Source organism: Hyaena hyaena, unplaced genomic scaffold (genome assembly GCF_003009895.1).
Source record: "Hyaena hyaena isolate Hyena2069 unplaced genomic scaffold, ASM300989v1 scaffold_993, whole genome shotgun sequence".
Lineage (NCBI taxonomy): Eukaryota > Metazoa > Chordata > Mammalia > Carnivora > Hyaenidae > Hyaena > Hyaena hyaena.
In genome coordinates, this window is record NW_024081626.1 from 230,861 (window position 1) to 375,039 (window position 144,179).

Sequence of the window (144,179 nt, forward strand, 5' to 3'; positions counted from 1 at the left end):
TTTGAGGCACACCAGACTGATTTGTGTGTTCTGTCTTCAGTTGTTTTCCTTCCATTGTTTCTTGAACCAACTCCACTCAGGCTTTAGCCACTAAGAACTCAGGGGTACTACCTCTGCTCTTGGTGATGACCCACATGGTGTTGAATCTAATGGTCAACTCACAGACTGCATTTTACCTGACCTATTGGGGGTATTGGACAGAGTTGATCACTTTCTTCTCTTCCCAGACACTTGACTTTCTTGGTGTTCTCCCTCATGCGTCCATCCTCCTTTCACCTTCATTACTTTTTGCTACTTTTCTCTGCAGCCTCTGGATATTAGAATGTGCAGAGCTCAGTCCTTGGACTCCTCGCTTTCCCTTTCCATCCTCACTCTCCTAAAGATTTCATCCAGTCTGTTGATTATTTTATTTTTAAAAATGTTTATTCATTTTTGAGAGACAGCATGAGCAGAAGGGCAAAGAGAGAGGGAGACACAGAATCTGAAGCAGGCTACAGGCTCTGAGCTGTCAGCACAGAGCCTGATGCAGGACTCTAACTCAACGACTGTGAGATCATGACCTGAGCCAAAGTCAGACACTTAATTTACTGAGCCATCCAGGTGCCCCTAGTCTATTGACTCTAAATACCAACTACATTCCACACTCCAGAATGTTCATATCCAGCTGCCTTCTAAACATTTCTGCCTAGAAAGCTAGTAGGAATCTTACTTCAACATGCCCAAAACTAAATTCATGACCTTCTCCCAGAGCCCACTCTGCCTTCAGCCTTCCTCATTTCAGTCAATGGCGACTCTGTATTTGCAGTTCTTCAGGCTAAAAAGTTGGAACTATCCTTGATAAAGATTCTGCTTTGCTAAACAAACAAATAAACAACAACAACAACAAACCCATAATATTTGTCTTTTTGAGATAGAGAGAAGGCGCAAGTGAGCAAGGAGCAGAGAGAGAAAGGGGTGGTGAGGACAGAATCCCATGAGGGGATAGAGGGAGAAAGAGAGAAGTGGGTCTCACCTGGAGTGGGGCTCCTGTTCACCCAAAGCTTGAGCTCACCTTTTGCGGGACTCAAACTCACAAACCATGAGATCATGACCTGAGCTGAAGTCAGATGTTTAACCAACTGAGCCCCGCAGTTGCCTCCACCGCTCCTCAAAAAAGGTTTTAAAACGCAACCTAAATTCAATTGCTTCTGACCACTGCCTACTGCTGTTACCCTCCCTTGCGCCATCTTTTCACTCCTGGATTATTCTAATAGCCTCCAAACTACATTCTCAGCAAAGCAGCCAAATTATTTTTTTTAATATTTTTATTTATTTCTAGGAGAGAGAGAGAGAGACAGCGTGAGCAGGGGAGGGCCAGAGAGAGAGGGAGATACAGACTCTGAAATAGGCTCCAGGCTCTGAGCTGGCAGTCAGCACAGAGCCCGACGCGGGGCTCGAACCCACGAACCGCGAGATCATGACCTAAGCAAAAGTCGGACGCTCAACCGACTAAGCCACCCAGGCGCCCCTCAGCCAAATTATTTTAAAATAGAAGTCAAATCATTTGTCTACTTAAAAGCCTTCAAAGGCGCCTCATTGCTTCAGCGTATAGGCAGAAGTCTTTATAATGCTCTCTAAAGCCTTAAGCCAGGGGTCAGCAAGCCACTGACTTAGAGCCAAATGTGACTAATTGCTTATTTTTTTGTACAGTAGCCTGGGAGCTAAGAATGATTTTTACATTTTTAAATGTGTAGGAAAAAATAAAAAGAAAATTCAGTGACACATGGAAACGGTACGAAATTCCAATCTCAGTGTCCATAAATAACATTTTATTGGAACACAGCCATGCATATTTGTTTCTGCGTTGTCTCTGGCTGCTGTCACCACTATTACGGCAGCAGGGTTGAGCAGTTGCGGTGAGGCCATATGGCCCACAAAGCCTAAAATATTTACTAACTGGCCCTTTACAGACAAAGTCTGCCAACCACTGCTTTAAACTAGCTGCTCTCTCCTGACCGCATATCCTATAACTTCCCCTATGACTCCTCCGCTTTTGCTCCCTCTTCTCCAACCAGACTGGTCTCCTTGCCGTTCGTCGTTCCTTCAATACGTCAGGACTTTTTTCTTTGGGCCTTTGTACTGATCTTTCCCTCCACAGTCCTGTTCTGTTACCCAGATAGACACAAGGCTAACAGTTTTGCTCCTTTATATATTTGCTCCGGTAATTTTATAAAATGAATATGTGCAATTCTGTGTCCAAAAGTGATTAAGGATCCAAGACGTTAACAACAGGGCATTAAAGCAAGCGCATGGGTCACAAGCCTAAGAAACTGACTAGCCGCCCTATTTGCAAAGGCCACCCCTCTCTGGAAGGCTGCAGGCCCTCTCCTCTCCTCTCCATTTTTATTACACTTTTCAGCATCCACCATACTATATGGTTTATGAATACATACATACTTATTAGATTTGTTATTTCATATGTGTCTCCCAACTAAAATGTAAGCACTGTCTGGACAGGGGTCTTTCTCTCTTTCCTTTACTGCTATATTTCCAATACATAGAATTGTGCCCGGATTATAGCAGGTGCTCAGGAAGCAAGTGTAATAAGTTTTATTGAAGAAAGTGTATGAGATTCAGCAATTACCATGTTTTTATTTTATCTTATTCTTATTTTAAACTCAAATAAAATATTTTTTTTATTTAAAAAAAAAAAAGCATTTCTAGGGCACCTGAGTGGCACAGTGAGTTAAGTTCTACTCTTGATTTTGTCTCAGGTCGTGATCTTACAGTTTATTAGTTCGAGTTGCACGTTGGGCTCTGTGCTGACAGTGTGGAGCCTGCTTGGTATTCTCTCTCTCTTTCTCTCTCTCTCTCTCTCTCCCTCTCTCACCTTTTCTCTCTGCCCCCTGCCTGCTCTCTCTCTCAAATAAATAATCTTTTTTTAAAAGGAGCATTTCTACTTGGGATTTACAAAATTATTTCTGTCTGGCCAATTCTTCTTTCCCTTGTACAAATAATGGCTAATAGGTTCATAATATTAATAAGTACTAGGAAATATAGGTGATGGAATTAACCTTCTAGGGAACCATTATTTGTATTTTTAACTGGGGAGTATATTCAACTCCCAAGTTATGTACATGCATTATTTTAACCAAAACTAAAATTTAGATTTTAAAAAAGATAAAGGCTTAGAATTGAAAAATGTGGTATGAGTCCTCAGATTGAAAGTGAGCATTCAATATCAAACAGAAGGGGAAAAAAATAAAACCACACCTAAACATAAAAGTAAAAATAAACTAAAATAGTGGAACTGTGGAACTTCAACGAAGAGAAATGATACAGGTTTGGTAAGAAGGGGGAAAATGTAGCATTGATGAAATTGACATAAACCTCAATGAATCCCTTTCTTACTTTCAAAACCCCTCACATAAAGCTCTTCAGAGCAGGCAGAACATTCTTCATCATCAGAGATGCGGTTTGGGTGGTAAACACGGGCAGAATTAGAAAAGACGCCTTCATCTATGATTCTGTCCTATTGATTTTATTCCAGTCTGCTGTGCTGATTTGTGCAAAACTTTGTAAGTGCCGAGGGGTCTCTGTCTCCCAGGTCTGCATCCTCCCAGTTGCTCTCACTGTTGTGAAGAGCTTTATTAACCAGACAGAATTTTCTTGAATTCTGCTAGAATAAGAAAGTGTGCTATTCATCTGTAAGATGCCTACTACCTCCAATCCTTTCTATAGTTGGTGTTTGTCATTTGTGATCACCCAACATCTTTGCACACTGTACCTACTGTTTCTTCCTTTTGATTCTCACTTTCCCACGTAGAAGTCAGCAACTCATGTTTCCTGTCTCACTGCTGGTGACCAAGCATGTGACCTAGAATCTGCCAGTCACTGTGAGTCCTGCATTTAAAAGTCAGCACTGTGAGAGGTGGCCATATTGAGAGAGAGTCCACCTTCTAGAAAGTGCAAGGTGGATGTGACTTGTTCTCCCAGGGCAGCAATGGTAAGCTGCTACCACTCAGTCCTGCGTGTCAACACTTGAAGACAGTTGGACACTGATATCTCAACTAGAGCCACTCAGTAGACAGTATACAAGCACTGTTTCCATCTCTCTCTCTCTTCCAGAGATTCTGTGGGTCAAAATATATCTCTTAATAAGTTCCATTATTGCTTAGATTAGCCAGAGTATAATTTGTTACTAAAAACTAAGAACTCTGCCATGTATAAAAAGTCTACAGTTAACATTTTACTCAATGGTGAAAAGCTGAAAGCTTTCCCTGTAGGATCAGAAATAAGAAAATGGGGGTGCCTGGATGGCTTAGGCGGTTAAGCATCCAACTTCGACTCAGGTCATGATCTCACCGTTCATGGGTTCGAACCCTGTGTCAGGCTCTGTGGTGACAGCTAGCTCAGAGCCTGGAGCCTGTTTCAGATTCTGTATCTTCCTCTCTCTCTCACCCTCCACTGTTCATGCTGTCTCTCTCTCTCAGAAATAAAAATAAATAAATAAGGCAATGATTCCCACTTTTGTCCCTTCTGTTCAACATAGTACTGGAAGTCCTAGCCAGTAACGTTAGACAAGACAAAGAAGTAGGATACTTCACAGCAACAAAACAGTAAGCAAAATGAAAAGCAAAACAAAATGGAATGGGGAAAAAATATCGGCACACCATAACATGGATAAGGGGTTAGTATCCAAAATATATAAACAACTCATACAACTCAATAACAGCAACAACAACTCAATTTAAACCCCAAACAATTCAATTTAAAAATAGAAAAAAATGTTCAAAGACTACATCTCAAAGGCCAAAAGGTGTGTGAAAAGACACTCAACATCACTAAACATCAGGGATATCCAAGTCAAAACCATAATGAGACATCACCTCACACCTGTAAGAATGGCTATCATCAAGAAGACAAAACAGAACATGTGCCGGTGAGGATGTGAAGAAATGGAAGCCCTTGTGCACTGTTGGTGTGAATGTAAATTGGTTCAGCCATGACAGAAAATAGTGTGAAGGTTCCTCAAAAAATTGAAAATAGAACCACCAGCAATCTCACTTCTGTGACTGTATTCAAAGGAAATGAATACAGGACATTGAAAAGATATCTGTACTCCTATGTTATTGCGGCGTTATTCACAATAACCAAGATAATGGAAACAAGTTAAGGTTCATCAATAGATGAATGGATGAAGATGTGGTGTATATATATACACAATGTACACTATATACACAAACACACACGCACACACACAATGGAACACTATTCAGCCGTGAGAAAGAAATCCTGCCATTTGTGACAGCGTGGATGGATCTTGAGGATATTATGCTAAATGAAATAAGTTAGTCACAAAAAGACAAATACTGCATGATTTCACATACATGAGGCACCTAAAGTAGTGGAACTCTTTCACACAGGAATCAGAATCGTGGTTGCTTGGGGCTAGGGGTGCGGGAAAGGGGGCGGTTGCTATTCATCGGGTATAGGCTTTCAATCTTTCATGATGAAAGTTGTAGAGATCCCTTGCACAATAACGTGATTAAGTTAACCCTACAAACTATACACTTATGGTTAAGATGGTAAATTTTATGTTATGCACTTTAAAAAGAACACAAATTTTTAAAGATCCAATTAATACAACCTCCAGCTTTTAAGTTATTTAAACTCATATTTTAACTTTACTTTGGATAGCAAAGCTTTTTTTGTTTGGGTTCAGTTCAAGAAAGCCTTCTACACAAGGTCTCTGAACAACAAACAGACCAAGGTGAGTGTCTCCTGAACAAGTGACACATGGAGAAGATGGGGGAAAGTCATCACTCACTAGCACACCTAGGTAATCTCATAGTCAGACTGGATATTGGAGATGCCAGCAGCTACCATGGTGGTGACCTGGGCTGGTTAATCTGCTTGGCCTCTTGTTCATAAGCTTCACATGTCTCCTATACATAGGAGAAAGTTTATGAATATCAACTGAGTTGATTTCCATGACCACTCTTTGAATTAAATTAACCTTTTCCATTTTTCATTCTTTAGCATCCTCCCTAGAATAGGATCCTTCATCTCCAACTGATATTGTAGAAAACCTAGGGAGCTCTGAGTACAGCCTCAGTGATCTTTCTTAGGAGACTGGTTGTATGCTTTCCAGTCAAAATGATATAGAACATGGCTTCACCCACACTGGAATAGTAAAGAGATGCTTGTCCTGAGGAGGGCTCCCATGAGAGCCAGGGTACTCTCAGTCAAAGTCCAGCCCATCAAACTCATAGTGAATTTGGTGACTGAGGCAATGAATGTTTGACGGTTCTCAGGAGTGGAAACCATGGCAGTGAAACTGAGGGAGACCCAAAGAACACAGGGTGAGGGAAGGCCTTGGTGGTCCCAATACCTGATAGTAAAATCAGTGTAGGAAGTCATCTCAAAATACTCATGGAGCAGTTCTAAAGTTTTAGCCACCAAAAGCCAGGAGAGTTTTCACTCAACTATTTCTGAGGAAAAAGAAGCAAAGATTTGCTGATCAGAACAAATGGAAAGATCATGCATTTCAACATTAGCTGTTAGAGGGATTGATGCAGCCTCTCATACTGGTTTTCTTCATTCTCATCGTTATTCCTAAATTGTGAGAGTGGTTGGAGTAGGTGGCCTGAGGTTGGGATATTTCAGTTCTAATTACTGCCCTTGGAGTGAAGCCCCTGACCAAGGACAATGAGTGCTTCATCAATACCAGCCTTGAACTGCTTCCAAGTGGAAGATTGTTTTCATCCGAGTCCACAAGTACTTGGACTTTCCTCAATTTCCTTGGCAACAGAGCTGGACTTTAATTGACAACCACCTCCTGTGAGCCAGCCATCCCTTTAATGTGAGAATCACCACTGTATTGGAAATAATAAGAAAAAGCTCGAAACTTAACTGTGTGCTGCTTGTCAGCCTATTTGGAATTGCAGTCTAGAGGCTGCTATGGAGGGTTTTGCTCAAACTACTCCCAAAGATCAAAAGATTTTGATCTTTGGTCCTTTCATTATTTATCTCTTTTAGGTCATTGAAACCTTGGTAGAGCCACACCTCCACATTCACAGATAGTAATCTCATTCCACATCACAGCAAAGGCTTAGATCAGGTGAGTACAGGGTTCATACCCTCAGGTTTGAAGTCCCCCAGGCTCCCTGGAGTCATACATAGCTTCAGAAACCAAAGACTTCCAGATAACTCTTCTGTTTAAGTCTCAAAGGGAGGGAGAAGGTCCGCATGAGAACCTTGTGTATTGCAACAAACCCATAATTAGCAGGCAATTCAGGAAGATACATCTTAGAGGTAGCTCTGTCCCTCCAAGAGAATTAAAGAATCTTAAAAATCAGTGCCTTAAGCCAGAAATGAAAGCTTATAGCTAGTAAACTTTGACTTAGATGTATTCTAGCTTCTTCTACATGCTAATAATAGCAATTACTAATGCTTACTCAGCACCTGTTATATACCAAGTGCTACTCTGAGTAATTTACTTAAATTCACTCATTAATCCTTACCAAAACCCTATGAGGTAAGTCCTATTATTACTTCCATTTTATTCATTTGGAAACTGAAACACAGAAAAGATAGTGGTAGAAGTGTGTTTAGCACTTAAAGCTATGTCCCTGAGTAATAATTTCACCCAGGGAGAAAGGAATCATCCACTAGCAGTCAGGAGTCCTGGCTTCTGGTTTAGATTCTGCCATGAACTCTCTATATCTCTAGGACACATCATATGACCAATCTCTGTCTTAGTTAATTGGTCTGTGAGATGGTGTATTAATGCCTTTCCTGTCCATCTCTCAGAAAAGAGTTGTTTCAAAGACTCAGTAAGATGACAGGTTTGAAAATGCTTCAACAGAGCCAAAGACACCACGTGCATAGCTTTGCCATATTATTTTTTATTGGTAACATTCATTTTTAAGGCCACTATCAGTTGGTTTCAGCTTTGGGATTTTCAGGTCAATGATCCCAATCCTGAAAATTTGAGTAGGTAATTTCAAACCCTCTAAAAAATGAATTACTATTCTTTGTTTGAAGTAGAAGGACAAAGGCTGAATTTCCAAATTACAAAGACAAAAAAGGAACAATATGGTGGCCCATCCCAAGAATGCATACCTATCTCAGCTGTATGCACAAGAAACAGGTCTTCAAGACGCAGAGAGAATAAGAAGTCAGAGGAAAAGCAGCCTTCGTAAACTAGCGCTTCACTTGCAGTCTAAACTTTTTATGTTTTGCTCTTTGAGTCATTTTAATACTCTCTGTAGACCCCCAACCTACTGAGACTGATAAAACCTCAGGGTTTTTCCTGGAAGCCGACTCCCCTTTGCTTCTACTCACAAGACCATTAAGGTGCATAGCCTTGAGACTTTTGAGGTGGGGGAGACACCAGGGCAGTGGGAGGCCTGTCACTCTGGAAGGGTCTCTGTCCCTGTACTTCTGCCAAAGGCCATCATCTCAGATGATCCCTTGAAAGTTTTTAAAGGGATGAGAAAACAAGAGGGAGAAAGTGGCTCATAGGCACAGAGTTGTGGTGGTTCTTGCCAGTGAGGAGGGTGAGGTTGGTCATCTTGCCTCAGTGGTAGAGACTACCTCTTCTAACTTGCCTTTTAGACTCTCCTTCTCCTCTCCCAAGACTTATCAGATTCTTCTTTACTGTGACTGCCTCTAAAGTAAATGTTGATCTTGGTAGTGTTCACAAAGCTTAAACCCATTTAAGAACCCATTACTGGTCGGGAAACCATACTATCTTGATTTCACTTTATGAGAAAAGATTGGGCTCAATCCCAGGAACCCTACCAGTCAGGTCCATTATGGAGTAGCTTACATAATTCAAAATGGTGTATGTACAGTGGACCATGCTCTGTTTGGATAGTGAAGCAACTAATTGACTCTTTTACACTTTCTTTGATAGGCAGAAGCATTGACTAAATTTACATTCACTCTTTCATTGTTTGCAGTCATCCATTCATTCACTGTAGGAAGAAAGGCCGCTCCTTGAGCAAAGGGATAGAGGAGAGTAGCCTATTCTGTCTTTTTGCCTCCACATCTCCTTTCCTCCTATTTATTTGCCTCTTCCTATTTTTCCTACTTCATCCTAGACTTCTATCACTGACGTGGCCCTCACTTGGTTCCTCTCTGCTCAGGCTCCATCCCACAGCCTTGGCTGCCCCCACCATAACCTACCTGGCCACTGGACCCTGAGTCTAAGAGGTGACATTTCCCAGGTGGTTATTTTCCCCTAGGCCAACACTCTTCCTGTTGCCCACATTTTGTAAATGGTTCCAAATTTCTCCTGGTCGCTGAGGCTCTCACCACAGTAGTCTTTTTGGCTTATCCCTTTCCTGGACTCTCCACAACCCATTGGTCACAGAGATACAGTGCTCTTCTCCTTGGTGCCAGAGTGCCTCTTCTCAGGATGCTCTAGTCAGCCCTCTACCACCACTGCTCTCAGAGCTTATCATCTGTGACAGTGTGCTGTGGACTCCCATTTCCTCATTTCCTTTTAAATCTAGTCTATATATGGCCCCAAGTCCCTGCAGGGGTGGTGGTGGTGGTAGGGACTTTAATGGCTCCACATTGCCACATAGTGAGAGCCCTTTCTCCTTTATCAGTCATCAAGACTCTCCATAATCTAGCCTCCATGTACCTTTCCAGCCTTGCCTCCTGCTATCTTTTCAGTATAAATCTTGCATATTAAATTATACCATTCTCATGACCCAAACCAGTCTCATATCCATGCCTTTGCTGAACCCATTCCCTCTGTATAGAACATAGACTATATTCCTCCCGTACCCAAGTGTTATCACCATCTCCCAAATGCTTTCCACTGTGACACCTTTCCCAATCATCACCTCTGAAAGTGATCACCTTCTTCATCTCTGAATCTCTGGCATTTTGTTTTACCACTCAGACAACTCACTGTTTATTCTTGTGGACCATTTGTAGGGAAGAAGTGTGGAATTAGTGGAAGGGCCATACAGGTTGAGGTTCAAATCCTATCCACTACTTCTTAGGTGTGAGAAATTGGGGACGTTTCTTAATCTCAGTTTCTTAATTTGTAAAAGGGGTATACAAATGCATACTTTGCAAGGCAGTTCTAAGCATTAAACTAAATATATATAAAGAAATAAAGTACATAATAAGTACCTTAAATGATAATTATAATTATAGAATAGCACATATGTGTGTTATCTCCACTCTGCTGAAGAACACTAAGCAAACCAGTGTGGATTCTCATATCACACCTAAGTTCTATTTCCTGTGCAAAATAGGCCCCCAAATAAACACTGAACACCAAATGAATGAATTTTAGTAGGAGTAACCATTGTGAGTATTTTATATACAAGAGCAGGCCGGGACAAGGGCATCTTTTGGGACAGGGATAGTCTGATCTCTTTCAAGTCACACCTTGTAGAAAACTGTCTAGACACCTTCTGTCTGAGTGCAAGCACTAGGAATTGTGGGATGAATTTCAGTGGAGTTTAGTAGTTTGAGAAGGGCTGCTATAAAACTTGTAGCCATAAAAGTGAGGCACTGAGGCAGTGTGCACATCAGGTACACTTGGAGGAAAGGTAAGTGTGGTTTTTCTTACATCATACTCCAGCTCCCCCAGCTCACCATCATCCTGCCCTGTGTTTCTCTAGCTGTGTTTCAGAATGTTCAAAGTGTTCCCCTCCCTTACAAATAAAATGAGTGAGCTAGGGAGTACTACCAGTATAGCATATGCAGATCTCTGCTGGTGCCTGTGGATCTGGACTCAGCCCTACCTCTGATTTGTTTTGAATTCCCAATCTGTCGAATGGCATTGAGGTCCTAACCCTCCCAGATTTAATGGCTCTCAGAGAAGTTCAAGGAAATTCACAATCGTGAACTTTGTGCTAGTGGAGTTGCTTTCTTTGAAAGTTTCCTCATCCTGTTTTGGGCTTCTGGAAAGCCCTAAGGGGCTATTAGTATTCTTTTGTTCTGGGCTGTCTTTCAATGGTAAAGGCAGAACCCAGCCTATAATTCCAGGGCAATACTATTCATAACCCCTCAAAGGACTTTAAGAACTAGGATCAGAGCAGTGTTAGGGGCAGGGTGAGGGAGGAGGGCAAGAGGCAGATTACAACCTTTAACCCAAGTACAATGTTCAATGGATGAGAAAGTGCACTTGACTTGGCAGTCAGGATATGTCTAGTGTGATCTCTGCCATTAACATGCTGAAGGCTTTAGGGAAAGTCACTTAATCTCTTTGTCTTTCTATATCATGTATTTGTAACAAATTATTTCAATGATCCCTTCTAGAAACAAATTAACATTCTCACCCTATCTCTCTCTTTCCTCTGTGCCTTTATATTTGATGCTAGAATACCTAACCCTTTTAAGTAGAATACAGGGGTGCCTGGGTGGCTCAGTCGATCAGCTCAGGTCATGATCTCACAGTTCAGTTTGTGGGTTTGAGCTCTATGTCAGGCTCTATGCTAACAGCTCAGAGCCTGGAACCTGCTTCAGATTCTGTGTCTCCCTCTCTCTCTGCTCCTCCCCATTCATGCTCTGTCTCTCAAAAATAAATGAACATTAAAAATTAAAAAAAAATAGAATACATGTGCAGATTATCAAATTCCCTATGAATTTATTTGCCTGAAAATTAGTTTGCAATCTGAAGATTTTCCTACCTTTTGCTTTCCTTTTCACAGTCACTATTCTTTCCAAAGAGGAGAGAAAACAATATAAAATGTGGGTCTAAAAGGATTGTAGATTTAGCTCTTTTCAGTGATGCAATCAATCAGCAGATGTAGAGATGCAGATCTTTGTAAGACCCTGATGGGCAAGACCATACCCTTGAGGTTGAGGCCAGTGTCATCATCAAGAATGTCAAAGCCAAAATTCAAGACAAGGAAGGCTTCCCACTTAACCAACAGCATCTGATTTTTCTGAGTAAACAGTTGGAGAGAGACCACACTCAGACTGCCATATCCAGAAAAAAATCCACCCTGAACTCGGTGTTTCTCCTGTCAAGTGACACTATTGAACCTTCCCTCTACCAGCTTGCCCAGAAATACAACTTCAACAAGATGGTATGTCCTAAGTACTTTCATTGCCTGTACCCCCACACTGTCAAATGTTACAAGCCACGCCAACAACTTGTACCCACTAGGGTGACCTCCTGCACAAGCTCCATGGCCCTGGGTCCAAATAAGGGGGGGGGGGGAGATTTGTAGATTTAAACCTAAATATACCAGTAATTACATTAAATGTAAATAAGCTAAATACTCTAGGTATAAATCAAAGATTGACCATCTACTTTCTCATTTTAAAAATGCTTACATGATGCTGCTTTTAAGAGACCTACCGCAAAGATACAGCAAGGTTGAAGTAGAAGGATGGAAAAAGTATACCATGCAAACATTAACCAAAGAAAGTTGATGTAGCATACTGCTGTCAGACAAAGCAGACTTTAAGATTAGAAGCATCCCTAGAAATAAAGAAGGACATTTCATAACAATAAGTTGCTCCAACAAGAATATTTAGAAATTTGTAATCTTTATGATACATAAATTTACAGAACTGAAAGTTCACTATGATAGTGGGAGATTTAAAAAAATCTCTCATAGTCACAGAACAAAGAAGAAAGTAAGTGTCTGGATCTGAGCACATGATTAATTTTAATTGGCATCCCTAAAACACTGTACCCAAAGTTGCACAATCACATTCTTTTCAAGTGCACATGAGGGCGTAAAGGGGGTCAGAGAGAGCTCTCATCACAGAAAGCACATACATGTGAAGGAGAAATGGCCCAATGAAGAGACAGATTCCGGCAGGTGGGACTCATAGGTGGGTGGAGACCGAATGCTGAGAGTGTTACCATAGGAATTCACATATGGGGAACCAGGCATTCCTCCAGGAAAGGTGAGTCACAAACTGGGAGAAGAAATGGAGGAGGAGCAGTTCCCATCCCCTGTAAGCTTGTGGTTACATACTGTACTCACAATAAATCCCATGGGAATGCACCTGTCTCAAACCTGTCATTCAATAATGTTCATTCACATATTTAATGATGATTTAGTGGTTGCCTACCTTGCATCAGGTACCATGTGGGTGCTGAGCTATACGAATAAACAAGACACAGGGCTCACTGTCATCCGTGCAGACACATAAGTAGAAAATTACTACCTGGTGAATTAAATGCTACCAGACAAATTAGTCCAGAGTGACTATTAGAGCCAATTAAAAAGGAGTCCAGCTTGAGGAGTAGGAAGCTATATATCTGGATATAAGGATCCACCCCTCCCCCACCTCAAAAGTGATCAGAGGTAGGTGGAGAAAATCAAGAAAACCTTTTTGGAGAACACTGCTCTTGGAATATCCATCATTTGGTATAGAGATACAGTAAAGAGAAGGAGAGATGGGGTGTGAGGGAAGCCCAGCAAAGTGGGCTTTGTAAAACTTCACCACTGAAAAGAATAACGTAGCTTTGTGATGCTGAGGAGATGGAGAGGTGTCTGGGAGAGTGAAGGAAAGTAAGGTGCAGAGGAGGATACTTCTGTACATACATAGCACAAGAGACAGATAATAATGGATTATTCTGGAAAATGGGACAATGGGCCAGTGTGGTGCATTGTAAAAATGGCCACAGTGCTTTTGAGCTCTTTGCCCCAGGAGGTAGAGATGTTCACACCACCCTTTGAATCGTAGCTGGCCTTGTTATTTGCTTCCATTAATCAAATGCAGCTGGAGTGGCACTGGTCTGTTCTAGACCTAGTCCTGAACAGGCCATGAAGCTTTGGCTCTCGTGGTCAAGGCTGCCACGTGAGAGGGAAGATGAGAACCATGTGGCCAGTCATGCTAACAGCCCTAGCTGACAGCTGGGCAACTCCCGGAAGCCCTTTCTCCTAAGGGATGCTATAGGGAGGATCCACATATAAAAGAGCCTGGTGTTTACTATAAGGATGTTCATCCTAACATTATACAGTGTTCTCTCTGTAAATATCCTGGGGGAAGCATATTTCTGCTCCTGGAATCTAACGTAGTTTGGTTGTTGTTTTTCTAATTGTCTTGTTACCGGGTTTTTTTTTTCTTTCTGATTTTCTGAACATTATAAATTGTGTAACTCATTTCCTATTTTTCATTGGCTACCAAAAATACAGAATGGCCACATATAGCATTTCCCAAAATGTGTTTAGTCTATTACTAGCTTGCAAAACGCTAGTGTTATTTAGAACACACTTTGGGAAATGCTTCAGCTGATGGACAAGCAGATCCAAATGATAACTCTGATAGGGAGTGAAGGAGTGAGGAAATAGAGACAGCCGAACAAGAGGGGAGCAAGTGGCAGTGGGGTGGGCACCCGGTCCCACGGACTTGCCTGCCTTCCATCTAGGCACTGGGAACTTTTGGCCAGGAGGTTTTAAAAACCCAAGGCCCCATTTGCCCCATGTTGCTGGGGATGGTGGTGACTGCCGTTGGCTACACCGTGGCGGCCCACATGGCTGGCAGGTAGGGAACCCCAGGAGCCAGGCCAGTTGGCCTTCAGAGTCCTCAGAGACCTGGACACGGGGCGCCCGCGGAGGGTATCAGCACTCCCCCCGTTTCTGAGCAGGTTTCCCCGAGCAGGACCTGACGCTCCCTGCAGCCTGCGGAAGGTGCAGTATTTCCCTTGGATTCTGGCCAGCAGTTGTCTTGCGTAACAGCTCAAGCCACCTTAGGGGTGTTGGATAATCCTACAGAGGATTTAAGAAACTCTCGACAACCTTTAGCCATAGATCACCCAGTCAGTGGATGGATGAAGGGCGCAGGTAGCTGCGAGAATTGTGAAGCGCGTGAGGCGTTGGTCACGGACAGCTCCAGCGCACCAGTGTCACTTTACCGTTAAGTTCCTCTTTCCGGGGACAGAGATGGGGATTTCCTCACTGGGCCCACCCCACCCTGTCTCGTTTGGTCTCATTCCGCCTTGCCGGCAGGCCAGCTTCCCTGCGGCCCCTTCAGCTCTGTAAGCGGAGAATTCGGCGCCAAGGCATCCCTCAGCCCAGCGCTCCTCCACTCAGACGTCCGTCGAGGGGGCGTGGGGCGGCGACCCCATCACCTGCGGCAGAGAAGGGATGGAGGAGGCCGGGAGGGGAGGGGTGGGAGCGCTGAATGCCAGCAAGTGCGCTCTCCAGGCGCGCCGCTAGGGGCGCTCTGGCCGGGCTCCAGTCCAGCGGGGGACAAGGGATTGGCGTCTGGGAAGATCGCTGTCGCGGCCCAGCTCAGGGGCGAACATTCAGCGCAGGCGGGGCGGGTGCGGAGGGCTGGCTCCACGCGAGATGGCACCGAGCGGGGTCGCCACTGGAGGGCGACACTTGATTCTCCCAGCGCCGCCTGCGAGGTCCGTGCCACGCGAAGAGGGCGACCAGACAGTCTAGAGCAGCATGATGGCTCCAGGTTCTGGGTGGGGTGTACTAAAGTCAGAGGAGGGGGTCCTAAAACACGTGGTGGTGCCACCGGACCTGGTCCACTTGACTTTTCCCTCAGTTCTGAGTAAGATCCAAAGACTGGAGCCTGGGTTGGGAGTGAGGGGCGGACTCCAGGTATAGTTGGGCCAAAGGAAGGCACAGAGTGTGGGGCAAGGTCGGGCACACCCTGGCCACACTGCAGCTTTGAAATGCATTTTCCTGCTGTATGACTTTAGGCAAGGCTCTCAGCCTCTCTGCGCCAGTTTCCTCTCTGTAAAATGGGATGATCACCATGATCACCTCAGCGGGTCCTTAGGAAGATTCAGGATGTTTCCTGAGTGTTGAGCACACGGTCCGCTTAAAGGGTGCTGTGTAAGTAAGTGTTGGTTAAATAAATAAAACAGCAGGAAGGGACTTGGAGCTGAGGACTGGGGAATACCAGGGTGACTTCCTTCCTGGCCTAGCCAGGACCATGAGATAAGGGGTGTGTGCACTCTCCAGATGGAGAGCGATCCAAACACATGTGCAGATGGCTGAAGTGCAAGCCACAGGGCTCACAGGGGATTGTGGGGAAACCCTGGGCCAGAGATGCTGGGCTGTGCGATATGTTCAATTTTTCTTTTTAAAATTTTTTAAATGTTTTATTTATTTTTGAGAGAGAGAGAGAGAGAGAGAGACAGCGTGAGCGGGGGAAGGTCAGAGAGAGAGGGAGACACAGAATCTGAAGCAGGCTCCAGGCTCTGAGCTAGCTATCAGCACAGAGCCCGACGATGCGGGGCTCGAACCCACCCACCGTGAGATCATGACCTGAGCCACCCAGGCGCCCCAGTTGAGTTTTCTTTTTATAATTCACTTATAAAATAGCTGGCTCAGCACCTGGTGCAAATCTGGGGTCTTTTACTCTGCTGACCTAAGGAACATTCAGTGTATAATGGAATGTCTGGCCAACAATTCTGCTCCCTTCACATAATTCATCACCCAAACCCAGACGCATCCAAACCCAGAAATATTTAGTTTTGATTGTTTTGCTATACAAATAAACTTATCAAGTATTTCTATTAACACTGTTTTCAAAAATGTTTTTCTAAAAAATAATATACATCTGCACAGTTCTTGCTACATATTGCAGCCCCCCAAATTTAGATGCTGCAAGATTGTAGGCCTTTTATTAAGTTCCTTAATAATCTAATATAGTAATAAACATATCTAATTAAAAATAGTGTCTAAGAATAGTGGCTCCATAAAATATTGAAATAGTTCAAGTTTTAGAATTTCAAAATTGTATGTTATATAGCATGTGAGTACTTATTTGAGTTGTTCAATGCCATTTTCAGGGAAAAAAAAGATTTTTTAAAAAATATCACCTTACTAAAACCTCAGAAGTTCAAGTGTCTTGGAGCTTCACCCATTGAATACTTTGACACAATATTTATAACTGATTTGGAAAACAATGCAAACAAAATTTAGAGGATTTGTGTGGTTTTTTTTTTTTTAAAGTTCAACATCACTGTGGAACACTTCAAAGTCGCTGAGAAGTAATTCTTCAATGGCCCAAACGTTTCTAAAATCAAACAGGCAAAAGGCCGCGAAGAGCAAAAGGAGGTACTGCCACTCTGGTGGGTATTTTCTTGTATTTCAACATCAGTGTTGTTTAAAAAAAAAAACAAAAAACCAAAGATCAAATAAAAATGTTTTAAAATCTGACAAGTTATTTTGCATGATAGAATGTCACAGTGGGTTTTTTTGGACACATTGATGAGTGATTTGTGGTCTATACCCAATCCCCAGGGCATTTGTGTTTTGTATTTTTTTTAATTTAGAAAAAATATTGTTTTTACATTATGTTGTGCTTCATTAACATTTGACTTTATTATTATTACCAAAAACATTCCATTTTCAGTGTTGAGCTTTTTGAGCTCAACCAGTTAGAAAACCAGAGAGGTGTCCCAGGTAATGTCTACCTTGTGGTAAGAAAATCTGAGCACTGGGACAGTGTTTAGGGACCTCGGGGGACTCAGTCTCCCTACCCCAGCCACGCTTGCCACCCCTGTACCATGAACATCTGGTGTTTTCTCAGTCATGAGGGAATGAATATTCAAAGCCCCTTAGAAAGAAGTCCCCTAGCATCTGGCTCTCACTTCCCCTTAATCACATGGCCATCGTCAAGCCTCTCCTCCACAGAAATTCTGTTGCTGCCACCACTTAGAAACATGACCTGGGGCGCCTGGGCCTCTCAGTTGGTTAAGTGTCTGACTTCAGCTCAGGTCATGATCTCACGGTTTGTGGGTTTGAGCCCCGTGTTGGGCTCTGTGCTGACAGCTCAGAGCCTGGAGCCTGCTTCCAACTTTGTGTCTTCCTCTCTGTGCCCCTCCCCTGCTCATTCTCTGTTTCTCTGTCTCAAAAATAAACATTAAAAATTTTTTAAAAAGAAAGAAAGATGACCTTGCATTCCCTGCGCGCGCATGCACGCACACACACACACACACACACACACACACACACACACCCCCGTAAGCTCCTTCTGCAAATCCGGCCATTATGACCTCCTTCGTGAGTTGCAATGATTAAATAGGCTTGTGAAAGTGTTGTTCAGAACTTAGGTTAAAAATCTATTTCTCAAAAATAACAAAAGCAAATCGTTTTTCTAGAAGGAATGGATTAGAAGTGAGAGGATCAGGAGAAATTTATGGTGAAATTAGGTGTCTGAACCCAGAAACAGCCTCAGACCCAAACAGTCTTATTCCCAGCTTGGGATATCGTGCTTTGAAGGAAGAATGGCAAACTTTTCTATAAAGGGCCAGATATTTTAGGCTTTGCAGGCCCTGCTCCTAGGTCGGTTGTAACTTCCCAACCCCACCACTCTGGAGGGAGAGCAGTCATAGGCAACGTGAAAACAAATTGGGTGTAGCTGTGTTCCAAAAAAATGTAACTACAAAAACAGGCATTGGGCTGGATTTGACCTGGGGACCACAGCAGCCTGCCTCTCTGCTATTGGTGGCTCCACTCTGGTCCTCCTCCAGCTGCAGCCCTGACCGTGACATAAGACTCCAGGGCTAAGGGCACATCCACCTGGAATTCGCATCTCCCCTCTTCTACACCATGACCCAGATACTCAGGATTCCTGCCCAGATAGCCTGGTGCCCACTTTCAGGGCCTGGATAGGCCTTTTCCATGGTCCCAGCATCCTGAGTGTGGAATCCAAGGCTGATGTACACATGCCTGGCCCACAGGACCGTGTGTGTGTGTGTGTGTGTGTGTGTGTGTGTGCGTGTGTGTGTGTTTGGGGGTGTGGACGTAGGGTATAGAAGAGGACTGGATGCAAAGACTGAGGTGCCCACAAGTGTGTGTGTAAGAGGCTCTGTTCTGTGAGAGGCTGAGGGAGAAGAGGAGGGTTGCCTGTGGGCTGAGGGCCGAGGACATACACTGCCCCATGCCGGGGCAGAATTCCCAGGAGCCTGAGAATTCTGAACTCAAGCCTGATCTTCTAGGTTGTTGTGAAATCCTATTTGTTAATGTAAGACTATAAATCATATTTTAACAGTTAGCTCTTTTAAATATTTAAACTTGCATAAAAATATGCAGGCCTCCATTTGTACCCTAGCTCTGGGCCCCACAAATAGTAGGGACAGGACAGCCTTACACCACAGGGTCAAGATTGCACAAATGAGGTCACGCTTGCTGAAGCAGAATGATTTTTTTCCCCCTTGTGCCTCAGGGAACAAGTCAGCAGCCACAGGAGAGCAAAGCCAGTCCCAGTTCAAGGTCTGAGAGGAAGTCAAGGGAAGGCCTAGATGGGGAGATTTGGAGGGTCCCGGGGAGCCTCCCAGAATCCTACACAAGAATTCCTGGAGAAGAAGCACACAGTAAGGTCACCCTTCCTGCTCTGCTAGAAGTTAAGTCTGGAAACAAAAAGATATATCAAAGCCCAGGTTAGTAACATGAGGCCTGAATGGAGTCACTAAACCATAGATGCTCAGAGCTGGAAGGCAACTGCCCGCCTGGCTAGTCTAGGAGATCTCACACCGCTCCAGGCCTCAGTCCTCTGCAGGTGTCTATCGGCAGGGACCCCCAGTCCTTTGCTCCTCCGCTCTGATCATCGTGGCCTGGCTGGTGGGCCAGCAACAGCTCCTACCTATGCAAGAGGCCATAGGATCCTCGGGACCCAGGGGTGACAGGGCATCCGGACCACCTGCCTCTAGGACAATAGGTAGGCTTGGGCAGGAGCATAACACAATGATCATGGGGACTCCCGAATGTCTGAACTAAAGTAAGATCAGCTGTGGGTGGAGAGAGAGAGCATTGGTAATGAATGAGATTGGATTTCTCATCAGTCCAGTGAGTTAAGGGCATAGGATCAGATTTATTCTGATTTAGAAAATTAAAACAGACTGGTGTATTTTTAAGGAAGGATTGTGGTGGGAAACCCACCAAAAGTACAGAATCAGCAAAATTGGTAAGAAAACAAGGCAGAGGGTTGCAAAGGGACAGAAGAATGGAAAAGTCCCAATATGTGAAGACAGCCTCCCCCAGTCTCCTGCGTCCTGCTCTTCCTAGCTCACCGCCCACTTCCAGCCTGTCCTGAATTCTGTTACCTTCAAGGTCATGACAGTTGTTTGCAGACTTTCTTCTTTTTTTAAAAAAAATTTATTTATCTTGTGTGTGTGTGAGAGAGAGAGAGAGAGAGAGAGAGCACAAGTGGGAGAGGGCAGAGATTGACAGAGAGAGAGAACTCTAAACAGGCTGTGTACTGTCAGCAGTGAGCCCAATCCCATGAACCCTGAGATCATGACCTGAGCTGAAATCAAGAGTCAGATGGCCAACTGACTGAGCCACCAGGCGCCCCTGCAGACCTTCTTAAGCCAAGTCTCATTCTGGTTCCAAGCTGTGGATTCTATCCCAAGTCAGATCTTCTGCTCCATTGTTATATTGTCTATTCAGACTCAGAGCCTAAATTGGAGACATTCCTTACTAGACTTTCACTCTTTCCCAGTCACACAGACATTAGTATGTTCTAAACTCAGAGCCCCGCCAAGGCAGAGGAAGAGAATGTGGGGGGGGGGGGGTTGATCGCTTAGCCTTTTGGCTAAGATCAAGTGAGGATATGGGTGGAGGGGTTGGGGTCTAGAAAGGAAGTAAGACTTTGAATGACTCAGTACCCAACAAGTACTGCAGACTTCATGGAAAGTCCACACTTGGCAGTGAGCTGCTAGGAGCTTATAAGGGATGCATCTGATCTGCCTCAAGAAACCTGCACTCTACTTAGGGAGGCAAATATGTAAATTCGACAAAATATCATACTATAGGAAATGAAAGATATGCTACATGGAGCGTCAACCTTTAAAATGTGTAAAAGAAACTATTCAAAACATGTGAATGGAGTGTTTATGCCAGCCACTTTATAAATATAAATATGACTTGGTTCCAGCCTTCTAATGACTTATGTCCTTAGTCGGGGAGGCAAACACATAAACAAATTGTTCCTTTTTGCCCCATACTGGAAACATGGGGAAAAATATAACTGTAGCAAATGCGCATTGCAACCAAACCCTAAAGGACATGAAAGTATATAAAGCAGAAAATGAAAGTGGCTACTCATTCCCTAAAGAAATCACTGTTAAGGTTTAGTGTATGTCATTCCCAATTTTCTTCTTTCTCTCTGTCTCTGTACACACACACACACACACACACACACACACACACACACACTCAACAATTTAAGATAAAGCATCGTATATGTCATAAATTTAGATACATCAGTTTATGTGCCCTATTAATGGCTACACTCTCCCACTGCCTTTAGCTGACTGTAAATTTCACAGTAACAGACAATACTGCAACGAGATGAGTTTATATAAAAGAATGGGCACTTACTATTTCTATATTACTCTTCAAGATTTATATTTGTTCCCTGACAAGGATTGGAAAAGTTTATATTCCCTCCCACAGTATATGGAGTATGCTTAGTTCCCTGATTCTGGCAAATAATGGGTTTTATAAGTCTTTTATATCTTTTATATCAAACAACAATGTCTCCTTATTTGAACTTATATTAAAATTAAAGGTTGAGCAATTATTTCTTCATATATTTATTGACCAATGCTGTTGCTTCTCCCAGTTGCCTGCCCATTCCTATGGGGTTGTCCTTCTGTCTGCACTACATAAATTGATCTTTTCTCTCTCATCTTATTTTTAAATTTCCCCATTATTTTTATTCATATTTTGTTTATATTAGCTTGTGCAATTACAAAAGTGTTTTTATGGAGTCCAATCTGTCAATCTTTTTTTTTTTTTTTGAGAGGGAGAGAGGGGGCGAGCGAGAGAGGGGGAGAGAGAGAATCTCAAGTAGGCTGCATGCTCAGCATGGAGCCCAAAGCAGGGATTGATCCCACAAATTGTGAGTCATGGCCTGAGCTGAAATAGAGTCAGGCACTTAACTGACTGAGCCACCCAGATGCCCCTCTGTCAATCTTCATTTATGGCTTCTGACGGAACCCCAGGAAGGGGAACATGGGCAGGACCTATGGAAGATGCAGGAGGAGGGAGCTGATTGAATCTGAGCAGCACCGCAGTATGAATGGCGAATGGAATGTGGGGGGGAGTGGAGGCAGGCACTCTGGCAGGGATCAGCCTGGCTTCCTCTGGATAGTGAGCTTTGACAAGTGAAATAAGACAAAGACAAATACTACATGATTTCACTCATATGTGGAATTTAAGAAACAAAACAAAAAAGCAAAGGGGAAAGAAAAAGGGGGGGTGGTGGGCCTAGAAACAGACTCTTAACTATAGAGAACAAACTGATGGTCACCAGAGGGGAAGGGATGGGGGGTGGATTACATAGGTGGTGGGGATGAAGGAGGGTACTTGGGATGAGTACAGGGTGATGTATGAAGTCTTGAGTCACTATATTGCGCATCTGAAACTAATATTCTGTCTCAGTGAACTCGGAGGCAGAAACGGTCACCCTGGGCACACATGGGGAACAAGAATGACCGATGAGCCTTTAGGGGTGTCATAGCAACTGAGTATTGCCACATGGGTGGTGATGTGAGGACACCCATTTTTGGTTAATAAGGGCAGATTTAAATCCCAGTCCCGGGTCACCTTGATTTACACAGGTCTGGGAAGGCAAGATGTAGCTCTGTTTTAAGCCCTAGGGAATATCTGAATCCCTCAAGGTGGGGAAAACTATAATTATTAACTCAAGACTTACTCAGAAACCATATGCTTTAGTGATTTGCTTGAGGAGAAAATTCAGCAGACTGTTCCGCTAAAGGGGGAAATAAAAATGAAAGATGTAGTGGAGGCACTGCCACCGTCTAGACGGAAATTTGGGTACAGACCTGTGCAGTGCCTCAGAAGCACCCCCTGCCTGGCTGGGGGCATGGGGGGTGGTGGAGCCTGCACCGCAGGAGGCCAGGGGGAGCAGCGCCCTCTGGTGGTTATTGGCAGGAGGCTCAGCACCTGGTAGACTAGACTCCGGGGAGGGTTCTGTCTTCCCCCTCCTCTGTCTTTTCTTGGGATAAGGATTGTCCAGGGATGGGTAGGGAGAGAGGGGAATCTATAACCTAGCTCACTGCAGAAATAGGTAGGGACCCAAAAGAAGGAGGAAGCAGCGGGAGAACACCAGGCAAAGTCGAATGGAAACATGCAGAAAAAAGAGGAAGAAACACTCTAAGTATGGCAAGATAGATTTTCCTTGCTTGCCCCCACACGCATGCATTCCTAAGTGCTGGCACCTCCCCACCTTGCTTTGTGGGACCCGGTTCAGGTCTTAACTTGGCTTAACAGAAAGGGGCTCTTTGTTCACGTGCCTCTAGGCAGAGGAGGGGGTGGGCTTTTTCAGCCTCTGTCAGCCTGGGAACACATAGGAGGCATGCTAAGGAAGGCCCATCTACAAGGCAGGGCCCTGGAAGGGAAGAAAGGAGAAAGCATGTTTGGAGAAATGCATTTGTTCCTTGGTGGGAAGAGTACACCGATGAGGCACCCAAAGAGCTTAAATGGAAAGACTCAGCCTGAAAGGAACTAGGAAGGAACCAACAGAATGAGATGCCCAGATGCACACCTCATCCAAGATCCCCATCTGCATCAGAAGTCACTCTCCAACCTGAACTAAAAATCTCTTGTATGTCCTTCCAGACTCTGTATGTGAGACTGGATTCTACAGTAAAGTAGGTGAATGATGGACTCTAACCCTTCCCCCTTTCTATGGAATGCAAGGTCAAGACTGCTTCTTGCTCCCACCATGTCATCAGGATGTGTACTTCAGACAAAACAGGATCTCAGTAAGTCATTGTTAAATAAGCAAGTGCATGAATAAATGACGAGGTGGTTCATCTGTGTTCTTCCAGCCAGCCCTTGTAGCCAGCAGGTCCATCACTGGTAGTTCATTGTTGATAAGTGGATAAATGAATTAGTGACCTCTTGGGAGCCCAGATTTGGTGGTTACTAGACTGGTGGTAAGATGAAGGATATTGCATAAAGGTTTGCCTGGGTTGAACCACCTATGACAAATTTGCTCAGATACAGGATGTGGGCTGAGCACTTTTGTTCCTACTTTCAAGGGTGGGTTTTTGGCACGGAAAGTGCCTCTGCTTTGCTAGTGGGGCCAGTGCAGGGGCTGCCAGACCTGCAGAACTGAGAACTGGGGGAGGGAGGAGGACAGGAAGGAGGTAAGCACCACCCAGAGAAGAGAAGGAAGCCACTGTCAGGGGCTCATGCTGTAGAAGTTGGGGCCAGGACCCTGGAGAGGGCACGAGATAGTCATGCATCACCTACCCCTGGACCTGCCCCAACTCTTCGCAGATAGAGGCTAGAGAAGGTCTTTAAAGAGCGGGAATAATAGGGTTACCTTTCCTATGGGATCGTTTGTGGAGATTAAGTGTGACTGTGTGTTTGAAAGCATGGTGTCTGGCTCAGAATGTACACTCAATAAATATCTGACATTATTTCCCAATACATTCTGGATGGTCACTTCAATTTTCTAAGACGGAAGGGAGGTGGAAAGTTGTGAGGAGCCCAAACCTGTCATATCAGGGTGACCGTCCTATGGAATCAGCACCCACTGCCTAACTTTGAGGCCCTGGCTGCGGGGAACCTGGGCTGTGTGGCCCCAGTGGTGGTTCCCTGAGTCACAGATTGGCTTCGGAACAGAGGTAGAGCCAGAAGTAGGTGCAGATCATTCACCAGGAATCATCACCTGTGAAAGGCCGGGGAGGAGGCAGGACTAGGGGAGGGGGCGGGGGGAACGGAGTCCGCATGCAGCCCTGACAAGGCTTCGGCCAACCTGGCCGGGAGCTCCAGATCTGTTCTGTCCACCAGAGTCATCCTGCTTCATTCAGACTAAAATACCTGGGCCTTTATCCTCCCACCTCATAGAGGCATGACTTCGGGAAAAAGTGCTCTCTACACAGGAACAGACTCTGAGAACCCCTGCGGCAGGAGCCTGCCTGCCTGAGGACCCCCTGCAACTGGGCAGCAAGTCCCCGGAACCAGTACTCATGGAGCAAAGAGGCCTTTTGCGACCCTCAGCCCCTTGTCGCCTGACACGCAGAAGCAGCTGTTTTCTACCTAAATTGTTTTTGGATGAATCCCATTTGCTTAAGTGTTGCTGTTCACAGCACAATTTCACCAGACACGGTCTCATCGTGCTGCAGGCTGGAGAGAGGGGCCTGTAGGGGAAATCTGAAGCAGATGTCAAAGTGGGCGGTGGAGAGAATCAGAACGCTCATCCCGCTGACTTGGGATGGAGTGGGTCTCAGTCCTTCTAAATGGTCTGATCCGCTGGGGCTTGAAAGACCTTTCCCAGCTAGTCTGGGGGAGGGTGTTAGAGGGGGTGCTGGCTGAAGAAGTCTGTATTCTAAGTGTGAGAAGACAGGAGCTGAGGGGGAGGGTGTGTTCAGAAGCGCTAAGCTCGGAAAAGGTGATACAGCTTGAGCATAAAGATCAGCCTAAGAGCCCAAAACACCTGGGCATCCCTCCTAGCTCCAGTGACAGCTTTGTCATAGGCAAATGACTTCTTCACTCTGAGTTTCAGTTCCTCAACCACATGCCAATGGACCCACACTCAACTTGGTACCCTGGAGCTCTCACAGAGGCTGAAATGCACTACACATTAAAGGAGTGTTCATGGCCACGTCCGGTGACGACTGAGTAACCTTCATGCCATAAACTAGAAATCTAGTGAAGTACATGGAATCACGTTTTCAGACAGTGAGCAACACAGAGTGCAGGACGGTAAACTCTGAGGGAAGGAAAACAGGTGAGGGGAACCCCACTGCTGCCCCGGACTTCTGCCTCGGGGCAACTCCGGATTGCAACATGAAGCAGGGAAACCTGTGAAGAGTGTGGACCATCTCACTAGGCTGAGAAGGTGAAGATCAGAGTGGGAAGAGGCTGCGATTTTTGAAATCATGCCAGAGAATACCGGAGCTAAGTGAGCAATACAGGAAAAGAACTTTGGAAACGTATATGGGGTTCCCTTGGGTCTTCTGTTGAATGCAAAGCTGTCCATACATAGAAGAATAGACAAAGAGCAGTTACAAAAACACAGACAGACAGACAGACAGACAAGACCGCCACCAGAGAACTGGATACTGAACAAACACAAGAGCTTGCACAGGGCTGGGAGATACTTGATGTAAGACTGGCCAGGGTGGAAAGTGTTGGTTGAACAGCTAGGATATTAAATTGGTATCTCAGAAGGTTCAATGCTTAGTAAAGGGCACATTGGCCTTCAAAGAAAACTCTAGACCTTCCCTGACAAAGCTTAAACACAAGCTGTGAAATGCTCACGTCAATGTAAATGTGCTGCCTGTTCACATAATCTAAAGATTCGACAACAGAAAAGCTACAATGTTCCACGTCCAGTGATAATTATTAGATTTGCCCCAAAACAAAAGGAAATGTGACACAGAATCAGGGAAAAAAAAAAATCTGTCAATAGAAACAGACCTGGAAGTGACAGAAATTAACATCCAAGGGCTTTGGGGCAGCTATTGTAACTATGCTCAAGGATTAAAGAAAAACATGAATACGATGAAGAGAGAAACCAAGAACAAAAGGAAACTCAAGAGCCAAAAAGTGAAAAGTACAAAATGAAATATGCACTGGGTGGGCATAAAAGTAGATTCAATTTTGAGGAAGAAAAGGTCAGTAAACTTCAAAGCAGTGTTATAGAAACAACACAAAATAACAAAAAAGCAGGAGCTGAGTCATGCAGGTCCCCTGTATGTCACTTTAAGGATTTTGGCTTCTACTCTGGGTACCATAGACACCACTGGAGGGTTTTGATCACAGAAGGGTTACCATCTGGTTTGCCTTTCAATGGAATCACTCTGGTCGCTGTGTTGAGAATAGACTACAGAGGAGAAAGGCTAGACACAGGTGGCCTGTTCAGTGAATGCTGCCATATTCTGAGTGAGATGATGGTGCTTAATCCAGGTTGGTATCAGGGCAATGAGAAATGTTTGAAATCTGAGATATATATACATATATATATATATATATCCTATATTATATGTATATATCTCATATGTATATATGAGATAAACATATATCTATATGTTCTTTTTAATGTAAGCTTTAAGCCCAATGTGGAGCTGGAGCTCATGACCCCAACATCAAGAGTTGCCTGCTTCCCTAACTGATCCAGTCAGGTACCCTGGGATGTATTTTGATAGTAGAGCAGACAGGGTTTTTTCATGCACTAGATACAGAATAAAGAGTGATATCGAGTTGTATACACTGAGTCATTACCCATCTCTTGAGAGAAAGAACTATGTATCAGTTAGGATTGCATTTAGGTATGTGTAACAAAAGACCCAGTGACCTAAACAAATGGAGCCTTATTCATTTTCACATGACTGCTGAGACCTCAGCTACTCGAGGTTACCATCAGTATCCCCAGGCTCTTGCTATCTTTCTATTAAGCCATACTTTAACAGATTATATCTTTGCCCTCTTCTTGAGCCTCATGGTCCCAAGGTGGCTGCTGTACTTCCAGGCATATTATCAGTATTCTGGGAAAGACAACGTGACAAAGGTACAAAAAGGACCCTGCCTGCTGAGTTTGTCCTTTTTAACCCAAGACAGCAAAAGACACATCCAGCAAACTTCCCCTTATATTTCATTGGGTCATGTAGCCAACCCTAGGAGAATGAGATTACTAAGTGTGGTCTAGGTGAAATGCAATTCATTCTTTATGGCCAGAGTAGGAGGTCTTCTCTCCCTACAGTTGAAAGATTTCTGCTATTAGCTGAACAAATGAGGTTTGATTGGCAGAGTGGATGGGGCACACTTCAGGAAGAATGTTAGATTAGTGATGGCCAATTTCTACCATTGATGGATTGCTTTTTGTAATTTTGTTACAAAACAGCTCCCCCCCAACCCCGTGTTTGGTGGGTATATATAATAAACACTCCCGGCTACCACGTTGGCATGATGGCACAGTTGGGTTTGTAAGAAAGACTGGAGAGACATGGAAGGGGAAGGGTGGGCATGGTTGGTCTTAGAGTCTTTAGAAAATGGCCTGTGAGGGGAGCGGTGCACTGGAGATTTGAGAAGTCTGTGGAAGAGGGTAGGCCAGTGTGGCTGTTGATTGGGCCATCTCATTCATTATAGGCTGTCTTGAGAAAAAAGGGAAGTGCGGAGGGAAGAGCCAGTATAGCCATGAAGGGAAAGAAATGCATGTTACATTGAAGCTGGGGGCAGAATTCCCTTCAGAGAACTTCTCTTGTTGTCAGCAAATCACTTGCCTGGCACTCAGTTCTGAAAAGCTAGGTCCCAGGATCTGGTTTAGAGAGCAAGCCATGACACACAGAAAGAAAAATTGCTTTGAAAAATGAAGAAGAATTTTGAGTTTGAGCTGGTCACACAAGAGGAGGGCTAGAGGGATTCCGGGGATCTGAAAGGAAAGGGGAAAATTAAGACGGATGGGAGAGAAAATTCCATAACCCTCAGCCAGTGGACATTATACCCTGTCCTCCTTTTACAGGGAAGGAGTCCCATAGCTTTCAAATGAAAGAGCCAGGGCTTAAACACAGAAATCCAAAAGCCCAGGGATACCTGGATGGCTCAGTCAATTGAGCGTCCGACTTTGGCTCAGGTCATGATCTCACCGTTCGTGAGTTCAAGCCCCGCGTCGGGCTCTGTGCTGACAGTTCAGAGCCTGAAGCTTGCTTCAGATTCTGTGTCTCCCTCTCTCTGTCCTTCCCCTGCTCTTGCTCTCTCTCTCTCTCTCTCTCACTCACTCAAAAATAAATAAACATTAAAAAATTTTTAATAAATTAAAAAAAAAAGAAATTCAAAAGCCTGAAAAAAACCAAAAACCAGAACCAAACAAAAGCCTGGTTCTCTGTCCACCTGTAGCCCCACTCCAGGCAGCACAGAGTTCAGTTCTGAGCGGGAAGCAGTTAGTTGGTCATTCACAAACCATCGGGTCTCCTTCTATAGAAAGGCTTTGCGGTGAAGGCCACTTCAGTCATGAACTCAGATGTCGGGTGCTTTGGCAGGAAGCTCTACCAACTATGACCTTGGGGAACAGCAGTTTCCTCTGGTTAGTGCTGTGGGGGATGGTTCTGCCTCCTTCCCCAGAGCAAGCTGGTAAACAGCCTTAGCCCCACCTTCCACCCCTCGGTCTCCAGCAGCCGGGCTTCTGTTACTAGGGCAACTGATAAGCAGGGAACTGGTGTCTGGGCCCCTGTAGAATAAGAACCAATCCGAATTTGGTTTCCTTTGGTTTTTTCCCCCCTTGAATATGACAGAAAGAAAAGAAATAATGAAAAAAGTAAAAGCAAAACAATGCGGTTTTTAATTTCACCGTCCCATTCACCCTGGGAACCTGATGCTCATGATTTCCCACGTATTCACATCTTGATTGCCGCTCAGACCTCCCACCTCTCATGTGGTCCATCGGGTGCCGAGTACTGTACCTTCTGCTTCCTCTCGGCAGCAAGCTCACTAGTGAGTTCTGTTGTATACACCACTGTATACATGGTGTGATATTAGCTCACATACCCACCTATTTAGAGCATTTTCACAACTAGTCTCCCCTGGTCTTCGCAAGAAGCCTCCAGGTTACGTTGAGTGTGACAAGTCCTGAGAGCTGAGGTGGTGCCTCGTTCCTTGGATCCGAGTTCAGGTCTGCATGGCTCAACCTGCAGCAGCCAACAGCGTGTCTGGGATGCAGGAGACGCTCGGCAAAGGACAGCTGCAGGGAGAAGTGTTAGAATGACAGGTAAAGCGAGCTCAGAAGAGGAGAAGTAATGAAGTAGGCTGCGGGGCTTCTCAGCTCTTCACCTGGTCTGGAAAGGGCACCTGCCAAGGCTGAGGCTAACCCTTACCCTTGAGTCAGTATCTGATTTCAAGAGGTGCAAGCTCCCTGTGGGCACCCACTTTGAGTGGCTCTGTTCAGTCCAATCCAGTTTTGGACCAGGTGTCAATTTGGTATATATAGTTAAGTAGACCCATGAGCACCCATGTGAGTGTGTGTGTGCGTCCATACACACAACTGTGTACATCATCTCTTTAAGTAGGACTGAGACATAAGACAATGATATTTTCTGCAGAAGCCAAAGGCAAGAGGAGAGAGCAGTCTCTGAGACCCAGGTGGGAGTCCGTGGTTGTGAAGGCAATGCTAGTCCTACCCCCAGGCTCTCTACCCAGCTGCCTTTCTCTCTTCCTTCTAGGTCCCTGCCCACTGTGACCTTCCCCCTTTCTTTCCCCTTGCTTCACATGCTTGTCTTTCAAAGCCTTTCATCATTTCCTCACGACGGCCATGATCACAGTTGTCCAACTCCTTTCTGGGCTGGGCAGGGGCAGAGGAGGTTGAAACGTGGGTGCATGGAGGCCAGACCTTGCTGGCCTTTGTTATTTGGGGGAACATGGACAGCTAGGTGTTGATGTCATTAATCAGTTAATGAACACAATATTTTCTCATCTCCATTTTCTAGGGCTGTGCTAAGTGCTCACTGTTCTCTGTTCTCTCTGCTCATTAAGTGAATAAAAGGGGAAAAATAGAAGATGGTTCTTCATCAGATCCCTTCGTTGGGCTGAAGACAGGGGCTTGGACAGAGCCATCTAGGGCTCTGATCCTGACAGCCACTAACTAGTTGAATGGTGACAAGACGTCACCCCCACCCCCACCCCTACACCCCAACCCTGCCCCTGCCAGGGAGGCCAGGGACTGTCAGGCCCTCATTCTGAAGGCAGGGATTTTCCTATTGCTAAGACTGTGCCAACAGAGATGCCAGAGCGTGACAGGGACAGCCTGGGGCATAGGAATGCCTCGGATACAGACTCTTCCAACTTGACCTTCTATAATTCTAGGTTTGTTCTGTCAATAAATGGCCAGAATATGGTGGTTAATGAAACAAGTGGAATTCAAGCGGGCAGTAAAAATATTTCACCGCAATTCAGGCAAGGAGAAGAGAGTTTTGATTCAAATTAGTCAATTAAAATTCATGTGGGAGATGCCTGGCTGACTCAGCTGGTGGAGCACCTGATTCTTGATCTCAGGGTTGTGAGTTCAAGCCTCATTTTGGGTGTAGAGATTATACACAAATTTTAAAAATCTTAAAAAAATAGAAAGTAAAATTCATGTGGAAGATATCTTGGTAAAAGTGTTATAAAAGGTACCATTCAAAAACTCATAGCATTATATTCTGAGAAAGGTATAGGACTGAGAAGACTTTATTACTGTAAGCAGGATTCAGCTTATTAATGAAGGGTTCATCTAGAATGTTCTTGGAATTATTGTGCAAGCCTTGTTTCCCCATCCAGAGTCTCAGACCAAACCCTGATTCTGAAATGTCAGTCACTGCAGTCATGAGACTGAGGTGGTTTTTAAGTTTCCCTCGGTCAGATGAGAAAAACATGTAGCTCAAATTGCACAAAGAAATTGTACAAAGACGCAGCGTGACAGTAAAGGCATGAATCCAAGATCAGTACCTTGATAAACTGTGTTCATTCAGGTAAAGTAATTTGTCTTTGTGACGCTGCTTCAGTTATACTGTGGATGGTCACCACACTTTGCAGGCTGATGTGTTTGATGTGACAGGTTTACAAGACTTGTCCAGCTGCCTGAAATATTTTGCTTATTAGATTTATAAGTCTTCCCTGACAGAATTTGGAAGCATGGGAGAAAATCAGGTATTTAACCTTTCTAATTGTAGGTAGAGGTATCTAATAATCTTTGATGATTTATGAAGCCCTCCCTGATCTTGGAGTCTCCTTCTTTCCTCCTACAATGGTGAATGGTGGGCTCATTTCACCACCATTATAGAACTGTATGTCTGCCTTATCTCTGGACATATCATTTACATCTCACATTTACATCTCAGGACTTCCAGTACCTGTGACACCTATTATGACAAGGCTCTGTCCCATATAGGAAACAGTAAATGACCAAAACCCTCAGATATAGTTTGGGGAATTCCTCAGTAAGGAAGGTAAGGAATTTGGTGGCCAATGAGAAGACTGGCTTACTCTAACCACACAGGATTATCTGTTTGAGGGCCTTATAGAAGTACTGGACTTTTACAGAAGACTCCACAGAACTGCTGGCGTACTCACCAGCAGTGACCCCAGGAACCTGGAGATAAGATTCTCATCTGAATGTGAATGAAAGGTGAACTCTACCTGCTTTATGACTTTGGGCAAGTTTCTCAACATCTCTGAGCCTGTTTCTTCATCTATAAAGCAGGGATAGTAATACCTAGCTCAAACGATTATTGGTAAAGTTGGTTTAAGGTAATGTTTATAAAATGCTTAGCATAGTGCCTGCACCTATGAAGAGTTCAATCCATGAGAGTCGTGTGTTCCTATTATATGCATGGCTGAGGACTGGAAAATTCCTAAATGTAATCAAGGGGTTAAGACTGTAGTTCATGTCAACAAATACATGTTGACCACATGTTAATGTTGTAGTCGTACTGCTGGAGTTTATTCATATTTGCTCAACAAATATTATTAAGCAGATGCTTGTAAGAAAATTGGTTACACCTATCGATTGTTCAGAGCCCTAGTAGTGCCCCCCAGATACTTTCAAATTCTATTCTTTCTCTTCTGAATGTGTTCTGTATTTAGAAAGGTTTTTTTAAAAAGTCAGTAGACATGGGGCGCCTGGGTGGCTTAGTCGGTTAAGCGTCCGACTTTGGCTCGGGTCATGATCTCACGGTTTGTGGGTTCGAGCCCCACATCGGGCTCTGTGCTGACAGCTAGCTCAGAACTTGAAGACTGTTTCAAGTTCTGTGTCTCCCTGTCTCTCTGACCCTCCCCTGCTCATGCTGTCTCTCTCTCTCTCTCCTAGAAATAAAATAAAACATTAAAAATAATTTTTTTTAAAGTCAGTAGACACTGTCAAGTGAAGGAAGTCAATCTTAAAAAGTCTACCTACTGTATGATTCCAATTCTATGGAATTCTGGAAAAGGCAAAACTGTGGACACAATAAGAGGATCGGTCCCAGAGATTTCACAGGAGGGAGGAAGGGATGAATAAACAGGTGGCGGGGGGGGGGGGGGGGGGGGATTAGGGCAGTGAAACCATTGCATATGATACTATAATGATGAATACATGTTACTGTACATTTGCCCAAACCCACAGAATGTATGGGACAAAGAGTGAACCGTAATGTAAAGTGTGGCCCTCACTTAATAATAGTATCAATATTGTCATATCAATTGTAACAAATGTACTACACAAATACAAGATGTTAATAATAGAGAAAATTGTGTGAGGGTGAAGGTGAGGGAATCTTCTCTGCATTGTACTTTCCTTTCGATTTTCGTATACCTGACATTGCTCTAAAGCTTAGTGTATTTTAGTTTTTAAGTAAATAGAATTTTCGGAATTTATTTTATCTCCCAGTCCTATCTCCTGGAGATTAGGCTTTATTTTACCAGCTAAAATGCACGTTTCTCCTTCTTGTTCCCAGATTGCTGTGTGTGTCTCTTCATCTCAGTACCTCTGCATTATAATATCTTTCCCATAGGAATGTAAACTCAGTGAGGGCAGGGACCATGCCTAATTCAGCTTTGGGAGACTCTGTCAGTTTCCTTCTCAGACCTCCCAATGGCTCTCCATTCCAAGCGCTTTGCATATATTAACTCATTTAATCCTTAGAACAACCCTAGGAAGTAGGCGCCATTCTTATTATTCCCACCGGATGAGAAGAAAACGGAATCACAGAAGTTAAGAAGCTTGAACAAAGCTAGTAACTGGCAGAGCTGGGATTCCAACCCAAGGAAATCTGACTCTAGAGTCTGCAGAAAAAGTACCAGAAAACTCCCAAATTTTTTAAGCTGTAGGTCACACACAGTTTTGGGGTTGTGTAATGATTTTAGGGTGCTTCGATTATGTCTTTTCAAAAATGTTTATTTATTTTTTGAGAGAGAGAGAGCAGAAGCAGGGGAGGGGCAGAGAGAGAAGGAGACAGAGGATCTGAACTGGGCTTTACCCTGACGGAAAAGAGCCCAATGCAGGGCTCGAACCCACACACCATGAAATCACAGTCTGAGCTGAAGTCAGACGCTTCACTGACTGAGCCACCCAGGCACCCCTCAATTAGTTTTTTTTTTTTAAACATAATAATAGGATGGAAGAAAAAAAGAAATATCTTGCACAGAGTAGGAGTGGTATTGTCCTGTGAAGCTTTTGTAGGCTTTGTGTATTACATGCGTGTGTGTTTGTGTTGGATGCCATGTAAAATGTATTTGGAAAACTCACTGCCTTAATCTATAAGGACAGCCATTACCTCAGGCAACAAGAAGGGCTTCTGGCTCCTACCAGCCACACCTGGCTCCCACCCCCTTACTCTAAGAGCCTGTTGGCTTTATTTCATGCATGTGCTTCCTTCATCTCCGCAGCACCTGCCATATCCAAACCCAGTGACGTCCAGAGGCAGAAAAACACCATCCCTTCTCAAGAAACCCAGCATCCCCAGCAGATCACCTCTTGACTAGAATAGATAATGGCTGTACCAGCCAGAGCTGAGTCGCATGCCCACTATAAATGAAGCTCAAGAAAGGAGACTGGGGCTACTATGTTCAGATTCCACCCATGTGATACAACTCTGGTCAACGGCTGCCAGCAAAGTAAAAGGCAGAATCGGTGTAAAGCAACCTCAGTAGAACCCAGGAGAAGAAAACGTTTTAAGTAATTTTCTGTCTCCTTAGAGATGGAAGTGTAGGGCAGACTCCCCTTTGATTCATTCATTTGTTTATTCACTCAAGTATTCACTGATTACCTAGTGTGTGCCGGCATGTTATGAGGCCGTGGGGACACAGAATTAAGCAAAAGAGACACAACTGATGCCTCTTGGGAAAACTCTAGAAAAGGAGAGAATAGTTGAGTAATCTCAGAAATATATGTGTAACTACCCATTATTATTATTTTTACAGAAACAAAGGACATGGTGTAAATTGAGGCTGTAACAAGAGGATCTGATTTAAATCGAGGAAGGTCAAGGTTTGGTCAAGGTTATCCAAATGGAGAGCACAGACTCTTGTCTGAAAGGGAGAGATTTGAGAACTTTGGCTCCAGAAGCTCTTTGCTGTAGTATAAAAGGTTATCTTTGTTTCCATTATTCAGATGTTCTTTACAAATCTTTGGCCATTATTGCTTTTTCCTGGTGGATCTATGGGTTATTGTCCTAATCATTTGTCACAGGAGATCAGAAGCCAAGACTCCAAGATGGTTTGAAGGCTAGATAGTTGAGCTTCTCTTCACCTCAAGCTATGAAGAGGAACTGTACGGGGCTACTGATACTGTTATTTTGTACTGGAGAGCCCATCCTTTGGAGATGATTTTGTTTTGTTGTTGTTCTGGTGTCTTTGTGCCAAAGGACAAGATCACATCCTGTGTATGGGTCACCATTCTCCCCCCTGCATGTAATAAACATTGTCATCGCCAATCTTTCTATAATATGTGAATATGGAGGCAGGGCTGGACTCCAAGGCATTTCCATCGCATGTACATCAACTGGCCCCTGCCACACGAGGCAGGTGTGAGGGCAGGCAGAGAAGTGTCCAGGAGAGGACCCCTCTCCAGACCCAAGAGCAGTGATACTTTGCTTATAAATCCCCTCTTGGGTAATATCCTTCTCGTATCACTAAGCCTTCAGCATAGTCTTAACAAACCTTATTTCCTGATCTTAACAATCATTCTATGGGACCAGAGATAGGGTCAATATCCAGGTTGGGCAGAATAGCACAGAGGAGAGCAGTAGCACTCTGTCTTGAGGCAAGTGGGCATAATTGCGGAAGGAGAAAGTAGAAGTTGGATCCCAATGACAAACTCCAATGACAAGCAACCACCCAGAATTGGCCTGTAGCCCATGTAAACACTCTTCAAACATTTCTCAGAAATGCCTGGACACAAGGAGCCTGGTAAAAGACAGTATTTCTGCCATGAAAAGAGATGGAGTTGACATTACAGTGATTTGAGCATTATAGGGATGTGTGAAGTTTGGACATTCGGATTACAAATCTACTCTTATCAGCACTCACAACCACCTGCAAGGTGACTGTATTATCTTAGAGGAGAGCAAGGCTCAGGGCAATGCCAGTCTTAGGCTACAGGGCAAGTAAGCAGCTGGGGTTGAGTCTAATGTCAGTCTCTTCTGCCATGCTACCTCCCTGGATAAAACTCACTTGGGAGCTTCCTTTTGAGACCTCCAAGAAAGAAAAGCTCATGTCATTTTCTTCCATTCCATGGCCAGACTTTGGGAGAATAACCTGAAGAATTGAGTGGGGAATCACAACTACAGAAAGAAAAGAAGAAAAAGAAAGAAGGAAAGAAAGAAACAGCTTTCTCTTAGAAACTGAGGCTTCTTGTCCTACTGTGTAACTTCCCACTTCCTCGTACAAATCAAGCCACATCCATACCCATTCTCATCTCTTTTTTTTCCTCTTCAGATAAAATCCTCTTTCCCCTTTTGAAGCCAGACTTGTACCTAAGCCTTCTCCCCTTCCCTCAGACCTTGATCCACCTGTCTCTCTCTCTCTCTCTCGTACTTTACATCTTGTCCCTGCTTCCCATCCCTTTGCTTATAAATACATTTTAATCTTTCCCAGTTTAACCTACTGCTTAAAACCCATATGTCTCTCTAACTATGCCACAATTAACTTCCCTATAGTTATCTGTACCTTCTCATCTTCAACTGGCTTATACCTCCATTTATGTCACTCTACGGTCCTAATGAGTATTTTTTAAAGTCTCTTAAAATTAAATTCTCAGGCACATGGGTGGCTCAGTCATTAAGCATTTGACTTCAGCTCAGGTCATGATCTCAGAGTTCGTGAGTTCGAGTCCCATATTGGGTGAGCTGGAGCCCCAAATCAGGTGAACACAAGCCCCCTTTCAGGTAAAAACAAGAGCCCCGCTTTGGGTGAGCCCCAGTTCTCTCTCTCTCTCTCTCTCTGCCCCTCACTTGTGCCCTCTCTCTCTCAAAGAAACTCTCCTATATGTATAGAAAAATGTGTAGAACTGTCCAATACAAAGAATGATCACACAGTGAACACATTTATGTATCAGCCACTATACTGAGAATCAGGACATTCCCAGTACCCGAGAAACCCTATGGTATTCTTCCAGTCATTACTTCCTTCCTCTCCCATAGGTCTAGTATCATCCTGGCTTCTCATACTATATATTAGTTTTACTTGTTTTTGACTTTATATACTGATGGAACCTTACAGTATGTGCTCTTTCGTGTCTGGTTCTTTGGCTCAGCATCACATTTGTGTGATGTAGCTGTGTTGCGTGCAGTCGTGGTTTGTTGACGTGTTCGTTGCTGTATAGTACTCCCTTGTAAGAATATGCTACAGTCCATCCATTTCACTGTTTATGGACACTTGAGACTGTTTCCAGTTTGAGGCTATTTCAAGTAGGCATTCCACGAATATTTGTGTATGTCATTTTAGTGTGCATGTGCACTTATTTCTTCATCTGTTTTAAAGGGAGGAAGTAGTTTGGTCCCGACCGCCATAAACTAGGTTGGGAAAATTAAGGCACAGTAATATTCAACCAACGGGACACGTTGATCATGAACAACTATTGTACTTACACAGAGATGCGTAAGCCACCAGCCAAGAAAAAATACTTGGGGAGGAGATGTGTCCTTGCGTGTGGAAACACACAGAGAATAGAGAACAGAAACAGACTGCGTAATTAAGTACAAAACTGCATATGTCCAGAGTAGAGGCCAACTTTTAGGACCTCCTGGCAAAGACTAGACAGTTTAATGCCAGGGCTGGGTTCTCCACTCCTGTTCACCTACCCTGCCTGTGACGGGAGAGGTACCTGGAGGCCATGCACGGGAGACAGAAAGGCAGTGTAGGTCTGAGGGTCGTTTCTGTCGATCACAGACATATTTCCGTCAGTGTCTTCTGCCTTCTGCCTCTTGCCGGTGAGAATGGAGAAACCTCTGAATGGAATAACTTCAGATGGACTTTGCACATGCTCCACCCTTCCCACCCTACAGATGCAGCTCTGGGAGGAAGACAGGAACCAGGCAGATGGCCCAGAAGCAAGTGGGGCTTATCAGATGCAAATTTTCATGTCTGACAACTAAAGCTTGAAGTCTCTGCGTGTTTGGAAGCCAATGAATATGAGAAGGGTCGAGGAGGAGCTGAAAGGCTCTATGGGGACATCAGGTTAGACCAGGAGTGTGGATAGCTGCAGCTGACGTCACCGTCACCATCACGGTCACCATCACCATCAGTTCTTACATTTGTATCACATGATAGTCTACAGAGGGCTTTCCCTTCCTTAGCGTTCACATGTCTGTGGGGGTGGCGGGGTAGGGTTTACTCCCACTTTGCTGAGCTTCCCAGAACACTCTGGAAGAAAGTCAGAGTGGGAACCCTAAGTGCTTCTCCAGCCCCTCCTCCGGAGCCCAGAAGGCTGTCGTTGGCTCGCTGGTTCTTAGGGAAGTGAAATCGGGAAAAGAGAGAAGGACACGTGCCCTGTGGGTGCAAGGACACAGAAGGCATAAGGCACAGAAGGAAATGGCCAGAGGCTACAGCAGCTGCAGGGTGGGGAGCGCTGGAAGGGTGGAAGGGTGGAAGGTGTGACTACTCTTGAGATAAGTCCGGAGCCACCTGGAAAGGGCCCCGGGGCCCAGAGGGCACTCCAAGCCAGTGCCGCGAAGGTAGGGCGTGACCGCGTTGCACCCGCGCGTTTGGGTACGGCGGGTTCAGGCAAGCCGAGCCTCCCGGGGCGCCCCACGGAGGGTGGGAGCCCGGTGGCGCCGCCCCCTCCCGGACGCGCGTCGAGCGCCCTCTGTCACCCCACGCCGCCCCGCCGGGGGGCCGAGGGCAGAGGCGGCCCGCCCAGGTGCGCCGGGATTTGGCACGCCGTCCGGAAGGTGCGCCGCCCCGTCCCGCGCCGGTGCCCTTGGCCTCCCCCCGCGTGAAAGCGAAAGTGCCGGGCCCGCGGAGGGCGAGCTCCGGGGGCGGGGCCGGCGCGGACCCGGGCCGGGTGCCGGGCACTCGCCGGGCCATGGATGGGCTCGGCCGCCGCCTCCGAGCCAGCCTGAGACTGAAGCGCGGCCGCGGGGGTTAGTGCCGGGCCGGGGCTGGGGGCGCGGGGTATGGGGGCCGGGGGCCGGGCCTCCAGGCTGTGGCGGGGCGGGGGCCGGGGTAGCGGGGTGGGGGGCGGCTCCGGGAGGGAGGCCGACTGAGGGCCACTAGGAGCGCAGGCCGGGCGTCAGGTGAACCGGCGAGGGGGCGCAGGTGGAGGGGTCAGGACCATGTGGCGCCGGGGTCGGAGATCACAGGAGCCGCCGGGCCAGCGGGGGCGAGGGAGAGGCGGCGGGCCGAAGGAAGCCGTTGTGGGGCCCTGGGGCCACGTGTCCTCCCAGCCAGGAAGCTTGTGGTGCAACCGCAGTGTGCTTGAGGCGCCCTCCCGGAACCCCAGCCCCGCCCCGCCCGCTGGGCTCAGCTGAAACACTGCTCCCCCGACGTGACCACCTCCACCTGCGGGCGACCGGGGCCGGGAGAGTGTGGCCCCCGGCAGGCCTGGGAGAGTGCCTGTTCTGCCTCGGGCTTAGAGCAAGCGAAACAGACCAGGCACGCCTCCCGGGGCCCCTGACACCCCCACCCCCAGGTGAGGGGGAAATAAGTCCTCCCGCCCAGGGTTGTGGGGACTCCATTAGAAGACACTTCCTTTCTTCCTAGCGGGGGCACTGGGCTTTGCAAGGACACAGTTGGGAATTCATTCATGTTTTCATTCATTCAACGAACATTTATTTCGGCTTGTCAGTAGCCAGGCCTAAAGTATCCTTGAGATACTTTGCCCAGAGACCCACCTTCTGAGCAGAAAGGAGCCGGTTGGAAGGCAAATCGGGTCATTCCCAGACAGCCTCCTAACATTGGCAGTCAATAAGTCCTCTTCCTATGCCAAGCCCCCTACCTGGGGAGATCTGGGGGTGAGACCAGGGCTCTCCTTGCCGTCACTTCTGCCGCCCCCACCCCCCCACCCCCCACTCCCAGCCTACTTCAGAGACCGAAATGGGGGCAGGGCTCGGGACTGCAGTGGTTGGAACAGAGTCCAGCCGTTCTGAGCTGGCTGGTGTCATTTCCCTGGAGAGTACTGGCCTGGGCTTTCCTGGCCTCCCTCAACCCTCAGAAGTCTGGGTGAATATAAGAGTTCTGCTTTTTGCAGCCCAGAGGAGGCATTCCAATTGTTCCCACCCCACCCCAGCCCCCAAAACTGGGCTGATCATGGTGCGTGGGAGTAAGGTGAGCAGCCAGTACTATCTGTCCTGAGGTTGGCCACCTGTCAGGCCAGGACAGTGTGCTCTTTTCATCTTCCATATCATCCTCCACCTTTCTGGGGAGTTCCATCTTCTTTTCCTTTTTGGCCTCAGGGCAATTGTGTGGTAAGGGGTGTGTGTGTGTGTGTGTGTGCACGTGTGCACGCGTGCACGCGCATGTACCTGAATGTGTAAATCATCCCAGTGGGAAGAAGTGGCAGTGGTGGTGGATCCTGAGTGAAGAGCAGCTCAGCTAGAAAAGGAAGAGCCAACTTTCTAAATCAAAGTTTTGAAAAGTTCCCGTACCTATAGTCTAGCTGGTTCTGTGACTTCAGTCAGGTGGCTGTGGGAGGGGCTTCCTGGTGGAGGAACAAGTGTAACCAGACTCCTGACTTCCCTAGAAAGGGTGGCTCCCTCCTCAACCAGAAAACTCAGGATCATGATTGCATTCCAGGGCACCAGGGATTAAATGAGATGACCTATATTAATAGGGTAGATGTTTTCTGTTCGGCTTTTTCTCTTCTGTTGATAAACCTCTTTGAAAGGGAGTAGAAAGCAATCCTTTTCTGGAGTTCCTGGGCTTCAGCCCAAAACTGGTCATTTCTTTTGTTTGATTTCGTGAGTTTTGCTGTTCTCCTGGCTCTGCTGATAAAGCAGGAGGAAATGGGCTGAAAGTGCAACCCAAAGGGTTCAGGGAAAGGCATAATTTCCTGAGGTTCTGGAATGGTCCGTGAAAAGATTTGGGCTCTCAAAGACCTTTGCAAACAGGAGGCAGCCCAGAGTTGTGGGATATCTGGTGTGTACTGTATCCAAAAGGCAGGAGCATTGACATGGAGCTCTCATAATTCCTACCCTCCCCCCCGCAGTCTGTTAATAGTCCCTGAATAGCCCCTGACTTGTTCTGTGCCTCAGTTTCCCCATCTGTATGAGGAAGATGCCTGTTCCTCAGGCAGTGAGGGCTGTGCAACAAGTCTTTGCAGGTTGTGAGTAAGGCGTGGTGAAGATTCTGAGCATTCTGGGTCATTGTTCTCACCATGACAGCATCTGTCACATCCTTACTTACTGTGATTGGGGTTCTTCCCACAAGTCATGTCTGTGCCCCTGAATACGGCTTTTTACCAGTCCCTTAAGAGCTGATCTGGTGCTCTTAAGAACAAGGCAGCTATGTCCCCCATTCAGGCAACCCACTTTCTTCCAGAGGGCTGCTAATTCTTTGCTGGAGTGGCAGACTTTTGCTTTCTGGCTCCTTTTAGAGTCAGCTTTCTGACAAAAGTCTTTCTCTCTGACCCTAGGCATTTACTCACTCGTAGGTGGTTTATTGTTATTTTTCTCTCTTCCCAGCCTCCCGACACAACCTATAGACACCACGAGACCCCAAGGGCCCACCTGCTCTGCTTTTAGCTTGGGCAGAACTATTGACCTGGCTCAACCGGGGGAAAAAAGACTGAGCAGGAGTGGGGGTAGGGCAGAGATCACCCAGTTGCTTTCCACTGTCACTGAATGACCCTCAGGCTGCTGAGGCAACTGGTCCCCTACTATAGGCCCAGAAGAATGTCCTGAGTCAGTGCTTCCTACTTGGGAAGAGGGATCCTTTGCTGGAGCCCTGGAACGTTTCCCATGAGAGAAGTCAGACTTCAGATATATTGCAGGGGGGTGGGTGAGAGACCCACCACTGTAGATCATCCTGAAGTATCAGGAACTCTCCAGAAAGGGATTTGCTCTCTATTCTACCTCCAGGAGAAGAGGCTTTTAGGCTCATATCGATTTCCAGAACTCTCTCATGCTAGAACGTTTTTTTCCATTTAGAGGATTAATGGGCCGAGTCTATTTATCTTAATCAAGGGAGGCAGTGGTATGCTGGCCGTGGGGAACGTTTGGTCCTGTGCTCTTGCTTGCAGTCCCGAAGTCCTGGAAGATCCCGAGTGCGGTAGTGGACCAAGTTGAGATGTGAAAGGTCAGGAGTCAAGGTTATGGGGATGTATGATCCCTGTCCCCGGGCTGGTGAGGTTCCAGTGCCCACAGTCTGATGCTGTTAGGCATTCTTCACTGTCCCAAAGTTGTAAATAAACCCGTTGCACAATCCGCAGCCCAGAATTCAAAGCCCTTAGCCCAGAAAGCAGCTGGGCCTTGGAGGTGTTTGCTCATGACCTTTTCTCTCACCACACCCTGGGGCTCTTGGGAGGAGCTGAGGTCTGAGCTGCAGTGCCAGGATGCTGCCTCTATCAGTGCAGGCGTTCTGCTCCTTCCTGGGTCCCGTCACATCCTTCCTGCTCAGCCATTGGGCGCTCGGCATGGAAACTGCCGTCCCCCCTTGGGAAGGCAGCACATGGCCTGGCTTCATGGAGTTGTGGTTGGAGACCAAAGCGGCAGCCCCTCTCTCAGACTCTTTGTAGCCGGTCTGTAGGAGGAAAGGGAGGCACTCCAATGCCCTGCAGGTTCCAGAAGATGGAAGGACAAGTGGGAGGCGGGATGCTCAGGCTGTTCCGCAACCGGCTGCCCCGACTCCGAGCAGGTCTGGACTGGATTGCCCACTTCCTGTTTTCTAGGGTGACCCTCGTTGATGGGGCTGTTTCTTTCTTGAAATGCTTCTTCCTTTTCTTACATGTAGAGTCTTTATCGTTTGACCTCTACCTGGGCCCCCATGTGACTAGACCAGAATACTTCCCCTACTGGGTTTTAGGGCTGGTCATGCCCCTTGTGGTGGTGGGAGTAGGGGGGTGAGGGGGAGTTGTATGGTCAGACACATGGCTCTGGGACCTGTTCTGATTAGAGTTCATGTCCACTCACTCAGGGCTTACTGTTTCAGGTACTGCCCTGGGCACCCATGGGTGGGCACAGTCTCTGCCTCCAGGGCATAGGACCTCCCAAGTGGCTCCCCAGTACCTTTCCTTGGCTTCCAAATCAACAGCCTCTGTCCCCCTCTTGGCTCCCTGGGTTTTCAAGTCTCCCAGGGCAGGCACGGAAACAGCCCAGTTGGCTCTGACCCTGTTCCAGGCCCTGAGGAGAGGGGAAGGCTCTGGGGACCTTAGCGTTGGCCTGGCGGCCCTGAGGTGAAGAAGTTGCCAGAGCCAGACGGACTCCACCTGGGGCGTGGGCCATGGAGATACCAAGTGGGGCCTGGTGTCTTGCTTTCAGGACCTCCCCAGGACAACCTGGGGGAAGCGGTAAAGGAACCAGAAAGGGCCCAGGAGCGCTGTCTGTCCACCTTTCCTGGAGGGCAGCACTTCTTTGAATACCTCCTCGTGGTTTCTCTCAAAAAAAAGAGTTCAGGGGATGACTATGAGCCTACCATCACCTACCAGTTTCCGAAGGTAAGGAGCGAAGGAGGGGGCGGGGGAGACCGGATTTGGGTGTTTGAGAGGGGCGGGCGGGGGGGTGGGGGCTGCCAGGGCTTGAGTCTAGAGCCGCCCTGCGCTCCGTGCTCCCGTTTCCTTCAGGCCCAACCCTGTTTCCTGTTATCACCCACGGAATCTAGGTCTGGCTTCTTTGTGAGGAACTGACCTGGGCTCCCTAGCCAGGAAATGAGGCTGGTTCTTCTGCCCCTTTTGGGGCCTCCTGGTTCTTCCAAATTCCACCCTTAGTCACACTACTCTGTAGAGAGGCTTACCTTCTGCCAGACCTCCTCGCAGGCACCCCCTCCCTGGGGCGGGTGGGGAGGAGAGGGTGGGGCGGGCACACAGCTGGTGGGCAGGCTCAACCTGTGGCCACAGCCCAAACACCAGGCTCCTTCTTGTCTGCTCCCTCACTGGGGGAAGGGGCGGGGGAAGGGCACCCTCATTAACCCTGCTGGTCCAGCGACTGAGCTGGCCACCTCTCCTCTCTAATGTGGTGGCTCTCTCACATGGCCCCTCCGGGAGGCCAGGCAGACTCTGGGCCCTTCTATACTAAGTGAGGCCCTGCCTATGTGGATCCTTAGGATACTGATGTCTAACTCAGGCTCGTGTAGACTCAGCCTTGGGATTGGCCGGACCTAGAATGAAGTCCCCTTGCAGAGGGACAGGCAGAGGCACGCTTTGAGCTCCCAGGCCAGCAGGAGAGCTTATTCTCAAACTGCTTTAGAGCCTCAAGAGAAGCCCACCAGCCCTCAAGCCCTCTCCTCCTGTCCCTGCCTCCGCAATTCACTGGGCTCTTTCCCTGTTGCCTATAGCGAGAGAACCTTCTTCGGGGCCAGCAGGAGGAGGAGGAGCGGCTGCTCGGAGCCATCCCCTTGTTCTGCTTCCCAGATGGGAATGAGTGGGCACCACTCACTGAGTACCCCAGGTAATGGCTCGGGCCTGGGACAGAGGAATCTGGGACTGGGGGAGAAGGGACAAGTGTGAGCCGTGTGGGTCCTGTGGCTCCCTCACTCCATGTGGATGCCAGTCCTTACCAGCTTCTTTCCTGATGGGAGGGGCTGGAGTTGATCCACTTATAAACATCTTGCCTGGAGTCCCCCAAGGCCAGGGATCTTAGCCAACTTGGTTAACCAGCCAGTCACCTCTGTCCAGAGAAGGGCGAGGTTCTCTCACCTGCCCTGGGAATGACAGTTGCCATGTTTTGACTGCTTCTGGAAGAAGCTGGACTTAGCAGAAGGCCTTTGGCTTCGACGAAGGCAATGTGGCAAAGTCCCTTTCAGCATCAGCCCTGGAATTTGGCTGTCTGAGTTCAGATTTTGGCTTTACCCCTTTTGAGTTGAATGACCTTGGATGAGAACCACCTTTGGGGCCTCAGTTCCTTTGTCTTTAAAGTGGCGATCCTAATTGAACCTACCTCAAAGGGCTGTTTTGAGAATTAAATGAGGTAGTGCTTTTAGAGCTGGATGCCAGCAAGCATGCAATAAACGACTGGTGTTACTATTACTCTCCAGATTAATCAGCAGCTCCCCTCTGCCCTCCTGACGCCCCTCAGCATCCCTCCGAGGCTGCCGCCTTCCTGTTCTAGGGTCTGGTGAGCAAATGCAAACCATGTGTGTGCTCTTCTTCAGGGAGACCTTTTCCTTCGTCCTGACCAACGTGGATGGGAGCAGGAAGATTGGATACTGCAGGCGCCTCTTGGTCTGTGCTGCTCAGAACTGCCCCCTACTCTCTGCAGCCCGCTCGGCTCCACAGCTGGGCTTGCTGGAGCTTCAGCTGCAAAAGCCAAGGCTCCCTGGCAGTGGTGGTTGCAGGGAGCGCACGGCCCAGCACCTACTGCCATGTTAGTGCCCTCTGCAACCCTGCAGGAATGGGGACACTTGCCCCTCCTTGTCCACCCAGGGGACCTATGCTGGCCATGCTTTGATCTCTGCTCTCCCCAAGCTTTCGAAAGCTCCCCGTGTCAGAGGCTCCTGCCCGATGGATGCCCTCTCCACTCTCCGTACCCAGGCCTAGCTGCCTCGCCCCCCACCCCCACCCCCGGAGCCTCCCAGAGCATAGACTGGAGGTCTCAGGAGGACTCTCCCAAGTCACTTGTACGGTGCTGTCCTTTCTGGCCACTCCCTCATCTCTACAGCACACTTGCTCCCATTCTCTGCGGACCCCACAGGGTGCTGGTGCTGATGGTGGCAGAGCGTGGCCCCCTTAAAGTCATCTTCTATTGACTTTGGTGGCTATTCCTGCTGCCTGTGCCATACACGGGACCGCTGCACAGCCAGGCCCTCCTCCACCTGGCCCACCTTTCCCCAGGAGTCCCCCAGCCCCAGCCACCAGCCGTGTGCCCTGGCAGCCCCAGTTGGGAGGAGCCCTGGGGAGGCTGTGGCACTGAAGGAGCCTGTCTGTCCCCCCCAGCCTGCCGGCCGTGGCCCTCGCCTTCCCAAGGTTTACTGCATCATCAGCTGCATCGGCTGCTTCGGCCTATTCTCCAAGGTACAGGCGGAGCGGGATTCCTTGGGGCCCGTTTGGCCTGTTGAGCCTCCAGGTCGGCCTGGCCGCCTGACCCGCCTGTGCTCCCTGGGCCCTCAGTGGAGCTCTTTCCTCACAGCTGGGGTCGAACCTAGGCACACTTGGGGAAACTGAGGCAGAGAGGAACTTGGGCTCCAGAAAACGGAGACTTTCTCCCCTGCAGAGAGCCCACGCTTCCCCCTCTGGTCGGGTTAGAAAGCAGCTGGAGCAGGACAGCAGGCAGAGCCCCAGGTTAGGAGGCGGGAGTTTCCGTTTCCTTGTCTGTCAAGTGCCTGCAGCGATCCCTCGCCTCCCTGGCTCAGGGCCTGGTGTGAGGCTCGAATGAAGTGACATGTTCAGCAGAACACTGAACAAATATGAAGGCGGTTGTTCTCCCCATGAGCCCTCTGAGGGGGGAGGGCTCTAGGATTTCTGCTGGAGCTAAGTGCACGGCCCGTGCCCCCGAGTCAGGCCTCAGAACGGACGGGGCCGTGTCTTGGTGGCCATGAAAGAGCTTCAGTGTGCTCTGTCCCTGGCAGGCCCTTCAGAGGGTGAGGGCAGGACGCTGGGAGCCTTTGCTCGGTGGAATGGTCCCCCCTGCTGGGTCCTCAGGGATGGAGTCTGGCCCTGGCCCTGGGGGTGTCTCCAGTGGAAGTCGGAGGGCACAGTGACACCCAGGCCCGGGCTTCTAGGCGCCCACTGCACCCAGCATCCCAGACTGACTGGATGTGGTGCCACGGTGTGTGGTGGTTGGCTCTGGGGAAGGCAGTTAGGCGGGTGCCAGGGAAAGGGGGGAGTGGACAGGTAAGGAGGGGGTGAAAGGAGGAAGGTTCGTGGAGGCCTCGTGCAGGAGAGAAACAGCAGACTGGGCTCTGCCAGGGAAGAGCAGGGAGCCTGGCAGGTCCACGAGGGTTGGCTGGACCAGTGAGGGGCGGGAAGACGCGCGCGCTGGGGTCTCTGCCACTCCCCAGTGGCATCCCTTTGAGCCAGTTCCTGGATCCCGCAGATCCTGGATGAGGTGGAGAAGAGGCACCAGATCTCCATGGCCGTCATTTACCCGTTCATGCAGGGCCTCCGAGAGGCGGCCTTCCCTGCCCCTGGGAAGACTGTCACCCTCAAGAGCTTCATCCCCGACTCGGGCACTGAGGTGGGTTACGGAGGTCGTGAGCCCTGGCTTCAGTGCTACAGCTCGCACAGTCCTACCATCCTGCACCCCAGGTTAACACGTATAGACGGAGCCAGGCAGGGCCCCGGGGCCCCAGCTAGAAGTACTGACAGAGCTGAAAATCAAACCTGTATTTTCTGATCCTCCCAACCTGATGCTCACAGGGACCTACTGTCCGAGCCACCAAGACGTGTATTCATAATAAATAAAACATGTAAGCTGAGGTGCCTGGTGCTAGAATGGACTGTGCCCCCAGCCCCAAACGGCCACTTTTCCCCATCACCACCCTTATCTTCCTGTGTGTGTGTCCAGTGTCTCTCCCTTAGGGCCTCCATCTGTCTACTTCTTATCATCCATCCCCACCCCTGTGTCCCCACCCATGCCACATGAGGATGCTATTGCTGCAGGCATTAAGCTGCCTCTTTCAGTCCTTCCCACTGGACTATGGAAGGTCACGTGCCTCTCTGAACCTTGGCCTCCCTGTGTAAAAATGGGGGGAGGGGCTAGGCCTTTTCACGGTCTCCAAAAATGAGCATGGAATGCTCGCCTTATGCCAGGCCATGCAATTTTCTTGGTATGATGTGGTGAATACAATGAATGTCATTCCTGACCTCCTGGAGCTTAATGTCTAGTGGAGGAGACTGACGCTAAATAAGTAAAGATGCAAATAAGTATATAATTTAAAGTGATGAAAGGGGAGAAACTGGATGCTACATGAGAAAATGATGGAAACACACATCGAATTAGGTGGGCCTCTGAGCCGGAGGGAGGAGGAGACCAGGAAAAAGGTGACCTGACCTGTGAGGACCCTCAGGCAGGAAGAGGGCGCTGGAGGGACCCATGGGCCAGGCCAGGGATGGGCCCCTCAGAGCTAAGGGAAACTACGGAAGGGCTTCCATAAGGGGAGAGGCAGGATCAGAAGTGTTCCAGCCAGGAGAATGGTGGTGAGGCTGGTGAAGACCCAGCGTTCGGGGGTCTGCAAGTTTTCAATGCGGTGATGCCTCTCTCCTTGGCTCCCCTGCAGTTCATCTCTCTGACACGGCCCCTGGACTCCCATCTAGAACATGTGGATTTTCGTTCTCTGGTGCACTGTCTCCGTTTTGAGCAGATCCTTCAGATCTTTGCCTCTGCAGTGCTGGAGAGAAGAATCATCTTCCTGGCGGAAGATCTCAGGTGGGTCCAGCCGCTGGGCCACTTCCCCGGGCCGGCTGGCTTCCCTGGGCTCAGGGGACAGACCGGAGGGTTCTCTAAGGGAATCAGGCTGTAGGACCATCACGCCCACCCTCCTGCCTCCAGGTCTGATTTTGCACTAAGCCTTGCAGAGAAACAGCTGTGGCAATTCCCTTGCTTCTGCCTCCAAACTTGATTGCTGCCTAAGCCTGAAGAAAGATCCAGATTTAATTCTGAGCCAGGCGTGAAGTGTTCTTGGGACTGCCCAGGCAGAGACCAGTCAGGGTGGGTAGAGATGTGATTCTGCTCCTGATGGCTTAGGGAGGGAGGGAGGGCCCAGGACAGGGGAAGAAGGGGTACATTGGTATGGAGGTCAAAAGCCCATCATCTTTTTTTTTTTTTTAAGTTTATTTGTTTATTTGAGAGAGAGAGAGAGAGCATGCAATCAGGGGAGGGGCAGAGAGAGGGAGAGAGAGAATCCCAAGCAGGCTCCATGCTGTCAGTGCTTAGCCCGACATGGCGCTCAATCCCATGAACTGTGAGATAATGACCAGAGCCAAAATCAAGAGTCGACACTCAACCAACTGAGCCACCCAGGTGCCCCAAACCCATTATCCTTCATGCCAAACACATCTCATCTATCCATTTGTTCACTCATTCAACAAACACATATTGTATGTCAGCTGTCCGCCAGATGCCTGATGTCAGGAAGATATAGACAAACGAGACATGGTCTTTGACCCTAGGGGATGTAGGGCTCTGTAGTGGTTGAATGCACATGTGTTGAAATCAGCAGGTCAAGGTTCAAGTCTAATACATTCTTCTACCTGTAGCTGTGTGCTTTCCCTTAGGGTAGTTTCTTGACTTCTTGAAGCCATAGTCTCCTCATCTGTAAAATCACAATAAGGATTATACCTACCTCGTAAGCTTGTGTTGAGGATTAAATGAAACAGTGCACATTAGGGACCTACCACCCTGATGGGCAGACACGTATCCATAAGAGCTATCTGGGTGGTTATTGTTGTTGTTGTTTTGTCTTTTTATTTTATTTTATTTACTTGCTTTACTTATTTTTATTCTTTAATTATTATTTTTATTAAGTGTAGTTTACATACAGTGCTATATTAATTTCAGGTGTACAACATATTGATTCAACAATTCTATGCATTACTCAGTGCCTACCAAGATAGCTGTGGTCACCAAGATAGGTAAACTGTCAGTCACCCTGCAGCATTATTACATCTATTCCTTATGCTGTACTTTTCATCTCAGTGACTTACTTATTTTTAAAACTAGAAGTTTGTACCTCTTAAGCCCCTTCACTTAGTTTGCCCATCCTCCCTCCCACCTCTGCTCTGGCAACTACCAGTTTGTTCCCTGTATCTGTGAGTCTGTGTCTGCTTCTGTTTCTTTTATTTTGTTTTTTCGATTCACATAGAAGCGAAATCATGCAGCATTTGTCTTTCTCTCTCTGACTTACTTTACTTAGCATAATACGAGGTCTAGGTCCATCCATGTTGGGATGAAATTGAAAGATTTCATTGTTTTCATCTGGCTGAGTAATATTCCTTTGTGTATGTATATTTATCAAATCTTCTTTATCCATTCACCAATCGACAGACACTTAGGTTGTTTTCAGATCTTGGCTTTTGTAAAATAGAGCTGCAATAAACATAGGGTGCATATAGCTTTTCAAATGAGTGTTTTTGTTTTCTTTCGAAAGACACCCAGCAGAATTATTGGGTTGTATGGTATTTTGGTTTTTAACTTTTGGAAGGACCTTCATACTGTGTTCCACAGTAGCTGCGTCAATTTACATTCCCACCAACAGTGGAGGAAGGGTTCTCTTTTCTCTACATCCTCGCCAACACTTGCTATTTCTTGTGTTCTTGATGCAAGCCATTCTGACTAGTGTGAGGCTATATCTCATTGTGGTTTTAATTTGCATTTCCCTGACAATTAATTAGTGGTGCTTAGAATCTTCTCGTGTGTCTGTGGGCCGTCTGTATGTCTTCTTTAGAAAAATGTCTATTCAGGTCCTCTTCCCATTTTTTATTCAGGATGATGATGATGATGATGATTTTTGGTGCTGAGTTGTATGAATTCATTATATATTTTAGATAGTAACCTTTTATTGGATATGTCATCCACAAACCTCCCATTCAGTAGGTTCCCTTTTCATTTTGTTGATGGTTTCCTTTGCAGTGCAAAAGCTAGCTGTTATCCTTAATAATAAGTTCACAGTTGAATATATCCCTGTGCATAGTCAAAGAAGGGTGCTGTCGTGTCTTAGTCTCTGCCTCTTAGGGGCCTCAAGTCTGAGAAGGACATGGGGAGATGTGTGATGGAAGAGGAGGAAAATATCATTGAACAGTAGGAGGCTGACCTATTCATGTCTGGGGAGGGAGAAAGCCAATGACACTGGGCTGACACCCTGGTTCTGGCTTTTAGGGAAGAAGAAGAAAAGGATGTTAGGGACCCAAATGTTAGGCCAGAGGGTCCGGTGAACATAATGGGTGTTAGAGGAGAGGAAGCGCGGGCGGGCAGTGAGGTCTCTGGGTTGAACATTCTATAAAAGTCAGTGATAACCAAAAAGGCACTAGTTGTAGGCTGAATCCTTGGGGAAAGTGGTGTCATCTTTTGCTCTGGAAATAGCATTCCCACTTTCAACCCTGTAGAAAAATGAGAAGTTTCGGTTGTGGCTGGAGCTGGGCTTCCTGCCTTTCCCACTGAGATCAGTATTTAGGAAGTGAAGGTGACTCCAGGTGCCCGCTGTCTGGCCATGGGCCAAGGCAGGCAGGACTTGCCTCTCAGGTGCTCACTTTCTCCAGGGAGGTTCCCCCTGCCCCAACTTGTCAGACCCCTGAAGCACAGGCAGGGAGGAGACTTCCAGTCATCCTAAGCCTGGCTAGAGCCTCAGGCACTCACTCTCTGTGACTCAGGAAGTACAAGCTCTATACTAAGAACTGAAACACGGTTCCTGTATCTGTGTTTTGATTGGCCTTGGTTTTGGAGTTGTTTGGAGAAAAGAAGAGCCAGGGAGAAGCCGTGGAGAGGAGAGGACAGAGAGAGAGGCCATGTGTGTGTTGGGTGGTGGGGTGGGGAGTCTGTCTGAGCTGTGACTGAGGCAGCAGCCATAGGGAGGAATGCTTCATTGGAAGGGTGGAGGGGCCACCTCCGTAGGACTTTCCGGGTAGGATTTGCCAGGCAAAGTTTCCTGGAATCTAGGAATTTCCCAAGCCTGCTCTGACTCCAACCTGTTAACTTTAAATAACCTCCAGTGGCCAGAAGGAGCCATGAGAGGTAAAGACTATGTGTGGGTGAGGGTGGATAGCCACAAGGAGGAAATAAGGCTTCGCCTCTCTGCCGTGCCTCACTGTTTACGTTTGTCTCCTTAACTACACTGTGAGTTTGTTCAGCGGGGTCAGTGCCTTGTACTTCCTGGTGTCCACATCCTTAGCACAGTGGTGAGTGTATAGAAGGGCTCACTCCGTAATCTGCTGGAGTGAAGGCATTTCCTCTTCCCTCCTCTTTGGAGCCACTAGTGTTTTTGTGCAGGGTGTGGGGGAGAGACCAACTGGATGGGAAAAGGGTCAGATAGAGGCCCCATCCTTGATGAGAGGAGCCTCTGCCACTCCTGCCACTGCCTTTCCGTTCCTCCTCCCTCCCCACCCCCAGCTATCAGTAGTCACAAGCTCTGCCACCAGCACAGCTCCTAGACTTGCTCCTGCTGTCAGTGGGGGCCTTGGGGAGGGGTGCGTAGCAGTGGATATGCAGGGAGGCCCCTCTGACTCGTGTTCTCTGTGCCCTGTCCCCAGCACCCTGTCTCAGTGCATCCACGCTGCCGCCGCGCTGCTCTACCCCTTCAGCTGGGCGCACACCTACATCCCCGTTGTCCCCGAGAGACTTTTGGACACTGTCTGCTGCCCCACTCCCTTCATGGTCGGAGTACAAATGCGCTTTCAGCAGCAGGTTATGGATAGCCCCATGGAAGAGGTACGGTGCAGCGGGAGGAGGGCGTCACGGGGAGCCAGGCACACCTGGGTTCGCACCTGGGCTCCGCTACTAACAGCCGTGTGACTTGGAGCAAGTTGCTTCATCTCTTTAAGCCTGAGCTTCCTATCTGCAAAATGGGGGCAACAGTGTTCAAGTGTTAGGGATTCTAAGGGGAATACCCTGCAAAAAAGCTCATAGCCTGGTGCCTAACCCAGAGTCGATGCTCAGCACATGGCTGCTTCCTCCTCCTGAACAATTTCCTTTTGGACCTAAGGGGCAGCTTATTCAGGGGTCATCCAGCTGTCCTAGGTGGGTTAGTGCCAAAGGGCAGGCTCTGGGGTGTCCCGTCGCTCATCTGAATGGACAAGCACAGCTGGTCTATACAACACCACACCCCACTAGAATTCACTCACATTCCTTACAAGTGAGCTAATATAGCCCTCCTGCAAACTATGAGCCTTGATAAATGCAGATTTTTGCAGCAAGAGTTACCTTCTTTTAAAAAAATGTTTATTTAGAGAAAAAGAGAGAAAGAGCATGTGTACATGAGCAGGGGAGGGGCAGGAAGCAGAGAGAGCAGATCCCAAGCACACTCCACACTGTCAGTGCAGAGCCCAACATGGGGCTTGAACTCACAAACTGCCAGATCATGACCTGAACCAAAATCAAGAGTCGAACACTTAACCGACTGAGCCACTCAGGTGCCCCACAAGAGTTATCTTTCTGATTACCTCAGAGCTCACTTGGTTCAGGAGAAAATAGGTCAGATCCCCCTTGATTTTGTCAGCTTCTTATTTCTTGGCAGTGGCCCAGACACACCAGAAGGCTCTATGGTGGAAACAGGCATTGGTAGCATGAAGCTATCTCCAGAGTTGGAAGACCAACGCAAAACATGCGCTCTGCATGTTCCCAAGATCGCACATTACTATAATATCAGCTACGAGAGTTACTTAGGAATGTCTACACTGGCTAATCATTGACTTCTGTGTAAAGGGCTGACCTAGGGAAGAGGTGAGATCTAGTAGGAAGCTACTAAAGAGGCAGGAACCAGCCCAAGAGGGAAGAATTCTCCCATTTGCATAAGAAATAATAGAGGTCCAGAGAACTCAGTTGATGGAAACTAGCACAGGTAGAACCGAGCCCTTCTCATACAAAGTGTTGCTGGGAAGTAAAGAAGTCGGCTGCTTCCCTTCCTAACTTCCCTGGCTTTCCCAGCCCTCCTTCTAAGTGCTGAGTAGACAGGCCTTTTGAAGGAGGGTTTACCATGTGACTAACTGGGTCAGAGTATTAGCCCCACGTTTAGCAATGACTTAAAATGTCCCAACCCTAGGAGTTATGAAACTTGCTGACACTGCAGGTCCAGCTCCTCCCCTGACAGCCAGGCAGAAAGACACCCCAAGGCCTGCTGTGCGAGAGCCTTGGCCTGTTTTAGTCCTTGGCTGCTCCTCTGTGAAATGGGCAGGAAGGGGGAAGGCCAGGGCCATTGTGGCTGTGGGGGGATTCTCTGACCACCCACATGGGTTCTCTGGAAGGAATTACTCAACCATAATATAGCAAATACTAGAAAGAGTTTGGGGAAAACTTCACAAAATTTCTTCATGCATACTCTTAGCTCCCTGAAATGAACCACTTTCCCTGAATGAAGGCACGTGAACCTATGTGGTCATGTGATTTCAGGCCTGGACTAGGTCAACATTTTCTCCCCTGATGATGGGTATTTACAGTACCCGCTCTGTCCTTTTATTTGGAAGAACGGAGCATAGAAGGATCATTCACCAGGGCGCCTGGGTAGCTCAGTTGGTTAAGCGTCCGACTTCGGCTCAGGTCAGATCTCACAGTTCGTGGGTTCGAGACCGGCATCAGGCTGTGTGCTGACAGCTCAGAGCCTGGAGCCTGTTTCGGATTCTGTGTCTCCCTCTCTCTCTGACCCTCCCCCAGTCATGCTCTGTCTCTCTCTGTCTCAAAAATAAACAAACTATAAAAAAGAATTTTAAAAAAAAGGATCATTACCATATTGGCAAGACCAAGAGTCCAAACTGCAAAGGGGTTGGGGGGGTTAAATGACCAACCCAGGCTTCAGGATCATGGCAAACTGTTGAGCACATGCCCTGCCTAAAGGGACAGCTGCACCCAGTTCCATCTGAACATGGTCCTTTAGAAATGTGGACCAACCAGTGTTAGAGTTCCTGACTTTTCAGAAGCCCTAAAACCAAACTTTCTGTGAATTTTCCCATTTTAAATATTGGAAACCAACTCAATTGTTTAGACATACTCTGAGGATCAGGGAAGAGATCAGCAGGTTGGAATCCAACCAGCAGGATGCCGATTTGTAATCTCTGGTCTGGACTGAGGGCCCCTCTGACAGTGAGGGAGCGGTACTAGAACTCAAGTGTCAGCCCTGTGCATGTCTTTCTTGCAGCCTGCAGACAGACACACGGTCCCCTCACCACCTTTCCTTCCCTGTTCCTGTTGCCCTGGACTCGTTTCCTTCTCTTCCCATTTCCATGGGAAGGTCCAGAGCTCCCAGAGAGTTTTTAAAGTAGGGGCTCCAGGCGAGTGTACAGAAAGTTGTTGCAAGCCTCAAAAGCGCCCACTGCTGTCCTAAATCTGACCAGAGGGCAGAGTTGAAGGAGTGTAGTGGGGAGAGGGATGCAGAACCTAGGATCCATCTAGGCTTGGAAATCGGTTCTACTAGTTGTTTGACCTCGGACAACTTTCTTGTTTGTTTCTTCATCTGCACACTGGGGATAGTGCCTGCCTGTACAGGACCCTGGGGAGAATTAACTGAGAGAAGATGTGCAAAGCCCGATTGTGTGTGCTGTGTGCTACATGTTCTGTATCTACAAGCCATTACTGCAATCCGTGTTTTATTAAGAGAGTGATTGGCTGTGACTTCCCCATGTTGTATTCCCTCCTACCTTAGCGCTCCTCTCCAGTCCCTTCCCACACCCTCGTGCCTTTTCCCCAGGAAGGCAACTGGGGCTTCCAAGGAGGGGAAGAGTGAGAAAGGAGGGTGTCAGGCAGGAAAGGAGAATTGCAGTGGCCGATCTTGTTGCAACTTGGGCTGACAGGTACAGCCACAGGCACAAATGGAGATGGTAATTGTCACGGTGGTCTCTGATGGGAAAAGGGAAAACCATTTGTTCTGTTTATTTCAGGTCCTATTGGTGAATCTTTGTGAAGGAACCTTCTTAATGTCAGTAAGTGTCTGGGCTCTGACCTCCTGCAGGCCCACCACCTACTCTATCCGACCCGTCTCTCCCGTGTTCCACCTCCTTCTGCAATACTTAAGTGCTCTTGTTGGGGGAAGAACCCATGCTAAGACCATCCTCAAGGAGCCCATGGCAAACATGCAGATGGCTTCCCTATGAGGCAACCAGTGTTGGTGTTTCTAGAGCAGGGATGTAAATCCAGTACCACAGAGATATAGACACTTGCTAATGTTTACAGTCAGACGGAAGACCAAGAGGCAATTTCTATTGTTTCTCTTCTACATGGCCAATCATCTGAGGGTAGAGTTGGGGTGCAGAATTCACACCCTCCTCACGCCATCTGTCAATATACTTCCTATGAAGACTGCCTCCCTGACAAGCTTGACATCTGAGCTCTATTCTCTTCTAGGTTGGTGATGAAAAAGATATCCTACCACCCAAGCTTCAGGATGACATCTTAGGCTCTCTTGGTCAGGAGACCAGTGAATCCCAGAGTAAGTCCTGGGTCCTCCTTATTTGGGTTTCTCCACAGAGCTTGAGGGCAGGATTCCCAACCATCCCTGCCCAGACTAAAATGGACTCACTCTGCAGTCCTGGGCCAGTTCCAGGTGCCTCGATTCTAGGGCAAGTCTGAGTGTAAGATGTTATTCTTCCTCAACGGTGGTGGAGAACCCGTACCTAATCTCCTATTTTAATCAGTAGTGATGAGACCTCCCCTGGCCACTTCCCCACAGTGAAAGCCACCTGGAGGCAAGAGTGGGTGGTTCTTCTGAGATGGCCTCTTATATATCTCCAGCAGCTTCAGAACAGCTCAACGAGCATGTTTCGGGCCCATTTGTGCAGTTCTTTGTCAAGACTGTGGGCCACTATGCTTCCTACATCAAGCGGGAGGCAAATGGGCAAGGCCACTTCCAAGAAAGGGCCTTCTGTAAGGCTCTGACCTCCAAGACCAACCGCCGATTTGTGAAGAAGTTTGTGAAGACACAGCTCTTCTCCCTTTTCATCCAGGAAGCTGAGAAGAGCAAGAACCCTCCTGCAGGTATATGGTGACAGCCCTTATCATTCCAAGCCCAGAGGGGGTCACTGCCTCCAAGTCAGGTGTGGCCCTAGGGTGAATAGCACAAATAAGGTGTAGTCTTGTTGTCAGTGGAGTTGGAACAAAATAACCTGAAGCCTCAGAAAATGCCTCTGGGCCGCCATTTTGTAGAAGTGGCTCTTTGTTTTAACCTGGAGCTAATATCTACTAATTATTCTATTTGTAGCTCCAGTTTGGGGCCAAATTGATCACCCAGATCTCCAGAGGCCTGTGAGAACATGGGAATCCTGGCAGGAATGTGGGTGTGGTGGGGGAGGAGACAGAGAGGGTACATCTGATCCACACTCCGGAGCTCGTCGTGGTCCACCCGGCCAGATTATATGCCTCTAACACCTGTATCTGAACCCACAGGCTACTTCCAACAGAAGATACTTGAATACGAGGAACATAAGAAACAAAAGAAATCAAGGGAAAAGACTGTGAAATAAGAGCTGTGGTCAACAGGGGGGACTGGACCTACAGGTCAGTTTTGGACTTTGGCCCCTGCCAGCACGGTGGGATCGGCAAAGCTCCTGAGTCCACGGCCTTACTTCCGAGTCCCGGTAACCACGTCTGTCTGCAAGCTGGTGTCTTGAGTTTGGGATCCCTGGAATCAGCTTTCTCAGGACCGTGGAGGGCTCTGACCTCCGTGCTCACGGACCGGGGCTCAAAGCTACATTTTCTGTGCAGGTGACACAGAACAGCAGATAGTAACACAGGTGTCGTGGAGCCTTAGAAGTTGCTGTGAATGCCCTCTTCCAAGAACCATTATTACAAAATCCTCAACAGAGAAAGTACCTGTGGCCCAAAGGCTCAATCCCTACACATAAAAAAGAGGTCTGTGGACATATGAAGATAAGAATAAAGATGAAAATCTTGCTGTTTATGTGCTATCTTTGGCTTCCAGTCTGGGGGGAGAACTGGGAGCACAAGGCAAAAGATCGGAGAATAAATTGCAAGGGGAGAGGGAGACCTGGCCAATGTGGCCCAGAACCTTGGAGCTGTGTTTGGAGCAGGGGAACTAGAGGGTCAGCTGCTCCGTTTCTAACAGGAAGGATGGGGATACTGGTAGAAGAGGCAACAGCACTGGGACAGGGCGGCAGTTCTTGGGTCTAGTCAGGTATGCCTTCCAGAAGCCACGGAAGTATTTGCATTCTAGGCACCTTGAGGGAAGAAAATTTCAGTTCCCAGAAGCTGGTGAAAAGCCCTACATTGCTTCCATAGACAGGTCTGTCTGCCCATCACTTCCAGTTTGGAACCTTCAGTTGTAGACATCCAACTTCCTACCTGGTTATTTTGAGAAACCCAGTTCAACTCTTTTTAAAATTAAAAAAAAAAAAATTTTTTTTTAGCATTTATTTTTGAGAGACAGAGAGAGTGTGAGCTGGGGAGGGGCAGAGAGAGAAGGAGACACAGAATCTGAAGCAGGTTCCAGGCTCTGAACTGTCAGCACAGAACCCAAAGTGGGGCTCAAACCCATGAACTGTGAGATCATGACCTGAGCCAAAGACAGATGCTCAAACGACTGTGCCACCCAGGCACCCCTAAATTTTTCTTAGTTTATTTACTTTTTGAGAGAGAGACAGCAGGGGAGGGCAGAAAGAGACGGAGAGAGAGAGAATCCCAAGCAGGCTCCATACTGTTGGTGCATAGCATGATGCAGGGCTCAAACTCATGAACCATGAGATCATGACCTGAGCCGAAATCAAGAGTCGGACGCTTAACTGATTGAGCTACCCAGGCGTCCCAGTTCAACTCTATAGCTAAGGTGGAGAGATTGCTGCATTTCCATTTTCCCCTTTCAGAAAAGAATATAATATCTTAAGTGTTCAAAGGAGTTTAGTGGTCACCTAGTCCACCTTCTCTCTATACTACTAATGATGGCTTCTGTTTCAACACTGAAAGGGATGGGAAACTTTTAGAACCCTCTTCTTTCAAAACTCTCATCTTTTGAATGTGTGTACATGAGTGCGACCCTCAGAGGCCCCTGAATTCTACACAAAGAACACAAATGTTTTTGGAGGGTGGGGCAGGGGGCTGGGGTGACCAAACTGAAGTTAAAGCCAATGTAATTTCCTGTGAGGAGCACAGACACACGCTGCAGTTGGCAGATGTCCCACTGTCCACCCACCACCTGTAGCGATGCTGCTACTCTTCACAGGTTCTAAGAGTCAGTGCATCTTTTTAGGTAGTTTACAGGAGTGGTTCCTAAACCCAGTTGTACCTCAAAAGGTTTTAGAACACAGACTGGAATCCTGGGAAGCTTCTGAAATTACTTTCTGAGGCCTCATCCCAAATCTACTAAATCATCTCTCGAGATAGACCTGGAAACCTGTAATTTCTAAAGCTCCTTCAGGTGACTCTGATACCTAGGTATAGGATCACAAGAAGAGGCGGGGCCAGCTGAGGTTGACTATAAATGTACCCCTCGTCTGATGATGTACCTGGGGGCTAAGGAAGCAAACATGAAATATCTGAGCATTTTTCAGATTCCCTTTATGCTGAAAAAGATTTGAGCAGCTGGGTTTGCAGCTTTAGCCCATCAAAACCTACTAGGGTGTGAGGAGAGAACACAGGCCCAGGATTCAGAAGATATGGAGTCTACTCCCTATTTGGAAAAAGTCACCACTATATGACACTGGTACGTCACTTAGCCTCTCTGCAGACCTCAATTTCCACTGTAGGTAATTAACATCTGCTGTGTCTACTGTACTACTCAAGGCAGGTGGTAGGTGTAACTGTGCCAAATAAGTAGAATTATCCTTCCTTCTTTTTCCTGCTTTGCCCTAACTTTCAAAACTACCCCAGATGCTGGAGAAGTTGCTAGCAAGCAAAAATAATGAGAGATTTCTCTCTACTGCTACAGTCTAGCAAAGAACTTGAAGGTTTCACTGTCACTGCTACTCAAGATTACATGGGATTAATGGAAGCACCAAAAGTGCAAGAAAGCAGAGTTGCGACGCCCTGCTGAGGCAGAGCAGCCATTGTTTACCCATGATTACAGCAACAGGGTGGTACAGATACAAATGAATAAGAATCAATACACATCAATAAGAAGATACCACTAGTTTCTTTTCTGCTGTTCCCCTCCATTCAAGCAACTGGACTATGTACATACATGGTAACAGGTCTGGCTTATAGTCACTGAAGGCAGCTGTCTCCCATCTCAAACTGAAGCATACCAAGGAGCCAGAACAGGAGTACCATTTTTCAATAACTGCCCGGGAAGGCCGCAGCGTCTCTCACTGAAAATTCTGGGGAAGGGTTTGAGATTCCTAAAAGATTTATAATCTGAAGGGTGACAAGTACAACAACAAAAAATGAGGGAACATGAAGACAGTTCTATGTCTCAAGTTAAACAGAACAGAAAGATCGCAGAACACATAATGACAAAGCAGCTGACCAAATTTCCTTATTTATTAAAGAAGAGAAATTTTGCTTAAATTTTTAAAAAATGACATTAAAACTTAGTTTATCTTTCCACTGAAGAAAACTGAGAGAAAGGCTGGCTTTCAGGTCATATATTTATTTAAAAAAATAAAATGGATCAACAAAGTTACCACATTATTCTGCATGCTAACAGGATTTCCCAAGCCCATGAGATATACCATTTCTTGAGCAATAAAAAAATTACCTCCTCAGCAATGTAAAGATAGGAAACCTTTCAATTCAAATTCAAGGTCTTTATCACTAATTCCATCGCACAAGCCAGTGGGATATATCTGTGCCACAAGCTGAGCTCCTTAGGAAAGAAAGCTTGAGAAGAGACTAAACAAGGATGTCACTAAAAGATGATGATTTGTTAAAATTATAAAGCAACCATCTTTTGGCCTGCAAATATTCTACATGAGAAATCTCCACCACTGGGAATCTGCTCCCCAGGACAATTTTATTCTGAATCCAGGATAATTACAAACACATGGCAATTTTTCCTGCATGATTCCTTGGGCCAAACCCTGTATGACAACATGTACGATTACAGGATGGGACTTGAAATTCCCATTCTCACACAGGATAGTTAAGGAGTGTTACTAATAACAAAGAAAAGTTATACAACATTGATTATTATAAATTATATTTGTTCTTATCCACCCCATTCTCCTTAATATGTTCGGATTCTTTCCTGCAGAAAACACACGAGTTCCCTATAGAACACCAAGTGTGTCATTAATGATGATTAGAATGAGCTGTAGAGACCTTGATTCTGAAGACATGTATGTGCAGGTGGGACGCAATCTGATTGCAAACACTGACACAGTAGCGGATCAAATCAAAGAAAGAGAAGACCTGGAAGGAAAAGAGAGTGTCAGGTTCTTAGGATCTGCTTAGGTGACCCCTAAGCTTCCTGAAAATAAGGAGGAGTGGCTTCCTTCTTCCCTTCTTTTCAGACACGTCTTCAATTCCATACAATTTGATACCTCCATTTCCTCACAGACTTTTCCTGTATGCTAAGGATCAACAAACTCTTTCTCAGAGAGACAGTAAATATTTTAGGCTTTGTGGACCCTACCATCTTCATCTCAGCTGCTCAACTTCTGCCACTACAGCATGAAAGCAGACACAGACAATACTTACGTGAATGGCCACGGCTGTGTTCCAATAAAACTTTATTTATAAAAACAGGCCATTGGCCCACAGGATATAATATATCAGTTCCTGCTTTACAGTCAGGAATCTGGAATTTTTGAGCCCTGATGTAGGACTAATAAGGATAATGCAAAAAATGGCTCAAAGATGAAGCCACAGGAACTCTTACAAAGTCCTATAAATATGGTCTTCTGACACTCCAGATCATTACAATTATAGTATCTATCTTTCAGGACTGACCCACAGAAACACGAAAACTAGTGGCTTCCAAATCATGAAACAGGACACAGAAAAATACTTACCAGGGCAATCCAAAGTACAATATATTCATCAATAAAGCTGTTAAAATACTGGTCCAGAAACAAAAGTGCTGGGCCTATGAATGCTGTGTCATGCAAATGCATTTCACTTTTAGTCATGTGTGCCACCTGAAAACAAAAGAGAATCCGTGATGCAGGCACTGTATTACTAGAGCAACCGTGAGCCACATGGTAAATCAGTTTTGTGCTCAAGTTTCAAGTTGTGCTCGCAAGTTTCAAGAATTTTTTAGCGATACTGAATAAAAAGTTGAACTTTCAAAACTAAAAAAATGGCAAGAATTATGTGTGAGAGAGCTACACACCAAAGGGACAGGCCATGTCAACTAAGCCCTCCCGAAAGATGCTTTTCACTAACAGCCCTAATTTGAGTGTACCGATGGAGACTGAAGGACGATAAACTAAAGCACCAAATTAAACTGTAGCAGAAAGAAGGGCTGTGGTGGTCCAAGAAGCTTCCGGTAGCCTCCAGTGGTTGCTTCACTGAAGAGTGAGAACAGTTTCCATGTTGATGTCCAGGGATCTTGATTGGAGGAGAGCAAACTAGAGCTGCTCGGAAGCTGTGGGGTGAAAACTAGGGCCACTGAACCAAAATAAGATAAATGTTAAACACAAAACAAATAAAAACTTCAGAGCTTACCACAAGCTTATTAGTGATTTTAGCAGACACAAAACCAAACGTCAGTATATAAAGACAGGGGTGCTTTTCAAAAAGCTGGACTGCCGATTTCTTGTAGATCATTGCAGCTAACGTGATCACTGATCCAATATGGAGAAAAGGAGAAAGGACGCTTGTTCCCTGTGCAGAGTAAAGGGAAGAGAGGCATGAGTGGTCAGATATAACATGGATTTGTTGTAAGGCAGATCAACTCACACTTTTAAGAACCTCAGGTGCCTGACAGCCAGCAGTTTTGGTAACTGAATACCAAACAATTGTGGGGAATCTTAAGAAGTACTCACTGCTATCGTTGATCCATTTTTTCCAACACCACCCGTGAAGATTACACGGAAGTAATTTGTACAGGAAAATATGGTCCCTGCTACAGTACAAAGTGCAGGAAAAATTTTCATTTGGATATTCAGCACTGGAATCTTTAATGGGTAGAGAGAGAGAACAATTAAAATATATACAAATTGAAATAAGAAAATACAACATTTTGTTCATATTCCCATATATCCTCCATCCCTTCCAGTTTAGCAAATACTTAAATTCATGAACATTTCCCTCTTTTCATTATAAACAATATAACAAAGAGACGAGGCTATGTAGAAATTAATCTCACTTCTCACGCCAACCTTTAAAAAATTACTGATCTAACTTTATTGTGTCACAAGCTAAGTAAAGTTCACCTAATGCATCCCAGAAGTCTGGCAACAGTAGAACGGACTGTCTTCTGGACTTTTTATAAATGAAGTGTACTTTGCTTTTTTCTTTGCACATTTTTGGAACTCTACCTTTAAATCTGTAGTTTGTTACTAATTGTTATGAGAGAGAGTGTGGAGCATAAAAGACCAGAAATATTTGCAACTGGATTAAAAAATATGCAAACTAGAGAATGGAAGACGAAGGCTGTACTCAGAGGAGCTCTCAACTCCACACTGTTAGGATACAAGCAGCTAGAAAAAGCAGAGGGCAGCCAAGAAGACATTCATATGCAGGGCAAAAAAGACATCAAGCACATCCAAGCAGGTACAATCGTGTATCCCAAATTTTAACATGTTAAATTCTCAGAAGAAGCAAATAATATATTTTTATAGCATACTGAAAATACAAAAGCATACTGAAAATGCAGATTAATTTACCTAAGGTGGGGGGGCTGAATGCACTGGGATCATGTATTCAGTCTTGTAAGCACAATATCCATCATTTAAAATGAAATACGCTCGTGCTAACTTTTTAAAATCATTTAAAATTGTCTTCCTTTTTGCACCTCTCATTTAGCTTTTCTGAAGGCTCGTATTTTGCCCAATATGGGTTGAAAATAAAGCAACATAAAATGATATATTCTATTAACAGAAACAAAAGAGTATAGGTACAAAATTTCAGAAGCCCGCAGGGTTTAATAGGCAATGAGTTCTTATAATGAAAACATTTTAATTAGAACTGTTTATACTTTTTAGGGCTACCATTTAAAAACCAAATAGGAAATATCACATTTCCTAATTTTTTTGTACACATAAAACCCAACTAAAATTGGTAGAGACAACAATCCTAATGTTTAGATACTCTATTTCTTCAAAACTCTTGAGAACTCAGTTTGTTTACACAACTCTATGACCTCTTGCAAAACTACAGCTCTAAAACAAAACTGTAATCAACTGTTCAAATTTCAAGTTGTACTGTGGCACTGTTTAGTTTTCTAAAATGAAGTAGGTCAACTTAAAAATTAAGCCCAGAACTTTACGGGGCATCCTAAATGGTCTTCTTCCTTCCCTAATTCATTTCTGAACCCTACAGCCCAAATTCAACACTTGTTTACAGTAAAGGAGAAAATCAACACCATGGTTGCTTTGAGCTCTAAGATTTTTCTGCTCTGGTTCAGAAAACTAGGGATATTACATTCTTAATCTGAGGCACCTGAATTAAATTTAATACCCTGGCTAGTTTCCTTTTCTCTCCAGAGACAAAGGACCTGTATGGTAGTGGGGGAAATATTATACTCCCTCAGATTTCAAAGGAAGCAAAGCATTCATCCATTACAGGGGCATGCCTGTATTAGGGCCAAGATATCAAATGAGGGCCAACTCTGGCGTAGTAGTCATCTGTGCCACAACTGAACTGAATACTACCACAACTATAATTAAAATTTGGTGAAAATGCCATAGGTTCATGGAAACAGTTGCTATTGAAAGAAGAAAGAGTAAACAGAAATATTAAAGAAGCCAGGCAAATTAGTAAATGGCTTGAACCATAAAATAAGTAAGCAAGCTATAGACTTAGTAGCAAAAGTGTCATAAACATTCTTAAGACCCTCTCCACTTCCATCATATAGAATAGCTATATACACCAAACCCTAAGTTCCTGAGTGTAGGATTTTGTTTGCAATGATTTTTATACTCTCTTTAGAGCCATGCATATTGTAAGTGCTCAATATACACTTGTTGAATGAAGATTAAGATCTCCCTTTCTTACCCTTTATGTAGAATTACTGTTATGGGAGAATAAGAAGACACATTGTGCCCCCACATTAAGAAGGAAAAAGAATGTTAGCTACAAGAAAACCTGAGGCAAAGTGAGGGAGCTGGAATGAAAGGATCCCAAGACTCATTAGGCAATCCCTTGAAAATCAGCACCAACTGAACAATTTATAAAAAGCACCAAAAGTGTTGCCATTTTCACTTCCCACCCAAGATCAGGGAGGGTGGGCACATTCTGTTTTTTCCCAGTCTTTCCCTTTCTGGCCTCCTCCTCTTGGAACTTGTCCAAGGCAGCTAACATGCATTCACTCTACAGAAATACAAGAAAGCTATACTGAAAACATGCCTTTATTAGAGCTCGGGGTCTTCTAGACTAGCAAAAGTAAGAACTCCCTTGGGTCATGGTGTCTGCTCTATGGCCAGCGGAAAACCCTCTGGATTCATGCTATCAAATTACTCATCTAAATAATATCAATCTAATGTAATTCATTTTAAATAATGTTAGAGATGGAAAAGCAATTATTAGATCTCAGATTTACCAGATTACAATGGACACGTTCTGATTCAACAGTTTGGATTAATATAGAATGTCAATTAGTAAACTGTTAAGGCTAGATTTCTTAAGGGCATAATAAAATGTTCTTATGGGCTTTGTAAATTTCAGGAGAAACACAAAGTATCATTTTGAGGTTAGATACTACTAACCTTCTTCCAAACAATGTGGCAATGCTTGTTTATAAGTACTTTGAATATAAGTGATTTCCATCAAACTTTAATATAACAATACTTACAGCATCTACCAAGTATTTAACAAAAATCACCATGTCTAAATTATTTAAGTCTAAGTATACTTAAGTCTAAGGAATGAGACACAAATAAATTATACTATATAGTAAGCCTTTAGTTCCACTTAAAGAATTATGAAACATCACCTGTGGTCTCACCACTTGATTCCAGAAGGTATCTCATGGTTTCATACATTTAATCAACTATTATATTTAAAAGAAGCAAACATCAGGAGGCTTCTGGGTGGATCAGTCCATTAAACTCTTGATCTGGCTCAGGTCATGATCTTATGGTTCCTGAGTTCAAGCTCTGCATAGGGCTCTGCAGGGACAGCATGGTGCCTGCTTGGAATGCTCTCTCCCCTTCTCTCTGCTTATACCCCACTCATGCTCTCTTTCTCTCTCTCTAAATAAACAAAAATAAACTTAAAAAAAAAAAAAGAATCAAATAGCAGTGAAAGTAACCATGCAGGGATTACACCTTTCAAGGTGATGATAATTGTCCTTAAAACAAAAATAAACAAAGAAAAAAAGTGTTAGGATATAAAATAGTTTCAAAATATTCCAAAAGAACATATTCTTCTGGGAAAAGCAATACAGAAAAATCAACAATATGGATTGTTGTTTTGTTTCTTGCAATGTGTGAACCCATGCACATACTTTTGTGCATGAAAATAATTTTTCCTTAAAAAACAAAAGAAAGAAAAACCACAAAAAACAACCCAAACCAACACAACTAATTACAAACTTTGGTAAAAACCCCTCTCTGAAGAAAAAAAAAAGCAGCAAGAAATGGGTAATCCATAAGCTGCAGATATAAATCACTTATCATTGTAAAAGAGCTGATATTGTGAAATCAGTTTTATAAAGATATTTGCATTGTTTTTTTTAAACCATAAATTTGTTTCCTATCAATAAAAGCTTTTTAATGAGGATTTGGAAAGCAATGTCCATTTCATGCCCTCAACTTCAAGAGAGATGAAAATTTGACATGTGGGCCCTACCAGATATCTTCCCCCCATTTTGGCACACAAATCAGTGTAAGTATTACATGTAATCTTTCTTAAACCTATGTAATGCAACTTGAAACCATATTCAGCATTGAACCCATAGGGTCAAGTAAAAAGAAAAAAATACAGTGGTCTCAGGTCAGTTATGGGAATCTGTACTGGGAATTGCTCAAAAAACACAGAATATTTCTTTCAGCCTCCAAATATCACCAGAGAAGTCAGGGCCTTCCCTTTCAGTTAAATGATGGTAACAGTAGGGTCACTAACACTTGGGGAGGGGGAGGGTATCTATTTCTCTACCTAGCTTCACTCCTACTGGAATTAGATTGCTGGGCCAGGGGTTTTATTTCAGTCTTGGATCTTAGAGTTCCTAAGGTTACTTTTTAAAACATAATAAAAAAGGATGATTATATTATCTTAATTATCAATAAAGATAGGACAAACTATTTGATCCTTTTAAAAGGGAAAAAAAAACCCATCACTTCTGTTAAGTTCATGTATATAAATCCTAGTGAAAAAGGTGTAACAAGGGTACCTGAAGCAAATTCACTGCCAGGCACCACCTAAAAAAATATATGTATCCAGTCTATAACTTCATTTGCAATAATGCTTTATGTTATTTCCATACTGATAAGGATAATATGGTATATACACCTGACGCTGACCTGCTTTGCAGTGATCAAGCCAAAAGTCACCATTTTTTGGTTACTGGTGTGATGAAACTTTATAGGTAATTTATATACATTTAAGATATTCAAAATAATTTTGGAGGAGGGGACACTTTGGTATAAAACACAAAGCCTGTGAACATAATAATATAGTCAAGAGATACAAAAAAAATTGAAGTCAACATACAACTGACCCTTGAACACCATGGGGGTTAGGAGTGCCTACCCACCCCACTCTGTGCAGTTGAAAATCTGCATATAATTTCTGACTCCCCCAAAACTGTCCTGTTGACCAGAAGCCTACTGATAACATAGTTGATTAACATATTTTATATATGTATTATATACTATATTCTTACAGGAAAGGAGCTGGACAAAAGAAAATGATACTAAGAAAATCATAAAGAACAGAAAATACATTTATGGTACTGTACTCTATTTATTAAAAAAACTTTGTGTATATTGGACCCTTGCATATCAAGCCTGTGTTGTTCAGGGGTCAGCTATGTATATAAAAATAACTATATTTAACTTGCTGGAAAACAGAAGTAAGAAAATTCTCTCCCTATATCCCTGTATCTCTCTGTATACCTATATCTGAATTTATGGAGCCAAGATTTCACTAGAATATAGCTTAGATTTCACTAAAGACCCCACTAGCTTTTGAGACTCATGTGTAGGAAAGATGTGAATTTGAATGATATTACATACATGACTGGATAGCTTCAGAATTTTCCTGGCTGACTACGGACTGGTTTTATTCCTTTTTCTCCTCCCTCCTTACAACCCTATCCTCCTTACAAAAGGTATTGAACAATTAATTTCTGGTAATGAATACTTAGAGAAGTATGTCAATGACACCTCCTCAAATATCTAATTTACCCTCATAAAGTGAATTAGGTATGGGAAAGATCTTGTTCAGTAAATTTCCCATATACCTTAAAATTAATCTGATTTTTAAGAATTATGTTTGTTTAGCAGTAGTAAATCTTTTGGTGAGATCACACCAAACGAATGGCCAATTCTGAAGGCATGGTGGTAATGATCAGAAGTTAACCGGGCCAGGGAGTACAGACAACTGTGATTCAGGTCTGGAAGAATATATGGCAATTGTAAGGGCAGCTTTCAATGAGGGCTGATTACCTGAGACACACAGTTCTATGTGCTTTATATGTATTACTCGTTTAACAAAAAAGAATAACTCTATTAAGTAGGTACTATTATTGTTCTCATTTTACAGAGGAGGCAACCTGGCCACAGAGACTTAGATAACAGACGACGTTCATATGTCAGTGGAGCCCAATCAAACTTAGGCAGTCTGGTGCCTAAGCCTGTGTTCTTGGCTTGCATGTTAAACCCTGTTATGTACCCTCTTTTGAAGTTTGTGGAAAAAATGTGTGTGTTTATAGGTCAAGTTGAAAATCAAGGTCCTAGCTTGTTAAAACAATTCTATGGCACCGATATCAATAAGCATTTATTCTGTTTTGGGGTTAATTTACCACCCCAAATCTGTTATTCAGCTTTAAGCATATGATAAAAAAAATTGTAGACTCCTATAGCTCAGAAAGAAAATAAGCCTGATTTAATCTAGTCATTGGTTAACCTGCTATAGTATCCGCTGTCTCCGGGATATAAAATGAGATGACAAATAATAATTCAGATGGCCTTTAAAAAACAATAGCCCTGCAATGGGCCTCAAGTTCCACCTGACTCCAAGTAGTAAAATTCACCATGACCTAAAGAGAAGTTTGTGTCCTACCATTGCTGAGGCTTTTCATTTTCAGAAAGAGTAAAATAGTTTTACTTATCACCCTTAGACTGGATTATCCTATATTAGAAAACACAAGCAAAAGACAACATGCATTACGTGGGATACACAATGTGAACAAAGTTACCATAGATTGCCAAAAAGGTGGTCCTCCAATCACTGCCAGCAAATGCATGATTATTATGAAGATTTGCACTTCAGTCACATCAATTCTGATTAGGTACAAAAAGCCAAAAAAGCAGAATTACTCAAAACAATTTCAAGTTAATTACTTGCGAGCTTAGCAGCATTCCTCTATCATGCACAATAGAAAAAAATCTCAAATATTGAAGAAAGGGGAGAAGGAGGTGTCAAAAATTTGTTATGAGCAAAATCAAATAAAATCCAGAGGCTTTTAATTTAATTTTGATGAATTTCACAGAGCAATAAAAACCCCTCCTTTCCATAGGAAATTTCAGACTCATTGAAGTTGGGCTGAAACTACAGCTTAACCTTTCCCACCAAAAAAAAAAAAAAAGAAAAAAGAAAAAAGGAGCAGGAGTGGGGGCAGGGCATGTGTGTATTAAATTTTGAGTGTCAAGCAGAGGGGACTGCGTTGTACTGCTATATAATATGAAATCTTGAAACCAGGGCTTTATAGTGCCACATAGAGGAAATGGTGAGTTTTTACTAAAGCAATATAAATTACTTAGATCTTATAAAACTTACTGCCCTTTAGTTATATTTAATGCCTTTCATGGTAGGGGTGTGAAAAAAATTACACCCAGTTCTCAATCAAATTCTTATGCTTATTAGGTGAACTACCCTAAGATTTCTGGAAAGAAGAACTGAAAAGCAGCCAAGAATTAGTTTGAGGTTGCTGAAAATGATCTTACAGTCAAGAAAAGACAAACCTGGAACAAAAACAGGGCAGTAGAAATTAGAAGTCTGAAAGTCTGAAAAAAAAAAAAGAGTATGGACAAAAAGATTGAGGAGCAAGGCACAAATTGACATTCTTTTCCTTCTATAGACTAGCACTTTATATAATTTTGAGATTATCCAGATTATTGGATCCAAAATGAGAATTGTGAGAATTTTATCTCACAATTTGTCCTACAGATATACTTGCACAAAATGTTTGTACAAGGTTATTTATTACAGCATTATTTGTAAGAGCAAAGTTTTTGAAATAGCCTTCAAAGAGGGAACAGTTACTGAAATTACGGTACTTTCATACAATGGAATATTTGGTAGCTTTAAAAAAATAGTGGGTTGCTCTTCAGTGATACGGAAAAATATCACAGATATATTAGGTGAAAAGAAATGTTGCAGAACGTATAAATTCTATTGTGTGTGTGCGTGTAAAAAAGAAAAAATAATATTCTGTCTTTATTTTTGCCAGTAATTACATAACAAATTTCTGGAAGGATGCATTATAAACTCAGAAGAGTGGTTACCTACTGCAGAGGACAGTGTGGGAATGGACAGCTGGGAAAGGAGGATGTGAAGGAGACCATACACTGCATACGTTTTTTTTTATTATGTTAGTTTTAAACAAAGTGAATAATTTATTAAGGTAAATTTTTTTAAAAAAAATTAGTCTAAGAAAAATAGTTATCAACAACAGCAAGGGGATTCAATTCTCAGAGCAGAATGGAGCCCCCATTTCTAAAACTGACCCTTAAAACATATAATGTGAGCTAAATATGCAAGCTTGCATGCCCATAATAAATAACTAAGTTGATACCAGTCTCACACAACTAAAAAAAATTGAGCTTTGTTTGCTCAAGATTTTTTTTTTGAACAGAAGCTTATTAAGTTGCAAACATATAGTGATGTAGTTATCTTTACATACACATTTATTGGGAAAAAATGGACTGAATGAATCTGTAGAGCTGACCTGAGGAGTGGTGTTGCCAATAAGGGGAATTACGCTCAGTAGCAGATTCAGGAGACTAAGCAGGTGTCAAAGATGATCGACTCTGTCTTGGGTGGAGGAGGGCAGACATCTTACAACATTTTGCTGGATATATGAAGTAGCCTTTTGGGAGGGGAAGGGCCAGAAGTATAGAATTACAAAATAAAAGTGGAGGGAACCTCATGCAATTAATCTTTGTACCTTGGATGAATGTAAAAGAGAATGGGAAACATGAAAGATCTTTATAAAGCCCAGACTAGGATTCCTAGGGCAAGTTTTATGGATTAGCCTGTTTGAAAATTGTAGAAGATAGAAATTTCTAAACCATTCAGATACTGTGATTGTATTTAGATCAACAATGCCTTAACGTTAGGAGGGAAAGCCAGGGAAAACTTACTTACCAGTTATAGGCAGTTAAGATTATTTTTTCCTGTTTGCTTATCTGATGTAGAGGAATACTCAGTACTCCCGGACGAGACCCTCCTGCTCTGAATCATGAGAACTGCCTATCCCCACTCCTAGAGGTGTTGCTCTAATCTTGACTGTCAGTGAAGAAGGGTGCAGGAAGAGGCCATCCCTAGAGACAGGAACTAAGGGAACTAAGGGGGACAGGTGGCAGAAGTCAATGAACAAAAGAATCAATGATTCTACTTAGAAAAGAGTTGGTTATAAGGCAGACTGTTTTCCTACCTTCCCACTGAGAAGTCTCCTAGTGGATGAATTTATGCTAACATACGTTAGGAGGGGGCTCATTTTACTCCTTTTGGCTGAGGAGGGAAGACAGTTATCCAGAAAGGAGAATGTTATGGAAAGGCAGGAATGTGGCATTTCTGTAGTCACTTCCTTATTATTCTTTTCAAAATAATAACATGGGTGGAAAATTCCCAAATGTTGGACTTCTCAAAAATAAAAAACCAAAAAATCATCCTCCAGAACTACATAAAAAAATAAGCCCTTCAAGATACAAAGAATGATGTGGTAAAGGAGCATCTAAAACACGAGAGTGGTTTTTTAAAAGACATATGGGAAAACAAATCTCTTATCTACAGCATTAGATTTCCACAGCCTAAAAGTTTCAGAGGGGGAAAATCAGATGATAATACACTTAATTTTCTATAACCATGAAGGTATTTGAATATCCTGACTTGTTTTGCTTTAAATAATTTCCCATTTCTACTTTATTTTAGTAGAGGTTGTCAAAGTACAGAAAGAACTTGCCCAATTGCCAGGTATAATCCACTCAAATTACTACAACAAGCCAGCCACAAACAACATTCTAATGGCTGTCACTTAAGAAAAATGGAAGCAGCAAACTAGTTGTGGAGCCTAAGCTCTGCCATTCTTTTGATGGGGAAGCTGTAAGTGTGGCGGTCAAATTAACTTTGAATATTTCCAATAAATCCCCTGGGCCCATCACTCCTAACAACATCTTAATGGTCTACTGACTAAGAGGTAAAGAGATCATGGTATGTTAAATGAATAGGAATAATTTTAACTTCTCAACAGGGAACAGAAAATCTCTCTAGTTGGGAGTGAGGAATTCAGGGAGTATTCATCACAACAGAAAGGCAGCCTAGATCAGTTATTACATCAGAATCACAGGCTTAAAAAGTGATTAAGGGGTATAGCAACCTCATACTACCTAAGTTAACTGACTATGAAGAAAATTTCTATTTTAAGTCTAATTTTTACTGTTCAGTTTTGAGAGAGATACCTAACAAATTCATCTGGTTTGAATTCCAACAAGACTCAGGAATAATGGGGATGTGACGGGATTTAAATGACATTCTGTGAAAGCTGGTAAGCGTGTTAATCATCTTTTCCCAGACACTTTTATGTCTTTCCACTCACTCTAATACAAGTTAATCTATTTTTCTTATATGTGTGACATACGCATTCAAAGGTATATTTGCAGTTAACGTATAAATGTAATTTTGTTGTTGTTGTTAAACTCTACATAATAAATGTAATTGTGTTATAATTTGGGTTGGCTGTTAGCTTAGTTAATACAGAATATGCACTAGGGCTAAATTCACAATGTCAAGGAAACCCAGATTTGTATGATTTGACTTGTGAGCTATTTATTATTTAAAAAGAAGAATTTTGTTTAAAAAGACATCCACTGAAGGTGTCTGGAATCCTATTCAAGAATTAGATCGTTATTACTTACAGATTTGTACTTACTTGTAAATGGATCTTAAGTTCTAGAGAACTTCTGCATGATCAGAACATTTATTATACCAGAAATACCATGCACGGGTGAGGTGAAGTCTTGGTAGACTGCAACCAAGACTGGCCTAGAAATTGGCCATACTGCCTTCCAATATTTTACTTCCTACACCTAATAAGGGACAATCTGGGCATGGAAAGCTTAGTGTTAAGTAACATTAACCAAACAGCTGAATGATAACTATGGTATTTTAAAATCAAGTGTTATAGGGCACCTGGGTATTTTAGTCAGTTAAGCATTTGACTCTTGATTTCAGGTCATAATCTCACAGTCATGGGATCAATCCCTGATCTGGGCTCTGCGCAGACAGCACGGAGCCTGCTTGGGACTGACTGACACTCTCTCTCTCTCTCTCTCTCTCTCTCTCTCTCTCTTTTCTCTCTCTCCCCTCTTCCTTTGTCCTTTCCTGTTCGTGTACACACACACACACACACACACACACACACACTCTCTCTCTCTCTCTCTCTCTCTCTCTCTCTCAAAAAAAAGTGCTACAGACAGAGAAAGTCTAAGCATCTATTTTTGAAATAAGCTGAATTATTTAAAATCATATTATCTACCACCTGAAGGACTACATGGATCTTTAGATTATCTGAGAAGACTAAAGAACACTACCTGCAACAACAACCCATCCAGTGATTTTTGACTAGGAAGAGAAAACAGCCAAAGGCTAGAATATAAGAAGTCCTCTAAGAAGAGCTAAAGCTTAGGTCTCACAATTCAGGGGACAGCCTACCCTTATCACCCTTGGAAACAGAAGAATTAGGAGAGTCTTTTCACCTCATTTAGTAATAATCTTGATGAAATTAAATGAAGGGATCATGGACCTATTCTTCCTCTCAAACCACCACAATCAATTCTGGAAGAAACCTGACAACTGCTAGGACTTACTAACACAGGTCTTAAAATCAATAAAGTAATAGCCGTAATGAACACTATTATGTGCCAGTCACTACAGCTAGCATTTTGACTCTCTCAATCTTCACAACTATCGAAGAGGTAGGAACTATTGCCACCATTTTATAGATGAGGACAGTCAGACAGGTTGATGGACTTTTCCAAGGTTACGGAGGTCATCGGTGGCAGATCCTTAAAAGGAATTGGAAGTGTACCTATATGGAACTAAAACTCTAATTTTTAGTTTACTAATCAACTGGGGTACACATCTGTCCTACGTTTTTACCTTGTTATCACTAAGGTGTCCATGTAGGATGATGTTTCTTGTATTGGGACACAACTTCCCATAAAATGGTAGAAAACAACAGGCAATAGCATTCAAAGTTTAGATGCTAATAAGTTAAATTGGAAACAAATTATAATGAACAACTCTTTTTCTTAAGCATACTTCTCTCCTAAACTTTGAAAAAAAAAAAAAAGGAAAGGAAAACCCCACAGAGAAACATCTGACAGTCTCACTGTAATGATCCAATCAGTTAAAGCAACAAATATTAAAAGCAAAAAAAGAATCTCTGCAAGATAGCAACTAGTAAAAGAAAGGATTTCCAAAAGATTTTTCAGGATGTTAAAACTGAAATGCACTAGTTTCTAGAAAGACATTAATAGGAAAGGTTCTATAAATACAGGTATTTTTTCAATCATAGACAAACAAGGTGAAAGTAATATAGTCAATATCCTGACTATTAATTTAATTTCACGAAGAACACTAGGAGAAAACACCTTCGGTGAGTACAATTAAAAATAATAAATGAGTCATCTAAAATATATATCTAGACAATTGCAGTGAGCATAAAGTTTTAGGTCTTTGGTGAAAGAACCAGAAGACAGGTTATGGGTAGAGGGGTGCTAAAAAAATGACATTTTGAACTGTGAACATTATTCTACCCCAGGAAGAATTCCCACAAATAATCATGCAAATACATTGTAAAATTAAAATGAAAATGGCTTTTGTTTTGCTTCTAAATCATGACTACAGCACTTTTCAATATTCTCCAATGTCTAAGTTCTTTTGAAAAAAAGATGTAGACTATCCCTCACTATTAATCTGTCCCCAAAGATGTCTCCACCATTGAATAATTGGATTTACAGTGGTGCAAGATACCTTTCAGAAAGAACTCTGCTACCAGACTTACTATTTCTATCACATTATTGAAACATTTTGGGGCATGAGGATTCAATATAGGAAACCGAATGTGGCCCTGTATTGCTAGAACAATCTGTTAGGTGTCCCTATGAACAGTTCCCAAAAACTCCCTAAACCACAAAATAAATGGAATTTAAGCTCTACTTTTCTTGTGAATAAACCTTTCATACTAAAGTGTGAAAGATTTTGGACTATTCTACCGGGAAACTATTTCTAACAAATCTTTCTGAACTTTTAGAAGTCTTAAAGTCTGAATTATAATTTTAACATGAGAGAAAAAAAGATGTATTATTTACTCGGCATTAATTAAAGGAAATATGTGTTTACTAAAAACAAAACAAACCTGAAAAAGGAAGCTATTCAAAAGATGGTATGGTAACATGAAAAGCAAAGGATACTTAGTTTTAAAAGCACAATAAGGAGAAGAAAACAGTAAACAATACAAATAGGAATGAGAATAGCTTCTAGCATTAATTTTGAAAAAAACTAAGATCATAGAAAACAGAAGCAGAATTGGTACTAGATTGCTTAAAGAATATTCTAAAGGAGTTAAGAGAATAAACAGAATCTTTCCTACATTACTCTTAAGTATCTTCTCAACTTACTTATCTAAAGGGAAACTCTGCTTGCTTTATTCTGTTTTCAAAATATAAGTACCAAAAAAAAAAAATTCTAGTTAATGGTGGAAAGGTATTTGCTTTCAAAATATTACATAGAGCAAAAATGATATTATGTACAGTAGGGTGAGAGATAATTGTTTTTAGCATCAAATCACCAGGAATATTATTTTCAAAAAATTTTAATAGGGTGGATTTTTATTGCCCTATATATATTAAAATTATTTGTTTTCTAATAACCTGTTTGTCTGTGAAATACCACCAGGAGACTTTTTATTTTTTGTATTTTAATTAGTCTGTGCATGACAAAGGTGCTGTCTTTATTGAGTTCACGCCACTGTTCATTGGACAGCATGAATATTCTAGCAGTTACCGTGAAGTTCCAGAACCAAGGTCCCAGGGTTCCTGTGAGAAGCTGGCATATTATAATTATGATCTGGGACTCTGTAACATCGAATCTATGCATAAGGAAACAAACATTTCAAAATAACTTTACTCAGAGCTTTTGCCAAAGAGCCCTATAGGTAGCAAAAACATTTAAAAAGTAGCATTCCCCTTATAAAGACATCTAAAGATTCAATAACACAATTTATACAGTACTATTACTATCCTTATGCAAACATGTATATTTTTTACCCAAACCAAAACAGAAAAAAAGTTTAAAAATTCAAACCTTAACACACTGAATAAATGACTTGTAAACAGGCAGCTGGAAACACTAGAACTAAAAACCCAGTTAATTCTTAAGTACCTAAGTAGTGAAGACTACTTGCCAAGCAATCACATTAGCTGTGCACAGGTCCCTTCAGCGCAAGAACCTATCCAGACTTCTCTGTGGAGAGGAGTGCTTCCGGAAGCCCCAGTGTACAGTCATTCATGTGTTTGAAAGACCACTAATCATCCCATACCCCTTCACTGACCCACATCTCATCATGCTCCTGCCTCTGCTCTTCAGTAAAATTAGCACATGTACATGAAAAGGGCAAGGGGAAACTGACATTTTTAGATATGATTAGAACAAAATCAAACTGGTCAGCTCCTTGGCCTGCTTCCTGATCATCTCTAGTCCAGAATTTTAACCTTTTCCTCTTTCTCTTCCCTTAATTCCTTACCAGCATTATAACTCTCTACTATACTGGATTAGCTTATTAGTGGTCAAAATAAGTCATACGTGTAATTCGATCACTAAAGGATGTTGACAAAAAGAGTGGCAGTATAGAACAGACTTCAAATCAAAATGATGTGATCAAAATTAAGAACTGAGGAATGCTAAAGGTGATAGAAACAGGTCTACGATTTTACCTGATGATCTGAGAGTCCAAACTGGAATCTACGCTTTACATTAACATAAACAGTTGTTTTAAGATCTTATCTCTAACAATTTGATAAAATTAAAACAGGCACAGTCCAAATGAATGACTTATTAACAAAAAATACACAGGGCAACTAGAAACTGAAAGGAAAATCTTTGATAGTTATTAGTTCATGTGATTAAGTCTTAAACTTTTAAAGATACAAATATCCTATTTGGGCATTTAACAGGAAGCTTCCTAATTCTTAATCCACAAAAAGTGGATTATACATTAATGGACAGTTTAGATTATAACATTAACAGTTTTTAATTATTATGATGTCTGCAAATACTAATTCTTTAGAGATTTCTTGGGTAAGAATTGAACTGGATTTGCCAGACTACCAGTAGAATACATAGCCTATTAACTTTTTTCATTTAACTAGAGAAGAAAAAGTCAGAAATTATGTATTTACATAGTTTTAGCCAATGTAAATGTGAAACACTAGAAGCATGGATTGAAAAGTGTACTAAATACTCTGTCTGCTATAATTATAAATAATAAGTACACTGGAAATAACATCTGTAAAATTAACAGACTCACAGAAGGAACCTTAGATACCATCGAATCCAAAACTCTGACTTACAAATTAGGAAATGAAAGTTCTGCGCCTTCCTCAAGCTGATACACAGACAATAATTTGGAGATAACACTTGAGGCAAGATATACTGATCTAGTTCAATTTATTATAATTTATTTCATTTTCTGACTTGTGAAAAGTTTTTTTTCTTTATGAAATGATAATTTAAGTAAGAGTTTTACCTTTCACAGTGTGGAGGAATTTTTTAAGGTCAGTATTTTGCATAAACAGTTTTATTAAAGATTGTTTAGAGTTTCTAAGCATTTAACTTATAAAAATGATTCTATATATACATCTACAAATTATAGATCTTAAAAATCTAGATACATAGTGTTTAAGGCTTAAGAGAGGAAATGTGAACTCTTTCATTTAGTATAACCCACAAACATTTTAAAGAATATTTTACAAATATTTATAAATGAACTTCAATTCAAAATTCTTTTCTTCCACCAACCCAATCCTTCTGTGAAGTTCTAGCCTCTGAGCCCATTTCCCTCCCCACTCTTTCAAATTCAAGCTAGTAAAAATTCTCACAGGCTAAGCTGGGTCTAGAAGGGTTCCAGTGAGCAGTACTCATCTCTATCAGACCTCTACTTGCCTGGTCCAGAAGCACTGTCAGGACAGGGGTCTGTCTAGATATAACAGGTACTAATAGTCTCTGTACATGGCAGCTTTCAGCTATGATCAGAGCAAAATGCTGGAAGATTTAGCTCATAATATCAGAGATGGTATATCCAAAACACATTGGCTTTCTCATAATATCTGATTTTGAATGGAAATTACTTAGTTAAAAATGAATTAAGCTGTGGTGCCTATTTTTGGTCAAGATATGAACAAACTTAATAGTAACTAAAATTAGTGACATTAGGAGATTAAGGAAAACAAGTAATGATCTCTTAATTGGCAAATATCCTATATGGTTATTAAACACACAACAACCTAAATTGATTTTATATAAAAAAGAAATCTTCGCAATTTTTTTCATTTGTGCATAAATGTCAAAATAAATAAGAAGATTTTAAAATAAAATTCCTAAGATGCCTAAGGGCTGCTTTCACTTTTCTCAAAAAATGAGTAGGAAAGTAAGGGATTTAAAAAAATTTCTCCAGTCAAATTACATTTGACAGCTTATCTCATTCTTTTCTAATTAAATAAAATTTGGACTTCCTCCTCCGTACAAATAAACTTTGCATTTTTAAAACTTCTTTGGGAATCTCTCTGTTACCCCATATGCCTCCATTACATTGGTATTTTGAAAAACATCTCTTTACATGTAAGGACTTGCAGCACATTTCTTTGAATGTTGAGACCTGCTTTTATTTTAAAAGAGAAATAGTGTTGCCTTAATATGAATGCAGGATTTCAGAAAATCATATTCAATTTTCCAAATCAAAACCAATCCCTTGTAATACTGATGTGTAATTTAAATTGAGATATGAAATTTAAACTGGCTCCAATATTTCTGTCTCCGTTTTCACACTATTACAAGGAAGCACTATAGTCCCCATGGGACGGTGTCCTCCCACCTAGTCCCTCTGCCTGTCCTGCATTTTCATCAGTCTGGCTCCACAGATCCGTCTCTCTTTTTTCTCCCCCAAGTATCTTCCGTCTCTTCTCTAGTTAATTTCTTCTGTGTAAAGACAAAACCCGTCTTCCTTTGCACCTGTGTTCTTTCTTAGATGCCTTGCTCCTTCCCATCACAGCCACACATTCTGTAAGTCACCCGTACTAACCGTGGGCTTATTCATTCCCTTCACTTCTCATCCCCTACAATCTGGCTCCTACCCTTTCACTACTCTGGATGGCCTCATACTGCCAAATTTAGTGTACAATTTTCTGTCCTCATTTTGAGTCTTGGCAGCATTTAGCGTTGTTCTCTTTTGAAATTTCTGGCTTTTCATTCTGGTATGCCTCCTCTGGCTGTTCAATAATTCTCGTAGCCTTCTTTCTAAGCTTGCTTTCTAAGTTTCCTAAGCTATTTTCGTTCTATCTGGGCGTCTAAAATCCCTGACATACATGTTCGGATAGAACTCTCCCTTTCACATCGGTTCTTCTGCCTGTGGTGCCTCTCTCCGCCTCCCATCCAGCCACCTAAGGAGGGAACGGGGAGCTGCTCCAGTCTCTGCTCACTCATTCATCCCCCATATGCAGAGATCAGGTCCTACAGTTTTACCTGTGAAGCCTCTCTCCAGACTATGACCTCATCTCTGGTAGCACTGTTGTCACTCGTCACTCTAGTTTGGGTGTGAGCATTCCTCATGTTAATTATGTTGATGACTCCTACAGGGCCTCCTTACCTCCCGTCACAGCCCATGCCAATTCACCCCTTGAATGTTGCCAGAATGCTCTTTCGAAATTGTCCTTTTGTCATTTTCCTGCTTTAGGTTTTGCAAAGGCTCCCCACAGATTCAGGAAAAAAGCTCATATTTCTTGGCAGGACATAGAAATCCCCTGATTTTCTGGATCTTCTCCAGCCTTATCTTCTCCTCCCACTCCTTTACAGGCATCGTTGGTCTGACAATATGGAACTGCTCACCATTGTCTAAGTATATATTTTATCAAAGGAATACACCACAAAGCACATTCTAAGACTAGCAGGTGGAAAGCTGTGCTATCAAATCACTCCTAAAAACACTGTCTATTTACTCTTCCCCTACTTCCATGGTTCACCCTCTCTCCTTCCTTCAGTTCCCATACACATGGGTGGTGCTGCTTTCTTGAAAGGGAAAGAGAATTCATTAGGGCTGATGATAAATAAACTTTCAAAATAAGGGCTTGCAAGTTAACTATGAGATAATAACCACTGAAACAAACTGTCAAATCCAGATATTACAAGTTCTGCTATTTTTGAAAACAGTCACATCACTAAAAATTAAAACTAAATTAGGGCAAACCAAGTGATCTTAGAAGTCCATTATATTTTGTGGTTTTACCAATGCAGAGTAATACTATGAAAACATTATTGAGATAAAGGCCATAAAAACAATTTGAAAAAACATCTGCACATAGTATTTTCCAATTCCTGCTTTTTTTGTGTGTGTCAGAAATCTACAATATTTCCTGAGCACGATCATTTTATAACCTGATGAATGCACAGGCATACGAGTTTCAATTGGATATGCACGTATACTATTGTCACTGAAGGGTATTACCTTAACATGGGCCTTAAACATGTCTTCTAACCCTTTATTATGAAGTTCTTCCAGGATGTGTCTTTTAGTTAACGTCCAAAATATTAATAATTATTGTTACTGTCATAAGTTAAGAACATCTTAAGTTCTATTTAAATAAGCATAGCAAAAATCATTCGAACTGAATTTGCAAGGAACAGTTGAATTTCTGTGCATTTGGCTCCTACAAGTGCTAGAAAACCAAGTTTATTAGGGATCTAAAATTTAAATATCCATTAACGATTCATCTTAAAGAGACTAGGTTAAGATGTTCTATCATTTGCAATCAGGGATTTTATTTGGGTATTTCATGAAGTATTTACAGTCTTTTCTCAAGTTCTTTCTCTTTTAATCCTACACCACAAAATAAATAAATAAATAAATAAATAAATAAGACTAACTTGAGCAGTGTAAATCGGATCTGTGACAACTAAACACCAGCTGGTGAATTCCATCCTTTACCTTTTTCTAAGATGAGTTTACTCATTAATATTTATGGAAAAGTACTGATCAACAGGTAGGAACCATTCATTTCGGAGTCTAAGAGGAGTTTGTATTTCATTTTTTAAATTCTTGGGCATTTTGTTGGTGGTAGGAATCTATATGGTGTGTTTATGTCAACTGAATTATCAAGAGCTTAGGTTTTTGCAGACTCATAAATAACACGAAAAGAAAAATCTAATTAAGCTATGATATTTATAGATGAGAGTTGCTCTTTGCTCTCATAAGCTATCTAATCTTTCCTGAAAATGCATTTTCATATGTCAAAATAAAACATGGAGTTAAGGTAAATATAGGAAAAATACAGTGAATTTATCTGAGGGAAAGACAAGTGGGTAAGAGTGAGAAGGTGCCACTGCTTTACATATTATTTTAAAAATATTGGTTGGGAGGTTCTAATATTTCCTTTTAAACAGTGTGATAGACAGAGACCACTAGGCAGCTATAACAATGAGAGGTTTAAACTTCTATTTGCTAAACTAATTTAGTGCTTTGATCAATTCCTAATACTGAGATACGTAAAAGCAACATTCTCCATATCTGAAAGAGGATACCAAAAAAATCACCATTAAGTATTACTTACATTCCAAATCTCAATGTTCCAGAAACATATGTTTGCCAGTGTGCACAATAGAACATGAATGTTCCAGCAAAACAACAAAAAAACATCCAATCAGGGTTTGTCCCCAGCTGCACTGCAATACAAGTTCCAAGAACCACAAAAACTGCAAAAGAAAGACCACAATAAAAACTGAACAATCTCAATAACCAACATTAACTGAGCTGGAAATGATTTTAGCTGAAGCTAAATAAATAAATAAATAAATAAATAATAAATAAATAAATAAATAATAAAAAGACATGCTATGAATGTACAGTTATCTATGGTTCTAGGAAAGTAGGATATTATCTTTTACCCCATAATTTCACTTTCTTCTTCCACTATACCACTTAGTGGAACCAAAGGTCTCAAAAGCAACTAAGATACTTGAGCCCTTTTTGGAATATCTTCCCAACTTAGTCATAATGATCCTAATGAACAGTAAAAAAAATTACAGGGCAGGGTAAAAACTGAAAGGAAAACGTCCCCCTTGCCTGGTTTCCTCATTTGTAACATGATAATAAAAACCAGACAAAATAAATCAATATTTTAAAGGATTTGAAACAATGCCTGAAACATATTAAACAATGTGTTAAGTGATTATGTGGGGGGAGGTGGGAGAGGAGAAAAGAGAAAAATTAAAGACCTACATAATTCACAAAAGGACTTAGATTCATAGCCATCTTTTCTTATGTACCAGATACAATTATGGGTGACTTAACACAGAGAAACATGTCCCATAAGAGTTTGGAACTCAAACTACACAAAAAAGATTGTCACTTAAAAGAAAAAATAGTGGGGAGCCTGGGTGACTCAGTTGGTTGAGCATCTGACTCTCGATTTTGGCTCAGATCATGATCTCTCAGTCAAGAGATCGAGCCTCAAGTGGGGCTTAGTGCTGAGTGTGGACCCTGCTTGTGATTCTCCTTCCCTCTCTCTCTGCCCCTTCCCTGTCTGTAAAAACGTGTGCTCTCCCTCAAAATAAATAAATAGTTAAAAAAATAGAATACAGTCAACTAAATCAGGTGCCCAATAAGCCTTTGTATTCAGTAGAAGTCCTGAGTGTTTCTTGAGTCCTGTGAATTATTAGTGCTTAGCCATTCACTCTCCTCTACTGAGGAAGCTATTGTCAGGACACCCTGAAACAATGATTTTCACATGAATCTACATCTGTATATCTGAGTTCAGGAGGTAAAACTACCATGTGTTTTCATGTGTCTCTTTTAAAAAATATTTTAAATGCTATCATAAATGACAAGAAACCAACAGAAAAAAATAAGGAAAAATATGCATTTGTGAGGGTATGGGGATGTTCCTACCAGGAGAACTAGTTAGAAATTGTCATTTAGTTTCTAAATCTCTTTTTTCCCTCCAAAAAAGTACTAAAATACTATTCTTAAAACAGTATAAATAAAGATATATCACGTATAATCTTATATATAGTAACTCATCTATGGCTAGCACTTTAGTGTATTTCTTTCCAGTCTTTTTAAAAAAATATTTATTTTGAGAGAGACCAAATGCATTATGAGTGGGGGAGGAAGAGAGAGAGGGAGAGAGACAGATGGAGAATCCCTAGTGCTGACAGAGTGGAGCCTGACACTGGGCTCAATCCCATGAACCACGAGATCATGACCTGAGCCAAAATCAAGAGTCAGATGCTTGACGGACTGAGACACTCAGGCATCCTTCCTTCCAATCTTTTTATCCAAGCCCATTCATTACCAGTTATACTGCAAGTCTACAACATAATTTTAAATGTCTACAGAATATCCACTTAAATATAAACACCATAGATTTCCAGGTCTCCCACTACAATTTATGAGATTTTTGATGATGACAATTATGGCCTAAGATTTTAAATGTCAAAAGGATACTATTTAGGGTTAAAAATAATTTAAGTAGAAATTAACTTAATTTCTAAATCTCCCAATACAGCCAATAATGAACAAACATTAATCGTATTTATAGTCTTTTGAAAACATTAAAGCTTGATATAAATCACTTATTCTGATATCATAACACCATAAACCTCTTATTTATTCTAACATTGTTTATCACATTAATCACTATTAATCATTAACATTTAAAAATCCATAATACCTGTTGATAGTGAATCACAACCATGATCAAAAAGTTCTCCCAAAGGAGAACTACTATTGGTTCTTCTTGCCTGTTTTCCATCTATAGCGTCCAAAGACTGGTAAATGAAAAGGCCACATGCACAAGCAATATATGCCCACAGAGGTGCCTGTCAAACAAGAGAGACAAGAGTTACTAAGACATATTCGTTACTATGTTTCACTGATAGAGGTTTACTTGCAGATATTTTCTCTTCATTCTCCAGAGAAGTACAACTAGTTGGAAGCTAAGGGGGAGAATGCAAGGGCTACATAACGGAAAAACTTTCTGAAACAATCAGAATTGTAAAAGAATCTCCTTCTTTGCTTTGTGGGGGTATTCAAGCAGATGCTGTAAGGTTATCTAAAAGATTAGGCTAGGTAATTTCCATAAGATTCCTCCTGAAATTTAGATTCTAAGAGTTAATTAATAAATAATCTAGTACAGCACCTCCCAGATTGTATCTTTCAGGATGTTTACAGGTGTTACATAAAGAAAATGAATTCCATGCTAAACTCATGTTGGAAACACTGGGTTAAACAACGTGAAACATTTCTTAAACATTTCCCTACCACAGGACTTCTTCCAGTCCTTAATGTTGCTAATGCACATCGTGAATATTCGGGAAGGGAGACACCATATACTGCATTTTCCAAATTTATTTGAGCATGTAACCTATTTTTCAACACACCTCTTAAATGCTCTTTGGAACAACAGTAGGGTCCTAGTACTTAGGACATGATTTTTCAAATATTTATGGTCACATTTTCAAGGGATAATTTCTCTCTTCCCACAGAGAAACTGAACCACCAATACTGAAATTAAATGCTGTGTGTTAAAAAAAGGAGAGCTTCTATTTGGTGTGTCCTCTTTAAGAACGTAGAAGAGTGTTTTATACCACTTTTCACTATTTTCTTATGCCTAGGCCATGAAAAAATTTCTGTAATCACAAAGTATTTTTGCAGATATTGGTTATCAAATTAAACTGAGTGTTAGATGCTCACAGCAGCAAATTAAAACTACTCAGAGCTGCAAATAATATTCAGATTCTTCACTGCAAAGAGGTTTCTCAGGATCTATTTAGTTCCCAATATTGAAGGTAAGGATCTTAAACATTTTCTTAGAGCCTCCTATTTTAGAATACTGAAGCTATCAAAAGGACCAGAGTATAAGCTTCCCCTAGGTCAGAGTTACAAGCCCTGAAAGCAATCACTGTGGTTGCAGAACCATATTTCACATGCAAGTTCACCTGACGGAGTGACTGATTAATCTCGTGTGACTAAGAACCCCCACCGTCTAGCCTTTGAAGCTACTGCTTCTTGCTGCTAAAGGAATCAAGTAACTCTGTAGAGCTGCACTGTCCTACACAGTAGCCATTAGCCATGTGTGGCTATTTAGTTTAGATTCATTAACATTAAATAGAACTAAAAACTCGGTTCTTCAGCTACACTAGGCACATTTCAAGTGCTCAACAGCCAGATGTGGCCATGGCTACCACACTGGACCACAGACGCAGAACATACGCATCATCACAGAAATTTCTATTGGATGGTACTGTTTTATAGGACTAGAAAGCTAGGGACTTTTGGGGATCTAAACTTAGGATTTTATTTTATTTTTACTTGTTTATTTTTTTAAAAAAATTTTTTAAGTGCTATTTATTTTGAGAGAGAGAAAGAAAATCCCAAGCAGATGCTGCGCTGTCAGTGCAGAGCCCAATGTGGGGCTCAAACTTACGAACGGTGAAATCATGCCCTGAGCCAGTCAGACGCTTAACTGACTGTGCCAACCAGGTGCCTCTAATTTAGGATTTTAATGGAGCAAAGTGTTAGTCTGAAATACAGACAACTTCAACTATTAGTATACACATAATCATAGAAAAGACAAGATAGAAATTACACATGCATAAGAGAGAGCAAAGTCTTCTGGTCTTCAGATCATTCTTCCTGTGAACCTGTAGAATACTAAACTAGTATTTCTGTATTTCTTCCTTGTTCCCATTCTTTCACAACTCAGAAGTGTTTAAGGAAGAAGCTTTCTCATTCAGGAATAAGCATGGTCTCAGTTGGGTTAAGAGCCTGAGCGATACATTGAATCAATAAAGGAACACATGTATCATTCAGGAAACCCATTACACCCTGATAGGTGAATGGGGAAGAACAGTCATAAGCAAATAATATTATCACAGTCGGGCAATAACTAACTTGCAAAAACTTGCAGAGATGCTTTTCTATGAATCAACTCAGGTGAAAAATTCTAAGAAACATATGGCTTTATGGAACTTTTGAAACAGAACTGAAGGGCTTACATACATACAAATGTATACATGTGCTGATGCAATAGTGATATTTTTTTTCCTTTTTCTGGGAGGATGCATCAAAAAATTTATTATATAAGAGGAGGAACTGGAGGTAAGAGTGGGAAGGAAAGCCAGGTAAAAAAGATTTTATTTTTGTTTTATACCTTTGTGTTTGGATTTTTCCAACTATGTAATGGTTCTCCTTTTCTTTAAAAATTTTTAATGTTTATTTATTTTTTTGAATGAGAGAGAGAGAGAGACAGAGTGTGAGTAGGGGAAGGGCAGAGACAAGGGAGACACAGAATCTGAAATAGGCTCCAGGCTCTGAGCTGTCAGCACGGAGCCCAATGCAGGGCTCAAACCCACAGACCGTGAGATCATGACCTGAGCCGAAGTTGGACACTTATCTGACTGAGCCACCCAGGTGCCCCTCTCCTTTTCTATTCAAAGTCAATAGGAGTTAAGTGGGAAATGAGATTATGGGCAATGTCCCACTTTAATTTCTTTCCATTTTTCTACATTGAAAAAAGTCTAAGAAGTTTTTTAGCAAGTTGATCAAGAGGATTTCATTTAGCAATTTAAAACAAAAACAGATGACTATTAAAACAAAAACTCTTATGGTCATATTTCAAAAAATTTTAGTTAAACCTGATAGAGCTCTTATTGGAACACATAGCTCAGTTCATTCTAGTTTTCCTGTGTATGAAATAACTAACACCAATTTCCTTTATCTATCTTATGCTGGCTGCAAGGGTAGCTCAAGCACATGTAACATATATCAAGGTGTAAGATAAATTCCAAATTAACTTATGATACTAAAATCAAAGCTACTAGCTAAGGAGATTTAAATGCATAGTATCAGAAATAAATCACAAATATATTTTGGTATACATATAAAAAGGGATGGGGCACCTGGGTGACTCAGTCGGTTCAATATCTGGCTCTGATTTAGGCTCAGGTCATGGTCTTGGGGTTCATGGGTTTGAGTCCTGTGTCGGATTCTGCACTGACAGCTTAGAGCCTGCTTGGGATTCTCTCTCTTCCCCTCGTGTGCACGTGTTTGCAAGCTCTAAATAGATAGATAGACAGATGAGCTTCTAAAGGGTTAAGTCTATAGTTCTACCTTAGTAATTTGAAAAATAAGGACTGATTTTCCTTTCTCATCTGCTGGGAAGCTTTTTTGTAACAAAAAAGGCAAACTCTGCTGAAACCATTACAGTAGTGACATTCTTTTCTACTAGAAAGACTGGTATCTGAAACTCTAATGTATTAAAAGAAATAACAAAAAATATATGGAAAGTTCACAATACCTGGAGACATGAAATTTAATGCTCCCCCATTGGAATAAGGCCCGAAGGAGTTAGAGTCATAATGAATGAGAATACCCCTGAGCAATAAATTTACAGAACTCTTTGACTCTAAAACAATGATAAAGAAAAAAATATTCGTGATTCCATAGATAAATATTTTATTAGAGGAAATCAGGAATGGGAGGGAGGTTGTGGGGAAGAACATGTTATATACTTAATCTGTTTGACCAATGAAATAATAATTACTTGTTGAGCATTATATGTTAGGTACTCTAAATGGATAATCTTACTTCTTTCAGTACCACAAAATAAAATTTCAAAGGATAAACAAACTGACTTAGAGAATGTACATAATTTACTGAAGATCACAGAGATAATAAGGGCATATCACGGAGGACAGGCATGCCCTCTTTTAATGCACTGTGATCTAAAGCCTAACAAGGATCCACTGTGCAGCTATAAATACATCCAGGCATCGCCTTTGTGAGATACTACTCTCCCTTGCAGAGTACCAAACAGTGGCTTAGTCATGTTCTACCTTGATTCCTCCTAGCAGCCATTGTGAAACATTCTGTTTAATTTGACCAGTTCTCATTCTGGAAATCTCCTCAAAGATTTAAACTGATTCTGAGGTTACTCCAATAATTCCAAATCATTTAAGCATAGAGGCTGAGGAAAAGTATTATAGGGAACATAGTACCTGGTACACTCTGGGGTGTTTAATAAATATTGGTAGCTGAGCTACCTTTGAACTTGCTCTCATTCCCTGATCCCCACTGTGGAACTAGCATAGGATTGTTAGAAGGCTTCCATTAGAATTAACACCCCTCCCTGTTATTCTGCTATAATTCCAAGGATGTGTGAGACCTGAACCAAGTTCCTCTGGAAGTGGCTATCAGGTCCTCAAATAAGCCACAGGTAAAACAGTTCAAAGGACATGTGATAAAAAAATCCCAGGACACATTTAAACCATCATACTGTTTTTTTAAGTTTCCTGATTGATATGAAGCAAGATAGTTAAGGAAATGATAGAAAATCAGAAACATATTCATACAATCTGTTTGGAACTGTATTTGCACAGAAGAGGAATTAAAAGTATTCAAGAGTGATTAAGAAATTAACTGAAGATCCTCCCTTTCCCCCCAAAAAAAGTGTTTTGTAAGTAACTGTGACATTCAGTAGTCATTTACTTTAAGAGAAGGGGCACTTGGGTGGCTCAGTTGGTTAAGCATCCAACTTCAGCTCAGGTCATGATCTCATAGTTCGTGAGTTTGAGCCCCATGTCGGGCTCTGTGCTGACAGCTCAGAGCCTAGAGCCTGCTTCAGATTGTGTCTCCCTCTCTCCCTGCCCCTCTCTCCTCATACTCTATCTCCCTCCCCTGAAATTAAATATTTTCTTAATGAGATACATATATATAGAAACAAATTAATTGATAAAAACAGAAAGGGACAGAGGGGTTGGATGGTGATAATAATCTGAAAAGACTACTTAAAAATGATTACTTCAAGCTTAAGGTAGGGACAAGGTAAGGACTATTGTGACCATTATGATTTCATATGGTTCAGAGTCACCTTTGACACCTTTAGTTGAGAATCACCTTCTATCTTCTTGGTTACCCATGACTGATCACTCAGAGAGACACAACAAAGGTTTCTGATTCTTCTCCATCTACCCAACTACTTTAGTTCCCTTTTTATCAAGGAAGTTCTAAAACCAAAGAGATAAACATCAATTTTCCTATTCTGATAAAGAGCTCTAGTTTCAGTTTTGGTTTTAAGTAATGAGTACAGAGGGTAAAAAGCAAGACCAGCAGTAGAGAGACTTGAACTAAAAGCCCAAGAAGAGCGTTCTTGTCAGCAATAGCTGCTTCTCTTCTTAATGGCAGCCATTGCAGGATACAGAAGAGGAAATGCATTCTATTGACTATTTCTCACACTTCTTTCGCCTGATTAAATAAAGATATATCTGAGTTCTATCAGTCACATGTATTTACAGGAAGAGAAAAGGGATATTCAAACAATTCTCACTGGAATGGAGACGGAACTACTTTTGATAAGACTGATTTACAGCAGTGCCATCTCACTACCAGAGGCTTTTCTCTCTAATCACTTTTTTTTTTTTTTTAATTTTAATGTTTATTTTTGAGAGAGAGAGAGAGAAAGTGAGACAGAGTGCCAGCAGGGGAGGGCTAGAGAGGAGAGACACAGAATCCAAAGCAGGCTCCAGGCTCCAAGCTGTCAGCCCAGAGCCTGACGTGGGGCTCAAACCCACAAACTATGAGATCATGACCTGAACCGAAGTCGGACACTTAACTGACGGAGCCACTCAGGTGCCGCTCTCTCTGATCATTTTAAACTTTGCTAAGATTTCATTCAGTAATTAAAAAAAAATAATCCAGCCATTAAAAAAAATTTTTTTTATTGAGATTTACTGATTTTAAAAGGATTACCTTACATGTTAATCTCTGATGACATTAATTTACCTACTAGAATCAGACTCTACCCTTTGCTTCTGGTTTTCATAAGCTCAGTATATAAAGTAGATTGTAGTTATAAGTTTTATTAATAGCATATGTGATACACTCTTTTAGAACAATTGATAAATAATTGTCAAATCATCTTATCTTTAGCAAAAATGACCTAAAATCCCAATTATATGGTTTTGGGTACACACACACACACACACACACACACACACAACAAATGTTCAAATCTGGTAAGAAATTCATCTTACCTGCTCTGTGGCTGTGGGACAGTAGAAGACTAATAAAACAGTTGTACAGATGTTTATTGACAATCCAATGATGGTGATGAGATTTGGGGCAATCCAGGAGGGAACTCTTCCAACTAGCCATTCCCAATACCCCTGCATTAAGGGCTCAAGCAGGGACCGTCCAGCACTCTGATATCTGTGTTCTTCTAGCCGCTTTAGTTGATGTCTTGACAGCGGCGGTGTAGGTAACTGGAACAATTTATTTAACACACACCCTGGAGTACTCATATGCCCAAAGCCCGCAGGGGACTCTGGGTGAGAATCTCCACATCGCTTCCTCGTCGACCGATGCCCACTCATGGATCTTATCTGTCTTTTATTTGAAGAGAATAATTTCTTTTGTTTCACAGCTTTTTGTGGCTGGTCTTTGCCTGAAAAAAGAGAAAAAGATAACTCTGTCAGCCACTATTTATGTCAATATCAGTAAATTTTAAAAACAAACTGGTAACAAATGCATATCAAACAGGGATTAGAAAACCAGGGACCTGTTTTTAGTTCTAATTCTTACTGATGGTGTGAGCCAAAAGAAGTCATGTAACTTCACCCTCAGTTGAAAAATATTAAGGGATTTAATAGTAATATACTTCCCAATACCTTATAGTTTGTTTGACTTCAAAGCTTTAGCTTTTTTTTCTATCTCACACTGATTTCGGTAATATAATGGAATAAACCTTAGAAATGACCTAATCATTTCATATATATGAACACTGAGGTCCAATGGCATACCCAAAGATAGCTAGCAAGTTAGTATTAATATCAGAGGAATGACTTGAATAAAATGGGTCTTAAATCAGATTTTTAACTTAATGCTAATAGTTAACATTGAGCACTTACTATGTACTAATGCTTCAAGCATGTTTCACGTATTAACTCATTTAATCCTCACAATCACTCTAAGTCAGGATTATTAATTATACCCATTTTTACAGAAAATGAAACTAAGACACAGGGGCTAATTAACTTGTCCAAGCTCATGTAAGTCCAGTTCACACAAACACAGGGTTTCTGTCTAAGCTAAAGAGAAAGAGAAAGAGAAAACTTATTAGTGGAAAAGGATATTGAGACAGAGTGAAGAGCAGAAAAAAACCCCTAACTTTAAGAGGACAGAATGCATGCATTAGCAGAGTGACCTGATGAACTGACATAGTAAGAAAAAAAATCAGTGTATTAAGTGATGACTGTTCATAAATGACTTTGAGTTTAATCACAGAAGTACTTACTTGCATTTGACTTAGAAAAGATTAAAGGTAACATAATTATTATAAATTACTAAGCAATGTAAGAAAATGACAAGAATATTTTCAAGATTAAAGGGAAGTTATATATACATATCTTCATCAGAATATAGAAAGTAATGAGAACACTAAAAAGTTAGTGTGGTGACCTCAAACATTTGACATTGTGAGTGCCTAGAAGAGGGTAGTAAAAATGGATGTGTGGAAGTCAAATCTGTACGTAACTTCTATTTAGAAGAAAGAATCCTGGGAAGGCACTTAGGAATTAGATATGAAGGCTGGAGGAGCAGAAGAAACAAGAATCAAAAGTCATCAGCGATTAGTGGTACTAGTGTCAAAAGGGAAGTGAGGAAAGTAAACCAGTTATTTTGGCTTGAAGGGTGATGGAAGGGGATTTAGAGATGAAGGGTAAGAAAGGCATAAAAGTAACTTTTAAGTAAACAAGATCAAATACCTGGAATTTGAGCAAGAGATGAAAATTTCAAGTTATCAACTTAGAAGTTAAAGTCTAGTTCTTTTAGAAAGTAGAAAATTCTCGAAGGGATTAAGTATGAAGAAAAAAGGAAAAGAATAAGAAACTTTGCAGAAAACTCATGGTTACAAAGCAGAAGAAAGGGAAGCCATAAGAGGATTATGGGAAAAAATAATCTCAATAAAACTAAAAGGGTAGTGGCATTGAACCAAGAGAGGTATACTTCAATCTTCTGTAAAAAGCCATCCAAAATGCAATATGAAATTCCCAAAAATGTTGCACTATGAGAATAAAGAATGTGATTACAGGGACTAGCACATCTCAACAATGGACCCAGTATCAAACATGCCTAAGACTTCTTCCCTCTGTTCCCATACATATCAAATTCCAAAGTTTCAATGTCACTAATGATCTTCAGTGACATCCAAAATCTCAATCATGTATCTCAGTAATTGGTTCAGAAAAGTTACTGTAATCATCAACTACCTTAAATAAATTTTCAAAAATCTTAAAAAGGATCACCAGTGCCACAATTTAACTAAAGTGTTCTGAAGTAAAAATGCTGGAATAATGGTTTAAACCAAGGCAAATTAAAGCTAATATCTTATTACTTCAAAGAATTCTTCCATACACCCAACCATGTCACAAATCAATTGATTAATGTCAAACAACTGGTTACAAGTATATTTTTGAGAAAGTGACAGACCACCAAATACTTAGCCTTACAGTAGTCATATTTTCTGTAGACAAATTAAATAATTCATCTTCTCATTTGGTGAGCTATAATAAATCATCTCTCATAGAATTCAACTTAAAATGAGAATAAAAAGCTTAGACAACTCAATTTACATTTTATTATTGTGGTGTTCCATTTTCCCATTATAAAAAAAAAAAAAAACAGGTAACATACTGAGGGTGCTAGCCTGCTTTTGGCACTAAATAACTACAAGCAACTGATCCTAATGGTTTTAAGTTTGAGCATTTGGCAGTATTATATGATAAACTGATACCTTCTTTCTGAGTGTTTCCCCCCTTTGACCTACATTTTTTTAACCTTTTATTTCTCTTTTAAAAATCTACATTTTGACAAACCTTTCTAGATCTAGCCTTTACATAATTCGTACAAGAAAAAAAGCCAATGAGTTTTTAAATACTGCAATTTGGCAACATTATCTCTGTGGAGCTATTAGCAACAAGATTGCAAATATAAATTCGGATACTTGTAGTCCCTGACCTATAGATCTACTTTCCTTTCACTACATGCAGACAGACACAGAGGTTGTTATAGCTGCCACAAGCCCATCTCTACTCTCCCTTCATCCTATAACATCTGGGACCTAGAGACTATTGCAATTCAAACCATCTCAAGAAAAAAAAAAAAAAAAAACAGGAGCTTTCGCATTTCAGCTGATGAAAAACAAGCTGGGAGTGCAACAGAGTAGGTGACTATAATAGGAAGATTGAACTTTATGGAGAGAAAAGGAAATAGGATGTGGGGTATGAAAAGGAGAAACTAATAGTACAAAATTATTCTAGCCACTTGAAATTTCATAGAGTCAGGCCTATGCCCAAAAGGGTAAAAAGAAAATGTCCTTTTCTTGCCACACTATAAGGAACTAAAACAATTAACGTAAGGAGTTTAAAACTCCTGCTGGCTAGCCTACAAACCACCAGTCGTAAGTTTTTATGAGAAAATTAATTCCAAGTTCCAAATGCATTCAGCCAATATTGAGTGCAGTAAACAGGACAGACACGGGAGTCCCGGTTCCCATGTCCAAATGGAAAATAACTAAAAACAGGTAAATGGGCAAACAGCATTACATACTGTGATGAGTGCTATGAGAAAAACAAAGTGTGGAGCCAGAAAATAGCTAGGGGTGCACATTTTGGATAAGGGAATTGAAATCTAAGAAGAGGCAGCATTTATATCAAATTCAGAGGAGGCAAAGGAGCTAGTCATTCCAAAAGCAGGAGGAAGAACTGGCCAAGGGAACGGGCCCTGAGGCAAGAAAGGGCTTGTCATGTTCAGGTACCTCTGAGATCACTGTGGCTGGACAGCAGTAAGTCAGATGGAAGAGTGACATAAGATAAAATCTGAACAGCCAGACAATGCAGAGGTTTATAGACCATGGTAAGGAACTGAGATTTTATTCTGATGTTTTGAAAAGCCATCAATGAGCTTATAAAGAAATCTGTAATTCTGTAGCACAGCCTATTTATTGACGGAGTATGATTCATAAATCATAATAGTAAAAGTTAATATTTTAAACTGAAAAACCTTTCCGTCTGGAATCCAGTTTAGTATAAATATTGATCACAGGCCTACAGCTATTGTAACCTTTCTACTTGTAATCAGCAAATGCCCCTTCTCTGTTACAACCTGGCCCTAGTGAAATAGTCCTTTCAGAGCACTTATCACATTCTGAACTTTTCTGTTTGTCATGTTGTTTTGGTCTTTTCCTCACACTGGTCTATAAGCTCCATGAATGCAGAGACCACACCTGTCTTAACATTCTTTTCCAAGAATCTCATACCATACCTAACACTAAGTGGGTAATTAGGACTTACTTGTGGAACAAGGAACAAAAATGATTTATGTGGTGTTTGATGAGCAGCTAGTTGTTCTAGACCCTGAGTAAGCAGAAGGACTGAAGTGTGCCATCCATTCTCCCAAAAAGCTCAGGACAGTGTGTGTGTTTGTGTGTCTTATATTTTTTTTTATTTTTTTTTAATGTTTTATTTATTTCTAGGAGAGAGAGAGAGAGACAGCGTGAGCAGGGGAAGGTCAGAGAGAGAGGGAGTCACAGACTGAAACAGGCTCCAGGCTCTGAGCTGGCAGTCAGCACAGAGCCCGACGCGGGGCTCGAACCCCCAAACCGCGAGATCATGACCTAAGCGAAAGTCGGATGCTTAACCGACTAAGCCACCCAGGCGCCCCTGTGTGTGTCTTATAAACAGCTAAGTTCTAATGTGCTGTGAACAAACTGTTGTGGGAGTCCCGAGGAGGGGGCACATATGGTCTAACAAAAGATTTTCTCTGTGCAGACATGAATATTTATATGAAAAGCCCAATGAAGATACAAAAATATAAGCAGAGATGTTTAATGACTACCTTTACTAAAATTACACACATTTTGTGGACGTACATCTATGGCATAGAACATCTGTGCTTATGGCAGCTGAGAATAATGGCATGCTGCCTACATTGTTCCTGTGTTCAGCTTTGGGGAACATCTGACAAGCATCCCACTAAAAAAGGAATCTCCAATTGCTCCACAGAGCATAAGGTAAGCTTATACAATACCCAACCTGTAATGTGAAAGTCCAGAATTCCCCTCCCCCCACATCTCAGGGTGCCAAGTTTTGAGCTGCACTGACTCGACAGTATGTTTATAGTCCTTCCACAGGAATTGGTGACCACACAGCTCTTTCTGAACTTTATGGCACTACTAACGGAACGCAGGAATGGCCAACACTATTTGGGCAGCAGAGCAAATCATAAAAAGTAAAAAAAAAAAAAAAAAAAAAAACCTAATAGGATCACAGGATTACATTCAGCATTATTTAACAAGTGATAACATAGAACAACTTAGCAAAAACAAAAGCCTTTTCAGCAGACTTGGAAGCAAAAACAGTGCTGTGTAACACAATTTAGATCCACTGTTTTGCTGAAGTGATGAAGTGAAATCTTGCATTCCTAAAAAAAAGGAAATGACCTCCTCCAGAAAAAAAGAAGAAAAGCAAAAGTCTGGCATTTTATATATTAGTTTCATATTCCATTAAAAAGGACAGCACAGCATGACCCTCAAAAGAACATCACCAAACACTTTTAGCCTGCTTAAAGAACACGCCTGCTGCTGCCTAGAAAAACTGACTATGCAATAAAATGTAATTTGGGGTATAACAAAGTTTAGTTATCCATCTCAGACAAATTAGTGTTGACAACGTAAATTTCAAGAGAGACTGGGTGTGGGAGAGAGAATAAATTTATGGAACCACAGTTGTAAATACTCAGTAATAATCTATCAACTGGAGAAGAAATCAAGGTGCCTCCGTTGGAACAGGTGAATACAAGAGGCAGATTTATCGAACTTCTCAAATGGAAGCACTGTAGGGACAAGCTGTACAAGGGGCTTTCACTGGTTTGTCCTAGCAAATTACAAATGAGCAGCAAATTAAATGCCTTTAGAACTTCAATAGCTGGAACTTTATATGAACGCCAATGGTTCTAAAGTAGTAATGCTAAATGTCCTTACCACAGTCTACCTTATGTTGTGAGTCAATTAAATACAAGCATTGAACACATTCCTGCTAGTTCGAGAGTCGAAACGGAATCTTTATTCTCTGTCCACATACGAGACAAGACACTAATATTTGCGGAAAGATAACTATGAATTCACCTATTATAATATGGATCCATTAATGAACTAGGAGACTTCAAGCAAAAGTATATATTCAATACGGAGGATGCAAAATGGCCAAATGACACAAAAATGCCAAGCACCGAATTGGAGAAAACAGGTTAACGCGGTTGACTGTAAAGATCCCATTCACCCCAGTCATCCTGGGAACACCGGCAAACACTAGCAACCCTCCCGTCCTTTCTCCTTCCAAAAATGCTGCAGAAATAAACCCTAGCTGGCGATCTCAGAGCTTGTCGCTCTACGCTGAAATTTCTAGAAAAGTTGCTGATGAAGAAGCGTGGCCCAGCCCGCATTCCAAAGAGAAGGCCACCCCGGCACCGGATGCAACACGGCTGGTGGAGTTGGCAGCACCTGGGCAGGAAGGTGTGGACCTGCCGAGGCAAGGTCGGTTCCACTCGGGCAGCGCCTCTACACCTCGGCCCACCCAGCCCCGGCCCGCCGAGGTTCTCCGCATCCCGGCTCCCACTCAGCGGCCCCCGGGCGCCCGCGCTGGCACTTCGTCACCCCCATCTCTCCACCTGCGGCCAGAGGAGCGGGCGCCCCTCGTCTTCCCCACAACCCCGCGCGCGAGCGAGGGCAGCCGGCGCGGGGAAGAACTGCGTTCGCCTCGCGCGAGTCCATACACACCTATATTCCGCTGCCCCACCCCAGAGCATGCAGCTCCCTCTCCACCCCTCTCGAGAGTCGTGCCCCCCAACACGTCCGTCACACCCGACCAACTTCCCCAGGCCAAGCCCACCAGCCTTACCCCGACCCCCGAACGCAGACGGCTACAAATAAGACCTCCGACTCCAGCCGACTGAGTGACTCTGATCGGCGGCAGCCCGTTCGCGACACTTTTGCGATTGCCGTAAAGGAAAACCGGCTCTGAACGAGCGGCGGCGCGGGCGCGCTCCTCGGGGCGGTAAAGCGCGCCCCAGGCCTGGCCTGGCTGCTCGGGAGCGCGCCCCGGAGGCCCGCCCTGTCTTCGTCCAGCCGGACGGCTCCCGACGCGGCGGCTAACCCTGGCGGGCTCCTGCAATCAAAGTAAGCCGAAAAGGGGATGAGGGCCGGCCCCAGACCGCTGTCGGAGTGTGTGTCATAGGATGGGAACGGCAGGTCGGGGAAGTGGAAGCCGTCCCGAGCCCCCCACCACCCCCGGTGGCCCGCACACCAGTCGCGTGCCGGCTGGCCCGATGCTGTGCGAAGCGCGGGAGAAGGGACCTGGTGGTGACTGGAGCGCGGGCGGGGTCCTGGGGACTCGGGGGACCTGGACGGGTGGTTGCACTGGGTTCAGGTCTCTGCGCTTCACCTTTGCGTCCCCAACCTTGGGCTGTCCCCACCCTCTTCTCTCCCTCCTGGCCCCCTTTCCGCGAGCCGGGCCGGGCTCAGCCTCCCGCTTTTTTCCTGGCCCCAGGTAGGCGTCCTAGGGCTTTGCATCTCAGAAGAAGGCAACGGTGTAAATAGTGCCTTGTTTTGTTTGAAGCGGCTGCTGAGAACCTTTGCCCCAGTCCCACAAAAAAAACTGCTTTTCAGTAGGCGTTCCGGTTTCTTGGTAGAGTGCTTGGTGGCAGGTTTGAAAGTGAGATGGGTGTTGACCTTGTGTTTACCCGAAGCTTGTCCACCACGCGCAGTTTGGTCGCGGGGCCGAGTAAGGGCTGTGGGAGCCTGATACGGAAAGGTAAATGGCTGATCCTTTGTATCCTCACACCGTGCTTTCTTTGCATTAGGATACAGTTGAAAAACAGAGAGCACACCAGGGAAATAATTTTTCCAGTTGTCCCAAATTTATATAAATCAGTACCCAGGTGCCGTTCTGTAATTCTTGTGGCATCATCAGATTCTCCCCCATTTGTCTCCCAGTAACATTTGACCCAACGTATAATAACAAAGTTACTTAACCTTCTAGGCTCTTTAGGATTTAACAATTACAAGAATATCACATTTGCTAGAAGGCCAAGTGAGACTTTAGAAAAATAACTGTTTTCTATTATGCTTTGCTTTGGGCTTGATGGTTCCACAGAATTTTTTTTTCTCTCTTCAATTGGAACATCCCGAATTTACTTTCTTACTGTTTCGTAGCAGTCATCACTTAAGAGGAGACCGTATAAGGAATTCATCTTATTACCAGTGATATTCAAGCATTTCTGAAATGTAAGAATCATAACTGCAGTTCTGATTCATGGATCTTCAAAGAATGTAGAGCAGGTAGGTCAGAGACACAAGAACATTTTGTTAAGCACCCTTACTACTATATGAAGATTATTCCTGCATATTTTCAAATGCCTTAAATCATTAACCATTGAAATTTTAAATTTATTTGCTTGGCAGTTAGCCAGCCATACTTTCAGCTTTCCAGTGTGGAAATACATGGGCAATAGTAGTCTTCCTTACCAAGTCAACACACTTAAATTTTTCAGTTGTCATTAGCAAATTGGCAAATCGTTTCAAGCCCTGCTTCTCCTCTAAACTATCAGTGCAAACAATGAGAACCCTCAAAATCTAAGGAGATACAAACCAAGATGATTCACACATGCAAAGAATTGAGCGTTGTTCCCCATCTCTGTGGCTAGCTGTGCAGAACTGATAAATCAGCTCCCGTTGTTAAACTCTGTGCTTACTCTGTTCTGCACTAAGGAATAACGCTTTGGGGTAGCTACTTTCCAAATCAGAATACTGTAACTCATAAGAGTTTAGTAACTTTCCTAAATCACACAGTGGGACTTGATAAAGCTAGGATTTACACTTGGGTAAATGTCACAACTGCTCTCACAAGGGTGTTTTTTCCATTGCATCACACAGATTAGTTAATGTTTTATTTTGCTTACTAATAAACTATCATTCTTTCCTCATTGTCTTTCCTCTTTAGGAGGAAACTCCATGTTTCTCCTTTCATTTTATCTTTTTTGAGGTCAGTGAAAGTTGTCTAATGGGAGAAAGGATAGGAAAATTGACATCCTAGATTTAAAATATTACTTAATTTCAGATGGTACATCATTCTAACACACTAGACACTTATCTTGATGAGCACTGAGTAATGTATAGGATGGTTGAATCACTGTATTGTACACCTGAAACTAATATAACACTGTATGCTAACTATACTAGATTTAAAATAAAAAATTAAACACATAAGTATCAATTCTTTAAAGAAAAATAAGTTATTAATAATTCTATAACATAGTGTTCTACCCATGAACAAATATTGACATATCGACTTGAAATTGTACATGTTTAAAAGAATGTGGTTTGAAATATCCTTTTACTTTCTTTGTATGTAGAGTTCAGGATTTACAAAGGTGCAGAGTTGTGTGCAGATCTGAAGACATATCCTGTGAATTTGTAAAACAGGTAACTCATCTTTTGCATTCCACAAGAGGAACAGCCATTTATTGATCATCTATGACAGTATTGTACATATATTAATTCACTTAGTTCTTGAATCAACCTCTATGAAGTGGGCATAATTTTATGGTTCAACAGTTCATTGTAAAAGCCAGCCCTTATGATGTACCAATGATGTGTTAGTTTCTTGTGCTGTGTCAGTGCAACCCCTGTGCTAGTTGTGTAGCATAGTCCAATAGAACTTTTCCCTGATAATGGAAAATGTTCTGTATGTTCACCATCCGTTAAGGTAGCCACTAGACCCATGTGGCTTTTGAGTACTTGAAATGTGGCTATTATGGCTGAAAGACTGACTTTTTAAGTTTTATTTTAGTCAGTTGTAACTTTAATTTAAATAGCCACATTTGGCTAGAGGCTCCTGTATTGGAATTTAGGATTACTCTGCAGTCTTAGAATCTGGATAACCTAGAAAAAAAATGGTAATACTGTTTACTGAAGTAGAAAAGTCATGAATCTTTTTGGGGTTTAAGATGATTTTGGATCTGGCTGTTTGTTCCTGCAGAAAACATTTAGTGAGGGGTACCTGCGTAGCTCAGTCAGTTGAGCATTAGACTCTTGATTTCGGCTCAGGTCATGATCTCATGGTTCGTTAGATCGAGCCCTGCCTTGGACTCTGCACACTGATAGCGCAGAGCCTGCTTGGGATTCTCTCTCTCTCTCTCTCTCTCTCTCTCTCTCTCTCTCTTTCTCTCCTCTCCTCTCCTCTCTCTCTCTCTTTTTCATAAATAAACAAACAAAATAAAATAGTGAGTGAGTAATTACCATGGGCAAGACCCTCTGCTCTGCTTAGGTAGTAGAGTGTCTAATCAAGGATTTTATCCACTTTTTTTTTTTTAATGTTTTATTTATTTCTAGGAGAGAGAAACAGCGTGAGCAGGGGAGGGTCAGAGAGAGAGGGAGTCACAGACTGAAACAGGCTCCAGGCTCTGAGCTGGCAGTCAGCACAGAGCCCAACGCGGGGCTCGAACCCACGAACCGCGAGATCATGACCTAAGCGAAAGTCGGAAAGTCGGACGCTTAACCGACTAAGCCACCCAGGCGCCCCGGATTTTATCCACTTAAAGACACTCTCCTTATCTGTCCTACTGCAGAGTGCTTATTTCCAGATAAAGAAATTAGGGAGGGGTATGTGCGGAAGATGGTGTTTGAGCTACATTGTAAAGAATAGGAAGGGTGTGGGCATACCAAAATGTCTAAAGGGGGAAGAAGTTATGCTTCTAGCAATGAGGTGGACACAGTGTTTTGAAAATTCCTTTTGCCAGAACATCTAAATGTTGGATAAATTATATTAGCCTTTTAAATGCATCGCAGGCATGTAGAACAGAAAGGAAAATCCCCAGAGCTAAAAGGTCAAAGAGAGAGCAGAAACCAGAGTAGTAAATTAGCAGTGATTTTTTTTTGGAGGGGGGGCATTTGAAGCACAATTAGAGACAGGTGAGAGGCTCCTCTTGACCCCCACCCAAGGTAGAGAGGTACCATTCATACCGCTTTAACTTCTCAGGTGTACAAATCTGAGAGGCACCATTCGCATGGTAGTTTGCATAAATGTGTTTCAGGGGATGACCATTTTCATAAAAAATAAAATGTGAAGATTTCTACTTGCAGTTGTATAACTCATGGCCTTGGAGAACCATCCTCCCCCACATTCAGCCAGGATCCCCAAAAATCCACACTCAGTGAAAGATGGGCTAGGAAAAATATCTCCTTTCTGGCAAAGAGGGGTCACAAAGAAATTTGTTCATTTTCACCCAGGTCCAGGTAGGGCAGTGAAGCTTCCCCTTTAGAACCTGAAATTATGGGGTCTGCCATCACTCAGATTCAGGGTTCAATTTACATATCTACATGGTCTAAAAAACCTAGAAGTCAAGAAATTAAAGTTGACCCAGGTTGGTAATGTGCCAGAGTACCTGGCAAAAATATAGATCCTCCCTGGAATGATTCACCCTTAACCTAAGCCTTTTAGAATACTCTCAATTGAAATCATCCAAATACAAGTTCATGGTCAAAAACTATAAAACAGGTGCAAGGGGTGGTGGAACCAGCAAATATGAAACCAGACTCCTCTAAGGATGTTGCATTAGAATTATCCAAAACAAATTAAAATAATGTTCAAAGAGAAGAAAGGAGAATTAAAGACTTTAGAAGTAGTTCAAACTTTCTAGAAATTGAGAATTATTGTCCCAGAAACTTATGCTGGGGAAAGCACTATAGGAATGTGGCAAGGAATTGTCATGTTTAACTAAATTGATGAAAAGGATGGATAGAATGTTAAAGACTAAAAGGAGCGGGGGAGAGAAAAGAACAGAAAGGAGATTATGATAATTCAGGCAGGAAATTACTCAAACTATGTCCTTTTCCTATGACTTTAGGAATAATGGAAAAGAAACTTGTTTAGCAATATTTAAATGTACATATTTAGCAACAAGTCAGATGATCGGCGTAAGTGTCAAGTCAAAAATGGCTGAGATTTCATTGTTTGGAAGGTCAGTCTGAGATGCGGAAGCTGAGCATACTAGAGGATTGTGCAGATAGGAGTTGTTCTTACAGAGTTTGTGGGAAATACTCAATTTCTGTCCATCAAACTATGAAAAGATACTCCTCCAAACATGAAATTATTTTCACATGCATAGGAGTAATTTCTTAGAATTCGAAAGTATTTCTGTATTTCTTTTTAATAATTAAACTTCAGATACATTAATGTCTTCAAATTCACTTGTTTATGATTACTTAACATCTTCAGTCTGGATTTGAAGAAAATGGTGATATGTGTTATGTGTGTATTTAGATGCTCTTTTTCTTCCCCGCCCCCCCCCCCCCACCATGCACATAATGGTGAACAAAACAGTTGATTTCTGCTCTCTCAGAATCTAAGGTTTAGTACAGAAGCTAAAACCAAGCGAACAAGCCTGGGTTAAGTGAGATAAATGCCCTGGTTGGAGAAGTAAAGGGTACCGTTGGAAATAAAGTAGGGACACTCAGCCGAAGCTGGAACGTCTGGGACATGAATAGGTATAGAAGTTAACAGGTGGGCTGGAGGGATGATAGCACTGTGGTGTGTCATCCAGACAGAACGGTGTACATGAAGGTCTATGAGTGTACAAGAGAGCATGACCCATTTGAACATCTGAAAGAAGTTTGCTATAGCAGTAGAGCATAGTGATTGGTGTTAGAATGGAATGCCTGAGTTTGAATTCTGGCTCTACTGAGTTCCAGCTCTGTGACCTTGGACAGTTTTCTTAACCTCTGTAATTCTGTTGTGAGAAGTAAATGAGATCATGCAATCAAGGTGCTTAGTAACTTGGTGACACTGAGTAGACACTGTGTTTACTTTTCTAATGATGATGAAGAGGATGATAGCTAGAACAAGGAGCTGGGAACAGAGAAGTAGCCAGAGATGAATTATGGGAAAGTAAGTCGAGATCATATAAAACGAAGACCTTGTAGATGGTGTTAGTGAGGAAAGATAGTTTTTATTATCTTTTATTTATCTATAAGGCCACAGGGAGGCCTTGAAAGATTATTGTAGGAGAATTAAATGGTCAGATTAGTATTTCAGAATTAGAAGGCTCACTCTGGGTTTAGGGTGGAGTCTAGATTGATGTCTCCACACTAGAGAAGGACCATTTAGGAGATTGTAACAATAATGTGGTCAAGAAATGATGGTGTTCTGGGTAGAGTAGTGGCAGGAAAGACAGAGAGAAAGGGTAGACTTGAAGGAAATTTGAGATATTGAATAAACATTAGTACTTGAGTATGTGTGGAAAGGGGGGGGGGGGGAAATGTTTCTGAATATGCCAAGTGGGTGAAACTTGGTTCCATATACTGAGAAATTGAAAGCGAGCAGGTGTTAGTAGATGGTGTGGGGGATGATTTCAGAAGGGGGACAGCTCATGGTGATAAGTACAAGATAGTGGGAGTGGATAGCTAAAGCAGAAGAGATGAAATACTTGTGGATTATCTTTTCTAATTTGTTGTTGTTGTTGTTTTTCTACTTCAGAAGACCTGTTTGAGATGTGGTGGTTTCAGCAAGGGCTCTGTTTTCTTCCTTCTGCCCTAGTAATTTGGACAGCTGCTGCTTTCATATTTTCATACATTACTGCCATAACACTCCACCATGTTGACCCTGCTTTGCCTTATATCAGGTCAGTGAAATGTATCCTTTTATAGGAGACTGTTTATGTATCATTCACATTTCAACATTGAAGCCATTTACAATTGCACCATAAACCTAACCAAAGAGGTAAAAGATCTGTACTCTGTTTCATAGAACACTGATGAAAGAAATTGAAGAGGACACCAAAAAATGGAAAAACATCCCATGCTCATGGATTGGAAGAACAAATACTGTTAAAATGTCTATACTACCCAAAGCCAACATTTAATGTTAACATTTTAAAATTCAAATTTCATGTTTGACATCACACCAACAAAAGGAACATAAAAAGGAAGTTGTGTTTAGGTCTTTCCATGTGATAGAAAAATGTGGAGATGGAGTAAGATTTATTTAATGAATTAGTTAGTGAATTATGCCTTGTTTTCCAAATAAGTCTTTGAGGTTGTCTCAGAAGACAGATGTGGAATTCTTCTCCCCTTAAAATTCAAAAATGCTGCAAACAACAGTAATAATATTAAAATATAATGGTGATGGCAACTATTAGTTGACTTACTGTGTACAAGGTAACACTTTAAGCATTTACCTAAATTTACCTTTTAAAACTGTCTATAAGAGATTGGAACGTTACCATCTACATTTGTTCTCACATTAGCATGATATGGAGCAAAGGATATCAACAAATTGGGTACACTTTGGGAAGATGTACAAAAACCAAAGATACTTTAGAATTTAAGGTTCCAGTTCTAGGAATAATCTGATGAATAATCACCTCACTCTGCTAGAGGAATGTAGCTTAAGGAGCCAATTCAATCTTTAGTAACTCTTTAGGGAGCATATATCTATGATTCCTGAGCATCTGTCAGCATTTTTAGTTCCCTTTCAAGAACTTGTCTGCTTTCACTTTAAAGAGCTTTTAATCCGTTAAGAGGCCTTTGGGTTCTTCTGAGTTTCAGTTCTGCATGTGATTTTCTGACAGATAGTACCCTAGACACTTCCTTTTCCGTCCCTGCCATTCTGCCTTTTTATTTTCCTGCTAATGACCTTAATATTATTACCCTGGGATCTTTCTCCAACATTCTAATAGATCTAAACTCAGTAGTACTTAATTTTACTTCTCAGGCTCATTTCCTTCATCTGAAAAATGATTGAATTCGATTAGATGCTCTGCAAACTTCCTTTCAGTTCACAGACCCTATCTGAAAGGTTTAATTGTTAATAGTCCCAAAAGACATAACCAACTGTAAATTTCATTCTAAGGACAATTCCACTGGAAATATGCTTCAGGTGTTCTCTTAGTGGTTCAGGTAGTAGACGCTCAGGTAGAATGCACGAGACTGGTACTGGGGCACGAGAAGAAATTATTAGAACTTCTGTGTGTATTTTTTTTAATCTCCATATTTAAACTTATATAATAAATACATTTTGAAGTTACATGGTCAGATTTTTGTTGTTGTTGTTATGTTAGTATATTATCAAAACAGTTTGATGACCACTGGGTTGGGGCATAATGCTGTTGAGGTGATGGACTTGGCTGTTTTCACTTGTGGGCCAGTTTATGTCATTCTGATGCAGAGCCAAGGAAGGAGCACACTTAGCCCATCATCTTGGAAATGCATGCTTTTGTTTACTTATGGGATAGTTCAAAACTGTAGCATCACTTGAAATACAACTATTATGGATTATTATGGATTTTTTTCTGATTATAAGGATATATGTACATTATTTTTGAAAGTTTGAAAGGTAGAAGAAACCAACAAAACCATAATCTCCACCTCCTGAAGATGATCAGAAGAACAGAATCTTTTATTTCTGAAGATACATTTTAGAGTCAGAAGGAGCAATACTTAGAGTTTATATTTGATACTTTACTTTTCCTGAACTTAACCCAAATGTTCACCAAACCTTATTGATTCCTTACCAGACCTGAGTTTCCATTTCTTTTTTAATCCCATTACGTTGTGTTAGTTGAGATCGTTATTATTTTTGAAAGAGACTTTGAAAAAGCCTTTGTCTTTTTCATCTTTACTGTAGTTTGAGGGAAGGGAAAAGAACTAACATTTAATATGTATTTCCCCTGCACCTGCTACTGTGCTAGGTCTTCACATGTATGACCACAGTTTCATTTCCTCATGTTGGGCTGATGAGGCTGGGAGGGAATTAATAGCCCCATTTTGCAGACAAGGAACAGTCAGAGGGAGTGAGAAGAGTAAACCCAAGGTTCCATAGTAAATGGCAGATGGACTGTTGATCTGGATCTCTGTATTCCTCACTGCCCTGAAACACAGGCATGTAAACTGATACATTGCAATACATTGTACTATGTGATTGTAATAGAAGTGTGGACAGAATGCTTCATGGGTCTGCATTCTGCTAGAGGAGTTGGCTAAGGCTGTGGAGAGGAAGGGAACCAAAGCTGGTCTCGCGTGGAAGCTCCAGGAAGCCAAGGGCTTTGTCTCTTTTACTAACCACTGTATTCCTATCCCTAAAATACTGTCTGGCACTTAGGAGATGCTTGGTAAATGTTTTTTTAATTAACAGGAAATGATTAGGTATTAATTGAATTATAGACAACATCAACAACAGATGCCAAGACAGAGTCATGAAAAGATCTGCAGTGTTTTAGAGAATGAACATTGAGGTGACACAGATGAACACACTTGCCCAGGATGCCAGTCAGGAACACAGCCCCAGTACACCCAGCATGTTTTGTTTTGTTTCTGTTTTTGTTTTTGTTTTTTAAATCATTTTCTATTGATCTCTGTTGTATGAAAAAGGAATAAAGCTGAAGCGATATGAGAAAAAAGTGAACCAGATAGGATACTGTGAGCTCAAACTGTCATGTCCTCATAAAATTATTATATAAGAGCCGAACTTACAAACATATAAAAAGATATAGGATTTGAAGTAACCCCTGTTATTTTTTATTCTTTAGAAAAACTGCACATGTATATCTAGTGTGAGAAATCTACATACCTTCTTTTCTTTCAGTGACACCGGTACCCTACCTCCAGAAAAATGCTTGTTTGGGGCAATGTTAAATATCGCTGCAGTTTTATGTAAGTAATGGGAATTATTTTAAAATTTGAAATTAATAGCTAAATTCGTTTCCTTCTTTAAACACTATTCTGGGGCACCTGGGTGGCTCAGTCGGTTAAGCGTCCGACTTTGGCTCAGGTCATCATCTCACAGTTCGTGGGTTCGAGCCCCACATCAGGCTCTGTGCCGACAGCTAGCTCAGTGCCTGGAGCCCGTTTCAGATTGTGTCTCCCTCTCTCTCTGACCCTCCCCTGCTCATGCTGTCTCTCTCTCTCTCTCTCTCTCTCTCAGAAATAAATAAATTTTAAAAAAAACCACTATTCTGTTACTTGTTTTACTTTCTGTTTACTTGAGGGACTATTATCACTAAATTATTGATCACAGATATGTTCCTTTTAAAAAGAAAATAGATATCATAAAAAATGTCTGTGAGGCTATTTGACTGCTTATCCAAATATAATCAAATATTTCTTGAGGCCATAAGTGGATTTCTTAAGCAACCAGTAGAGGACAGAAAACTCACAACTAACACTAACGAAATTCATTTAGGCTAAACAGTTTAGACGTTTGAGAGCAGCAGAGGGACCATGTTTTGATTTTTTGAACTATGTTCTATCGCCAGAAGAATGGAGTTCAACTGTATTTGACATTCCTGTTTGTTTATTTTTTTGAACCAGGCTTTATTAATGACTTACTAAAATATTTTTTCTCTCAGTTGTGATTGTTTTAAATATTTGCATTCTTCCATATGATATTTATCACTTGCTTGGGTCAAAAATTGAAGTCAAGGAAATGATTCAGTGTATAGAAATTCTTCTTATGACTAAAGTTTTCAAAAAACATGTCTACAAAAGCATCTCTGTTTCATTTTCTACACTTCCAAGTTCTTTGACAGTATTTCTGTGATGGAAAATTTGATTTGATTTGACTCCTTGACTAACAAGGATAGTAAAGTGGGTTGTTCTAGGGTTTTTTTTTTTTTCTGTATGTTGACTGCTATATTTCATTGAGCCAAATTGTAATAATTTGAAATAAAATGAGATGAGAGTGAAGCAAATCATCCTTTGGTGTTTTGTTTTGTTTGCCTGGACCCATTTTATACATATTTTAGCACTAATTACTTTAGACTTTAATGCTGGTCATATAGGGTGTTTTGTGTTTTTTAATACTTATTATTAGAGATTTTCAGAAGACATCAAACTTCTCTCTCAAATTTTACCCTAAATGTCTGTAAATGTGAGGCCCACAGGAGGCTAGTGCCTTTGAGTCACACAGAGATATTACTAGTTCTGTAATGCAACCTTAAAAGCTATTTAAAATCGACAGCTGTTTCTGCTTTTTGTTTTTTCTCTTCTCTCGGATAAACTGTAAAAGGAAAATCTATGCTATATGACCTTTGTTAACTATTGGCAACTTTATTTCCTGGTTATTTATTACTTTGTTGGCTTTCGTATTATCTCTTCCCAGGCATTGCTACAATTTATGTTCGTTACAAGCAAGTCCATGCTCTGAATCCTGAAGAGAATCGTATCATCAGAATAAACAAGGCTGGCCTTGCACTTGGATTACTGAGTTGTTTTGGACTTTCTGTTGTGGCAAACTTCCAGGTTTGTGCTTTACCCCAGCATAGGTATTTTCCTGAAGTACCTAAATTAATACATCTTAAAAAGGAAACCTGAAACATTCAGTTACGATCTGTTATTGTTTCTTTGCCTTAACAAAGTAGAATCCCTTGCCTTTACGTTATTTGACCTTCTTAGAGATCACTACATATACAATGAGATAAATTCATTCTCAGCTGCTGAACACCTATAAATTATTCCGACCTTTTAAGGATTCACAGAACTCTTTATTTATTAGACTCTTTCTTATTACTTAGTTGGTGATTAATCCAAGACCAGAGGGAATTGATATAAATTATAAGCGACAAAATTATAGACTTAAAAAAAATATGCCTAACATCTATTTTATATTTATATTCTTGTTTAGATGTTCCCATTGATCAACCTCTCTTTCTAGGTGCTCAGCCCCTTATATGAGTAAGTACAGGTAGGATATGGAGCTCTTCCAGCTTTTTCTCAGGGAATTCTTAAAGTGGTAGCAACCTTCATAAACATTTACCAACTCTTCACATTCCTTTCTGTTGACATTCTTTCAGCCACCTCCTGGGCGCATGGTGTCTTTTGATTAGTTTCTCTACAGTCTTTATAAAGTTTCAGTTTAGACATTTGGTGCCCTATTTATACACACTCACCATACAAATACACTAATAGAGACATATTCATGCATCTAGTGTAGTTACGTTTGGTTGATAGATCACTTTCTTCCCACAGTAATTTAAGGCCTTGACGTCATTATCCATCTTTGAGCTCTGCTCTTCCCTAAGTCCTTAATGTCTTCTGCAGCCAGCTGGCTGAAACAGTCAAAGAGAACATGGAAAAACCACACCTGCTTCTTTACAGCTTTAACCTTAACTAGAATGAATCACATCATTCTAGTAACGTTTATTTGCTAGACACAGGGGGGCTAGGAAATGAGGTCTTGTTGAGCATCAGTTCCCGGGGCCACTCTAAACCATGAACGCGACACATAAGCTTTGGTGGACAGCTACCTACCTGTCTTTGCCACAAGTAGGGTTCCTGTCTTCCCTGATCAGTTTCCGTATTCCTGCTCATAGCCCTAAAATAGTTAATTTCATTTTTGTCTGTATTTTTCCAGACTTTATCCATATCTATAGGTACATTCCCATATGAAGATAAGAAGATAATACCATTTTGTTTTATTTTTGTTTTATTATTTTTTCTATTGTTTTACAGGTGCTGAATTTTTTCTTTGTTACCCAAAGTGGTAATTACAACGCTTTTTTCCCCTCCTAGTACTCATAACTCATTGCCAGTTATTTTTTTAAATATAATTTATTGTCAGATTAGTTTCCATACAACACCCAGTGCTCATCCAAACAAGTGACCTCCTCCATGCCCATCATCCATTTTCCCGTCTTCCCCACCCCCCATCAATCCTCAGTTTGTTCTCAGTATATAAGAGTCTCTTATGGTTTGCCTCCCTTCTCTGTAACTTTTTTTTCCTCCTTCCCCTCCCCCATGGTCTTCTAAGTTTCTCAGGATTCATATATGAGTGAAAACATACGGTATCTGTCTTTCTCTGATTGACTTACTTCGCTCAGCATAATACCCTCCAGCTCCATCCATGTTGCTGCAAATGGCCAGATTTCATTCTTTCTCATTGCCAATTGTATATATAAACCACATCTTCTTTATCCATTCGTCAGTTGATGGACATTTAGGCTCTTTCCATGATTTGGCTATGGTTGATAGCGCTGCTATAAACAGTGGGGTACATGTGCCCCTACAAATCAGCACTCCTGTATCCGTTAGATAAATTCTTAGTAGTGTTATTGCTGGGTTGTAGGGTAATTCTATTTTTAATTTTTTGAGGAAACTCCACACTGTTTTCCAGAGCGACTGCGCCAGTTTGTATTCCCACCAACAGTGTGAGAGGGTGCTCGTTTCTCCACATCCTCACCAGCATCTATAGTCTCCTGATTTGTTCATTTTAGCCACTCTGACTGGCGTTAGGTGGTATCTCAGTATGGTTTTGATTTGTATTTCCGTGATGAGGAGGGATGTTGAGCATAGTTTCATGTGTCTGTTGGCCATCGGGATGTCTTCTTTGGAGAAGTGTCTATTCATGTCTTCTGCCCATTTCTTTACTGGATTATTTGTTTTTCGGATGTGGAGTTTGATGAATTCCTTATAGATAACTTATTGCCAGTTATATATAACACCACAAACTGAATCAAAGTAGCCCTTTCTCTCCAAAAGAAAACCAATGGCTTTGGCAAAAACATTGTTATCTTTTACTTCTTTTTTAAAAAAAATTTTTTAACATTTATTCATTTTTGAGAGACATAGAGCACGAGCTGGGAAGGAGCAGAGAGAGAGAGAGGGAGACACAGAATCTGAAACAGGCTCCAGGCTCCAAGCTGTCAGCACAGAGCCCAACACGAGGCTTGAACTCACCAACTAGTGAGGTCATTACCTGAACCGAAATCGGACCCTTAACCAACTGAGCCACCCAGGCGCCCCTCCTTTATTTCTTTATACTGGGAACTTCCTGTAGCTTCAACTAAGAAAGCTGGGCTCCCTGTTTTTGTGAATTAGCACAGTCAACTGAAAGGAGGGGCCCAAGATAGCCCTACCTAGCCCCTCCCGCCACTTGGTGATGCCCTCCATGCCAGATTCTATGCAGTGCCTTCCCAACCACGTGAAATACAGACAGTGCCAGCTTCAAAACCAAGAGAGTTCAACTGAAGACGTTTGTAGCATTTGTGGAGAGCCACTGTTGTCACTTTTAATCAGAGGGTATATGTAGTAAAAAGTAAAATGTAAATGGACACTGGTAAGAGTGAAGTACAGGGGGAAAATTAGAATTTATGATAATCCCTTATATACTTTATCAAAACCAATCAACCAGAGCCATGGTGGCGGGGAGGGGGGTGCGGGGGGAGGGGAGGGAGCTTTAAATTTTTTGAGCCTTTAAATTGCTTTTGGAGTTAAATTGGGTTTAAGCTGCATCTCCTTCCCTCCAGCTTCCCAACCCTGCTAATGTTCTTCTGCTGTGCACTATCCTTTTTCTATAACCCTTATCACCATCTAACATGCTCTGGATTTTACTTCTAAACTTTATCATTTATTGTTTTTGCTTCTTCACTTGAATATAAACTCTGAGGGCCAGATGCTTTCCTGTTGTGTTCACTAATATATCTGAATACTTAAAACAGTGCTTGACACACAAGAGGCACCCAAATAAACATGTTATTCAATGAGTAAATGAACAATTACTGTCATATTTTCAGTAGTGGCATATGAATAATTTGGTTTACCATAATCCCCTGTCTTATGCTGAGTACTCTGAGAAACAATTACTTCAAGAAGTAATTTTGTAGACTTCATAGTACTTTTCCACTCAGTGGATGTTCTATTGAAATCACTGGCTTATGCTTTTAAATACTGTGTTGGCAATGTGTTTTGAATTTATCTTATTTACTTATTCTTTCTACCTCTTAGAAAACAGAGTTTTTTGCTGTACACATATGTGGAGCTGTGCTCACCTTTGGTATGGGCTCATTATATATGTTGGTTCAGACCATCCTTTCCTACCAAATGCAGCCCAAAATTCATGGCAAACAAGTCTTCTGGATTAGACTATTGCTGGTTATCTGGTGTGGAGTAAGTGCGTTTACCAGTATCCTTTGCTGTAAAATGTGGCTCCACTTGGAAGGGAATTGAATAACAGAATTTAAATGAACATTGTTGGCATATTGTAAGCAGGTCTTTTGTGGGTGAGATTCTTGGGCTAATAAATTAAAAGACTTGAAACGTGAAATTCAAATTTTACAAAGGACCCCAGTAATTGAGCTCAGAACAAAGCTCATGTTCACTTCAGAGATGTGAAGGATGCGTCTGTATCCCTGCGAACAATTACGTAGGATAGTACTGACTCATGGAGCAAAGAGGGACTGACTATGCAGACCATTTCATAGTAATCCTCCAGGCACATTTCAATTTTCACTACTGCTTTGTGACATGTAGTCTTTAAGAAAATGGGTTTGGACCTTGGAAACAAATGTATGAGTAATCCTTTTGGACCTTTAAAGTGATTTTTATTTTGAATCTAATTTAAATGTACAGGTCTTGTCCAAGATTCTCCTTGACTGACTTTTTTTTACAGTGCTGACTTCCTCATCATTTTTGCACAGTGGCAGTTTCGGCAAGGATGTAGACCAGAAGCTCCATTGGAACCCCGAGGACAAAGTAAGAGCTTGGAATCTATAAAACTTAGTTTTATATTAAAGATGACTATTTTAGTGGGTTTTGATGTACTCTTTTGTGTTATCACCAAAAATGAAACTTTCTCAGCAGAATAATCAATTATGTTAAATTAGGATTGTTTTCTCTGTATGATTGAGCTTGTATAGAACCACCGTGTTGTTCTGTCACATCTGATCACTGAACATTTTCAAAACGTGATGAGAATCATGATGGCAAAGAGTTTTCTCAGAAATTGTTCCTCCTAAATATGGATGTAGTGTACAGCATACCCAACTGAAATCTTTTATTATTAGAATTCTTGTTTCCTGAATCATTATCTAAAAGTTTATTATTACGGACTCTGGATTTGGGTTCCAATATGCTGGATATCTGAATGGAGATAGCATCTTTGATCTTGAGAAGAAAAGTGGAGGGACATATACTAAATAGATGATAAAATAAAGTTCATCTGTTTTCATAAACCTCTCAGTGGCATTTCATTTTAAATCATTTTTAAAGAATTAGCCCTGGATAGGACATGTTTGTAAGAATGAAAGAATGAAATGATTTATTAGATTCTCTTAGTTATTTTTTAAAATATTTTTTAACGTTTATTTACTTTTGAGAGAGAGAGAGAGACAGAGCATGATCAGGGGAGGGGAAGAGAGAGACAGAGACACAGAATCCGAAGCAGGCTCCAGGCTCCGAGCTGCCAGTGCAGAGCCTGATGTGGGGTTCGAACTCACAGACCATGAGATCGTGACCTGAGCTGAAGCTGGACACTTAACCGATTGAGCCACCCAGATGTCCCACTCTCAGTTATTATTATTTTTTATTATATATTTATTTTTTTATTTTAAAGAGAGATACATGAGCAGGGGAGAGGGGCAGAGGGAGAGAGAAGGAGAATCTCCAGCAGGTTCTGTGCTCAGTGCTAGGATCATGACCTGACTGAAAATCAAGAGCTGGATGCTCAACCAGTTGAGCCATCTAGGCACCCCTGGATTCTCCTAGTTATAATCCATATATTATTTAATGCTCTAAAAATAACACCAGTTTTACCATGAGCAGTTTTTACCTAAACATTTTTAGTGGCATTTAATGAATCTTATGTTTGAGGGAAAGGCAGTAACTTCCTGATCATAGAGTATAAGTTCTCCTGTCTTAATTCTCATATGGAAATTTTATTTGCTCTGGATGAAATTTACAATAGCTAAATCATTTAGGAGGAATTTTCCTAATGTCTGCCTTTAATTCTTGAGCTATGTTCAGTAAATTAAGGATTGTTTTTTTTTCCACAGAAAGTTCAGATATGGAATTATTTATAAAATATAAATAGAATTAAGTTTTTAAACAAACCTGAATTTAGATAGTTTATATTTACAGAAAAATTGTGAAAATAGTATGGAGGGTTCTGTGTTATCAATATATTCTATACCTACCCCTTTTAGTAACATCTTTAATTAGTATAGCATGTTTGTTACAGTTAAACTCAAATGAATACATTTTTAACAAGAGGCTATAGTGTGTTTAAAATATCCATAGTATTTACCTGATTGTCCTTTGATTTTCATAAGACCAATTGGATTATACATTTTATGGGGTTTTTATGTGAGAGAAATTATAGATTATTTGACATTTCACAGAACTGTTATTTTTTTCCATTGTCATCCAAGGGCTATGTGCTTCACATGATCACCACTGCAGCAGAATGGTCTATGTCATTCTCCTTCTTTGGCTTTTTCCTGACTTATATCCGTGATTTTCAGGTAAGAAAACCCAGCATCAGATTCATGCAGTCATACTGCCTTCAGGTGAAATAAGAGAAGTTTCTATAGGCAAATCTCCAGCCTTTTTGAAAATTAACTTTGTAAGCAGCACTGCCAGAAGAGGGGCTTCTCAGGGCGGTTGTTTCTGTGTTTGGAGAAGGAGTGTGTTGTTGCTAAAGTATTCAAACTTGAAAAGAGGGCTGTAAAACAAATTTGCAGAAACTTTTCCACAGAATTTTCATCAACTCTGCCTACATTTACTGATTCCTTTTAGAAACCAAGGAAAAATGAAGAACTTCTGAGTAGAGAAGCTTGGTTTTCCCTACTCTGTTGGTACTACAGATGATACCTTGGGCAGTACAGCTTCTGTCTCGTTCTTGTTACTCCTTAGAATTGATTTACATCCCCAACCCCATAAATATTCTTCAGAACATATTGAAGATGTGATGTCGAAGCCGTTGAAGATGTCTTTAAGGAGCAAACATCTATATGTAATTTTCTTTTCTGTTACAGAAAATTTCTTTACGAGTGGAAGCCAATTTACATGGATTAACCCTCTATGACACTGCTCCTTGCCCTGTTAACAATGAACGAACACGGCTACTTTCCAGAGATTTATGATGAAGGGATAAAACATTTCTGTGACGATTATGATTCTCAGGGAGTGGGGAAAATGTTCATGAAAGTTACTTACTCTGCTCTGAAATTTTTAACCAGTTAATCAAGGCTGACAGTGATATTGATGAACACTGATAATCAAGAGACATAAATAAAGCCATTTGATAAGTTATTTTAAAGGATATCATCAAGAAGAGCATGGGAAAACATTTATGCCTATACTTTTTTTAATCTCAGAAAATAAAAACCAAAGGACTACAACACTGTAGATTTTTTTCTACTTAAGAGAAACAACCAGAAGTACACCAAGCAGTCTACAAAATCCAGCATTTTGTATTTTCTAAATCACTGTAAAGCACGTTTTGTTTTATAGGAGACATTTTCCAGGACCCTGGATACTCAGCATTGCTCAGCAGCTCCTTTAGAATTGGGTTTTGAAGTAATTGTTATACCATATCAATACATTTCTTACAGTCTTTATAAAGTTTTTTTTCCTGCTGGAATCCACTTATTAAGGGGAGCAGATCTGAATTCATTCATGTAAGCACTTTCATTGCTTAGGTTTTGCACATGTGATTCTGTAGGTATTGATTTAATTCCTGCCACAAGACCAAATACTATGCCAACTGGTCTGTCACACACATCCTTGGAATAGGTTCATTTACCTTAGTCTCTGAAATGAGATTTTAATCATTTAATGCATTGGAGAAGTAGCTATAGGTAAATTTACTTCAAACGTGATTTACATAAAACAAGGGCTAGTGTTCATACATAAGACTAAGAAATTTGTGAATAATAGCAGATATGATTAATATAAGTTACCACAAACTACAGCCAAGAGCTTCTTAGATTTTCATTTATATAGAAATTATAAGTATTTGTAAAAGTAGTCTTGAATGAAAAAATATTAACCCTTTTAAACAGGGTGTGATCTTTGTAGGAAGGACAAAATCAGTCGAAAGAAGGGTGGGGGGGGAAGCTAGGTACAAATAGTTATGATACATGCATCCACCAAAACAACTTTCTCTCTCTCTGACATGTAAGTGATTGGATAGCTTCTACTTGGATCCGTATCTGTGCAGATAAAGAATGGTTTACAGATGCCAGATAAAATTCAAAAGAAGAAAATGATCATCCAGAAGGTGGTGTCCAGTGACTGGTTCTCAACGGAATTTTTGAAGATTAACAGGGTTTATCATTTTAGAAGAAATGGTTCTGTGGCCAAAATAAAAGTTTAACAAGTGACAACAAGTTTAACGTATAAGAGGGAACCCTTTAAAGGAAAATGGTTATCTGGTGTAATTAGAAATGTCAATTAGGAATAACTTTCTAGATATAGGACTGTGTAAATAATACTCCTGATGGAATAAAATACTATTTACGTATATCATGCAGTAGTGACCATGGGAGATATTTCAATAAATATTGATTCATTGAAATCTGGCATCATTAGAAAAAAAAATTGGATACAAACCATGAACAATTTCTTTCATGCCTCTGAAAATCATGTGCAACCCACCTGAGAGCCAGTGGTTGGTCCTGACTCCTGTACATCAAGGAAGCTGAAATTCAAGTTGTGAAGGACCACATATGGTGAGAGGGGAATTGATAGAATCAAAGTTTATAAATTACATTTGGGGAGGATGACAAAGGGAAGAACTTGGACTTATGGGTCTGTACCCGAATATTAGACTTAGAAATATGCACTAACGCATTAAAGAAATTACTGTAAAACAAAATGTTACTTCAATAGTATTTTAATCCCATTATTTACCCTTTACCCTTAAACATGACAGAGGCTGGAAATGTTAATAAGTTCAAAAGGGGATTACAAATAGATTTTTGAATGTGTGTTTATCCCTCACTTATGCAGAAATAATGGAAGAGAACCACACCGTCCCTTAAAATATGACTTGCCTCCAGTGTCAGTACAGTAGCTTATATAAACAGATAAGGCATTCCTCCTCAGTTCTCTCAACATTATGTATTGAACATTTAGTGTGCAAGATAGAAGTTTTAAGCTGACAAAATTAACAGATTCTATGAACTGAATGTATCTATTTCTTTTTTGTTCTGGATACACAGCAAAACTGCATTTCCAAGCCCCCCTTTCAATTAAGAATTGCATGAGACTGAATATTAGCCAGTGAAATGTAAATGAAATGGAAGTATTTGTTGTTTTCATATTAAGATTCTGAAAAATGGGAATGCCCTTACCCTTTTTTTCTTCTTATATTCATTTGATATTAATGATAAGATTTTAAGAATTGGCAGAATCACATGGTAAAAGAAACCTGAACTAGCCCACTTCTAATTTATATTTTAGAAAATCAAACAAGATCTGTAATTTACAAATCCCATTTTTATCCATCCCAGTTACTGAGATTAGATTTTGCTGGAATAACAGCATATATTGTAAGTGCTCAGTGGATTTATGAAAGAGAAAGAACTTTTCTTATCTCTTTTGCCTTTTCCTGTATAGACTTGCTGTGAAATGCAGTTCTGTAAACATTGGCTTATCTTCATAAATCCATGATTTATGTCTTGCTTCTTTTCAATCAGCCAGATTGCTAGTTTTAGAAAGAATGTACTCATTTACTAGGAAGATAAGAATATACAACAGAAATAAAACAGGAAAGATCTTTCTGAGGCATTGTGATTGTAAGCAACTATCCTCCAAAAGGCATTTTAATTTGAGAGAGAGTTCACCTTCTCATGAAGCCTGAGTAGAATACAAAGAGAAGATCTGAGGAATTCTAAATTATGCCATTGGAATGTAGTGCAGAGAGAAACTCCCCATGTTTGGAAAGCTGGCAGTTTAGCTGAAAAGCACAAAGGTTCTACTCCAAGATCTTACCAATGCTCAGATCCCAATCCCTGCTGAAAGGAATTCCTCTTCATTTAAAATATTTGAAGCAAGTGGTAAAGTTAAACTACAAAATTCAGCAGCAAAATTCATCTTCCCATCAACTGCAGATTAGATTGACTCAGCTTCCCAGTCTAAGAGCCTGACAAGGAACAGGCATGCCCTTTTGTGGAGGTAACTGCTATTTATTTGCATACCTACTGTTCTTTTATAGAAAATACCCAGCAGCCAGCAAGAAATTATAAGATCTGCAAAGGAGCAGAAAAATTTGATTCAGAGTGCCAACAGTCAGTAGAAGCAAACAGAGATTGCCCAGATATTACAGTTATCAGAAGTAGATTAGCTATGATCAATATGCTGAAGAAGGTAGCAAAAAGGGTGGAAAACATGTATGAAAAGATGGGGGAATTTCCACAAATACATGTAAACTATAGGAAACAAGAAAATTCTATAATTGAACATGATGTGACTACATACAGAGGAAATGATTTGATAGAAGATGGGACAGTTGAAAATAAAAAATTGAAAAAGCAAAAAGGGGAATGAAAATATGAAGTATAGAGTATTTGAGGTTTGAAGGCAAAATCAAATGGCCTTGCATCTTGTAACTGAGTTTCACAAGGTGTAGACAAAGAATGACACAGAAGAAGTTTGAAGAGATATTGACAGAACATATCCACAACTGATGGAAATTAACACAGAGAATCAACAAAAAGTAAGACTTTGGAAATGATTACAATTGATAAATACCTAGCAAGATTAATATACTGGCTTGAATAGTATTCCCTTAAAAGCCATGTTCATCCAGAACTTTAGAATGTGACCTTATTTGGAAGTAGGGTTATTGCAGACATAATTAGTTGTGAGAGCATACTATATCATATTAAATCCAGTGATGTAGTGTCCTTATAAGAAGACCATAGAGATACACAGAAACAGAAGACCAAGTGAAGACAAGGCAGGGATTGAAGTAATGCATCGTCAAGCCAAAAATTACTAGCCATCAGAAACTAGTAAGAGGTGAGGAACAATCGTCTCCCACAGCCTTTAAAAGGATCCTTGATTTTTGATTTCTGTCCTTTAGAAATGTGACCATACATTTCTGTTGTTTTCAAGCCACTCAGTTTATGGTAATTTGTTATAATAGCTTAGGAAACAAAAAACTGATCAAGTAAAGGAGAAAACAGATTAGTAATATCAAGAATGAAAAGAGACATCACTACAGAACTTGTTGACATTAAAGACAATAAAAGCATGTAATGGACAGCTTTATACCAATAAATTCAACAACTAAGATGAACTGGACATGCCATTTATTTGTTGTTTTTTTTATTGTTGTTTATTTTTATTTTTTATTTAAATTCAAGTTACTTAGCATACAGTATAGTCTCGGCTTCAGTAGTAGAATCCAGTGCCTTGCATTTGACACCCAGGGCTCATCCCACAAAGTGCCCTTCTTCATGCTTGTCACCCATTTAACCCATCCTCCTACCCACCCCACTCCAGCAACTCTGTTTATTCTCTGTATTTAAGAGTCTCTTATGGTTGGCCTTCCTCTCTGTTTTTATATGATTTTTATTTCCTTTCATCTATCTTCATCTGTTGAGTTTCTCAAATTCCACATATGAGTGAAGTCTTAATGATATCTGTGTTTCTCTGACCAACTTATTTCATTTAGCTTAATACCCTCTAGTTCAATCCATGTTGTTCCAAATGGCAAGATTTCATTCTTCTCTATTGTTGAGTAGTATTCCATTGTATACATCTCCTTATCCATTCATCAGTCAATGGACATTTGGGCTCTTTCCATAATTTGGCTGTTGTTGACAGTGTTGCTCTGTGCCCCTTCAAATCATCATTTTTATATCCTTTGGATAAATTCCTAGTAGTGCCATTGCTGGGTCATAAGATAGTTCTATTTTTAACTTTTTGAGGAATCTCCATACTGTTTTCCAAAGTGGCTGCACCAGTTTGCACTCTCACCAGCAGTGCAAAAGTGTTCCCCTTTCTCTGCTTCCTCACCAGCATCTGTTGTTTCCTGAGTTGATAATTTTAGCCATTCTGAAAGGTGTGAGGTGGTATTTCGTTGTGGTTTTGATTTCTGTTTCCCTGATGATGAGAGATGTTGAGCATCTTTTCATGTGTTGGTTTGCCATCTGGATGTCTTCTTTGGAAAAGTGTCTATTCGTGTCTTCTGCCAATTTCTTCACTGGATTATTTGTGTTTGGGGTGTTAAGTTTGGTAAGTTCTTTATAGATTTTGCGTACTAACCACTTTATCCAGTATGTCATTTGTGAATATTTTCTTCTATTCTGCCAGTTTCCTTTTAGTTTTGCTGATTGTTTCCTTTGCTGTGCAGAAGCTTTTATCTTGATAAGGTTCCAATATTTCATTTTTGTTTCTATTTCCCTTGCCTCTGGAGACATGTCAGGTAAGAAGTTGCTACAGCTTAGGTCAAAGAAATTGTTGCCTGTTTTCTCCTCTATGATTTTTGTGGCTTCCTGTCTCACATTTAGGTCTGTTATTGTTTTGAGTTAATTTTTGGTATGATGTAAGAAAGTGACCTAGTTTCATTCTTCTGAATGCCGCTGCCCAGTTCTCCCAGCACCATTTATTAAAGAGATTGTCTTTTTTCCATTGGATACTCTTTTCCGCTTTGTCAAAGATTAATTGGCTGTATATTTGTGGGTCCATTTCTGGGTTTTTTATTCTATTCCATTGATCTATGTGCCTGTTTTTGTGCCAATACCATACTGTATTAATGATTACAGCTTTGTAATACAGCTGAAGTCCAGAACTGTGATGCCTCCAGTTTTGGTTTTCTTTTTCAACATTACTTTGGCTATTCAGAGGCTTTTGTGGTTCCATTTATGTTTTAGGATTGTTTGTTCTAGCTCTGTGAAGACTGCTGGTGTTGTTTTGATAGGGATTGCACCGAATGTGTATATTGCTTTGGGTAGTATTGACATTTTCACAATATTTGTTCTTGTAATCCATGAGCATGGAATGTTTTTCCTTTTTCTTTTTGTAAGTGCATTTTTTTCAATTTCTTTCATAAGCTTTCTATAGTTTTCAGCATATAGATCTTTTGGTTAGGTTTATTCCTATGTATCTTATGGTTTTTGGTGCAATTGTAAATGGAATTGATTCCGTGGTATCTCTTTCTGCTGCTTCGTTATTGGTTTATAGAAATGCAACTGATTTCTGTACATTGATTTTATATCCTGCAACTCTGCTGAATTCGTGTATCAGTTCAAGGTTTTTTTTGGTGGCATCTTTTGGGTTTTCCATATAGAGTATTATGTCATCTGCAATGAGTGGAAGTTTGACTTCTTCTTTTCCAATTTGTATGCCTTTTATTTCTTTTTGTTTGGTTGCTGAGGCTAGGACTTCCAGTATTATGTTGAAAAATAGTGGTGAGAGCGGACATCCCTGTCATGTTCCTGATCTTAGGGGGAAAGCTCTCAATTTATCCCCATTTAGTATGATATTAGCTGTGGGCCTTTCATTTATGGATTTTATGATGTTAAGGTATGTTCGTTTTATCCCTACTTTCTTGAGGGGTTTTATCTAGAAAGGATGCTGTATTTTGTCAGATGTCTTTTGTTAATGTGGTGTATCACGTTGATTGAATTGCAAATATCGAACCAGCCCTGCAGCCCAGAAATAAATCCCACTTGATAGTGGTGAATAATTCTTTTAATGTTATGTTGAAATCAATTTGCTAGTATCTTGTAGAGAATTTTACATCCAGGTTTTTAGGCCTGTAGTTCTCCTTTTTAGTAGGGTCATTGGTTTTGAAATCAAGATGATGCTGGCTCGATAAAATGAGTTTGAAAGCTTTCCTTCCATTTCTGTTTTTTGGAACAGTTTGAGAAGAATAGACATTCTGCTTTAAAAGTCTGGTAGAGGGACGCCTGTGTGGCTTAGTTGGTTAAGTGTCTGACTTTGGCTCAGGTCATGATTTCATGGTTGGTTTGTGGGTTTGAGCCCCGTGTCGGGCTCTGTGCTGACAGCCAGCTCAGAGCCTGGAGCCTGTTTCAGATTCTGTGTCTCCCTCTCTCTCTCTGACTCTCCCCTGCTCTTGCTCTCTCTCTTTCTCTCTCTCTCTCTCAGAAATAATTAAAACATTAAAAAAAATTTTTAAAAGTCTGGTAGAATTCTCTTGGAAAGCCATCTGGCCCAGGATTCTTATTTGTTGCAAGATTTTTGATAACTGATTCAATTTCTTTGCTAATTATGGGCCCATTCAAAAACATAATTTGTCAAAAATGATGCAAGAAGAAAAACTCTAAAAGTAATTCCATATTAATTGAAATATTGAATTTATAATTACATATTTTTCCAATAAGAAAACATCCATGTCCTGATTAATTCACTGATGAATTTTATTGAGTATTTTAATTAGAAATAACACTAAATTCCACATAAACTCTTTCAAGAAATGAAGAGAACCTTCTAACTTGTTTTATGAGACTAGCATAACCCCAGTAACAAAATTTGACAAATATATTATGAGGAAAGAAGAAGACTAATATTCCTCATGAATACAGGTGCAAAAATACTAAAATAGTAGGACATAGACCTTAATGGGAAAAAATAATATATAGCATGACCAAGTTGGGCTTATCCCAGCAATATAATTCACACATTAAAATAAAAGAGAAATGACAGATAACCAAAAAAAGACAAAATTGAACATTCTTGATGAAAAACTTTCAGCAAACCAGAAATAGAATATTTACCATTTGATAAAAATGTCTATGAAAATCTAACAGCTAATATGTTTAATGGTTTAATATTAAATCTTTTCCCACTAGGATTGGAAAGAGAGTAAAATGTCTGTTCTTGCCCCCCCCTTTTTTTTTTTAAATTTTTTTAATGTTTTATTTATTTCTAGGAGAGAGAGACAGCGTGAGCAGGGGAGGGTCAGAGAGAGAGGGAATCACAGACTGAAACAGGCTCCAGGCTCTGAGCTGGCAGTCAGCACAGAGCCCGACGAAGGGCTCGAACCAACAAACCGCGAGATCATGACCTAAGCGAAAGTCGGACGCTTAACCGACTAAGCCACCCAGGCGCCCCTGTTCTTGCCCCCCTTTTATTCAGCATTGTAATTAATAGAAGCCCGAGCCAGCAATACACAGGAAAAAGAAATAAAAAGCAAAGATTAAGGAAAAAAGGAGTAAACGATTCTGTATTTACAAAAATTATATCAAATTTGCAAAAACTAATTTTGGAAAAATAAGTAAATTTAGAAAGGTCACAGGATAGAAGTTCGATAATAATGATACACTGCAATTCTATATTCACAGTGAATTGAGAACTTAAATAATATTATCTATGATAGCATAAAATAGACATATATTTAGGAACAAATCTAATGACATGTGTAGGACTTTTACATGAAATGTTCAAAAGTTGCTGTTCATGAATAATTTAAAAAATACCTAAATGAAAGGTTATGTCACATTTCTATGTTGAAAGATTCAATATTGTTAAGATGCCCATCTCTACTTGATTATCTATGGATTCAATGTAATCCCAAACAAAATCCTAGCAGTATATTTTGAGGAAATTGACAAACTGATTGTAAAATTTGGAACTGTACAACATCTCAGATAACAAAACTGATCTTGAAAATAATTGGAGGACTTACACTATCCAACTTCATGATGTATTCTAATATTAAAATAAATGGAATGTTGACATATGGATGGGCAAGTACACCTTGGAACATAATAGAGACCTAATATAGACCACACGTACATAATTGATTTTCAACTAAAGAGTCAAGAAAATTCAATGAGAAAAGGAAAGACTTCAAAACTGATGCTTATGTGAACCAGACCATCCAAATGGAAAACAGTGAACCTCAACCTTTACCTAGTCCTATACCGAGATTTTGAGGTCTTCATAGACTTACAGGAAAGAGCCCAAACCAATAAAGTTTCTAGATGAAAACGCATGAGGATATATATGACACTGGGGAAGGCAAAATTTTCCTAGAAAGATAAAAGAAAGTGATACAAAAGACTTTTTCAGATTTTAAGATTTCTGTTCATCAAAAGATACTGCTAAGAATCTACATAGGCAAACCACAGACTGTGTGAACATATTCACAGTATGTATATTTTACAAGAACTTGTATTCAGAATATGTAGAGAATATCAACAAATTAAAAATAAAATGAACCATCCAATTGTTTTTAAATGTGCAAAAGACTTGAACAGATACTTCACAAAAGGATGTATATGAACGGACAAATGGCACATGAAAAGATGTATAACATAGAGTAATGGAAATAAGTACCAGATACCATGCCCCACTAGTATGGCTATTAAAAAACAAAACAAAACAAAACAAAAAGACCAACTTTACCAAATATTGATAAGGGTATGAGACATGACCTATTGTATTTCTGGTGAACAGTTTGGTTTGGTAATTTCTTCTAAAGTTAAATATTACATCTATTTAGAGACCCTGCAATATCCATTCATATGAGTTTACCTAAGAAAAATATGTTCACAGAATATAACAAGAATATTCTCAGCAATCTTTTTTTAAATAATAGTCTGAGTGTGGCAATAACCCTAATGACCATCAATAAGAAAAAGGATCAACAACTTGAGTTATATTTATGTAATAGCTTACTGCTCAGCAGTAAAAAGAAAAAACTACAGGTAAGGACACCACTATGGATGAATCACAAAAGCATTATATTCAGCAAAAGAAGCCACACAGACACAGAAATATAATTATGATTCTATTTGTTTGAAGGACAATAGTAGGAAAAATTATTGTAATAGATGTCAGAAGGTGATTGCTTTATGGGAAAGTTTGACTGGAAAGGGGAATGAGAGATTGTATGGGCTGAGTTTTATCTCCTTGAAATCTTTATTTTAAAGTCTTAATTCCTGGTACTTCAGGACATGACTGTATTTGCAGATAGTGTCTTTAAATAAGTAATTAAGTTAAAATAAGGTCTTTAAGGTGGACCCTAATCCAATATAGCTGGTATCCTTTTAAAAAAAGAGGAAATTAGAACAGACATATGCAGAGGGACAATAGTATGAAAGCATAGAGGGCATACAAGCCAAAGAGTGAAGCCCAAAGAAATCAAACCTACTTAGTCAAAGATTAGTTGGCCATACATTTCTGGGTCTATTTCTGGGTTCTCTATTCTGTTCCATTGATCTGAGTGTCTGTTTTTGTGCCAGTACCATACTGTCTAGATGATTACACCTTTGCAATAAAACTTGAAGTCCAGGATTGTGATGCCTCCTGCTTTGATTTTCTTTTTCAGGATTGCTTTGTCTATTCAGGGTCTTTTCTGGTTCCATACAAATTTTCGGATGGTTTGTGCTAGCTCTGTGAAGAATGCTGGTGTTATTTTGATAGGGATTGCATTAAATATGTAGATTGCTTTAGATTGCTTTCGGTCGTGTCGACATTTTCACAATATTTGTTTTTCCTATCCAGGAGCATGGAATATTTTTCAATTTTTTTGTGTCTTCAATTTCTTTCATAAGCTTTCTATAATTTTCAGTATATGGATTTTTCACCACTTTGGTTAGATTTATTCCTAGGTATTGTATGTTTTTTGGTACAATTGTAAATGGGATTGATTCCTTGATTTCTCTTTCTGTTGCTTCATTATTGGTGCATAGGAATGCAACCAATTTCTGTGGATTGATTTTATATCCTGTGACTTTGCTGAATTCATGGATCAGTTCTAGCAGTTTGTTGGTGGAACCTTTTGGGTTTTCCATATAGAGTATTATGTCATCTGTGGAGAGTGAAAGCTCGACCCCTTCTGGCCGATTTGAATGCCTTTTATTTCTTTGTATTGTCTGATTGCTAAGGCTAAGACTTCCAATACTATGTTTAATAACAGTGGCAAGAGTGGACATCCTTGTCTTGTTCCTGACCTTAGGGGGAAAGCTCTTGGCTTTTCCCCATTGAGGACGATATTAGCAGTGGGTCTTTGGTATATGGCTTTTTACGGTCTTGAGCTGTGATCCTTCTATCTCTACCTTCTTGAGGGTTTTTATCAAGAAAGGATGCTGTATTTTTTTCAAATGCTTCCTCACATCTATTGAGAGGATCATGTGGTTCTTGTTCTTTCTTTTATTGATGTTCTATATCACATTGATTGTTTTGTGGATATTGAACCAACCCTGCATCCCAAGTATAAATCCCACTTGATTGTGGTGAATAATTTTTTAATGTATTGTTGAATCCAGTTGGCTAGTATCTTGTTGAGGATTTTTGTGTCCATGTTAATCAGGGAAATTGGTCTGTAGTTCTCCTTTTTAGTGGGGTCTTTGTCTGGTTTTGGAATCAAAGTAATGCTGGCTTCATATAAACAGTGTGGAAGTTTTCCTTCCATTTCTATTTTTTTGGAACAGCTTCAAGAGAATAGGTGTTAAGTCTTCTTTAAATGTTTGGTAGAATTCCCCTGGAAAGCCATCAGGCACTGGGCTCTTGGTTTTGGGAGATATTTTATTACTAATTTGATTTCTTTACTGGTTATGGGTCTGTTCAAAGTTTTTGTTTCTTCCTGTTTCAGTTTTGGTAGTTTATATGTTTCTAGGAATTTGTCCATTTCTCCTAGATTGCCCATTTTATTGATATATAATTGCTCATAGTATTCTCTTATTATTGTTTGTATTTCTGCTGTGTTGGTTGTGATCCCTCCTCCTTCATTCTTGATTTTATTTTTTTGGGTCCTTTCTGTTTTCTTTTTGATCAAACTCACTAGGGGTTTATCAATTTTGTTAATTCTTTCAAAGAACCATCTTCTGGTTTTATTGATCTATTCTACTGGGTTTTTTTGGTTTCGGTAGCATTGATTTCTGCTCTCATCTTTATTATTTTCTGTCTTCTGCTGGTTTTGGGTTTTATTTACTGTTCTTTTTTCCAGATCTTTAAGGTGTAAGTTTAGGTTGTATATCTGAGACCTATCTTCCCTCTTTAGGAAGGCCTGGATTGCTATCTATTCTCCTCTTATGACTGCCTTTGCTGCATCCCAGAGGTTTTGGACTGTGGTGTTAATGTTTTCATTGGGTTCCATGAACTTCTCAACTTCCTCTTTAACTTCTTGGTTAGCTCATTCATTCTTTAATAGGATGTTCTTTAGTCTCCAAGTATTATTTTTCCACATTTTTTCTTGTGGTTGATTTCGAGTTTCATAGCACTGTGGTCTGAAAATATGCACAGTATGATCTCAATCTTTTTGTCCTTGTTGAAGGCTGATTCATGTTTTGTATGTGATCTATTCTGGAGAATGTTCCATGTTCACTGGAGAAGAATGTATATTCTGCTGCTTTCAGATGAAATGTTTGGAATATGTCTGTTAAGTCCATCTGGTCCAATGTGTCGTTCAAAGCCATTGATTTTCTGTTTAAATGATCTGTCCATTGCTGTAAGTGGAGTGTTGAAGTCCCCTACAATTATGATATTATTATCAATGAGTTTCTTTATGTTTGTGTTTAATTGATTTATATATTTGGGTGCTCCAACAGATTTGGAGCATAAATGTTTACAATTATTAGGTGTTCTTGGTGGATGGAACCTTAAGTATGATATAAAGTCCTTCTTCATCTCTTGTTACACTCACAATTTTATATTTTTAAACTTTTTAAATGCTTTTATGTATTTCTGAGAGAGAGAGAAACACAGTGTAAGTAGGGGAGGGTCAGAAAGAGAGGGAGATACCGAATCTGAAGCAGGCTCCAGGCTCTGAGCTCACCGTCAACACAGAGCCTAATGCGGGGCTCAAACCCATGAACTGTGAGATCATGACCTGAGCCGAAGCTGGACGCTTAACTGACTGAGCCACCCAGGCGCCCCTACTCACAATTTTAAAGTCTAGATTGTCTTATATAAGTATGAATACTCCAGCTTTCTTTTGTCCACCATTAGCATGATAGATGGTTCTCCATTCCCTTACTTTTAATCTGAAGGTGTTTTTAGATCTAAAATGGGTCTCTTGCAAATAGCATATAGATGGATCTTATCTTCTTATCCATTCTGTTACACAATGTCTTTTTTTTAATGTTTTACTTATTTTTGAGAGGGGGGGGCAGCGTGAGCAGGGGAGTGTCAGAGAGAGAGGGAGATAAAGAATTGGAAGCAGGCTCCAGGCTCTGAGGTAGCTGTCAGCACAGAGCCCGACGTGGGGCTTGAACCCATGAATCGTGAGATCATGACTTGAGCCGAAGTCGGACGCTTAACCAACTGAGCCACCCAGGCGCCCCTACCCTATTTCTTTTGATTGGAGCATTTAGTCCATTGACGTTTAGAGTACTGAAAGATACGAATTTATTGCCATTATGCTGCCTGTAGAGTTGGAGTTTCTGGTGGTGTTCCCTGGTCCTTTATAGTCTGTTGCATTTGGTCTTTTTTCCTTTTTTTTTTTTTTTTCCTGTCTTTTCTCCCCTCAGAGAGTCCCCCTTAAAATTTCTTGCAGGGCTAGTTTAGTGGTCACAAACTTGATTAATTTTTGTTTGTCTGGGAATCTTTTTATCCCTCCCTTTATTTTGAATGTCAGCCTTGCTGGATGAAGAATTCTTGGCTGCATATTTTTCTGATTAAGCACACTAAATATATCCTGCCACTCCTTTCTGTTCTGCCACGTTTCTGTGGATACGTCTGCTGCAAACCCACTCTGTCTTCTCTTGTAGGTTAAGGACTTTTTCTCCCTTGATGCTTTCATGATTCTTTCCTTGCCTGAGTATTTTGTGACTTTGACTATGATATGTCTTGTTGATGATCGGTTTTTGTTGAATATAATGGGAGTCTGTGCCTCCTGGATTTTGATGTGTGTGTCTTTCCCGAGGTTAGGAAAGTTTTATGCTATCCTTTGCTCACATAGCTCTTCTACCCCTTTTTCTCTCTTCATCTTATGGACCCCTATGATTCTGATGTTATTCCTTTTCAATGAGTCACTGATTTCTCTAATTCTTAAATCATGCTCTTTTGCTTTAGTCTCCCTTTTTTTTTTCTGATTCATTATTCTCCAAAAGTCTGTTCTCTATATTGCTGATTCGCTGCTCTGCCTCATCCATCCTTGCCGCTGTGGCATTCATTTGAGATTGCAGCTCAGTTATAGCATTTTTTATTTTATCCTGACTAGCTTTTATCTCAACAGAAAGGGATTCTAATCTGTTTTCAACCCCAGATAGATTTCTTAGTCGTGATTCTAAATTCTGGTTCAGACATCTTGCTTGTAAGTCGTCATTCTAAATTCTGGTTCAGACATCTTGCTTGTATCTGTGTTGATTAAGTCCCTGGCTGTCATTTCTTCCTGTTCTTTCTTTTGGAGTGAATTCCTTCATTTCGTCATTTTGAAGGAAGAATGGGAATTAATATGGTTTTTAAAAAATTAAAATTAAAAAATTAAAAATAACACAAAATATCAAATAAAGGATGACAAATCCTAGGTGTTCTGGTCTGGTTGTTGAAAGGAGGTGATAGATTTGAGGGGAAAAAAAAGGGGGGGGGAAGATAAGAAAATTTAAAAAAAAGAAAATGCTTGAAATTTTAAAACAATGAATACAGCGAAATAGAATAAAAGGAAATGAAGAAAATAATAAAATTTGAACATATTATGAGAAAATAAAACATATAGTAGAAAAAATTAAATAAAAATATTTTTAATAGAAATGGAAAATAAAAATATTTTTTTCCCTTTCTGTATTCAAGATTAAGAAAAAAAATTGAATAGATGGACCAGGAAACAGACTGAAGTACGATTGAAATTACATAGGTTTCTCCTAGAAGTTGAACTATGAAGCACTTTATAATCCATACAGTAAGCAGGTAGAGAGACTTGTGTTGTTATCTGAAGAGCAAGATTGGCCCAGTTGGGCGGGACTTAGTGTAATGGCTCTGTTTTCCACTAGATGGCGCTGTTTAGCTTACTGTGGTAGATTGTTGTGGCGCCTGTAAGTGTGAATGCGCAAGCATAAGAGAGGTGAAAATGGCATCACCCAGCTACTCGGTCTCTAGTATCAGAACTATATTGTCCCCTACCAGCAATCATGCACCCCTCCTTTGTCTCCGGCCTCCATTCACTCCCTACTTTTATACTGTCTTTGACCAAGCCATCAGGTTGCCAGGCAGCACCTCTCTCCTGAGTTTTATCTCAGATACAGCTGTTTCCTAACCCCTCATTTCTGAAGGACTTGGCCTTGACTCGCTCAGACCTTTAGTGAGAGGTTCTCACTGAGCAATAGCCAGGTGCTGGCCCGCCCCAGGAATATTTGGGAGACTGCACTGCTGCTGATGCCCAGAGACTGTGGCTGGGGGCCAGTCCACCCCAGAAAAAGTTCACGTGATCGTACAGCAGCAGTGTTTCAGGGATTATGGAAAATCACAATACACATCTGGTGCCAGGCTTCCCGCTAACATCCTTGTTCCAGCACCAGCAAATGTTGTTGTTCTCTGGTTCTCCTTTGCCTATAGGGTGGGTACACAGCCTCTACCAAAAGTCCTCCCAGCGGGGGAACTGCCTTTCCTCGTGTGGCCCAAGGACCCAGGGAACCTCGCTATCTGTTCCTGAGGATTCACCCTTCCCACTAGAGCACTACCAGGTATCAAGCTATGGAGTTGCAGACTCTGTGCTCCCCCTGTTTATAGAGTCTTATTGGAATTTAAACCCTCTCCTTTCTCCTTCCTCCCTTTTTCATTCATTCCCTTGCATACTTGTTAGTTTCTCTCCAGCTGCTTTTGGGCAGAGGAGATGCTTTCTGCTCCTCTCTCCATAAGCAAAAACAGCTCATTGCCCTCCGTGGCTTTCTCCCCCAGTTCACCTCTCTGCATTGTGTACCTCCTGAGTTCTGTGGTTCATGTTGTGCAGATTGTTGTGTTAATCTTCAAATCAGTTTTCTAGGTGTGCAGGATGGTTTAGTGTTGATCTGGCTGTATTTCAGGGATGAGAGATGCAAAAAAATTTCCATGCTGTTCCTCCATCTTGGCCCTTCTTCATGTATAAATTGTTGTGATAGAAAAGCAAACCAATCAAAATTTTGTGTGAAATATAACAGAAACTTACACTGTTAGAACTGGGGATTAAGACATAATCATATGAATTTTGGGAATACATGATCCAACTTATAACACTGCCCTTTGCACCACCAAAAGTCCTATAATTACATGCAAAACCACATTCATCCTGGGGTGCCTGGGTGGCTTAGTCGGTTAAGCGTCCGACTTTCGCTTAGGTCATGATCTCACGGTTCGTGGGTTCGAGCCCCACGTCGGGCTCTGTGCTGACTGCCAGCTCGGAGCCTGGAGCCTGTTTCAGTCTGTGACTCCCTCTCTCTCTGACCCTCCCCTGCTCACGCTGTCTCTCTCTCTCTCTCCTAGAAATAAAAAAAAAAAAAAAAAAAAAAAAACCCACATTCATCCTTATCACAACAGCCCGAAAGTTGGCCAATTTTATCATCAATTCTAAATTCCAAATCTCATCTAAATATCATCTAAATCAAGTGTGGGCAAGACTTGATGTCTGATTCATTCCGAGGCAAATTCTCCAGTTGTGAAACTGTGAAGCCAGATAAGTTATCTGTTTCCAAACTACAATGATGGAGGAAACATAGGAAAGACATTTCCATTTCAAAAGGGAGAAATCAGAATGAAGAGAGGAGTCATGGTCCCATGCATGTTCAAAACCTAGCAGGGGACATTTCATTAGATATTAAGACTGGAAAATGATCCTTTTTAGCTCAATTCTCTGTCTTCCAGGCCCATCAGGGGAGTAATCCACCTTCTTAACATGCTAGGGTGGTAGTACATTGCCCCTGAGGCCCAGGGTGGCAGTCCTGCCTGTACAGCCCTGTTCAGCAATCTGGCCTACTGAAATACAGGAGGTGGCTTTGCCCTCTGGAATCAGAGGAAACAGCCTTGACCACTGGACTGTGCCTTATGATCCCATGGTACCAGTGGGAGCCCTGCTGATCTCTGAATACCTTCAGGGACATTCTTCCTTTTTCTTAAAGTATAAAACATAGTTACAGATAGATAGTTCTGAGGCCCATTTCTATAGTATACCAGATGTCTGATAGCCTGCCTTTATTTTTTCCCATCTCTGTCCCCTTCAGTTCAAGCTAGCAATGTTAAACTAGTATAATCCTATCTCTATTCCTAGCTTCTGCTGAGATAGCTGACTGTATCAATGAGTAACATCCTGTCTTAGTCCACTTAGGCTGCTATAACAATCAATAAATATGGTGGTTTGTAAATAACACATTTATTTCTCACAGTTCTAGAGACAACCAAAATCAAAGTGCTAGCACTTTGAAGAGGGTGAGGGCCCTCTTTCTGATTAATGGATTAGTTTTTGCTGTGTCCCAACATGTAAGAAGTGGAAAGGGAGCTCTGTTGGGTCTCATTTTTAGGATGGCACTAATTCCATTGTTCGGGTTCCATCCCTATGATCTAATCACTTTTCAAAGGCTCTACCTCTAAATACCGTCATATTGAGGAATAGATTTCAACATTTGAATTTTGAAGGCTATAAGCACCTGTAATCTCTTTCTCCAGTGAATGTTTAGCCATACCCTTAGTGTTATCTCAGAACCTAATCTCTTGATTTTTGTAAAATGGATGGACTGAGAATATTCCAAATCATCAAGTTTTGGTTGTCATTGTTGTTGTTCTGTAACAACTCCATTTTCTATTTATCTCTCTCTTCGGACATTTTGCCATAAGCAGTAAGTAGGAGCAGGCCACATTAGCAATACTTTGCTTAGAAATCTCTTCAGCTAAATTTTCAGTTTCATCACTTAAACCTTTACCTTCCACAAAACACAGAACAATTCAGCTAAATTCTCTGTCACTTTATAGCAAGGATCACCTTTCATCCATTGTTCCATACAGTTCTCAAGTCCATTGGAGGCCTCCTTAGAAGCACCTTTAAGATCCATACAATTGTCAGTTGTCTCCTCAGAACAATGTAGGCTTTTTCTAACAAGAATCTCAAAGTTCTTCTAACTTCTACTCAGTCTGTTCCAAAGCCACTTTTTGTTTACATATTTGTTATAGCAACATTCCACTTTTTGGTACTAAAATCTTCATAATTTTGTTAGGTCCCCATAACAAAATACTACAGACTGACATCATGCAGACTATTTTCTTTGACCACAGTGGGATGACATTAGAAGTTAATAACAGAAGGAAAACAAGAAAATGCACAAATTTCTGGAAATTTTATAGCATAATTTTTAAAAATGAGTCAAGGAAGAAATTACAAGGCAATTAGAAAACCATTGGTATGAATGAAAACAAAGAAAAAAACACCAGAACTTATGGGACATGGAAAAAGAAGTGCTAAGGGGGAAATTTATAGCTGTATATACTTACATTATAAAACATAACAAGGTACAATTGTTACAAAGTATGTCAACAATCTAATTTACCCTTTAATGAGCTAAAAAAGGAAAAAGGAAAATACAAAAAGGTAGCAAAGATAAGGAAATAACAAAGATTAGAGCAGATGAGGAAAATAGGAAATAGAAACTAATAGAGAAAATCAATGAATACAAGTTGGTGTTTTGAAAAAAATCAAAATTGAATAACCATTACCTAGATGGACTAAGAAAAAAAGGGAGATGTTACAAATCACTAAAATAAAAAATGAAAATGGGAATATTCCTGTTGATTCTACAGAAATAAACAGAATTGTGAATACTGTGAATACTTATGCCAACAAATGGAATAACCTGTATAAAGTGAACAAATTCCTAGGCACTCAAAATCTACCAAAACTAAGTCATGAAGAAGTAGGAAATCTGAGTAGACTAAACATCATAAGGAGATTGTATCAGTAATCAAAAATCTCCAAAGAAAACACTTGGACTTGATGGCTTCATGGTGAATTCTAATAAACACTTACAGAAGATCTAATACCAATCCACAGATTTCTAAAAATTGAAGAGAAGGGTACACTTCTGAACTTATTCTCGAGGCCAGCAGTATATTTATACCAAGAACTACAAGAAAACTATAGATCAATATCTCTTATGAACATGAATGCAAACATTCTCAACAGAATACTAGGAAACAGAATTTGGCAGCGTACTTATATGATTAGACAACCCAAGGAAGTCAAATTTATTCCTAGAATGCAAGATGGTTCAACATATACAAATTGATCAATGTAATATGCCACATTAACAGAATGATGCAGAAAAAGCATTTGACAAAATTCAACACTTTTATGAGAAAAACACTCAACAAACTAGGAAAAGAAGGACACTACCTTAATGTAATGAAAGCAATATGTGAAATACCAACAGAAAACATCATACTCTATGGTGAAAGATGGAAAGCATTTCCTCTAAGATCAAGAACAAGGCCTACTCTTAATACTTCTACTCAATAGAGTACTGAAAGTTCTAGCCAGAGCAGTTAGGCAAGAAAAAGAAATAAAAGCATCCAAATTGGAAAGGAAGATGTAACACTGTATCCTGTATGTTTGCATACGACATGATCTAATATATAGAAAACGCTGAAGATTCCACACACACACAGAAAACCTTAATGAGTGAATTCAGCAAAGTAGCAACACATTTGAATTTATAAATGCTAACAATAAACAATCTGAAAAGGAAATTTCAAAAATTTTATTTAAAATAGCATTAAGAAGAATAAAAGACTTAGGAATTAAATCAAGGAGGCAGAAGACTTTTACAATGAAAACTACAAAGCACTTCTGAAAGAAACTGAAGGAAGCATGGGACGCCTGGGTGGCTCAGTCAGTTGGGTGTCGGCTCAGGACATGATCTTGAGGTTTGTGAGTTCGAGCCCTGCATCAGACTCTGTGCTGACACCTCAGAGCCTGGAGCTACTTTGGATTCTGTGTCTCTATCTCACTCTGCCCCTCCCCACTCTGTCTGTCTGTCTGTCTGCCTCTCTCTCTCTCTCTCTCTCTCTGTCTCAAAAATAAAGATTAAAAAAAATTAAGAAATTGAAGGAAGCATGAATAACTATTCCTGGATTGGAAGATTTAATATTGTTGAAATGCTAGTACTATTCAAAGTTATCTACAGATTCAATGCAATCTTTATCAAAACTGAAATGACTTTTTTTCAGAAATAGAAAATACTTCCTACAATTCATATGGAATCTCTTAACCATGCATAATCAAAAAAAATCCTGAAAAAAGAAAGCTGGAGGACTTATATTTCCTGATTATAAAAGTTATTACAAAGCTACAAGAACCAAAACAATGTAATATTAGCAAAAATGTAGAATAGAATAGAAAGCCCAGAAATAAAACCTTACATATATGGCCATCTGATTTTTTTTCTCCAAGTATTTAATTAAATTCCAGCTAGAGGGTAACATTTCAGGTGTAGAATTTAGTGAATCATCACTTAACATACAACAACCAGCTAGCATCACAAGTGCCCTTCTATTAAGATAGGTGCCTATCACCCATTTTACATATCCCTCCGCTGACCTCCTCTCTAGCAACCTTGAGTTTGTTTTCCATAGTTAAGAGTCTGTTTCCTGGTTTGCCTCTTGCCCCCACCCCATCCCCACATTCATCTATTTTATTTCCTAAATTCCACATATGAGTAAAATCACATAGTATTTGTTTTTCTCTGACAGACTTATTTTGCTTAGTATAACTCTCTAGCTCTATCCATGTCTTTGCAAATGGCAAGATTTTATTCTTTTTGGATGGCAGAGTAATAAAATATAATAAAATATAATAATATATAACATAATTGTAATATGTATACATACATAACACATCTTTACCCATTAGTTGATGGACATTTGGGCTCCTTCCATAGTTAGGATATTGTTGATAATGCTGCTATAAATTTAAATGTATCAGCTGTATGTATTCTTTCAAATCAGTATTTTTGCATTCTTTGGGTAAATACCTAGTACTGCAATTACTAGATCATTGGGTAGTTCTATTTTTAACATTTTGAGGGACCTTCCTACTGTTTTCCAGAGTGGCTGCATCAGCTTTCATTCCCACCAACAGTGTAAGAGGGTACCCCTTTCTCCGTATCCTCACCAACATCTATTGTTTCTTGTGTTGTTACTTTTAGCCATTCTGATAGGTGTGAGGGAGTATCTCAGTGTGGTTTAGATTTGTATTTCCCTGATAATGAGAGATGTTGAGACTCCTTTCATGTATCTGTTAGCCATCTGGATGTCTTCTTTGGAGGAGTGTTTACTCATGTCTTCTGACCATTTCTTTACTGGATTATTCACTCTTTGGGTGTTGGGTTTGTTAAGTTCTTTTAAATATTGCATACTAACCCTTTCTTTATCAGATGTGTCCTTTGCAAATATCTTCTCCCATTCAATAAGCTGCCTTTTAGTTTTGCTGATTGTTTCCTTTGCTGTGCAGAAGTTTGTTTTTGTGTGTTGTTGTTTTTTTTTTTATCTTGATGAAGTCCCAATGGTTCATGTTTGATTTTGTTTCCCTTGCCTCTGGAGACATGTCTAGTAAGAAGTTGCTTTGGCCGAGGTCAAGTTGGTAGCTACCTGTGTTCTTCTCTAGGATTTTGGTGGTTTCTGTCTTACATTTAAGTCTCTCATCCATTTTGAGTTTATTTTTGTGTGTGGTGTAAGAAAATGGTCCATTTCATTGTTTTGCATGTTGCTCTCCAGTTTTTCCAGCACCACTTGTTGAAGAGAAATTTTTCTATTGCATATTCTTTCCTGCTTTGCCAAAGATTAATTGTCCCATATAGTTGTGGGTTCACTTCTGAGTTTTCTGTTCTGTTCTTTTGATCTAGATGTCTGTTTTTATGCCAGTGTCAGACTGTCTTGATGACTACAGCTTTGTAATATAACTTGATGTCTGGAATTGGGATGCCTCCAGTTTTCTTTTTTTTTGAAGATAGCTTTGGCTATTTGGGGTCTTTTGTGGTTTGATACAAATTTTAGGATTGCTTGTTCTAGCTTGACCAAGAATGGTGGTGCTACTTTGATATGAATTGCATTAAATTTGGATAATGTAGACATTTTAACAATATTTTTCTTCCAATCCAGGAGCATGGAATGTTTTCTCATTTCTTTCTGTCCTTTTCAACTTTTCACAAGTGTTTTATAGTTTTCAGAGTACAAATCTTTTACCTGTGTGGTTAAGTTTATTTCTAGGTGCCTAATGTCTTTTGGTGAAGTCATAAATGGGATCAATTCTTGATTTTCTGCTGCTTCATAATTGGTGTATAGAAATGCAACGGATTTCTGTACATTGATTTTATATCCTGTGACTTTATTGAATTTGTGTATCAATTCTAGCAGTTTTCTTCCAGAATCTTTTGGCTTTTCTATATAGAATCTCATGTCATCTGCAAAAAGTGAAAGTTTTACTTCTTCCTTGCCAATTTGGGTGCCTTTTATTTCTTTTTGTTGTATGGCTGTTGAAGCTACGACTTCCAGTACTATGTTAAATAACAGTGGTGAGAGTGGATATCCCTTTTTCCTTAGTCTGGAAGGAAAGCTATCAGTTTTTCCCCATTGAGGATGGTATCAGCTGTAGGTTTTTCATACATGGCCTTATGATGTTGAGGTATGTTCCCCTTACCTTATTTTGTTGAGGGTTGTAATCATGCATGGATGTTGTACTTTGTCAAATGCCTTTTCTGCATCCATTGAAATGATCATGTTCTTATCCTTTCTTTTTCTTAATCACTGATTGATTTGCAAATATTGAACCACCCCTGCAGCCCAAGAATAAATGGTGAGATTGGTGACAATGGTGAATAATTCTTTTAATGTTCTGTTGGATTCAACTTCCTAGTATCTTGTTGAGAATTTTTGCATCCATGCTGGTCATCAAGGATATTAGCCTGTAATTCTCATTTTTAGTAGTGTCTTTGTCTGGTTTTAGAATCAAGGTAATGTTGGCTTGATAGAATGAGTTTGGAAGATTTCCTTCTATTTCTTTCTTTCTTTCTTTCTTTCTTTTTTTTTTTTTAAGAATTTGAGGATAGGTATTAACTCTTCTTTGAATGTTTGGTAGAATTCCCCCTGGGAAGGCATCTGCCTTGGACTTTTTTGTTTGTTAAAAGATTTTGATTATGGATTCAATGTCTTTGCTGGTTATGGGTATGATCAAATTTTTTATTTCTTTCTGTTTCACTTTTGGTAGTTTGTATTTTCTAGGAATTTGTCCATTTCTTCCAGATTGCCCAGTTTGTTGGCATATAATTTTTCATAGTATTCTCTTATAATTGTTTATATTTCTCTGGTGTTGGTTGTTGATGATTTTGTCTATTTGGGTCCTTTTTCTTTTCTTTTTGGAAGTCTGCTTAGGGGTATATCAATTTTCTTAATTCTTTCAAAGAACCAGCTCTTAGTTCCATTGATCTGTTCTACAGTTTGTTTTTTTGTTTTTTTGTTTGTTTCTATATCATTTATTTCTGCTCTAATCTTTATTATTTTCCTTCTTCTTCTGGCTATAGGCTTCCTTTGCTGTTTCTTTCCTAGCTCTTTTAGGTGTAAGGTTAGGTTGTGTATTTGGGACCTTTGTTGCTTCCTGAGATAGGCCTGAATTAGAATATAGTTCCCCTTAGGACTGTCTTTGCTACATCCCAAAGTTTTTAGACTTTCATGTTTTCATTTTCTTTTGCTTCCATATAGTTTTTTATTTCTTTAATTTCTGGCCAACCCATTCATTCTTTAATAGGAATTTTTTTAACCTTTATGTATTTGAGAACTTTCCAAATTTTTTCTTGCAGTTGACTTCAGGTTTTATAGTGTTGTGATCTGAAAATATGTATGGTATTCTCTCAGTCTTTTTATACTTCTTGAGGGCTGATTTGTGACCCAGTATGTGGTCTATTCTAGATAATGTTCCATGTGCACTCAAGAAGAGTGTGCATTCTGTTGCTTATCTGTTATGCCCATCCAGTCCAGTGTGTCATTCAGTCCTTGTTTCCTTACTGATTTGTTGCTTACATGATTTGTCCATTGCTGTAAGGGTGGTGTTAAAGTCCCCTACTCACAGTGTATTGTTGCCAATAGTTTGTTTACATTTGTTATTAATTGATTTCTATATTTGGGTGTTCCACGTTGGGAACATAAGTATTTATAAATGTTAAAGCTTCTTGATAGAGAGACCACTTAATTATGATATAATGCCCCTTTTCATCTCGTTACAATCTTTGTTTTAAAATCAAATTTGTTTCCTATAAGTATGGCTACTTTGGGTTTTTTTGTACATCCATTAGCATGATAGATGGTTTTTCATCCCCTTACTTTCAATCTTCAGGGGTCTTTGGGTCTAAAATGAGTCTCTTATAGGCAACATATAGATGGATCTTGGTTTTTGTGGGGGTTTTGTTTTGTTTTGTTTTGTTTGCTTTTATCCATTCTGATGCCCTGTGTCTTTTGATTGAATCATTTAGTCCATTTACATTCAGAGTCCCTATGGAAAGATACAAATTTAGTGCCATTATTTTACCTGTAGAGTTGGTATTTCTGGTGATGTCCTCTGGTCCTTTCTAATGTTTATTGCTTTGGTCTTTTTTTCTCCATTCAAAGAGTCCTCCTTAAAATTTCGTGCAGGGCTGGTTTAGTGATCATGAAGCTTTTAGCTTTTGTTTGTCCAGCTAACTTCTTATCTCTCTTTCTATATTGAATGACACCCCTGCTGGGTAAAGAATTCTTGGCCACATATTTTTCCCATTCAGCACATTGAATATTTCCTGCCACTCCTTTCTGGCCTGATATATTTCTGTAGACAGATCTGTTGCAAAACTAATTTGTCTTCCCTTGTAAGTTAAGGACTTTTTTCCCTCTATTGCCGCTTTCAGGATTCATTCCTTGTCTGTATATTTTGTGAATTTGACTATGATATGTCTTGGCAATGATCAGCCTTTGTTGAATTTAATGGGAGTTCTCTGCTTCTTGGATTTTGATGTCTGTTCTTCCGAGATTAGGGAAGTTTTCAGGTATAATTTGGTCAAGGGGTGCCTGCGTGGCTCAGTTGGTTAAGCATCTGACTTCACCTCAGGTCATGATCTTATGGCTCATGAGTTTGATCCCCACATTGGGCTCTGTGCTGACAGCTCAGAGCCTGGTGCCTATTTCAGATTCTCTCTTTCTCTCCCTCTCTCTCTCTCTCTCTCTCTCTGCTCCTCCCCTGCTTGTGCTCTGTCTTTCTCTGTCTCAAAAAAATAAACATTTTAAAAAAATTTTGTAATTTGGTCAAATAAACCTTATGCCCTCTTTCTCTCTCTTCATCTCTGGCATCCTATGATATGAATATTATTGCATTTTAATAAGTCAGTGAGTTCCCTAAGTCTGGCTTCATGGTTCCTGACCTTTCTTTTTCTCTTCTTTTTAGCTTCACTGTTTTCCATGATTTTATCTTCTGTATCACTGATATGCTGCTCTGCTTCTGCTGTCCTTGTTTTTATGGCCTCTATTTGTGATTACATCTTAGTTATAGTATTTTAAATTTCAGCCTAACTAGATTTTAGTTCTTTTGTCATTGCACTAAGGGATTCTCTACTGTCTTGTGTGGTTTTCTCAAGCCCCACTAATAATTATAATTGTTTTAAATTCTAATTCAGACCTCTTACTTATATATACATTGATTAAATCTTTGGCCATCATTTCTTGCTGTTCCTTTTAGGTGAATTCCTCCATCTTATTGTTTTGGGGAGAAAGGGGAAAAAAACAAAATAAAACAAAATAAAATCTAAAAATTGAAGAAAAAAATTAAAAATAAAGTACATAAAGGAAGGTAGATCCTACATGTGTTTTAGTCTGCTTGTTATGAGAAGCTTGATAGAAAAAAAGGTAGAAAGAAAGAAAAGGAAAGAATAACATTAAAAAATTTTAAATATGTATATAAAATTAACAAACAGGTAAAAAAATAGAAAAAGTAAAATTGCTTTCTCTATCAACAAAAGACAAAAACAAAACAAAACAACGAAACAAGTAAAAAAAAAAAAAAACCAAAGGACGCTAGATCCTTTTCCCCCTAGAGGTGAAGCTTTGCAGCACTCTATGATCACTAGACTTAGATCAGTACTGGTGAGAGGTTTGTGCTAGTCTTGGGAGAGGGGCCGGCTACTCTGGTTCTCAGGTGCAACTGCTGTAGTGGAGATGTGCCTGCAGAGAGCAAGAGGGGGGTGCTTGGTGTAGTGTCTCCTGTCCACTTGGTGGCGCTGTTTAGCTCACTGAGGTGGTTCAAGCTGGTGGATATGGGGAGGAAATATCTTCACTTTGTTCTCTCATGGGAGGAGGAAATGCAGCCATCTCTGTTCAGTAAGCCCTCAGAGACATGCAAACAGTGATTCCACCTGTGTCCCTGGTTTCCATCAGATCTCTACCTTCATTGTGTCTCTATCTGAGCTGTCAGCCTGCCAAATGCCACAGCACTCCTGTTTTTTAACTCAGGCATGGCTGTGTTTCAAAACCCCACACTACAGAGACCCTTGCAGCCGGGACCCATACTGGTCTTCTGGGGGAGGGTAATACTGCATTATGGCCAGTGCCAGCTTGTCATAGAAGACAGTCACCCAACCATGCATTGCATCAGAGTTTATGGTAAATTGCAATATACAGCTGGTGCCAGGGATTGTTGTCCTCAGTCACCATCTTTGTTGCTATTATGGAAAGCAGGAGAGCTTGATGGTACCCGCAGTGTCCTTTGTGGAGAGGCTGTATCACTCTCCCAAATGCACCCCAAACAGGAGAATCACTTCTCCCTGTGTAACCCTGGGGATACTCAGGCTTTCCACTACTGGGGCTTAACACTACTATCTCACCAGAACACTGCTCAGCTCCCCAGGGATGAACTGCAATTTCACAGACCTCCGAAACTGGAATCTGCACTCTGTTATTTATAGAAGACTGGCAGTATTGTATTTTTCCTTGTCAAAGGTTTTGGGGAGTCATTTTCTTGTGCAGTCTTCTGTGCATGTTTTCATTCTTATCCACCCCCTGCCCCCCATGTTTTATCTCTCTCTCTCTTCCTTCACTCTCCTTACTCCCAACACAGTCCGATCTCCTTCCCCTGGGGAGTGCCCACAGTGCTTTTCTCCCATCAACTCTACCCAGTTCCTTCCTTCTACAAGTGATTTTTCTGGTTTGTAGACATGCAGCTTTGCTCTCTAAGACTTCCAATTGATTTCTTTTTTTTTTAAATAATTTTTTAAATATTTTTATTCATTTCTAGGAGAGAGAGAGAGAGCGTGATCAGGGGAGGGTCAGAGAGAGAGGGAGACACAGACTCTGAAATAGGCTCCAGGCTCTGAGCTGGCAGTCAGCACAGAGCCCGACGCGGGGCTCGAACCCACGAACCGCGAGATCATGACCCAAGCGAAAGTCGGACGCTTAACCGACTAAGCCACCCAGGCGCCCCAAGACTTCCAATTGATTTCTTGAGTGTTCAGAATGATTCGATATTTATCTAGCTGTGTTTGAGTGAAGATGTGAGCTTAGAGTCACCCTACTTCTGTCATCTTCCCTTCATGCAAAATTATTGTTACTTTAAAAGGTGAGTTTTCTGTGGCACCTAGGTGGCTCAGTTAGTTGAGCGTTTAACTCTTGATTTTGGCTTGGATCATTATCCCAGGGTTGTGGGATCCAGTCCTGCATTGGGTATATTCTCTCTCTCTCTGTCTCTCTCTCTCTTTCTCTCAAAAATGGTGGCTTTTCCAAACCATTTTTGCAAATATTGTATTCCTTGTCATGTGTGATCATGATGTCTCTGTTCTGCTATCTACATGGTTAGCCAGTGCCTTGATAGTCTCCTTAAATGCTTGGACCCAAAAGGAAAATACAACTGTTTCGTCCCTTTAAATTCCTTCTTCAGACAGTAGAAATGATCACCCTCTGTGCTGTTTCTTAAGTGAATAACCAAACCAATCAGATCAAAATATATACCTAGATTTTTGGAGGACAAAGCTCATCTGGAACTAACAAGCCACAGCAGGATATGGGACACTATCTTAATATCTAGCTTCTGCATGGCTGAGGCTTGGGGCTGATAACTGCTATGCCAAGCATTTAAATTAAACAATATTTACCAGCCTCCTTCTTCAGGGTCTCCACTGATCACTTCAAATTTTCAACTAGAGTCGATTTCCAAAATAGTGATTTTGACAGTTTTTATCATTTCAGTAGTTGTTTTGCTGGATAGATGATTCTTGGAGCTTCTTACCACACCATTTACCATTTTATGATTCTTCATTGTCTACATTTCTGTGTCTTTGTTTTTGCTCTGTTTCTGTGTTACTGACTTCTTTTGTTTCAAATAGGTATTGTTTCATCTACCGGTTTAACTCCTATATATTTTTATGTCACTTTTAGTTACTTCCTTAGTGATCACTCTGGGATTCTAGTTACATTTTAACTTAAATCATTTTAGTACACATTAGTACCAACTTAATTTCAATTGTATACAAACATATTGCTCCAGTATGGCTATATTATGTCCCCATGCATTTGTGCTACTATTTTCATATATATTATGTCTTTATAGGACCATCAATTTTAAACCCTTTCACACAATTTTATAATTACTCTTCTATGCAGTTATGTTTTGAATCAAATTGGAGAAGAAAAGATTTACAAGCCACAATATACTAATACTGTATCTTATATTTATTTATGTAGTTATCTTTAGCAGTGCTTTTTATTTTTTTTTAATATGGATTTGAGATACTCTCTAGTGTCTTTTTGGCCTGATGCTTTCCTTTTAGTATTTATTATATGTCCTGTTAGAGACAGATAGTCAGTTTTTGTTTGTCTGGGATGATCTTTATTTCACCTTCATTTTTGAAAGATAGTTTTTATGGACTTAGCATTGTTGGTTGATGGTCTTTTCCTTTGATTTTGAATAAGTCATTCAGTTGCTCATTGGACTTCATGATGTCTGCTGAGAAGTCAGTGGTTAATCTAAATGTGGATCCCTTATGAGCAATTTTTTTCTACTACTTTCTTTTAATTTAATTTTAATTCCAGTATAATTAACATACAGTGTTACATCACTTCAGGTG

General features: G+C 41.2%; 3 protein-coding genes across 11 annotated transcripts; 2 read left to right on the forward strand and 1 right to left on the reverse strand.

Annotated features, from left to right (window-relative positions):
- Positions 1–15,706: 15,706 nt before the first annotated feature.
- DENND2D (DENN domain containing 2D) lies at positions 15,707–57,494 on the forward strand. Of its 9 annotated transcripts, XM_039221640.1 has the most exons (14): positions 15,707–15,777; positions 16,899–17,017; positions 23,538–23,683; positions 43,289–43,464; positions 44,301–44,413; positions 45,117–45,186; positions 45,898–45,975; positions 46,997–47,137; positions 48,180–48,328; positions 52,144–52,321; positions 55,480–55,521; positions 55,943–56,027; positions 56,330–56,572; positions 56,981–57,494. In XM_039221640.1, the coding sequence occupies exons 3-14, from the start codon at positions 23,578–23,580 to the stop codon at positions 57,055–57,057; spliced, it is 1,458 nt and encodes a 485-aa protein (XP_039077571.1). In that variant the 5' UTR covers positions 15,707–15,777; positions 16,899–17,017; positions 23,538–23,577; the 3' UTR covers positions 57,058–57,494. The 9 variants fall into 9 exon arrangements, with proteins under 9 accessions (XP_039077571.1, XP_039077573.1, XP_039077575.1 ...); XM_039221642.1 differs by lacking the exons at positions 15,707–15,777; positions 16,899–17,017; positions 23,538–23,683 and adding exons at positions 31,292–31,369; positions 34,797–34,962; XM_039221644.1 differs by lacking the exons at positions 15,707–15,777; positions 16,899–17,017; positions 23,538–23,683 and adding exons at positions 31,943–32,025; positions 34,797–34,962.
- Positions 57,495–60,464: 2,970 nt separating this feature from the next.
- On the reverse strand, positions 60,465–97,415 carry CEPT1 (choline/ethanolamine phosphotransferase 1). Its single transcript, XM_039221655.1, has 9 exons — positions 97,313–97,415; positions 90,395–90,804; positions 84,034–84,181; positions 81,913–82,054; positions 69,009–69,093; positions 62,473–62,604; positions 62,153–62,311; positions 61,498–61,623; positions 60,465–60,895 (listed from the first exon to the last, which is right to left on the reverse strand). The coding sequence occupies exons 2-9, from the start codon at positions 90,731–90,733 to the stop codon at positions 60,776–60,778; spliced, it is 1,251 nt and encodes a 416-aa protein (XP_039077586.1). The 5' UTR covers positions 90,734–90,804; positions 97,313–97,415; the 3' UTR covers positions 60,465–60,775.
- Positions 97,416–97,431: 16 nt separating this feature from the next.
- Positions 97,432–117,961, forward strand: DRAM2 (DNA damage regulated autophagy modulator 2). Its single transcript, XM_039221656.1, has 10 exons — positions 97,432–97,590; positions 98,629–98,751; positions 99,825–99,894; positions 103,946–104,090; positions 107,051–107,118; positions 108,566–108,705; positions 112,186–112,363; positions 112,850–112,932; positions 114,606–114,698; positions 115,212–117,961. Exons 4-10 carry the CDS (start codon positions 103,960–103,962, stop codon positions 115,317–115,319), a joined length of 801 nt encoding a protein of 266 aa, XP_039077587.1. The 5' UTR covers positions 97,432–97,590; positions 98,629–98,751; positions 99,825–99,894; positions 103,946–103,959; the 3' UTR covers positions 115,320–117,961.
- The last annotated feature ends 26,218 nt before the right edge of the window (positions 117,962–144,179 follow it).

Excerpts from the sequence above, each read along its gene's own strand:
- DENND2D (XM_039221640.1), top strand. The coding sequence starts at position 23,578 with ATGATGGACTCTAACCCTTCCCCCTTTCTATGGAATGCAAGGTCAAGA. Across the intron at positions 23,684-43,288 it reads TCAGACAAAACAGGATCTCA|GACCTCCCCAGGACAACCTG; the intron begins GTAAGTCATTGT and ends TCTTGCTTTCAG. Across the intron at positions 55,522-55,942 it reads AAGGAACCTTCTTAATGTCA|GTTGGTGATGAAAAAGATAT; the intron begins GTAAGTGTCTGG and ends ATTCTCTTCTAG.
- DRAM2 (XM_039221656.1), top strand. The coding sequence starts at position 103,960 with ATGTGGTGGTTTCAGCAAGGGCTCTGTTTTCTTCCTTCTGCCCTAGTA. Across the intron at positions 104,091-107,050 it reads CCTGCTTTGCCTTATATCAG|TGACACCGGTACCCTACCTC; the intron begins GTCAGTGAAATG and ends CTTTTCTTTCAG. Across the intron at positions 114,699-115,211 it reads CTTATATCCGTGATTTTCAG|AAAATTTCTTTACGAGTGGA; the intron begins GTAAGAAAACCC and ends TTTCTGTTACAG.
- CEPT1 (XM_039221655.1), bottom strand. The coding sequence starts at position 90,733 with ATGAGTGGGCATCGGTCGACGAGGAAGCGATGTGGAGATTCTCACCCA. Across the intron at positions 62,312-62,472 it reads AAAATGGATCAACGATAGCA|GGAACAAGCGTCCTTTCTCC; the intron begins GTGAGTACTTCT and ends TACTCTGCACAG. Across the intron at positions 61,624-62,152 it reads AAATCACTAATAAGCTTGTG|GTGGCACACATGACTAAAAG; the intron begins GTAAGCTCTGAA and ends TTTTGTTTTCAG.